At 49.4% G+C, this 113471-nt stretch overlaps 5 protein-coding genes across 8 annotated transcripts; 2 read left to right on the forward strand and 3 right to left on the reverse strand.

Moving 5' to 3' along the window:
* Positions 1 to 9820: 9820 nt before the first annotated feature.
* On the forward strand, positions 9821 to 11920 carry Ltc4s (leukotriene C4 synthase). The gene is made up of 5 exons (XM_051180811.1): positions 9821 to 9988; positions 10975 to 11074; positions 11151 to 11221; positions 11306 to 11387; positions 11677 to 11920. The coding sequence occupies exons 1-5, from the start codon at positions 9931 to 9933 to the stop codon at positions 11816 to 11818; spliced, it is 453 nt and encodes a 150-aa protein (XP_051036768.1). The 5' UTR covers positions 9821 to 9930; the 3' UTR covers positions 11819 to 11920.
* Positions 11921 to 13195: 1275 nt separating this feature from the next.
* Mgat4b (alpha-1,3-mannosyl-glycoprotein 4-beta-N-acetylglucosaminyltransferase B) lies at positions 13196 to 22869 on the reverse strand. The gene is made up of 15 exons (XM_051180782.1): positions 22481 to 22869; positions 17603 to 17788; positions 17367 to 17507; positions 17145 to 17278; positions 16614 to 16660; positions 16104 to 16217; positions 15853 to 15928; positions 15590 to 15704; positions 15183 to 15313; positions 14879 to 14986; positions 14604 to 14797; positions 14137 to 14215; positions 13971 to 14058; positions 13778 to 13890; positions 13196 to 13683 (listed from the first exon to the last, which is right to left on the reverse strand). Exons 1-15 carry the CDS (start codon positions 22575 to 22577, stop codon positions 13660 to 13662), a joined length of 1647 nt encoding a protein of 548 aa, XP_051036739.1. The 5' UTR covers positions 22578 to 22869; the 3' UTR covers positions 13196 to 13659.
* A 12922-nt stretch (positions 22870 to 35791) lies between these two features.
* On the forward strand, positions 35792 to 46858 carry Sqstm1 (sequestosome 1). Of its 2 annotated transcripts, none has more exons than XM_051180817.1 (8): positions 35792 to 36035; positions 37722 to 37817; positions 38092 to 38321; positions 38409 to 38550; positions 39593 to 39673; positions 43879 to 44117; positions 44475 to 44670; positions 46069 to 46858. In XM_051180817.1, exons 1-8 carry the CDS (start codon positions 35831 to 35833, stop codon positions 46224 to 46226), a joined length of 1347 nt encoding a protein of 448 aa, XP_051036774.1. In that variant the 5' UTR covers positions 35792 to 35830; the 3' UTR covers positions 46227 to 46858. The 2 variants fall into 2 exon arrangements, with proteins under 2 accessions (XP_051036774.1, XP_051036775.1); XM_051180818.1 differs by having other exon boundaries at positions 44475 to 44556.
* A 33-nt stretch (positions 46859 to 46891) lies between these two features.
* Positions 46892 to 70962, reverse strand: Mrnip (MRN complex interacting protein). The gene is made up of 7 exons (XM_051180819.1): positions 70837 to 70962; positions 68903 to 68962; positions 63045 to 63133; positions 52065 to 52134; positions 49981 to 50138; positions 49292 to 49376; positions 46892 to 47453 (listed from the first exon to the last, which is right to left on the reverse strand). The coding sequence occupies exons 1-7, from the start codon at positions 70939 to 70941 to the stop codon at positions 46998 to 47000; spliced, it is 1023 nt and encodes a 340-aa protein (XP_051036776.1). The 5' UTR covers positions 70942 to 70962; the 3' UTR covers positions 46892 to 46997.
* A 2590-nt stretch (positions 70963 to 73552) lies between these two features.
* Positions 73553 to 112865, reverse strand: Tbc1d9b (TBC1 domain family member 9B). 3 transcript variants are annotated; one of them, XM_051180820.1, is made up of 22 exons: positions 112670 to 112865; positions 108283 to 108393; positions 103041 to 103159; positions 97876 to 98104; positions 96731 to 96989; positions 95056 to 95263; positions 93414 to 93626; positions 91827 to 91988; positions 91229 to 91379; positions 90281 to 90495; positions 87873 to 87990; positions 86430 to 86715; positions 84997 to 85126; positions 84769 to 84867; positions 83850 to 83918; positions 82001 to 82241; positions 81585 to 81650; positions 79896 to 79967; positions 79582 to 79632; positions 76275 to 76334; positions 75681 to 75787; positions 73553 to 74858 (listed from the first exon to the last, which is right to left on the reverse strand). In XM_051180820.1, the coding sequence occupies exons 1-22, from the start codon at positions 112785 to 112787 to the stop codon at positions 74151 to 74153; spliced, it is 3792 nt and encodes a 1263-aa protein (XP_051036777.1). In that variant the 5' UTR covers positions 112788 to 112865; the 3' UTR covers positions 73553 to 74150. The 3 variants fall into 3 exon arrangements, with proteins under 3 accessions (XP_051036777.1, XP_051036778.1, XP_051036779.1); XM_051180821.1 differs by lacking the exon at positions 79582 to 79632; XM_051180822.1 differs by lacking the exons at positions 97876 to 98104; positions 108283 to 108393; positions 112670 to 112865.
* Positions 112866 to 113471: the final 606 nt, after the last annotated feature.

Here is a 113471-nt window from a genome sequence, read left to right on the forward strand (position 1 = left end):
GCAGCACTGAGGCAGTTTGCTTGCTTATACAGCTCCACCTGTGTAGTGCTGGCACCACCCCCAGTGGGCTGGGCCCTCCATGTCAATCATTAATCAGGAAAATGTCCCACAGACTAGCCCGTAGACCGGTTTTTCAATTGAGGCTCCTTTTGCCCAGGTGACTCTAGTTGGTGCCAAACCCACAAAAAGTAGCCAGCACAAATGATAAACGTTTCGTTATGAGACAAGGGTATATGACCTTGAACTACCAGACACCCTTTCTCTGCCTCCCGAGTGCTGGCCCTAAAGCAAGTGCCCAGACAATAAACATATCTTTAAAGGCACAACTTCTCTCAAAACACCTTTGAAGGTTTTAAAATCATTTCATATCTGGTCAAGACGTGATTTTGTTGTTGTTGTTGTTTTTTAAAGAACTCCATTTTTAATTTCTAGCTGAAGCTTACGACTTAAAAAAAAAAAACACTTTGTTAATAAAGGTCTTAAATGATTTTACAAAAGTGAAATGAAAGCTGAAGCTGTTCGTTCAGTCATACACATGCCAAGCTACAGGGATGCTGAGGACACAATGGGCATGGCTGTCATTCAAAGACAGCCCCACCTTAAGAGGCATTGTTGCAAAGATGGTTTTTGGGGTTTTTTTTTTTCTTTATTTTATTTTATGTGCACTGGTGTTTTGCCTGCACATTTGTCTGTGTGAGAAGATCCCTGGAACTGGAGTAACAGACAGTTGTGAGCTTCCATGTGGGGGTTGGGAATTGAACCCAGGTCCTCTGGAAGAGCAGCCAGTGCTCTTAACCACTGAGCCATCTCTCCAGCCCCTTGGGGTTTTGTTTGTATGTTTGGTTTTTGTTTTGTGTTTTTGAGGCAGGGTTTCTCTAAGGAGCACTGGATGTCCTGAAATTCATTCTATAAACCAAACTGGCCTTGAACTCACAGAGATCCACCTGCCTCTGTATCCTGAGTGCTGAGATTAAAAGCGTGTACCACCACTGCCCAGCTGGTTCATTCACCCCGTTTAGATAGCCCGCTCAGGGAGTATTTTAGTATACTCACAGAGTTGTAGAGCCATTGTACTGTCAGTTATAGAACATTTCATTGGCAAGAATCCTTTTCATAGCAAGATCCTGGAAGTAGGGGCCAGTGGAACAGCCTATGAGGTGAAGACACTTGCCAGCAAACCTGATAATCTGAGTTCTATCCCCAGAACCCTGCAAAAGTGGGACAGAACTGGTTCCTCAAAGCTGACTTCTGAGCTGCACATGTACCACCCACATATAACTATGTGCACATGCAGAAACAACATTCTATGGCTGGAGAGATGGCTCAGTGGTTAAGAGCACCACCTGTTCTTCCACAGGTCCAGGGTTCAATTCCCAGCACCCACATATAACTACATGCACACACAGTAACAACAACATTCTAAAACTCAGACAGCTTCCTGAAGAGGTCAGAAAAAGGAGGAAAGATGTCTGTCTGCCCAGCTGCAGCCAGCCTGCTCCATCTGGAGTAGCACACAAGTGAACCCATTCTCCGGGGTGATGGCAATGGTGTAAATAACAATAAAACACACTGGATTGTAATAAGTAAAAATAATGTCAGGTGACAGTTGTACCGGCTCTTTTGAGTTTCTTGTGCCAAGGAAAGAGTCCAGTGGGAGAAGGTGAGCCTGAGCCTTACGAGAGGGAGCGGAGAGGTAGACTAGAGAGCACCAAATATGAGTGAAGCACAGGTCCACCTCTGTCCTCTTAGGGAACCAGCACAGGGGAGGCTGAGGCAGGAGGATTCCAGCAACTCTGAGGCTAACAGGGACTATTTGAGACCCCGACTCAGGAAACAATAAAATAAAAGGTGAAAGGCGGGGAAACCAAGAGGCTTCATGTTCAGATGCTGTGGGGACTCCTCTTAACCTTCACCTTCATCCAGGCATCAGCTCCAGTGGGGTGGGTCATCCCTCCAGTGGGGTGGGTCATCCTGGGGACAAAGTGCAGAAACTGCTAACAGCTGTGATGCCGTGGGCAGGTTCCCTTTCTGCTGTCTGTGCACTTCTCCCTTCACAGCAAGCATGCAGTAGATGCCACCCCGCGCCAGTTGGCACCACCATCTGCAGGACTGGCATCTTGTGCTTCCTTGTGATAAGGCACTGAGAACCCACATCAGCGGCACTCTTGTCAAAGGTAAATGGATCAGTTTCTGCCCTGCAGAAACCCCAAACAGTGAATCAGCAGGCTGCCCAGCAACCAGCCTGAAAGACCCATGAACCCACAGACCTCTCCAGACTATAGGACACTAAAGATGCTGGAAAACTTGGGGTGTAGCTTAGTGGTCGAGCACTTGTGGGGACCTGGGCTGGACATGCAGCTATACACATGCATAAGAAAGGGGATAGAGAGATGGCCCCTGAGTTTAACAGTGCTGACTGCTTTCGCAGAGGATCCAAGCTGGGTTTCAAGCATCCATACTGAAAGGCTCACAGCTACCTGTAACTCCAGCCCCAGGGAGACCCCACTCCTCTGACCTTTGCAGGCATGTGCAATCATGTGCACATACATACCCACATGCATACACACAATTAAAAATAAATCTAAAAAGGGAAAAGGCAGGCAGGCACAGCAGTCAAGCCTTTAATCCCAGCACTCTGGAGGAAGAGGCAGGTGGACAACCTGGCTACCCAGGGAGTTATAGACCAGCCAGGACTACCCAGTGAGGCTTTCTCTCTCTCTCTTTCTCTCTCTGTCCCAAGACAGGTTTCTTTGTGTAAGACTGGCTGTCCTGAGACTTGCTCTGTAGACCAGGCAGGCTTTGAACTCAAAGCTCCACCTGCCTCTGCCTCCAGAGTGCTGGCATTAAAGGTGTGCCTGATGGTCATATTCTCTTTGTGTCTAGGTACAAGACCAGAAAGGCCTATCTGGTCTGAACTAGTTTTGGGTGCACATAGAACAAAATTATATCCTCAAGTGAACTTTTTAAAGGAGATTCCCCTATTTACCATCTTATCCTTTTGCAGGAGTAAGTATGCATATAATTAAGACCAGATGCATTATGAGAAGGGATATGAACTGTAGACAAAAACAAAACAACAACAACAACAAAAACCATATGGGCTAGGAGATCTACAGAGTGAGTTCGAGGACAGCCAGGGCTACACAGAGAAACCCTGTCTCAAAACTCAAAAACAAAATGTAAAGATAGCATCACATGCTGGGTGGTGGTGCACCCCTTGAATCCCAGCACTCAGGAAGCAGAGGCAGGCTGATCTCTGTGAGTTCAAGAGTAGCCTGGTCTACAGAGCGAGAGGCTGGCCTCAGACTCTTTATGTTTGTGCTAAGAATAACCTTAAACTTTTGCTCCTTTGGTCTCCACCTCTCCAGTGCTAGAATTACAGACATGTGCCATCAGAATTGATCTGTGTGAAGTATTAAGTGTCAAACCTAGGACTTCAAAAATGCTAGGCAAGGACTCTTAGCTGAGCTATATTCCCCGGTTTCTAAGTTAATTTTCTTGAGCAGTTTGTCAGGGCAACAGAAAGCTAACATGGTTATAGTGCTTCATAAGGTAACGTGTGAGACTGTCATGATGATCTGAGAGTTAGAAAAAAAAATTACTTAACTCAGATACAAAAATTAACTTGTTAGGATTAAATTAAGAGTTTGTGTGCACCCTTTAATCCCAGCACTCGGGAAGCAGAGGTGAGTTCAGAGGTCCAGGCTAGCTGAAGCCTCATAGTGGGAAAAAAAGGGAAATTCTGTTTTAGGCTGGAGAGATGACTCAGTGGTTAAGAATACCTCCTATTTCAGAGGACCGGGTACACTTCCCAGCACCCACAAGGCAGCTCACAACTTTCTATAACTCCAGTTCCAGAGGATCAGGCGCCCTCTTCTGGTCTGTGTAGGCACTGCATGCATATGGTGCATAGACACACATGCAGACAACATACCAATACGCATAAGAATAATTTTAAGAAATCCACCTGCCTCTGCCTCCCAAATTCTGGAATTAAAGTATGCACTATCATGCCTGGCACAAAGCCCTTCCTTTCTCTGAGCCCCGCTTACAGTTGGTCGCTCTTCCTCATGCCTAAGTCGGTCATTGTAGGATTCCCAAATGTGAAATCTACTGCTTTCAGAAGCCAAAGAGGATGCATTTCCAGTGTTAGGCCGTGAAAAGCCCAATAGTTTGCATTCATTTCCTTTAAGAAGGCATCTGGTCCTGCCAAGTGGTGGACCTCACCAAGAGAGCAAGCCTGACACCCTGAATGTGTGCAGGGTTCCTCACCCTCTGCAGGGCCTTTGCTCCTATCAAGACCTCCAACAGATGTGGCACTCGGTACCCATCAAATCAGTTAACATGATGTTATCAGTGCAATGGCCCAAATAGATGCTAGAGAATCTGTTTCCTCTAAGATGAATTAACATTATCTTGGAGACGTGTGATGGCACACATTTGTAATCTAGCACTCAGAGGCAGGAGGATTACCATAAATTGGACACCAGCCTGGCCTTATATTGAGATTCAAGGCAGTCAAGGCGATGCAGATAAACCCTGTTTCCAAAACAAAACAAAAATCCCACACCCAAACAAACAAAAGAGGGGTTGCACAATAGGGTATAATTTAGCTGGTAGTGTGCTTGCCTAGCGTGCATGAATCCATGGGTTTGATCATTACACCACATAAACCAGATAGATAGAACCAGAAGTTCAAGGTCTCAAAGTAGAGACTTTCTGTATACATGTGAGGATCCAACCATCCTTGAATGACAGCTATTCAGGAAACAAAATTTGCACCTGTGCCAGGCACATCAAGAGTCCTTTCCCCGGCCCTCATTCTCCCCAAACAATAAAAGTATGTACAGAATGTTGATGTTGTATTAAGAATTATAAACCAGCTCAGTGGTGGTGGTGGCTCAAACATTTAATTCCTGCACTCGGGAGGCAAAGGCAGGTGGATCTCTATGAGTTCAAGGCCAGGACAGTCAAAGCTACACAGAGAAACCTTGGCTCGATAAACCAAAAAGGAGGGAAAAATTATAGGCCATCTAAAGTCTACAGGAGGGTGTAGCTTATATGTAAATGCTACCCCATTTTACATAAGACTTAAATATTTGCATATTTTGGCATCTAAGGGAGGTCCTGGAACAAGCCCCTGGTGGATACCCAGGGCTGATCAAATTCTTTGCACAGGGGGTCGGAGTTAAAATTCTTCTTACTCTGATACCTCTAGTCTTCACGCCAAGGAACCAAAGCAGGATTCTGCCTGTTTCAGGGAGGACTCCAGCCTGCTACCTGATAAGGTGACTTATTGGAAGGATGTTCAACACAAGTTGCGATTTATTGTGTAGAATGGATACATAGTGGGCTAGAGAAATAGTTCATTTGGTAGCGTGTTTGCATGACGCTCTGGGTTCAATTCCCAGCATCAAATAAAAACCAGGCACGGTGGGACACCTGTAATTCTAATGCTTAGGAGATACAGGCATCAAAACAAACAGGAGTTCAGAGGCATCCTTGGTTGTAAAGTGAATTCCAGCCTGGGCTATATAAGACCCTATCCCCCCACACCCAAAAAGCACAAGTAAACCCATGGTTGGGGCCCTACCAAGGAGACTAGAGAAGATACTGAAGACAAAGTGTTGCCATGACAACAGTACACACTACCAAAAATTGGATTTCATTCCTGAGGGTCCGAAAAGGGGAATTTGTATCCAGGGGCATGGGGACAGAAACCCTAGGGTGAGAGACTTCCTTCAGAGCTTGTCATCTGTGAACACCATGTGATGTCATCATAGATCCCCTGGAACTGGAATTACAGACAGTTGTGAGCTGCCATATGGGAGCTGGGAATTGAACCTGGGTCCCCTAGAAGAGCAGCCAGTACTCTTAACCACTGAGCCATCTCTCCAGCCCCCATAAATGTAAGTTTTGGAACTTGTGGTCCTCCTACCTGGCCCACCAGTGCTATGATTACAGGTATACACTCCAAGCCTAATTCAATATTGGCTTTATTTTAATAATAGTGACATAAATTTATTTAATAGATTTATATTAAAATGTTGATAATTCTCAACAAAGACTAATAAACGGCATCTGGAAATATGTAAAATTATTATATACCATGACCAAATAGCAACTACAGCAAGAAAGGAAAGTTGTTTTAACATTAAAAAAGAAAACAAAATAAAAACAGCTAGACGTGACAGGACACACCTTTAATCCCAGTGCTCCAGAGACAGAGGCAGGCAGATCTCTGAGTTCCAGGTCTGTCTGGTCTACAGAGTGAGTTCTAGGACAAACAGCTACACAGAGAAATCCTGTGTCAAAAAACAGAAAACAAAATAAAAACAAACAAAAAGAACAACAATGTATATAGCCAGAAATGGTAGCAAATGTCTGCAATCCCAATATTTGGGAGGCAACAGGAAGGTCAGGAGTTTAAGTAATACTCAGCTAGTTACATTGTGAGTTTGGGGCCAGGCTAGGCTACATTAATACATGAAGCTTTGCTTCACACCACCCCATCCCAAAATTATTGAAGGAACTCAGTAAACAATATTGATTACAAAGACACTAGACAGTGTCAAGACACTAGACAGTGTCAAGATCATGAAAAACAAAGGTCAGGTGTGGTGGCATACTTTCAATCCCAGCATTTGAGAGGCAGGCTGATCTCTATGAGGTCTAGGCCAGCCTGGCCCCCAAAAAACAATTACAACAAAAAAGCTGGGCGGTGGTGGCACACACCTTTAATCCCAGCACGGGAGGCAGGGGCAGGCATATCTCTGTGAGTTCAAGACCAGGCTGGTCTACAAGAGCTAGTTTCAGGATAACCTCCAAAGCCACACAGAAACCCCATCTCAAAAAACTGAAAGAAAAGGGCTGGAGAGATGGTTAAGAGTATTAACTGTTCTTCCAGAGGTCCTGTGTTCAATTCCCAGCCACCACATGGTGGCTCACAGCCCCCTTTTGGCCTGCAGGGGAAACATGCAGGCAGAATGTTGTATACATAATAAATAGGTCTTTAAAAAAAAAAATGGTCCAGGGACATAGCTAAATGGTAAAATACCTGCTAATGGGATGTAAGGCCCTAAATTCAACCTCCAGTGTCTCACATACAACAAAACTGTAGCCACCCAATGCTTCTAGCCCCAGATAACCACAGTTTTTTTTTTTTTTTTTCCCCCTGTCTATAGTATAATTTGCCTTTTCTGGCTGCTTCATGCTTATAGAATTAAACAGTATGTGGCAATATGTGGCTTTGTGTATCTGATAGAACTTAGCATTTTATTTTGAAGCTTTGGTCCTATTTGTGGGACAATTGATAAAACCTGAGTAAAATCTGAAAAATGGCCTGGTGGCAGTCCCTTTAAAAAAATTATTTATGTGCATTGGTCTTTTGCCTGCATGTATGTCTATATGAGGGTGTTGGATCCACTGGAACTGGAGTTACAGACAACTGTGAGTTGCCATGTGGCTGCTGGGAACTAAACCCCAGTCCTCTGAAAGAGCTTTTAACGGATTAGCCATCTCCCCAGCCCAGCCTGGTGGCATTCTATCCATGCTACTGTGTTGGTTTACAGGGTTGTATTTTGGTTACACAATACAATACTTTAATACTGGAGGAAGCTGGAAATGGCATGTGGGAATTCCTACCTGTAGCTTTTTTTTTAAAATCTAAAACGAAGCAGGCTTCTTCTGTAGCCCAGGCTGGCCTGAGACTCTCCAACCTCCTACCCCAGCCTCTCAAGTGAAGAGACCCTGGGCAGAGACACACCTTTCACTTACAGTTAGGGTCTGACTGCACTGCTGCTGATGTCCGCTGAAGAAACTGACTTCTGTCCATACTGTGGTCTGCTGGCCTTACCACTCATGAACTCAGCATCCAGAAGACTCCCCAGGGCTGAGTCAAAAAGGGCACATCTTTCAGGGCTTGGGGAGTATGCTGTTGGTGCCTGCTGGGCTGGGTCTTTGGTAAGAGGGTGTGCAGGCCCAGTAGAGCCCTCAGAAGCTAGCAGACTCAAAGCTCAAAGACAGAAAGATCAAAGGAGGTCTGGAGGGAATCAGAGACTGAGACCCTTGTCTCTGCCCTGAACATCTGCCCACAGATTTCCTGAGAAGTTGCTGATGCCAGACCTCCATTTCCTGTTGCCAGGGCAGAGAGAATGAACTTGAATGGGTGGACATGTGAGACTCAGAGGAAATGCCAGCTTGGCAGAGCAGAGCCTGAAGTGACAGAAAGCACAGACTTGCTTGCAGCTTGAATCCATGAGCACCCACACTCACAAGCAGACACACACAGATATGTTCGTTTGCTGATGGGCATGCGGACAGGCACACCATTCACATGGGCGTTTAGGAGCACAGCCTGCTAGTGCCTTGCCAATGCCTGGGCTGCAAACTTCAGGACATCCAGCTGGTACTGGAGGGGAGACAGGAAAGGAGGCTGCAGTCAGGCCAGCTTCAGGGATGGAGGGGTTGAAAGGTAAGCCAGAGCATAACGACCCAGTCCATTTTGTGGCGGAATGCCTGTATCCTGCCCATTCCTCTATTGCTGAGCATCAGCTCCGTGGAAAGCAGGGACCAGCAGAAGACCCAATTCTGTCATTGAGGACCCTGCAGAGCCCCAGCTGGGAGTCATCAGGTTTGCTGGGCGCACTGATGAACAAGGTGGACAGAAGGGCTTCTGGAGGAGTCCATAGGGACCAAGGCTGGATCTTGGGCTCGAAGGTAGCAAAGGAGGAGGCTGGCTCTGTGGCAGTGGCTTCCAAGGATGACCCTGATGTCTTAAGACTCCCATGATATGATCAAGCTGGCTGCAGGTGTGTTAAGAGATGAAGATTTGGTAATGAGGCAGTTACTTTCTCAGCACTCACCCTCTCCCATCTTGTGCTGGGCTGTGCCCTTCATCTGTGGCTCTTCTAGACTAGTTTGGATTCTGCCACAGCTGACCAGATTCACCTCAAGCCAACTTCATCAGAAAAGAGAAGTGACATTTTATAAGGCAAAACAGTCCAGGCGCCACATACCAGAAGAGGCAGCTCCGGGGCCCCAAGGCTCACCAACATGAATTCTCAGCTTCCATACTCTGAGCTTCCTTTCCCGAACAGCTAAAGAAGTTTCCAGAACTGGGTCTCTCTTTCTTCCATCAGCTTTGGCATACATGTCTACACCACAAGTTTGGCAGTGCAGGAATTGTCAGCTCTGTCTGGTGTGGGAAGGACTGGGCTAAAGAAGGTAAGGACCAGTGCCTTGAGCCAGGTGGGATGCTAGGCAAATACACAGGCCTGGAGACAATGTTCTCCCACATCCAGAGCAAGGATGGAAGCTGTTATTCATGAACCTGTGAAGTTCTGAGGGTGGTGGGCCTCAGGATGCTCAGAAGGAGCAAGAACAGGAGTAGGTCCATTGTGGCTGAGGATACCTGGACAGCATCATGAAGCCAAATGGAGTTGGGAAGAATGTGTCAGCACTTTACAGAATAGCCCTGGATGGGGGTGCAGATACAAGTTATACAGGTTAAATAACTGGAGGGGTGGGAGAGGTCAGGATTGCCAGTCCGATACTGAACCAAGGATTAAGGGCAGGTCTGAAAGGCCAGTGGGAAAATACCAAGGGAGCAGGGCCTGGGTGACATGATAAATGGAAGGCACCCAAGGCTAGGGTGGGTCTGGTTAAGCAGTTTGAGTACTACAACCATAGGACTAAACACAGAAGGGTCAAGAACAATGGAGGGAAGTTGTCAAGCGGTCTACAGCCCTGGTTTCTACCTTCCCAGCCTGGCCAGGCTTCCTGCCTCTGTGGATAGTCATGCCCCCACCCTCCCCGCCTCTACTGAGAAGGGGTGGGGTGGGTGCTAGGCTCTTCCTCTCCTGGGCCAGCTTCTGAGCAACACACTGGCTGATAAGAACTCCACAGCTAACTCTGCCTGTGGCTGGCACCATGAAGGACGACGTGGCTCTTCTGGCTACCGTCACCCTCTTGGGAGTTCTATTGCAAGGTGGGATAGCTCCTGTCTGGGGTGGGGGGATAGATCTTATACCCATGCAGCCTGCTCTCTGTCCTTCAGGCTCTTGGGGTAGGGAATGGGGGTGCTGGCAGGCCTAGGCCCAGGCCCAGGTGAAAGACAGGACATTTTCGACCCAGACTTCTGGTGCCAAAGTCCAAATTCTTCAAGAGTCTTAGGGTCAAAGGGCCTGAGACCCTGCTAGAAGCCCCAAAGGAGTGTCTGCAGGGGAGCCGTGGAAAATGTAGTCTAGAGGAGTGCGCAGTCAAGGGGGATTGTGCACAATCAAGGGACCAGCTGAAGGATGGCAAAGATTGCTGAAGGGCCACTGAGGAAAGTGTGTCAGGTGCCTTGTGGTGGGGGCTGATGTCTGCTTGGGAGTATGATGAATAGTGGGGTAGCTATCAGCTTAGATGGAGAGTCCTTGTTACAGGTACCTGGAGCACGGTATCTGCCAGAGTTAGGGCTGGGTTCATGATGTCTAAACAGAGAAACTGAGACAAGAGTTTATACCACTGTTTGGTGGCACTTAGATCCAAGCTTGAGCTACCCTGGCCTGAGGCAGGATCCCTTCTGGCTACCTCTGTAGGAGGGAAACCAGGGTCCCTTAGCCACAGGACGTGCGCTTCCTGTTCCTTGTGCCAGTTCTGTCCTGGAACACTGGCTACTCAGGGACTAAAAGACTGGGGGTCCAGATCTGCAGAACGGGAGGTGGATATTTGCTTGTGCTTTGCAAGTCAAATAGTTCAGAGGGTAAACTCTCCTGTGGCTCCTCCCACCGGCAGGTGTTGCTGGTGCACACATCACCCCAGTCAACCCTCGGGTCTACTGAGTCTTTCCAGTGGACGCCGCTGATGGGCAGGTCGGAGGAGGGAGTTAGGAGTCGCTCAGCGAGAGGCAGAGAGAAGGGGACTGGGGGACAGGGCCTGCCCCAGGGATGCTGGACGCCACACCTGACTCCCACGTCCCCTCGGCCGTAGCCTACTTCTCCCTGCAGGTGATCTCTGCGCGCAGGGCTTTCCACGTGTCACCACCACTCACTTCTGGACCTCCCGAGTTCGAGCGCGTCTTCCGAGCCCAGTGAGTGTGGCGGGTCCGGGCGGGTTCGGGTGTTAGCCCAGCCCGGCCGCGCGCTCACGCAGCCCGTGCCACGCAGGGTGAACTGCAGCGAGTACTTCCCGCTGTTCCTCGCCACGCTCTGGGTCGCCGGCATCTTCTTCCACGAAGGTGCGGCACAGTGCGGGGGCGCGCTCGGGGGGTGGTCCCGGATGGCGGGCGCGCGTGTTCACAGTGCCGCCTCGCCTTTGGCAGGCGCCGCAGCCCTGTGCGGACTGTTCTACCTGTTCGCGCGCCTCCGCTACTTCCAGGGATATGCGCGCTCGGCGCAGCTCAGGTAACTCGGGCCGGACTTCCGGGAAAGCGCAGCAGGGGAGGGCCGCTCCGGGACGCGGCTCTACGGGTGGGAGGCGGTGATTGGAGGTAGGGGTCGCGTGGAAAGAGACTGCCTTCTGGGACGGCGTGTGGGCGGGCCTAGCCCAAGGAAGCCGGTCTAATCCGGTGGGGGAGGAGCCTGAGCCTAAGGGGCGGGGCCGAGTCCTGGGAGCGGCCCTAGCGTGGTGGGGGCGGAGTCTGGACCTGTGGGGCGGGGCCTTGGTTCAGCTCCCGCTGAGCTCTGCCCGCAGGCTGTCTCCTCTGTACGCGAGCGCGCGTGCGCTCTGGCTGCTGGTGGCGATGGCTACACTGGGCTTGCTAGTCCACTTCCTCCCTGACACACTACGTGCAGCGCTCTTCAGACGGCTCCAGGAGCTCCTGCAGATGGCATGAGGCGAAGGACCTCCGAGTCAGCGCAACTGGAGAAGAGCTTAGAGCAAAATGCAGGGGTGCCCGCCTCCGAATCCCAGTTTCTAATTAAAGTACCCACGACGGTCTCGCCTACATTCTCTGGGTCTCGCCTACATTCTCTGGGTCGGAGGTTGCTTACCAAGGGCTGCAAACCCTGGAGGGCCCCAGCCACCCACAGATACAGCCAGGCTTTGGGAGGCGGCGTGGGCCGGCTTGGATTTGAGCTTCTTTCACTGTACCCTCCTCTAGACAGCACCTTGCCTGTGCAGCCACCTCTGCCTTGACATTATGTCCAGAGACAGTCACCCTTCACCTTCCTTTCAGTGCCTGGGGCTCTCCTTCCTCTCAGGCGGAGCCTCGGCTGCCAGAATCTTGTGTGCCTTCTTGTTTTCCACTCAGCCCCGACTTCACTAGAACCAGTTGTTGGTCCTTCCCCAACTGAGAACTGGGTCCGTTTTTGATCAGCACTAGATCTCCAACATCAGATGGGTGTAGGTGTTCAGGAACCTCTGCAGAGGCCCACGGAGCAGTGAGCATGACCAATAATGTAGTCAGTGATGCGTTCTCTCAAGTGGACCTCAGGGTGCTTGAGGACCAGACTTGGGGAAGACCTACTGACAAAACATCTCTAAATGACTTTTATGCTAGGTGACCAGGGAAGATGCTTCTCAAACAGGCCCAGCAGTGAGTGCAAAGGCCCTGAGATGGAGATGGCCCATTTATTTTAGAGGAGACCATAGCATGAGCCAGGTGTTGTGGTCCATGGTTGTAATCCCAGTCCTTGGGAAGCTGCAGGAAAAATTCAAGGCCAGCTTGGGCTACAATAAGTTCCAGGATAGCCTGACTCTCTCAACCCTTCTACTCTGTCCCTGCCACACACACACATACAAAGATCCTATTCTATGAGACCGGGGAGGAGCAGGGAGTGAGGACCACCATGGGGGCGGGGACACAATGAAGGAGCTCAGGCCTTCACTATAGCTGAGGTGGGTAATGTGATGCCAGCCCAGGATGACATGAGAACACTTTGGAAGGGGTTCCTATAGAATTGGCAGGCACACCTTTGGGTGCATGAAACTCACTCAGTAGCCAAGATCTTCCTGCTAAGTGGGAATGAGAGCATGTGGAGGTATGCCAACAGCGCACTGGGACACCTGACATGGCAAAAGGGGGGTTTGGGAGACTCAGTCCCTGGCATGAAAGAGGTCAAAGTCATCTTCACCAGTAGCCAGCAAGCACTGGATAGGGGTCTCCCAAAGTCCTCGCCATCAGCAAGTTTTGGGAACCCATGGAGATAGGCCAAATACAGACAGGCAGACATTCTGTGCCTGGCCAGAACATGCACCTATGACGCATACACTTCATTAACCCTTTATTACAAGTCACGCTCTTATAGAAGTATATGCGAACTTACGTGAAAAAATCAAATGTATCCAAGAATAAAAAACACAGCACATAAAGTAGTGTATGCATTCCAGTGTTCGCGCCGCACACAGCGGGCGCCCAAGAAAAAGCTCTTCTAAAATGGCCTGGCTCAAGCCGACCGGCCAGGGGCAAACGGTTCGGTTCTTTTTGGGCGGCAGCAGGCCTGCCCTCAGGCACAGTGTGGGGGCCGCCTGCCTCCTCCCGCGGCCCGGCGCAGCACCAGCTTCTGGGGCCTCCGGGCCAGCGGTGGACCCCAGGCCAGCCCGAGCCGCCTGCCAGGCAGAACCCTTCAGGTCGGGTGGATATGCCTGGTCTTCTGGGGCGGCAGCAGCAGCAGCAACACCCTTGGAACCGTGGGCTCCAGAGCCGGCCACGGGGCACCCTTGGAAGCCTTCCATTTAGTCAGCCTTTTTCAAAAAGATCTGCAAGAGTCAAGCTCAGGATAAGCAGCTGCCCTGGGGCTTCTTATGGTCTAGTAGGCTGGTCCCATCCATCCTTGCACCCAGCCAAATTCACCTCACTCAAGATGACCCACACTGGGGAGTCAGTCTGGATGGAGAGGCGCAGTGCTTCCAGGGGCCCAAAGGCAGGATCCACTTCCCCTTCGGCTACACCCTTGTAGAAGGAGCCTGTGGGAGGGCAGTGCCTACAGGTAAAAACAAAAGCCACATCCAAAAGCCCAGCCCACCACAGGCCCTGCCCTACTCACCGATCTGGAGGTAACCATCAGGGCTCCTAGGGTACCGTAGAGTCGCTGAGCGGCCCTCCTGAAGGGCTTCCTTCTCTGACTGGGGATTCTGTGGGCAAAGCAGCAGGGCTGGAGCGGCTGGCCAGAAAGAGGCAGCCTCAGGCTCACCCATACCCGCCATACTCACGTCAAAGGGCAACACCTCCACAGAAGTGTTGAAGAGTTTGTCTTCTGGGTGTTCAATGTTCCCACTGCGGAAGAAGAACCTACAGGCCCCAAGCAGGCTGGTGAGCTGTGGTACAGTTGAGGTACTGCCCAGGCACACTGCCCAGTGACTCCAGGCACTAGGGGAGGCTGGGCATCATCCCAGACAGTCTGTGGCTGTGCACTCACTGCAGCCAGGGCCTTACACTGAGGCTGTGGTGATGGCTGTCACTGAGCACCTAAAATTCTGCCCACCTTAGTGCTCACAAGGCAGTTAGTACTATTCTGGGTAGTGCTTTTCAGTAAGGAAACTGAGGCGTGGTGGGGTGGACGATGGTGGGGGCAAACAATTCCCTCAGGGGTTCTAAAAGGGGTACCTAAAGACCCAGCAATATATGCTGAGGCCTCTAACTGGTGTTCACCCTGTCCCCTTCCCCAGGGAGCACTAACCGCTCAAGGCGCAGTGGCTGGAAGAATCGGAAGCGGATGAAGTCTCCTGCGGCAGGTGTGAAGGCCCAGAAGAAATCCTCTCGCAAGTAGGCCTTCTCCAAGGTGAAATGCTGGTACGTCTTGAGGCTTGTGCTCACCTCCGCTGGGGGGTTCACATGCTCTTTCCGGAGAGCATGTTTTCCAAAATCTTTATCCTAGAGAGGAAGAGCAGACATCAGTGCCACCCTCCAGTCCTGTCTCCACCATGCTCTGTCAAAGGCTGTGGCATAACCCACCTTCAGTTTCTGGATCTTGCCCGCCAGTGAGGAGTGAGTGCCCACGTGCTGGAAGAGGGAGGGCTTGAAGCGGATCCGAAGGTTGGCCTTCTGCCGGTCACAATGTTTCTGTGAGCAGAAAGTAACACCTTAGTGTTCAGCTCAGCCCAGACTCCAAGGATGGGGCCTTTCCTTAGGATATCCAGGGGATTTCTTCTGCCAGCAGTGTCCTCTCCTTGCCACAGAGGCATGGCCAGGAACACAGTGTGAGCTAGCAGCTGATGGCCTGCCTTCTCTGTGCTGGGTCCAAACATTCACTGCTCACCGCATCTTTCTCAGGGTTGCAGACTTTCACCCACAGGATGTGGTCCAGGAGCCAGTCAATGGGCTTGTCTCGGTAGAACATAAGGATGAATTCCACAATCAGGCTCAGATCCAATGACTTGAACATCTTCCCTGAGGGGAGGGAGTCAGGGAAAAGGGCACTGAGTGGAAAGAACTGCAACACCCTACTTCTTCATCCCCGTGGGGGCCAATGTGGAACGTCTCACAGTGAACCTTGTGGGCAGACTCTGGGTAGGTGTGGGCCCAAGAAGACAGGGCAGGGCTGGGGACCCTGGGACATCCTCCTACATACAGAGGGCACTTCAGCCAGGCTCACTGGCAGAGTTCTGAGGCTGAAAGGTGGCAGGTGGAGGGCAGGTGGGGCTGATGGGCTGTCACTTGGCCTACCGATAAAGCCCAGCTGGGAGAACTCCAGGATCATCCAGTCCTCGGAGGGCTGCTGGAGGGCAAAGTTCTTCATAGTGCTCAAGTAGTTGGGCTTAGCTACAATATCATCCTCCAGCTGCACAGGGAGGAACAGTAGGGGTCAGGGACTCAGGATGACACAGGGCAGAAGTCAGGTCCCTCACCCAAGTGCGGCCATGGGCAGAGTAGGCAAGGGCAAGGTCAAAAAGGGTTCAGGGAGGGTTGGAGAGAAGCTTCGGGCTGACCTGCACATAGTAGATGCCTTTGGACTGTGCATACATCATGAGGAAGCAGTAATCCAGGTTCTGTTTGGTCCTCCACCTGTGGGGCCGGGGGAGACAGGGCCACCTCCAGTGAACTACCACAGAGAAGCCGCTGAGGCAGGTAGGCAGGACCCACCCTGCCTACTCCCCACCCCACCCACCAGACAGGGTCCCGAGAGACATCGACAGTGGCCTAGCACCAACAGACTGCTGGGGGTACTGAGCATGAGTACCTGACTCTCTCCTTGGGATCCCCGAAGGACTCTCGAAGGCGGGAGAAGTCAGGGTAGAAGTGAGGGGAAGGGGAGATAACTTCCAGGAGCCCAGAGTGGATCTCTGTGGGGAACCTGGGTGGGGGAGGGCTCAGTGGGTGTGGGGTCTCCAGGGGCAGAAGAGGACTGGGAGCTCTCCAGACATCCCTACACACGTACACACACGCGCACACGTACACACACGCGCACACGTACACACACGCGCGCGCGCACACACACGCACACACACACACACACACACACACGCACACACACACGCGCGCACGCACGCACCGCCCACCTCAGGAAGCTTACTAAACAAATGTCCCTCCTCCACTAGTCTCCCAAGACACTGGGATTCCAGAAAGACTAGGGCCCTTACACACTTTTAACAGAGAAGGGAAGCCCCTCCCCACACAAGGCAGATCTCTTAGGGGAGGAGGACATCTGGCTGCCCGCCCTCCAGCAACGTTTCTGGTTGCTGGTACTCACAAGGCCTTGATGTTCTCTGTCACTGCCGAGGTGTACTGTGGGTCCGTCTGTGGGAAGACACTTAGCTTAACTACCACCCCAAATGGTCTGGAAGGGGGAGGGGCAGGAGTGTGGGTTTCAGATATCCCCATATGTAGGAATGAGTGACTTCCTGTCCTGAGTGCCAGGAGGGGTGTGTGTGTGTGTGTGTGTGTGTGTGTGTGTGTGTGTGTGTGTGTGTGTGTGTGAGTGAGAGAGAGAGAGAGAGAGAGCCTGGCTGTGGTCAGTTACCTCAGAAAACCGCTTTTTGAGATACCCAGAAATGTGTGGGATGAAGGAACCCGGTAACTAGTATGCCCACAAGGGGGCGCAAAGATTCATCTTTCTTTTTAACTTTTTGTCTTGGTCCATTTGCGAATGAAACTAATGACTGCAATTCTAATTGTGTCCCTGGCACCCCGCTTGCCGTTCTGTTTGTATTTCTCTTTTTGGTGGATTGTTACTGGGTGTCTTCCCCTCCATGTTCTTGTCCCCAGGCCCAGGGCCACTCGCCTCGGCGATCAGCACCACGATGACGGAGTCTTCCTTCTCTTGCGGGCTCAGCTCCGAGATGAGCGAGTGCAATGTGTCAGTCAGGTAAGAGTGCACCTCGCGCCTCACGCTTGGAATGCCCATCACCACGGACACTGCAGGGGCGCGGAGGGGTGACACTGGACAGGGCTCCGGGGACTGCCTTTCTGCCCGCCTCTCGCCCCTCCCGGGCCACGCCCATACCTCCGGTGCGGCCCTGGCCCACCCGCACTGCGGGTTGCAGACTGCTCTCCTTGGCTAGCAGGTGTGGTAGATGGTGGAAGACGGTGGGCAGATGAAGCACGTGCCTGTGCGAGACGTTCCACGGCTTCAGTCGCGGATCCTCTGGGTGGTTGGGAAAGGGACAGGTCAGATTTTGCAGGGCCTGCAAACAGCCCAGCTCTGCAGACCTCCATGCACCCCATCCCGCTGGAGCTCACCAGTTAGGCGGCCCCAAGTGCGATTGCCCTCTCCGTCCCGCAGCGCCTGCCTCTCGGACACTGCCCTCTTAATTTCGTCCAGCACCAGGTTTAGCTCCTTGGAGCGCTTCAAGCTCTCCTGCTCAGCAGCGTGCAAACGGTCTCGCAGTGCCAGAAACTCCCGCTGGTAAATGTCCACCACGTCACCTGGTGGGGAGTAGAGGGTTGAACACATGGGGCAACACCAGGGAACAGCCTCCTGCAGACCCGCATCATGTCATCACTGAACGCCTGTCGGTTGCAACAGCACACCTGTAGAGGTATGCTTGCCACACCCCGACTATGGGGCACATACCAGTTCATGTGAAGTAACACAGATGCTCAGCATGGTGTTGAAAAGCCCCCAGCAAGATTACCACCGTCAGTACTCTCCCGACCCAGTTACTTCATCCTTTAATGCATCCTAGGTGGGGAGGGGGTATGGTCATCTCCCAGTCCTAGGGAGCAGTCCTAAGCACAGGTTGGAACAGCCTCAGACTGAAACCTCTGCACCCACGAGATCCCTTCAAGGTTGAGATGACAGACAACCTCATCTTTAAGGCTCTATGGGCACAACCAGACTCCACAGACTCTAGCCCTGAGGTCTGAGCCTGGCTGGGCATAGGACCTGTGACTATGTGTTCCTGCAGGGTGTGTGTGTATGTATGTGTGTGTGTGTGTGTTGGGGTGGTGGTGGTCTGCTCTTTACTCGCTCATCCTTGTCACTAATAATTGCTCTCTCACTGGGTTCTTTCTAACTCACTCACCCAGAGCCCAGTTCACCCCCATGCTCAGATCAACAGATGAAGTTGACTAGCTAGAGCAGGGGTTGCTCAACCAGTCCACAGCAGAAGCCCCGACCACAAATGACCTGTGCTAGGCTTGCATCTCCTAGAAAGGTCTACATGCCACCCTAAGGAGAACTGTCAGACCCTCAGCTAAATTCAGTAGCTGGCAGCAGCTGGGCCCAATATGAGGAGTGCAGGGGTAATTGGGACCCGGAAGGGAGCTGCCTGAGGGTGGAGGAGAGTCCCCAGGGTGAGGAGCACCTGCCCCCACTGCTCTGGCAGGGACCCACAGCAGGAGGGACAAACAGCATCTCCCTGGCGAGGGGCCAGCAGCTTCTGCCAGCCTGGGCCCTCAAGGCCTTTGTCTGGCTGGCTTTTGCTCTCTTTATTTGCTATCACATACACCTCCCTCTGCTTTGTCAGATGTCTAGCTTCTTCTGCCTGAATCCCACATCCCAGCCTTCAAGGCCTTCACTCTGAGTCTAGGAAGCCTTTCCAAATCCCATCCCACCCCACCCCTAGGCATCAAATCCTTGGTGGGCAAACAGCCCCAGAAGGCGGGACTAGTTACCCCCTATAGCCTGTAAACCAAAGGTGGAGTCACTTCAGGACACGCTTCCTCCTCAGAGCAACCAGGGCAGAGACCTAAGTGCTACTTAGGTCAAAGGGAAGGAGTGCAGAGGAAAAGGGAGAGGCTTGGAGATAGAAAAGCCAAGTGGATTCAGTCCAGACATCCCTTACCTGTGGAGCCCCGCCCCCTGATACTATACCCTATCTTACCCAGGACTAACGTCCCAGGCTACACCCAGACTTAGGTATGGCCCTGAAAGGGGAGGATGAGGGAGTCAAGTTACAGGATCGCTGAGAATTAGAGCTGGGCTCAGGGGCCAGGTTACCCTGGAAACCTGACCCTTGAACACTGAGAGCTCATCTCCAACCTCACCCTCCCAGCACTGAATGGGCTACACCAAGAGCAGATAGCGTTGAGGGATAGAGTGTCCAGGTCATCAGAGCCAGCTAGGGAGGTATTTCACAGTGGCCTGGACAGAAAGGCCCTGCCCTCCCTTCAGAGAGGAGCTAAAGGGCAGTCTGTGCCACTGGCAGTATCCCAAGTAGCCCTGAGCTGGGGCCAGGGAAGGGGATGGAGAAGTAACACTGATCTGATTTTTGCCTGTGTTTTCCTCAGACCAACTCTGCTCTGGAAGTAAGCCAAGCTCTGCCTGCATTAGATTGTTGCAGGTAGGTCAGGAACCATCCTGACCATCAAGGCCTGGGCACAGCTGGATCCCTATCCTGGCCTCCCTTCCTAAGGCCTGTGCTCCAACTGTTTACCAGCAAGTAATGGGCCCCTTGGGTTCCTGGGCCTGGCTGTTGTCCACAGGCGGATCTTACTGTCATTTCTCTGAACTCCACGGGACCTTTCCCTTAGCAGCCCACCATATTCTTCTGGCCCTGTTCAATCTACCTGCTATTTGTTTCCTATAGGAGCTCAGTGATCCTATTCCTAGGTCTACTAACTGAGGGTCCCCTCTGTCCTTGCACCCTTCAAATCCAGAAACTCAAGCTGCATGATTGCCTCCCTATGGGTTGTTCTTAAAGTGGGGGACTTCACTAGACAATCCTGGCACCCCCACACCTCTAGTGGGCTGGGTAGTGAAGCAGGTCAGTGATAAGGGCCTGGGAACTCTTTGGTCTCTTTGGGTGTGTGGACCAGGTCAGGATAGGGCTTCCTGGGAAGCAGAGGATCTTGGCTTCCATCACACCTTCATATTCCAGGGAAACAGGATACAGCTGGCCCAGCGGCAGGCTGCAGCAGTGGCCATACCATGACAGACTACACTGGCTACAGGACCTGTGATACTCTGCAAGCAGGAGAATTAAACATGCCCTGAGGTCACAGACCACAATATTACACCCGGTTCCCTCTTGGCAGAGGAGACCGCTTTCAGAATTAAGCTGGGGTACAAACTTTGAACACTGTATTTAGAGACTTAGGGAAGAGGCTCAGGACCACAGGAAGATGCCAAGCCTAGCCAAAGGTCTACTATGAACCTGCAAGAAGGTAGGAGGCAGAGGTGGGGAGTGGCAGGTGTCCACTCTGTCTCCAGGTCTTGCAGACCTGGAGAGAGGGCCCATTATTGCTATCCAGTCCAATGAGATGGTAAGTAAGCCTGAATACCGAGGAGGGCTGTGTGGCTCTGTCTTTCCTCAGGTGGAAATTCAGCAGCTGCTTGGCTGAGGGTATAGCCTGATTCCTGCATGTCTGGCTGCTTCAATAGATACAGCCAAGGCTGCCTTTGAACCTGGGCCCTGAACCCCAGGTGCATCTGGCCAAGTCTGAGTCCTTTCCATTCTTAAACCTGCTCCAGCTGTCTTTTTCCTCTCTGGCTCCCTGCCCAGACCTTCCCTTCCGGTCCTTTTGCTTTCCCATAAGTACTGGGCCCTCTCCTGAGCCCTATATCCACTACAAACTGGAAACCAACTCCAATCTAGTGGCTGACTGGCTGAGCATGGCTTCACTACATGAGCTTGCTATTGAGTTGTCTGCATGGAAGAAGGAGAACAGGTCACAGCCCAGATTCCCGACATCCAGACGCCCGGCTTTGCTGGACGCCCTTGCAAACAGTACAGTGCCTGGACAGGGCTGTCCCAGGCCCCACCCTCTGCATAGCACAGGCTCCTGGGCTTGTCCCTTAGGAAGAACTCTACATGTGAGCCACACCTTTCTCTGGCTCTCTGCTCCCCAGGCCCTCAGAGTGTCAGTTTCCTGGTTACTTCCTCAGGAGGTGTCCTGACATCAGATGAGAGCATGTGACTGTGTGAGAAGCACACAGGGAACACTGCCTAACTGAAGATGAGGGACAAGGGCCAATGGCCCTACCCACAATGGCACAACTTGGGCCCAGTCCCTCAGACATGGCTCCAATGCAGCCTCCATGGCCTCTCTCCCAAGGGCTCAAAATGTATCCTCTTGGGTGACACACCCTACCTACAGAGAACTCTGCCCTGGCCATACACTTTCCTGATAGCCCATCCCATCCCATAGCCTTTGCCTGATCACCCTCTCTCTGTTTCAGGTTCTAGGCAATCTCTCCTCAGAGTTCCTGGCTTGTGATTCTCTCAAGGCCAGTCCAGGCCTCCACCAAAACAGGACAAGTTCTAGAGAAGGCTGGGCTGGACTGGGCTGGCAGGAGCCTGGTGGCTGGAGTTGGACTTTCCCCAGACTCATTTAGCATAACCTTGGGGAACAGAGAGCCTGTCTGAGAGAGGGAGAAGGCTAGCTTGCCCAGGCCTGATCTGACAGGAAGAGCAGAAGGCAGGCAGGAAGGAAGCAGCTTTTCGAAAAGCCTCCTGTGTTCAGGCTGTGTGGATCATGGCCTCACAGATCTTCAGTTCCCAGTCAGCCACTCAACCTAGCTCGAAAAACTCCTGACAGTGCTGGGGCCTGTGCCCCTGGACTCGCAGGAGGGCCAGCCAGGCACAGAGGCCACTGTGCACTGGCCAGCCTGTCTAAGCTTCAAAGGAGTATCAGGGAGCTGATGTGGGCCAAGGAAACCCCACAAAATGACCACATATCAGGGTTCCTGGGCTAGCTGATCAGTCCTGGGGCCTGATGCCAGGAAGAGGCTGTAGGCCCCCAGGGAGCAGCACTTACAGGAACAAGGCTGCAGCGGAGCCCAGCAGTAGATGGGGCAGGGGGATGGATGCCTTGGCTGTATCTCCTCACCTGTCTCAACAACGCCAAACCTGCTCTTGTCCAAGAGCCTGCAGCGGGTTCCCTGGGTCCACCTGGTTACAACTAGCTCTGTGACCTTGTGTCTCTGCCCCTCGGTGGGAACTCCATAGGTCCTTAACTTGCCAGTGGGAGCGCCCGCCCCTAGGCATGAGATAACCGCGGGCAGAGGCCAGTTCCGAGCGCCACACGGAGGGACCTGGTCACTGCTCTGCCTCCTGGGCCAGGCGGTCCGGGGAAATGTTGTTACGCCAGCAGCAAACAAGTGGGGCGAGGATGGGAGGGGCTCAGGTGCACCGGGTGCGGGCCTGCGCGGGCGGCGGCGGGGTGGGGGCTCACCTTTCTGGCCGCTGAGCGCCGCGTACCAGGAGAGCGAGAGGAAGGCGCACAAGCAGAAGAGCAGCAGCGTCAGGAAGGTGCCATTGCGGAGCCTCATCTCCGGTGCGCGGCGGGCGCCGGCGGGGCCGAGGCCGCATGGCCCGGGGAACCGGGGCCGGGGCGCGGGGGCCGGGAGGCGGCGGGGGCCCCGGCCCCGGAGCGCGGGGAAGCTGCGGGTCCGGGAGAGGCGGCTGCGCTCTGGGCGGGAATAGGGACGGGCGGGGGCCGGACGGGCTGCTCCTCCGCGGCGCGCGGAGCTGGCGGCCTCGGTCGGAGGCTGGGCCGGGGCCGGGCAGGGTTGGGCAAGGCGGCAAGAGCCGCGGCCCGGCTAGATCTGGGACCGCCGCCGAGTCGACGGCGAAGGGCGGGGCGGCCGGGATTTAAAGGGGCCGCATCACCCGCTGCCGCTGGGAGCACCGCGAGGGGCGGGGTGGGAGGCCAGCGCCCGGGATCCCAGTGGGCCCGGCTCCGGAGCACGGCGCGCGCGCGTGGAATAGCGCGCCCAGAGGGAGAGGCGGTCCAGTCTCAGCAAAGTCAAGGCTACGGTGGTGATGAATGCAGGTCAGCTACTGTGCAGCAGGGATAGACTGCTGAGGTGCAGCAGGGATAGACTGCTGAGGTGCCAGCCAGCCCCACAACTCGGCTTCCAGGAAGATCCCATGGGTAACTCCCCACACCCAGACCTTCAAGCACTCCTCCCTACCGGGAGGGTCTAGACTTGGGAGGGGACCCGAGCGGCCCGGCTGAGGTTATCTCTAGCTGACCGACGCGTCCAGGAGTGTCCGCTGCCCTCTCCTGCGCCCACCAGTTCTGCCTTCCCAGGACATTCTCAGCTGCGCCTCGGATGGTATGCTGTGGACGGGGGAGGCGCTCCTACTCTACAAGGACAATGGGCCGCTCTCCGGAGTAACAGAGTCGTTGTTTGTAGGTGTGGAGCACCCTCCGGAGCCCAGCCAGCTAGCTTCCTGGTGCCAGGCATGCTGTGGGCGAGAGTCAGGCTCAACCTGCAGTTTAGAGGGACACCAGGTCCGCAGGGTGACTTGGGGCTCTGGCTCCGATTTGTACAGCGGCCGCCTCAGCCTTTATTGCTGGTCTTGTCTTACACTTTCATATAAAGTCTCATTACAGACTCCCCTCTCCCTCCCCAGGCCTCTGCCGAACCAGGAACTGGACTGGACACACAAGGACTGGCTGGGCCAGGAAGGCAGCTTCTGGACATGCATTTTGGTTAATGCCATGTTTACTTCCCTGGTTGGGCCTCACCTCCTTTCAAAATGGAACCAAATGCGACTTTGTAAAATGGAGCTAGGCAAGACCCGCGTAATGACTGCTACCACTTTCCATTCCTCAGGATCCACAGGGTGAAATGACTCCTGCAATTTGTTCTCTGGTTTCTGCATGCTGGCTGTGGTACACAAGTGCCGCCCACTCACACACAGATGTGTATTTGTGTGTATGTCCTGGATGGTGGTGCTCGGGTGTGATTAAGCGCTGGGGTTGCAGGAGGTGAGGTGGTGGTGATAATATACAGTTCCGTGTGTAATGGTCCACACCCAGGAAGCAGGCGGAGCTCTAGGAGTTCAAAGCCAGCCAGGGCCAATGTGGGACGGTGGGGGGAGTGGCACTAGGGAAGCCACAGGAAGCAAGGCATAGCTGGAAAACCACTGTTTTACAGTTTGTAACGACTTAGAGACGGTTACAGCCTTATTTCCACACCTGATCTTGTTGGAGCCCTCTGACAGAAACTGTTCTGGTTTGTCTGTTTCATAGGAGTCTTCTCTGTGTTGCAGAGTAGCAGGTTTTCATTTTAGTCATGTAAAGTCTTAATTTTGTTTAAAAAACAACATGCCTCTAATCCTAGCACTTGGGCATCAGACAGGTGGAGCTCTGTGGGTTCGAGGCCAGCTAGAGGTACATAATGAGCCTCTCTCTCCAAAAAACAAAACAAAACAAAAACAAAACAAAACAAAACAAAAAAAACAAAAAGAAAGAAAGTTTGAGACCAGCTTGATATATATTTAAGCTAAGTAGATAATCCATCTATCCCAAAAGCAAACAATAAGGCTGGAAAGATGGCTCAGCAGTATGGTTAAAAGTACTTACTGCTCCATCTTTCAGAGGACCTGAGTTATGTTCCCAGCAGAGCAGCCATGTCAGGTGGCTCACAATTTCCTGTAACTGCAGCGCTATGGGGATCAGACACCTCCAAGCCTACAAGTTCAATAGGTAGGTGTAGAAGCACTAGAGTGCTCGCAGGAGAGCAAGTGTCTCTCTCTCTTTCTCTCTCACACACACAAAAGATAAATCTAAAAATCAAGTAACAAAAGTGTATCGGAGATGGAGATGTAGCTGAGTGGTGAAGCACTCACTGCCAACATCAACTAACAAAAAACTGTATTTAAGTTTGAAAGTGGGACGATTTGAGGAAAATGATGCAATTATTAAACAGGGTGTGTGAAGGAGGGGGTCAGTGACCACGTTTGAGCTCCTCTTCCATCCAGTACTACCTTGGAGTTGGGGAGCAGGACCGCTGTGGAAACAGGCCCATGGTGTTAGGGAGAGCCCATGTCTCTGGGCCACACCTCACAGCAGCCCATCTGCCTGCAGGCTTCTTTCTCCCTGCATCGAAGCATCAGTTGCCTGACATGTGTCCTATTTTCTATGTCTTGTGCCTTTGTAGTAATTAATTAATCCTTGCACTTGGGGACCAGCCTTTACCTGAGGTTCAGCTTCAGGTCCTAAAGACTCACTCAGGAAGATGGAGCCACATGGTCCCAGAAAAACCCTGCTTTCCTTCTCAAACCCCAGCTGTGGGTGTTTCTCCCTTTGTTCTCCTCACTTGTCAGAGAGTGAAAATACAGTCATCTCCACTAATTTCTTTTTCATATTTGGGGTCTCACTACGCAACACTGGCTGTCCCATAACGCACAGTTCAGACCAGGGCTGGATTACAAGCCTTTAACACACCCAGCTATCAGATCTTAGCTCTCAGCTGTGGTGCTGGGACAACCTTTGGAGGAGGTCTAGGAGCCCTACCCTGAGGGAGGTCCAAGAATAGAGCTGAGAGGAATATAAAATCCATGCATGTTTTCAGTAGCCTTTGAGTGAAACTTGATGTGCCCTTCAATTAGGAATAGGAGCAGCATCCTGTAGATCTCCAAGCTGATGTCACAACGGAAATCACAGGGATTTTCATCTACTTCAACTAGAGGTGTGGCAGACACTTCATATTTCTGATATTAGTCCTGCCTCTAGATCTTACAAGTTAAGAAGAATCATGGGGCTGGGCGGCGGTGGTGCACGTCTTTATTCCCCGCACTTGGGAGACAGAGGCAGGCAAATCTCTGTGAATTTGAGGCCAGCCTGCTCTACAGAATGAGTTCTAAGACAGTCTTAGCTGTTGTACAGAAAAACTTCCGTCTCAAAAAACAAACAAAAAACTAAACAAAAAAGGAAAAATCATGGGTATTATATATATTTTTACAAATATTTTTCTGAAAATTACATGTTAGTGTTTTGTTGAGAGACATTGACTTATAAAATATGGCTCTATGGGATACACCTCTAATCTCAGCTGCTGAAGGAGGGTGCAAGGGGATTAAGAGTCCAGCTAATAGCCCTGTTTTTAAAATTATTTTTACTTGCATTTATGTTTGTGTTAAGGTGTCAGATCTTGGAGTTACAGACAGTTGTTAGCTGCCACCTGGGTGCTGGGAATTAAACCTGGGTACTCTAGAAGATCACTGAGTATGTTCTTAGTCACTGAGCCATCTCTCCAGTCCCAGCAGTTCAATTGTTAAGAGGAAAAAGGTTTGATTCCCAACAACTGCAGGCAGCTCACAAGGGAATTAGTCTCCCTCTTCTGGCCTCTGAGAGTCCTGCACACACACTGAATACATACATTCATGCAATCAGAACACTCAAATACATTAAAAGAAAAAAAAAAAGGACAAAAAAATTTAAAAGAGAGTTCAGGGTCACCCCTCTGCTCCAGAGGCAGCTCAAGGCCAGCCTGGGTTACACGAGATTCTAGACACACACACACACACACACACACACACACACACACACTTGCCCAATAGTAAGTAAAAGAGCTGTGCAGTACTGACACATGCTTTTGATCTCAGCATTCAGGAGGCAGAGGTAGGTAGATCTCTGAGTTCGAGGCCAGTCTGGTCTACAGAATGAGTTTTAGGACAGCCAGGGACACATAGAGAAAGCTTGCTGTGAAAAAGAAAAACAAAAAACCAATAATCAATCAAACAAACAAGAATAAGTAAAAGATGTTTTTAAATGATGGCATATACCCACAATCCCAATACCTGGGGGGTTGAGGCAAGAGGATTACTTCAAATTGGACTGAATAGTGAGTACCAGGCCACATGGCCTACAGAGTAAAAGGTTGTTTCTGGAAACAAAAATCGAACCAAACAAAGAAATACAAACATGAATGCTTTGATGTTGCTCTGGCCACTGCCCTGCCACAACCTGTCCACCTTGCCTAGGGCTGGAGAGGCAAGGTCCATGGAGCTTGGCAAGATTATAATGAGGAAGATAATTGTTCCTGGAAGAGCAAAGGGCCTCCTTCGGAAAGGAAAGTGTATTTAACTGTTAAGTCCTGCGGTGGGGGGAGATGGGGGGGTGAGGGAGTGGAGAAGTAGGGGGGTAAGGGGTGTCTCAGAGTAATTGTGCTCAGCAAATACAAATAAACCTTAAAGGGACCACCAGAGCAGATACAAGAACCCAGTGAGATCCTGGCCCTGGGCTATAGGGAAAGGATCTTTATGTACCTCATCAGGAATTTATTTTGTTTAGTAGTTCTTCTTTCTCCTCCTCCTCCTCCTCTTCCTCCTGTTCTTCCTCTTTCTCCTCCTCTTCCTCCTCTTCTTTTTGATCCAGTATAGCCAAGGTTAGTCTTGAACTTCTGATCCTCCCATCTCCACTTTCCAAGTGCTGTGAATACAGTACTCATTGGTTTATTTAAGGTTTTGTCCTGGAGATCAAAAAGCTGAAAGAGGGGCTGGGCAGTGGTGGGACACACCTTTAATCCCAGCCCTTAGGAAGCAGAAGCATGAGGATCTCTGTGAGTTCGGGGCCAGCCTAATCTACAAAGCCAAGTTCCAGGACAGTGTAGCTACACAGAGAAACCCTGTCTCACAAAACAACAAAAAGCAGGCAGAACAGGCCCTACAGTTTACATTTGGGCAATGAGAGGAATAAGAGGAAGTCAGGAGACCAGTTACCAGAGACAGGCTGTCATAGGTGAAAGTCCAGAATAGCATTAAACAGGAACTGCAGAGGAATTATTCTGAGTCAACAGCATTTGAGAACAGGCTTTTAGTTTATTTGTCTGCTTGCTTATTTTTGAAATAGTCTCTCTATGTAGTCCTGGCTGTCCTGGAACTTGGTATGTAAGCCAGGCTGGCCTTGAACTCATAGATCTGCCCACTTATGGCTCCTCAAGTGCTGGAATGGAAGGCGGAGCACAGCCGAGAATGGGCTTTCACCTAAGCTCCTTCATGTGCCTCAAAGCAGACTCCCAGAATGCTCTCTGCTGGAATTAACCAGAAAATGAGTCAGTCTCAAGAGTCTTACCTCCAGACACACCGAGGCACACCCAAATGGGCATTCTTACAGAAGAACTGACAAGTCATGTTATCTTTCCTAAAAAAATCATTTGTTTATCTGTAATCCCCCCTCATTAAGGTGATATACAAAGGTGAGATGTCACAGCGAGTAAAGGCATTTACTGCCAAGCCCAGTGATCTGAGTTCCATCCCAAAGACACACATGGTGTAAGAAGAGAATGGATTTCCTCAAGTTGTCCTCTGAGACCTCCACATATACACTGATACACACACACACACACACACACACACACACACTAATTAAAACAAAAAAATTTAACTTGATATTTGGGCTGAGCCTGGTAGCATAAGCCTTTAATCTCAGCATTTAGGAGGCAGGGGCAGGCAGATCTCTATGAGTCCCAGGCCAACTTATATACAAAAGGAGCTCCAAGATTCTAAATTCTTAGTACAATAAATAAATAAAAATCTTTTGCTAATCTGTTGTCAGTTTTTAATTAAAAATTCTTTTGTCTCTGGAGGCAGAGGCAGGCAGATATCTCTGTGAGTTTGAAGCTAGCCTGGTCTATAGAGGTAGTTCTAGGGCATCCAAGGCTACACAAAGAAACACTGTCTCAAACAAACAAAAAAAGCAAAATAATTTTTTCTGGGGTTTTGTTGTTATCAAGGTCTCTGTGCCTCTGCCTCCCCCATGCTGGACTTAGAGGTTTGGCTTAATTCATAGGCTTATGATGTCACACACTTGAAAAGTCCAACAGAAAGCATTCTGTTCTCTTATCTCAAACAATTAACAACAACCAGGACTAGTGGGATGATTCAGGGGTACAGGCATCTGTAGCTAATCCTGGGGCTCAGCTTGATTCTCCCAGACTTCCATGGTGGTAGGAAAGACTGAAAGTTGCCCTCTGACCTCCGCATTCATGCCATGGATGTGTGCACACACATATAAATACAAAATAAATAAGTAAATAAATGCAAATAAACTTTTCCCCCCTGGACAGGATTTCTCTGTGTAGCTTCGGAGTCTGTCCTGGAACTAACTCCCTCTATAGACCAGGCTGATTTTGAACTCACAGAGATCTGCCTGCCCCTGCCTCCAGAGTGCTGGAATTAAAAGTGTACACCACTATTGCCTGGTTTAAACTTTTCTTTAATGTCACAGTTCTCCCAAATAAGCTCAAGAGGGTAGTGACCCTGACCAGGCACCTAGGGAAAAGGTAGTCTGGAGTGGGTTGGGTGCTTTAATGAAAGTATACTTACTGACGCTTTGTGTCCATCAAAGACAGCTCTACTCGTTTTAGCTCTTGCCCAGGTTTCAGGGATAACAACTACGGGAACAGTGCTCCTTGGCAGAGGAAAGAAAGCTCTAAAAGCTTTGGCATTAGCAAATAGAGAAACACTTGCCTTGTCATTGGTCTGTAGCTTTTACTGTCTCTGGCTCTTGGCTGGAACTAATCACATGGTCTCACATTAAGAGAGCGGGTTGATTTTATAGATATATAAAACTCAGAACGTTTCCTGGCATAAAAGATACATGAATTTATTACCGTTGCTATTAGGAATTAGAATCAACAGGAATTGCTGGTGGTTTGAGGGACAGGGTGTGACCATAGGCTTCTAGCCATTATTACAGTGGTGTTCTCTGGAAATCTGGGGAGATAGCAAGTCAAACCAGATCAGTGAAGGCTTCCCACATCTGTAACCCCAGCATTCAGGAAACAGAAGCAGGAGGATTATTGAAAGTTTGAGGCCTTCCTGCTCTAAACTGTAATTGCAGACTAGCCAGGGCTGCACAGCAAGATCCCGTCTTTTTCTTTCTTCTCTGTATTTTTTCAATTTTAGTGTATGTGCTGCCTAAGTGAGCACAAAATTATTTTGTTACTTTAGGTTTGTTTGTTTCATTTTCTGATTTTTTCCAATGTTTATTTTTGTGCATTGGTGTTTTGCCTGCACATATGTCTGTGTGAGGGTGTCAGTACCTTGGAACTGGAGTTACAATCAGTTGTGAGTTGTCATGTGGGTACTGGGAATTGAACCTGGGTCCTCTGGAAGAGCAGCCAGTGCTCTTAACTGCTGAGCCATCACTACACCCCAAGATCTCCTTTTTTTAAAAAAAAAAAAAAAAGAAAGAAAAGAAAAAGCTGTTGAGATGCTCAGTGTGTAGAGACACTTGCCATCAAGCCTGATTGATGACCTGAGTTGTACCCCAGACACCCACATGGCAAAAGAATAGAACTTCCAAAAGTTGTCTTCTGACCTCCACAAGGTACTGGTTCCATTTTGATTTTTAGTCTGGTCTGTCAAGCCTGATGGAAAAGCCTAGTCTAAAACAGTGGCCACAATACCTTCTATAATTTCACTGGTGTGTGCGTGCGTGTGTGCATGCATTACTAGGGACTAGACCCAGAGCCTCCTGCATGCTAGGCAAGTGCTGCACCAATGAGTTAGATCTCCAGACTTTTGTTCACTTATTTTAATTTTGAGAAAGGACTTCACTAAGGCCTTGAAGTTGTGATCCTCCAGCCTCAGCCTCATGAGTGGCTGGGGTTACAGCATCATGAGGCCTAAATTCCATTTGCATTTTTTGACTTAATTCAAGCAATATTTCCTGACCCAGACACCTCACAAATACTGGTCAAGGTCCCCTTATGTGCCTGCTTGGGAACGTTAGCCAAGCAAAGGGGTGTCCACAACTAGAGAGACACTGACACAAAGAGTATGGAGGAATCAAGCATCCCTGGAGGCCAAATACTTAGAGGGGAGCTGGCCTGGAAGAGTGCCAGAGCTCCAGAGTACAGATGGTCCATAAAACACTGGTCCAGCACCGGTGGTACCCAGGCTTTGGGCATCCTGTCATTGATCCTGGCATTGAAACTCTAGATAGGGAGACAGCGACTGCTCTCCCATCCCTTAACTGCCCAGCCCCAATCTTTCCTTGAATGGCTTTTCACTGGGGCCCCTCCAGGCCTAGGCCCTTCGAGTTACCTAAGACGGGGTTTCTGATTTCCTCATAGTCCCTCCACCCTCAGCTCTGCCATTATCTTTCCAGAATCTTCTACAGCATGTAACCTAGCCACCAGCCTCAATCACCCCACAGGGTAAGTCTCAGGTTAAGGGGTGATGGAGGAAGGAAAAGACCTGGAGAGGGGACGAGGTCATCAGATTCCCATTCCTACACTTTACTGAGCCTGGCACCCTGTACCTAAGGGTGCAGCACTCAGGAGAGAGCTGGTACAGGTTCCACTTCAGCATCGGAGAGGAGACAATGATGGCTGTCTTAGGTTGTCTTTCCCTGTGAAAAGACACTGTGACACAGGAACTTGTATAAGGGGAAACATTTAACTGGGGCTGGTTTACAGTTTCAGAGGTTCAGTCCAGTCATCATGGTGGGAAGCATGGTGGCATGCAGGCAGACATGATGCTGGAGAAGAAACTGGTAGTTCTACAGAAAGATCCTCAGGCAGCAGGAGACTGTGTGCCATATTGGGTGTAGCTTGAACATATATGAGACCTTAAAGCCCGCCCCCACAGTGACAGTTTCCTCCAACAAGGCCGCACCTCCTAATGGCCAAACATTCAAACGTGAGTCTATAGGGGCCATTCCTATTCAAGCCACCACAATGGCCTTGTTTAGAATAAGCAGACTAAAATCAAGTTGGCCAAGTGAAGGGTCAGCTGGCATTCTCAGTCAGGAACAAGGTCTCCTGAGGCTGTGAACCCAAGTCCACACACTTGGAGACAGGTCGAGAACAGCCTCTCCTAGGTAGACTGGAGCCCTCCTCCAAGGGCTCTTCCTCTCCCCTTTTGGAGTTGACTCCCAAGACTGGCAAGTTCTCTTGTACCTCTTTGCCCCAGGGAGTTTGCTGCCAACTTGGGGCACCCAGCATTGCATCTATGTGTTCATCTTGGGACTTGTTTTTCCTCCCTTTTGCCCTCTGGGTATCGCACGAACAGCTTCTCCATCACCCCTGCCCCACTCCCCCCAATCCTAAGTAGATTCATTCCAGTGTCACACCCCAGCCCTGTGACCCTCCCCTCTTTCATCCCATGTGGGTGGTCCAACTCCAGGGGGGACTAGACTGTTGCCCCAACAACTGGCTATTACATAATTCCTCCATTGTGTTTTCTTTTGGAATAATCTTAATAGCCTTTAGGATGTGTCCCCCTTCTTGCCACAGAGCAAGAAACCTCCCACTTATGCTTCTGTAAAAATGGACTAAAAGAGAGGCTGGGATGCAGAGTGCTTGCCTAGTGTACGGGAAGCGTGGCCTTGGGCAGGGCTAGAGAAACAGGAGAGAATAGTGAAGGCACTGGGAGATGGCAGGAGATGTTGGGGTAGGTGGACAGGGGGAAAACCTGCTATTATATAGAAACAACTGGTATCTGAGAGGAGCGGGGCTGGGGAGTGAGAAGGGCCAGAAATGTACACCATGTACTTGTGAGTAGGGACGGAGGTAGCCTGGACACAGGCATGGGCTCCCATATGCAACTACATAGGTGTATGCCAATGGAAAGCTACCTCCTTTCGGCCAGAGACAAGAGAATGACTTCTTTTAGGGATGAAAACACATTTACTAAGTTCCTGAGGGATGCAGAGTTTTATCTAACCACCAGAAATCCTTCTACAGTCCAGTTTGAGCTTATTTCTAGACATAGGAACTACCTGAGACCTAACAGTACAAATCAAACTCCAAGCTTTGGAGGAACCCAAAGGGACAACCTAACAGACAGTGAATAAAAAAGGGAAATTAAAAGGGAAGGAAAGGACATGACTGCTCCTAGTGTGGTGGAGCAGGAAGTTTATTGTAGATAAAAGGGAGAGCGTAGGTAGGAGCAGGGGCATCTGAGAGAGTTCAGAGAGGACATGATCAGACCGAGCTGGGTCATGTGGGGGAGAGAGGAGAGAGGGAACCAGGAGCAGCAGCCAGGAGGTACAAAACAGTGGGTAACCAAAATGTCTGCATTATATAAGGAAAAGCCTCTGGGGGGAGGGCAGCCCAGCCCCTGGGCTGGAGAGTTCAGGGTAGGGGGCAGGGGGTGCCAGCCATGGTCTATAATTGGGAGGGACTGAGGGATGCTGGGAGGACCTGGCAGCCAGGTTGGCTCTGACATGTTAAATAGGCAGCAGGGGTCCTAGGTCACTTGCTCTTCTCATAGAATCTACCTCTTGACTTAGGTCTTTTCCGTGTTGCCCCACTTACCCATTTGAGGCCTCTTTCCCACTGACTTCACCCCTAGTACTACTCCCCCAAAGGCCAGTAAATAATTAGCACACCTGCGGGGAATCCCCTAGGGAGGGGCAGCTCAGGGCCTCCCACTCCTGACCCATTTCAAAGATGAGGTCAGTCACCTGCCTTGGCAAAGACGATCAAAAGAACTCTCTCTTGATTCAGGTGCCAAGCTTCCCCCTTTCCCTCCATTGTGTGCTTCAGAGGTGAGGAGGGGCAGGTGGACTCATGAAAAAGGCATCAGATGTTGTAGGGTCTTCAGAGACCCACCCCCAAGACCCTTCTCCATCCCTTCTGCTGGCTGGCAGAATGGGTGGGTGGCAGCAGCTGGGGGATCCCCTGTTATGACCAGGATCATGGGACTCTGACTCACTGCCGCCCAGGCCACCTGACCACAGCAAGCAGAGAGGGCCCTGCCAGGGGGTTCCCCAGCCTGGGGACCCGGGAGAGAGTCTGAGCTGCCCCAGGCAGCAAGGCATGCTGGCCTGGCATGGAACCCACAGCCAGAACTCTCTAGGCCAACTTCCCCAGGGCCCCATTTCCTGATACTTCTTTCTCCCACTGGTGGCAAAGCAAGGGAGTTCCCGGTGGCTCCCCAGGCTCAGATGTCCCATAGGAAGCTTGGCCCACTTGAAGCTATGGTGCTCTCAGACCACAAGGCTGCTGAGTCATGCTTGGCCAGTACCTACCATCAGGATACAGCCCTGCCCAGCTACAGGCTCCTGTCTGTCCTCTCCATCTATATGTATGAACATAGGGTCCTGTGGGTTAAGGGCCTTTTCCAGGGTGGGGGGTGGGCTACCAGCTTGATGGAGAGGGAAGCCTAATAGGACTGTCCTCCACAAGATAGGGCACAGGTGTGAACCTCCTAGCTGCAGGGAAAAAGCAGTTATACCTGTGTGCTGAGCCTTCCTAGCACTTGAGGCTTTCCTGCTCCCACAAACCCAACTCCTACCTAGAGAGGCCCAGGGAGAAGATGGGAATCAGGACATAGGCCCTGACCCTGGAGAGATGGTTTGAGCTCCAATTCTGCCCAGCTTGACCTTCTACCGTGAGTTTGACTTAGAAGGTCTGTGTCCTGTTGGCAGGGCCACACCTGGGAAGCCTTTCAGGGTGACACTCCTCTGTGGCCTGAACCCTTCCCCACAGCTGGGTTCCTGCTAAGACCTCGATTTATTTTTATTCATTTAATTTGTTTTTGAGAGTAAACTGGCTGTGCAAACCTGGACTAGCATTGAGTTAGTCCTCCTGACTCAGCTTCCCAAGTGCTGGGGTTACAGATGTGTGTCATCATGCCCAACTAACAGGTCACTCCTGCCACTCAAAGCACCATCTCCTGGTTTTGGCTTTTGTACTGAAGGGGGAATCTAAGATAGAACACACACTATGCACTGAGCTATATCCTTACGCACTAGCACTACATCCTTCTGAGGTGTATCCCCACCAAGCTAAATCCCCACGAACTACATCTCTACCAAACTCTATATATACCCAGCCTTTGTATTTATTTATTTATGAAAGGAGACCTCATATAGCCAAGGCTGGCTTTGAACTCCTGAACCTCTTGCCTCTACCTCCCAAGTGCTAGGATCACTTTCTGTTTGGAGACAGTTTCACCGATTTGCTCAGGCAGACCTTAAACTTGGTAGGTATCCTCCTGCCTCAGCACCTCATACAGCTGGGAGTACAGGGCTGGCTAAGGCTCATATTTTGGTCTCTAGCTGGAGTGCAGGTGGTCTGAAGCCTTTGGCTGTCTATGAGATCAATAAGGCCTGAGATATGCCCCCTCATTAGAGCCCCAATGTGTGTGTCTGTGTGTGTGTGTGTGTGTATCACACGTGGTGACCACTGAAGCTTCAGGAGTACTGCCTATCCCTCCTACAGAGTGGGTTTCTGGGAAGTTGCTCCAGTGTTTGTCCAATGCCTCCCAACCTGATCCTTGTTAAACTGGGTCAGGCCTAAGATGGGGGTAGATGTGCTTTTATCCAGGTAGGGGCTGGTCATGGTGGATGTAGGAGGGGGTGCCGGGGCGCTACCACCTGGGACGCTAAGCTTGAGAGGGTCGGAACAGCATCCTTTGAACCAGATTGTTCAGCCTCCTGACAGTAAGCATCTGGGTCCTCCTCGGTTTTTGTGCTGGGCATCCCCCTTCAGCTTGGGGACTACATTGCTGAGTCATGGGCAGGCCCAAGCCTGGGACGCGCCTAGGCTAGGACCCTTACCAGACTTTTCCTCAACAAGTGGAGGCTGAGGCTGGTCTCTTGGGGTCACCCTTGTCTTGGAAGGGAGAAAAAGAAGTTGGCAGTAAGGGCGCCCCTCCTATACCTGTTAGGGACCCTGTCAAGGGGGCTCGCGTGCCGCAGTCTAACCAGCCGGGAGGGGCGGGGCGCAGAGAGGCCCCGCCCCTCCGAGGCGGAGCTCCGTTTCCTTTATAAAAACTGGGCTCCGGTCAGCAGCAGCTGCCCAGCTGTTTCGTCCGTACCTCAACTGCTGCAATGGCGTCGCTCACCGTGAAGGCCTATCTTCTGGGCAAGGAGGAGGCGGCCCGCGAGATCCGCCGCTTCAGCTTCTGCTTTAGTCCGGAGCCCGAGGCGGAAGCCGAGGCCGCGGCGGGCCCAGGGCCCTGCGAGAGGCTGCTGAGCCGGGTGGCCTCGCTGTTCCCCGCGCTGCGGCCTGGCGGCTTCCAGGCTCACTACCGCGGTGAGGGGCCAGGGCCGCCGGGGGGGAGGGAAGCCAACGTCCCCCGCCACGGCGTGGCAGGTCTGGGCGAGGACGTGGCGGGCCGTGCTCTGCCTCCTCGCGGGGACTGGGCGTTCAGGCGGCCGCTCAGGTGATAGCTGACATCCCGCCGCTCGCTTGTTTTCTGTAACGCCGGGTGGAGGGTTCAATTAAAGCCCCGGAAGAGCGGGGACGGACCGAGGTGGAGGAGGGGTGGAGAGGAGTGACGCGGGTAAACAAGCGGCGGGGGCGGGGTGGAGCGGCCTGTGGGAGGGGAGGTCGGGGACCCGGGAACTAGCTCCGTCTCTCACGTCGGAGTGGCAGGAGGCTGCCTGGGGTGGGGCTAGAAATTGTTGACCAGAGAGACGTAGCCAAGGCCCTCCCTGTGGGAGGGGAAAATATTAAGATCTTGTGGAGAACTGTTAGTTGATCAGTCTTTTTTTTTTTTTTTTTTTTGAGGTAAAGCCACGTAGCCTGATTGGCCTTGAACTCCCAAGTGGTTTAGGATGGCCTCACTCAACGTTAATCCTCTTGTCTGTTTCCCAGTACAGGAATCACAGGTGTTCATCACCACTCCTGGCCAGAAAATTTTCCGTGTCACTGAGTTACGTAATTCGCCCAGTAAAAGTGTATAGAGGCTGGGCGCTGGAGGCGCAGGCCTTTAGCCCCAAAACTATGGAGGCAGAGGCAGGTGGATCTCAGAGTTTGAAGCCAGCCTAGTCTACAGAGTGAGTTCCAGGACAGCCTCCAAAGCTACAGAGAAACCCTGTCTTGAAAAACAAAAGGTTACTCTTGTATTTGCAGAGACAGGTCTCACTGTGTGGCCTGGCTGGCCTGTATCCCTAAATTGTCCTTCACAGTCCTCTGCGTTATATTTGGCTAGGGACCAGTCCTGGGCCTCATGTCTGCCAGGCTAACATTCTACCAGATCATGGCTTTTTTAAAAAACTGAATTGTGTAACCACTATCATGTTCAATTTAGAATCTCTTGTTTTATAAATTTTTGTCTTTATTTATTTTGATTTTTCAAGACAGGATTTCTTGTATAGCCCTGATAGTCCTGGAACTAGCTCTGTAGACCAGGCTGGCTTTGAACTCAGAGATCTGCCTGCCTCTGCCTCCTGAGTGCTAGGACTAAAGGTGTGTGCCACCACTGCCTGGTGTATAATGGAGTCTTACAATGTAGTTTTGTTCATTCACTTACTAAAATATCAGAGGCCCATTTGTACACTCATGCTAGACAGCTCACAACTACTTGTAATTGCAGCTCTTAGAAATCAACACCCTGTTTCAGCAGGAGCCCCCCCAACACACACACACACACACACACACACACACACACACACACACACACACACGTGCTCTGCCTTCTGTGTGCAGCTGTAATCCAGGACCTAGGTTGGAGCATGTATTCATCCAGTTTGTGTCAGAGTGAATGGCCATATTGCCCCATTATTCAGGCTGAGTCTAGAGCCTTTGAAAATGTTCCTTTAGCAGTGGGCTCTGTACATCGCAGCAGTGTGTATCCAGCATAAGAGGCGTGGCTGCCTCTGTTGCTGTTATTTCCCTTCTAGTGCAGGAAATGGACTCTAAGACTTGCATGCTAGTGTTTCACCTCTGGGCTGTGTCCCTGGCTGGCTCTGATGTATTATCTCTTAAACAATGCAGATGAGGATGGGGACTTGGTTGCCTTTTCCAGTGATGAGGAGCTGACAATGGCCATGTCCTATGTGAAAGATGACATCTTCCGCATCTACATTAAAGGTAAGGGGCTACCCTAGGGCACTGCCTGAATCCAGGTGCATGCTATAGATCTGAGTTGTCTAGGACAAGGATGAGCTCTGTGGCCTGGGAGTTTTGGGCTCCTGCTGTGTGTGCCATGTGTGTTTAACAAGTGCAGGGCCTGAGACCTCCTGGCCTCATAAAAGGTTATCCTAAGCCACTGAATTCTGCATGGACTCTGACCAGCAGGGCTGCAGTGAGAAGAAAGAGAGAACTTTAGGGGCCTTGCTCTAACAGCTCCCAACTCTCCCTGCAGAGAAGAAGGAGTGCCGGCGGGACCATCGCCCACCGTGTGGTCAGGAGGCATCCCGAAGCATGGTGCATCCCAATGTGATTTGTGATGGTTGCAATGGGCCTGTGGTGGGAACCCGCTACAAGTGCAGTGTGTGCCCAGACTACGACCTGTGCAGCACCTGCGAGGGGAAGGGCCTACACAGGGAGCACAGCAAGCTCATCTTTCCCAACCCTTTTGGCCACCTCTCTGATGTGAGCTGGTTCAGCCTTGGGAGCTGCAGGGTGGTGGGACCTAGAAACCCTTACCCTCATTGCCCTATCTTGTTTTCTTCTACCCAGGGCTTCTCTCATGGCCGCTGGCTTCGGAAGCTGAAACATGGACATTTTGGATGGCCTGGCTGGGAGATGGGTCCACCGGGGAACTGGAGCCCACGTCCTCCTCGAGCAGGGGATGCTCGCCCTCACCCCGCAGCTGAATCAGGTAAGGCTGGTACTTGAACTGGCTTTTGGGTGTCATAAGCAGCCAGCCAATTCAGCCAATTTAGGCCGTCCCCATAGCCTAAAGCCCAGCACTGTCCACAGTAAGCTATGCACCACTCATCCTTTTCTTTTTTGTTGTTTTTTGGGATATGGGGGATCTTGCACATAATACATACAAGTTCCATCATTCTGCTACATTCTGTCCTTAACCATGTCATCAGAGCCTCTTTAGAACCCTGCAGAAACAATGCATTTCCATTTTACAAGTGAGTAAACAGGTATCTGAGTGCCTAAAGTCACTAATTCCCCACAGGGCCCACCCTACCCTGCTAGGCTGCCCTTCTGAGGTATGAGTATGTAGCTGAGTTTCTATAATGTATATGCCTTAGGTTTGGGACTATCAGGGCCAAAGTTGCTCAAATCTTTTAAAGACAAAAACAAAAAACTCCATTGTCACAAAACCATTTGTGGTGGTAAATATACTGTAATCTCAGGACTCAGGAGGTAGAGGCAGAAGGATCAGGAATTCAAGGCCAACCTTGGCATGAGACCCTGTCTCTAAAACCTGAAAGAACTCACACAAAGCTCTACAGTCTAGATTTTGGGATTCTGCTTCTTGATTTTTTTTTTCCCCCCTTGAGACAGGTCTCTTTATAGCTCTGGCTAGCTTGGAACTCACTATGTAGCCCAAGATGGCCTCAAACTTGAGATTCTCCTGCTTTAGCCTCTTGACTGCTGGATTGTAGACATGTGCCAGAACAGCCAGCTGGGATATTTGTTTGATTTTGAGTAAACAGCAAATCTAGGACAAGGTCAATATTTATATGTTAGCTGTACTGAGCCTCTGGTACAGAGGCTGAAGAGGCTCAACATGTGATCCACTGGGGAACTAAGGGTGCATTGTGGGAGGGAACAGACGCACCAAGTGTGGTCAAGGGGTCCCAGGACAGTGATTATCTAGGTGATGGGGACCTTGGCACAAAAGTTCTGTGATAGATGGCAGAGTCACAGAAAGGTCATCTTTCCTTTTTAAAACTCAACAGCTTCTGGTCCATCAGAGGATCCCAGTGTCAATTTCCTGAAGAGTGTGGGGGAGAGTGTGGCAGCCGCCCTCAGCCCTCTAGGTGAGTGAACTTCCTGGTCATCCTGCAAGACACCCCAGTGGCTTGGTGACTCAGTGCACAAATGACCTTTGGCAGCCTTTTCTGGCATGCTGCGGAGACCAGGGCAGATATGTGCGCTTGACACCACCAAAGCTTTGTTGGTGTAAAATTAACCTTTGCTGAGGACTGGAATGGGTGCCTCAAAGTTGAATTCCTTACTGATTCTTGAGCTTTCCACATAAGTAGAATGAGCCAGTCGGGAGGGTGCTATATGGGTGGATGGGCTAGCCTTTGAGGTAACAAGCAGCTTGCGTTTTCTGAGCTGAGTGACTTTTAGACTTGAAAGCAGGCAGTTGATTTTTTTTCCTTTCCCTTCTTTTCTTCCTTCCTTCCTTCCTTTCTTTCTTTAAGTAAGCAAGGTTTCATGTTAGCCCAGGTTGGCTTTACTTTACATAACCCAGGCTGGCCTTGAACCTGTGAATTCTTCCTGCCTTGGCCTGCCAAGTGCTAGGATTTCTTTTCCTTCTCAAAACCCCAAATGTTTGTGAGAGCAGGGAGAAGGTGCTAGAGGCAAGTGCTCTGGGTCATGCCTGGCTCTGCAGAGGGCAGAAGAAATCTGCTGGGGTGGGGGAGCACAGTGTCACCTCTCTCAATACTGTGACTCTACCTACTGTCTTTGGGGCACTCTGGTGTGGTTTAGGAAGTGCTTGCCCACATCCTGTTCCTGTGTCTGTAGTATTGGAGGTGACTGCAGGAGCCTGTGCAAAGGCCATGTCCAGTACTGAAGGAATGCTGAGGGGGTGTCCCAACCGCACCAGTCTCTCCTTAAAGCTACTAGGTGTCACTACCACTTGCTGCAAGCCAAGGCCATCTGTGCTCATGCTGCCCCAGGATGCAGCTATGAGGCAACAGTTCTGGCCTTGAGGTTAAGTTGAACAGCTTAGGTTGAGATGTGGTGTAGCTCTGTGGTAGAGTGTTAAGACTGCAATTCTTTGCACTAAAATCAAGTACAGACAAAGCAGTTTAGTCAGACCACATGGCTTTGGCATTGCAGTAAGAGGATTTTGAGAGTGTTGCTTTCCAAGGAGGTTGAAGCGGTACAGCAGCAATCGGTTTGTAGCCAGGAGGAAAAGGACTCACTGTAGGATACAGTGGGATTTGGGAAGATTGTAGTTCAGTTGTGAAAGATTATCTTCGTCTAGCAGGTGAGCTTTTAGGGGCTGCTGGCAGCTTCACTGGAAGACATGTCAGTGTATGGTGTGGTGGTGACAAGGGACCCTAGCAACAGTTACTTTGGAGTGTTTGTTAAATTAATGTGTATGTGTACACTCACGCAGGCATTTGCATTCTTAGTGCCCAAGGTAGCCAGAAGAGAGTCTTGAGACTCTCTGGAGCTGGAGTTATAGGCAGTAGTGAGCTGCCTGAAGCTGTACAGGACAGCCAAATTTCTAGAAAAAAAAAAAAGACTGGGTAGTTTGAACTGAGGATTGATTGGCTTCAGCTTTTGTGGAAGTCATGGGAGTTTTCCTTTCCTTTTTCTCTGAGGAACTAAGCAGGGGATGACTCACATGCTAACTGCCTCTAATAGGTTGTGTGAAAGTTAGAGGCCCAGAGGGAAAGAAGTTGGCAAAGCCTGTCAGAGGCAGAGGTTTGGGGGGCCAAAGCCTTTTATTGGTAGGTTCTGTGAGAACCAGCCAAAAAAGGCTGCTATGTTGGCCCAGTGCTGTGTTTGGCTCAGAGGATGTGGTTACTGACACCTATAATACAAGGTAGTAAGTAGGTCTTTCCTTGTTACTGGGTCTTTGACAGGCTTTGGGGACAGCAGGCCACAAACTATCAAACATTCTTTCTGAGTGAGCCCTTCAGTCTTGGGGTTCATTATTCCATTGAGAAAACCCCAATTCAACAGCTCTCTGATCTTGCCTGCACCTGCTTAGAAAAATCATGGGGTATGGATGTTGGGAATGGGGCTCAAGGTTTGCTTGAACTTTCTCTGTGTGTGGTTCTGGACATTGAACCAGAACTGTGTTCATGGTAGGCATTTACTCTACCCAGATGGTAGGGGAGAACTGACTCCTGAAGGTTTTCCTCTGACCTCCACACACATATAAATGTAAAAAATAAAAAGATGAAATGGAGGGCAGGGAGTAACCCACGGAGAGAGGCGGCTGTACAGAGAATCCTTGTAAGAAGACCCTGCTGGGCATGATGGCACATGCCTTTAGTACCAACACTAGGAAAACAGGTAGGCAGAGCTCTGAGTTTGAGGGCAGCCTATATTACATTGCAAATTCCAGGCTATCCAGAGCTACATAGTGTCAAAAAAACAACCCCCACAGGACCCTTTATCCTAGTATCATGAAGGATGAGAGGGAGTGACAGGCCAAGTCACCAAACAGCAGCTAGAAGACCTTTCATAAGAGTGTTAGAGAGCCCCAGGGCCCCACACAGCCAGGTGATGGCCAATACCAGTACTTTCGTGTTATGTACTTGAAGTGCTTCACTCTGAGAAGCTTCTGCCATGGAAGCTAAGACTCCAGCCTGGAAGTGAGGGCATCAGGGACCTAGCATTCAGCCTGACAACAGCTCAAGAGTCCTGTTGAGGGGAGGCTAGCCAAACACCTGACAAAGAACACCAGCTCCTAGAACCTGGATTTCCCTGATGCCTCCCTCTGGACACCTGTATATGTGAAGCTGACAACCACCCTGGTAGGCAGAAGTTCCTGCAGGCGGAACTTCTTACTAGTGCCTCTGGGATCAGAAGCCATGATGGCTGGCCATTGAGGAAAGCCTCTGCATGTGGAAAAGTGTGCAAGGAGGGAGGACAGAAAAGTACTGGGTTTATGAAAAAGCAGGTGCCATACAAAATGTAACAAAGGGCCAGGTGTTGGTGGCACACGCCTTTAATCCCAGCACTCAGGAGGCAGAGACAGGTGTATCTCTGTGAGTTTGAGGCCAGCCTGGTCTACAGAGCTAGTTCCAGGACAGGTTCCAAAGCTTCACAGAGAAACCCTGTCTTAGTAACAAAGGAAACAATAAAAAAGTGCTTAACACTGAGTAAGGGGGCTGGAGGTGGCTTAGTAGTTAACAGCACTGTTGCTTCTGCAGAGGTCAGGTTCAACTCCCAACACCCACATGGTGGCACACAACGGTCTGTAACTTCATTTTCAGGGTTTCTGTTGTTCTGTTCTGACCTCCACAGGCACCAAACACACTTGTGCTCAGATGCATATATACAAGGAAAACATAAACTAAGTGATAGAAGGAAGGCTTAGGTTCAGAGACTCTCAAATGAGTAGTCAGCCCTCTGGGGATTCCCTTATGTGAGAATTTTGCTAGAAAATACTAGAGGGAAATCCCACGTGCATTGACAGTCTAGAGGAGGCCTGACCCCTGAGGGTGCTCTTCAAAAGCCAGACCTGATGGGCGACGAAGAGCCCTGAACCACAAAAAATGAAAGACTCTGAAGAAGAAACATGAAGTTAGCAAACAAAAGGAGAGAGACCCTTGACAATAGAGAGGACATATAGTCCTGGGCAAAGCAACATTTACATAGCACTCTAGTAGTGGTTTTTGTTTTTAGTCAAAGGTAGCTTTTAAAAGGGCAGGGGAAGGGGAGGTAAATACTGATACAATAGGAAATAAACAGATGTGGGGGCTGAAAGTCCCAGAGGACTCTGGGAAATGGGAAGAAACTGTTAAAGCTATGTCTTGGGTACATTTAGTTTGTAAGCAGCACAGGTGAACCTGGTGAACCTGCCCGTCCTTACCCCCCACCAAACACGAGCAGGCTGGTAGATTGGCCATACACTGAACTGAATCTTGGAGTTCAGATGTGTAATTGTCACATCTTGAGACCCTGTGTGTCATGGCCTTCCTGCAGCCTGCTTTCCTATTGGGTTGGGAGAAACAAGGTTACCCCTGGGGACTTTGTGGCTTGGAGACAGGGAAAGGACCAATATGATGGGCTTGTTAGTGGGGTTTGGGTTGGAAGGAGGAGCTCATGGGGGTTGTCACATGGTCTGTCATGTTACATGGTTATGGCTCTGGGGTTGAGCCCAGCCTCTGCATCCTTATGCTGACTGCCAGTGTCCCAACCCATATGTGCTGTTGGGGACTGAGTCTGAAAGCACTTCCTAAGCCTACAGTGCCCAACTTACTGAGTCACTGATGTCACAGGCAGGGGAGGCCTCTGGCTTGACAGCTTGATTCCTCCTTCTTTCCAGGCATTGAGGTTGATATTGATGTGGAACATGGAGGGAAGAGAAGCCGCCTGACACCCACCTCCCCAGAAAGTTCCAACATGGACACAGAAGACAAGTGCAGCACTCAAGACAAGTGCAGCACTCAGCCAAGCAGCTGCTCTTCAGAAGTCAACAAACCTGACGAGGCAGGCGAGGGCACTTCACAGGCTCTGACAGAGCAAATGAAAAAGATCGTCTTGGAGTCAGTGGGACAGCCAGAGGTAGGTCTGCTTTCTCCCACTGGTTGGCCTGCTTGGCATCTTGGCTTTGGCCCCAGCAATTTTTCAGTCAGAGGGCTTCTGTCCTTCCTGTTGTCTCTGTGGTGTCTTCAGTTACTCCGAGCCTTCCAAATAGAACTCTGTAGAGAAAGACTTTCTTGGATCTAGAGCCATAACTCAGTATGAGGCATTTACCTGACATATATGAGGTCCTAGGTTCAACCCTAGCATCATGGGGGTGGGGGGGGGAAGACATGTCTTTTGCAGACAGCTCTGTTTGCCATGTTTGCTGGGAGCAGATAGTGGGGTCCCACTGGTCAGTCACTTAGGCCCCTGTGCTCACAGCAGGCTGTGTTCTAGGAACAGATGGAGTCTGATAACTGCTCAGGAGGAGATGACGACTGGACACATTTGTCTTCCAAAGAAGTGGACCCATCCACAGGTGAACTCCAGTCTCTACAGATGCCAGAATCAGAAGGGCCAAGTTCTCTAGACCCTTCACAGGAAGGACCCACAGGGCTGAAGGAAGCGGCCTTGTACCCACATCTCCCACCAGGCATGTGCTCACCAGAAAGTTCATTTTCCTTTGCTTTCAGAGTATCCTAGTCATGTCTGGTTTTGGCAACACAAAAAGGGATATCATGGCCTGGGATTTTTTTTTTTAAAGGCAGTACCTAGTTGTGTAGTCCAGGGTAGCTTTGGGATTGTAGGCTTGTCAGCTGACATCAGAGAAAACTAGAAGATGGTCTGACCTCTTCTGTCTGCATCGAGCAACACTAACCTCATCTCATTCTAAGAATTTCTAAATCTCAATACCCAGATGTTCTGAGAAGGCAGATGTTACAGGAAAGGCAACACTGGCTTTGGGCTGCCTTGTATCATGAACTGAACTCAAACCCTACACACCATTTCCTCAGGGGGTTTCAAATTTTAATGGCAAGCACCAAAGCCAAGCCCCAAGTAGAAGCCAGGCAGAGTATGTAAAATGCTGGACAAGAGTGGCTAGTCCCAAGTGTGCAGCCTGCAAAAGAGACAGCCTGCTCCCATGTTCCCAGAGTAATGGTATTCAGGTGAACAACTTTTCTCTGGGCCAGATTTAGCCTTGGGGCTTCCAAGGTCAGTTTCTGTGCACAAGAGCAGAGGGGCAGCAAACCGGTGCATGAGAGTCTGGAAAGGGGCTTTATCATGAGTTCAAGGCTACACAGAGTATCCTGGCTACACAGTGAGACCTACCTCTGCATCTCCATGGCAGACTGCGTATCTCATACTTGCAAGGCTCTGGGCAGGGAACTGGAGAACTGGCTCATCCAATACAGTGCCTGCTGTGCAGGTGTGGCAACTGTGTCTGTAGTCCCAGCATGTAGAAGGCAGACAGAATCCCTTCACAAGCTAACTAGCTAGACAAGCTGGAATTCGCAAGCTGTGAGTTCACATGGACAGCAACAGAGGACGACTCCTACTTCAGCTCTGGGCTGCCACATCTTCACACATACATGTATACCTATACAGGAATAGAAGTACACACGATACATTTGCTAAACAACAGTCAGAGGCTGATAGAGGAGATTCACATGTCATTATCTATAAAGGGTTTTTATTTGGATTGGTTTTGAGATGGTGTCCCACTGTTGCCCAGGATGTCCCTGAATGATCTTCCTGCCTCCACCTCTTGAGTGTTAGGACTACAGGCTTGAGCCACCATGTCTGGCAACAAAACTTAATTGGGAAATAACTGCACTCTCTTGTTTACAAACCTTCTGGCTATTTATGCTACAGTGGCAGAGTTGAACAGTTGTGACAGAGACTGGAAAGCCTACAAAACAAGGGCTGTTTGGTCCTTTAGCTGGCCTCTGAGGGTTCCTGTGAGGCCTAAACAGGGCAGCCTTCCTGGCAGGCAGGACTTGAAATGTTTGGAGTGCTGCAGGGTACCTGACTTTCCTGTCTGTTTTGGCAGAGGCTGATCCCCGGCTGATCGAATCACTCTCTCAGATGCTGTCCATGGGCTTCTCTGATGAAGGTGGCTGGCTCACAAGGCTCCTACAGACCAAGAATTACGACATTGGAGCTGCACTGGACACAATCCAGTATTCAAAGCACCCTCCGCCATTGTGACAGTGCTTGTGCCCAAGCCCTGTGACCCGCCCCCTTTGACCTGTAGTTGCATCAAATAGAGCAGCAGGGCCTCTGTAAGGCCAGTTTCTTGGCATTCTTCCAGAATCTGCAGGTGGGAGTGTGTGAAGCCTTTAAGGGCAGTGGGGAAGTGATATGAGGAGAGAGTTCCAAGAGTGACATGCTGACTGACGCCTGAGAACAGAACCAGGTACTTGTGGCTGAGCTTCCTCTGCCTTCCCTAAGCCTGGCCTTTGCCAGGGAGTTGCAGAGGTACACTGCACTTGCTCTTACCGCCAGCATTGCACCAGCAGTCCAGAACCCTTGCCTGCTGTGTTCTCTTCGTTAAAAGTGATTAATACGCTGACAGTTATTTCAACAAATAAAACCGTTATGTTAAGAGGGGGCTGTCCACAGTAAGTCAAAGGTGGCCAGCAATTGGGGCCTACAGCTCCTGGGGGATGGAGAACTTGTAAAACCAGCTGAAGGGTCTCACCATATACTGCCTCCCTTTTTAATGATTCACACTTTAGTTTTGTTCCAATGTTAATGCTTTTAAACGAAACCCCGACATAGCTTCCTCTGACTTGATTTTTAAATGCCCTGTAATTAAATGGCATATGCACTTTAATCAACCCTGTGGTCCTTATTATTGTTGAACAAGAGAAAACTGTGACAGGCATGTTTATTGTGGGTTATTTGTTCTAAAGCACCCCCACCTCTGGCATGGAGGACATTATTACACATGAGTGAATGCTACAGGTGAAGTGAAGGCTACAGGTCATCCTCAAAGTCCTCCCCAGTTGTAAAGAGGTTGTGCAGTTGCATCGTTGGGGCCTTTTGCGCCCCTTGAGCCAACGGCCTACCATCTGCTTGAGGAGTCTCCACAGCCCATGGATGCTCTGGGGTCTTCCTGCCAGGCCTCTCTGGCTGGGGTGTGGTAGTGTGAGTGGTTTGAGGATGCTGGACAGTGTCCGGGGCCCTGCTGAAGTGGCCTTCCCCTGGAGTCTTAGCCTCAAGGGTCTCTTGCTCAGCTTGTGCTGGGTCAGCTAGCTGGGTGCTGTTCCCAGGTGACAGGAGAAACCGTGCCCATTTAGAAGATTGGGCCTTAACTTGCAGGACAGGACTTGGTAGTTTCCACCTAGGAAAACCAAGCTCCCTGATGTGCGTTGAAGCCCCGAGGGCAGAGCTGCCACCTTGTCGCTCTGTCCCTAACAGGCCAGCGGAGTCCTGAAAAAAAAAAACAAAAACAGAGAAAGGGTTCTAGAACGTTCAGCTTAGCAGGACCATCAGCACCAACCCTTCTCCTTTCTGCATAATTGTTGGACAAGCCCTGCAGGCTAGGGACATGCTGTTACTGTGATGTTTAACAAGTCAAAGTTTCTAAATGCCCCCACATTACTCTGACTTGATAAATCCCATGACCACATTTCTCCCATAAAGGAGACATCCTGAGTCACCCATCTCCTGGAACACTTTGGAACAGGTCAGCAGTCCCCAAGAGGGAGGAGGTGTGGCAGGGAGGGGCCTAGACACCACCACCTAGAAAGATGCAGTTCATCAAGCCTGTTCCATCCCAGCTGAGCTGGAACAACTCTTCAAAGCTGGGAATCCAGGTAGCTGTACCCAGACCTCTGGGAGGTGATAAGGTGCTGAGCCTGGCTTCTTTCAGTTCAGAAACCAAAGATGCACAAGAAACTGGCTTTCACTGTTTACATAGGAATTTGACAGCAACACTGCATCTTTGCTTCCTGACTGCTCAGATAATGCTAAAGAGACCTTGACTGCTGACCTTGGCTTTACTACTGATCTTGCTGTGAACTCACTGAGGTTTCAAAAGTCTTAGTTCCTACAACAGACTAGGGAAAGTGAACACTTAGTGTTTTGTCTATGGTGTGGTCCATGGTAACGTCTGTAATTCACTACCATGATTCTGGATCAATGGGGCTCATATCTTCTGGGGTCACTTAGGTAGTTCAAGAAAACATCACAAATTGAATTCTGGGTTAGGTTGTGGCAGCGCACACCTTTAATTTGGGTAGATGGATCTCTGTGAGTTCAAGGCCAGCCCGGTTTACAGGCCAAGTTCCAGGACAGCCAGGGCTACCCAGAGAAAATCTGTCTGTTAGCTTTGTGCTGTGCTGCTTGTGCAGTCTGAGGCTGAGCTGAGCAGGTCTTAGCTAATCACTTAGGGGCAGAGGAGGTGAAAGGAAAAGAATCATCATTCCTAGGGCTTCTATAGCAGTACAAAACAAATCTGCATTCACTCATGCTGCATGTGCAGTGGGGCCTGACAGGTGTGAGCGCCACCAACACACTCTAAAGTGAGCAGTGTATTGGCACAGGCATTCCTGGATGGAAACCTAGGGGCAACTTCTACTGTGCCCAACCAGGTGAACAAAGCTCCACTTAGCAGGATGAAAACAGTCTTGCCTCAAACCTTACTGGCCAATCCTAACTGGGTATCATGATGTCCTCTTGGTTGTGAGCTAACCACATGAGATGACCACGATGATGTCTTACTGTAAATCAGAAAGGTTTGAATTCATGTTCTTCCTGCCTCAGCCTCCTAAGTGATGGGATTACGGCTGTGTACCACCTGGCTCAGGAGTTGGCCTTTTGGGGGCAAGGGGGAGGAGACAGGGTCTACCACGGATCCTGAAACTTTCCATGTAAACTAGGATGGCTTTGAACTCTGTCTCCAGAGTGTTGAGATTAAAGGTTGCCACCAGGTCTAGCCTCAGACATAGCTTTAAGCAGAAAAGACAAGGATCTCATGCTGGAAGCTGGACTTTTTAGTATATAAATCTTAACTGTGAAGAAATATTATCCAAGCCTTGTACCTACAATCTCAGCTGCTCACAAAGGGAAGACTTTGAGGCCAAGCTAGGCAATGTGGCAAGGCCATGTAGAACAAAACCAAATTCCTTTGGGCTGGAGTGTAGCTTAGCAGTAATACTTATGGCTGTCACACACGAGGCCCTGACCTAAAGCCCTAACATAGCACATGTGTCCACATGTGTGTGCAGGCATGCACACAATCATATGTAGGCTCCATGGTCACTGACCTGGCATTTAAAGTTGTCCTTAACACTGTCCAAGTCCTGAATATGCACACTTCGTGGAGGCTGCCCTGTGCTCTGATTCCATTTCCTGGAGGGAAGGACGTGCTATCAGTCATTACGTTCTCTCATCCAATGGTCCTCACAGGCAACAATTGATATCTCCTGGCCTGACATAGGGAGGAATCTTTTCATCCTTTACAGGTTCCTACACCACCTCCAGGAAACAGCCTCTTCTCTGGTTTGTAGTTGTTAGAATATTCTTAATTGAAATTGTAATTTATGCCCTTTGAGAGCCATATAATATTCTGAACATAAGGAGTTTCTTTGGAAACCCACTGAGACACACAGATATCTGGTGAACCTCATGTAAAATACCCACCCCCAGACCTACTGATTACTTTGGCCATGCTTCCACAGCTGGCCTTGAACTCATGGCTCTCCTGTTTAAGCTACCTTAGGACTGGAGTTATAGGCATCTAGGGCAGCCTAGCTAGTCTCCTGCTCCTTCTGCCAGGCAGCATGCAGTCTGAAGGTTAGAAGCAATGGCTCCTGCCCACTTTGCCCACCCACTGAAGTACAACATGGGAGTCCCACTTAGTGACTTCTAGGAGCTGCTCACCCCACCCCCACCTCCACCTCCCGCCAGGAGTCAGTGTGGGCATGGGGATGGCTAGATGAGACCCGCTTGGCACCTCTTCCTGGGTCGGGCCGGACTGCAGGGCAGACCTGGCCACTCAGCACTGGCTGAGGGCTGTGTCTTAAGAGCTGCTCTTTCTCTGTCCAGCTCCTGGTCCTCACAGTCCTTGTCCAGATACTTCAGCCAACGGGACTCCAGGGGCTCAGACAGGGCCTAAGTGTTAGAACAAAGGATGAGGTTCAGAGCTTGAGAGCAGCCCACCCAAGTCCAGCCCATGACCCTTGGGCCAAAGTTCTTAGGATCCATGTTTCTTCCTCACCACTAGGAAGAACTTTTAGTAGAGCACAATGGAGACGGAGACTCCAGAGCAAGGCTCTCAACCTTCTAACGCTGCAACCCTTTAATACAGTTCCTTATGTGGTGATTCCCCAACCATAAAATTGTTTCGTTGCTACTTCCTAACTGTAATTTTGCTAATTATGAGTCAAAATATAAATACCTGATTGACTTGCAAGCCCAAAGGGGTCTAGATCCACAGGTTAAGAACTGCTGCTCTAGAAGGATGTATGTGTACACAGGCCCAGCAGGGTATAACTTATCATAAACTTTCCCAAAGCCAACACTCCCCAACCCAGTGACCTTCATAATAAACAAAAGCTTGATGATAAGGGAGTTGCCAATAGCAAATACTTACGAGAACAGGAGTAAACAAATTGGTATACCATGACACTCTAGAATTTTCAAACATGAAAATCCCTGAAGACCATACAACACCAAAGAGCTAAGTGCTGGTGTTCAAACCCAGGACCACACCAATGCCAGGCAAGTGGAAAAGCTACATCCCCAACCCCCAGCCCCAGGTAGGGCATACAGTGAGAATGGCATGAAATAATCTTTGTAATGGTACCAAACAGATAGTGTACACATTAACACGTGCACACACACACACACACACACACACACACACACACACACACACCTAACACATCAGAAGGGCTGTGTAAGTGTGCTTATGAGCACATCTTTTGTTTGAAAACCAAATGGAGAGAGGAGATGACCAGTGTGAGCCATGAGCAGAGCAGGGTCATAGTTGCAGCTGGGTAGCAGGAGTTTCCACACACCACACTACCAACTACAGTGTTCCCTATGACCATATAACATGGTGTCAGTTAAGAACCAGGTCACTGTCCACCAAACACTGGCCAAGTACCCATTTTATAAGCCTTCCTTCAAGCTTCAGTGGCTGAGAATACTGGATACCTACCATTCCTGCTCTTGAGGCATGCCCAGTCTGCAGTGAGGGAACATGAAGCTCTGGCATTTCATAGCACCCCTGCCCTAGTAGAGGTATGCCTCCCAATAGAGGGGAGAAGAGGGCAGACGCAGCAGAGTAAAACCAGTGAAGTTCAGGGAGCTCTCTAAGCAGACAAGACAGGTAATGACTTATACACCATTGCAGGACAGGTTCTTGCACCCCTTGTGTTTCCTGCAGCTTCACGCCAGTGTCTTCCAATTGGATGCATCAGTAAGTACTTGTCGCACAAATGACTGTCGCTGTTTTGGGTATTGAATCCCTAGCCTTGAGCATGTGAGGCAAACAAACAACTAATGAATACTGTTAACACTTAGACTTTCCAGCTAAGCTTCTGTACAAGATCCCTACACACTATACTACAATGCAAAACTGTGTCACCTGTGCTAAAAAGTCTCCATCACTAACTTGGAACTGAATTACTGGAGAGAGAAAGAGGCCCGATGTCCCAAACAGGCTGATATCAATGGGCACGATACAGCAACTCTCTCTGAACTGATGCTTACCCCCCAAAGCAGGCTGAACCGAGCCTATTAGTCACTTTCCTGCAGTTCAGTCTCCCTGTCCACCTTACAAGGAAGTCATCTGAAGATGTCAGCTTACTTTCTGTTCAGCCTTTCTTTCTTTCATTAATGTCTAGCAAGCGCCTGCTCAGCTCACTGAACACTCGTTCTGTTTTATGGTCTGAATTACGGTCTGGTTCTACACCAGCAAATAAAGCTTACCAAGATCTTTAAAGGTCTTCCAATTTTGTTCCTTGGCAATACTTGAGTGGAACCCATGAAGAGCAGCTCAGGGACACTGGGGGACAGATGCCATTAGCTTACCTGCTGACTCCCGTTCTCAGCCTGCTGAGGGCCTGCATTTTCCTCTTCATTTGCAGCTCTGTCCACAGACCTTAGGAGAAGATGACAAATATGACCCTGGGAAGCCATCAGGAAGATGCAGGATAGGGAAAGTGGAAGCAAGTGGGCACTAGGACCTGGCAAAGCCAGGATTGTCCTGGGGCTTCACAGGCATACCCTTGCTGCCCTCATGTGAGGCAGTCACTTCTTAGGAGTTTAGGAGGTCTGAGGAGAGTGGTTGCCTCCTGTAACTGAGGGGCTAGATAACCAGGTAAAACATCTAAGTACAGTACTGGAGGTTAGACCAACCATGCCCACCAGCCTCAGATAGTGCCTGCATTGTCTCTAGTGAGCCCCAAATTCTAGTGTAACTGGGTACCCCAACTGCTCACCTCCCCAGCCTAAAGAAGCCAGTAATTCTCATGGCCATAAGGATGAAATGATATTCTATGGAGAAAATACTTCCCTACTATGGGATCCACCCAAGAGTTTGGGCTGGCTAGATGGCTCAGTGGGTGTGGTGGCTTGAATGAAAATGGCCCCCACAGGCTCATAGCAGGTGAGTCACTGGGTGTGGGCTTGAGGTTTCAGATGCTCAAGCCAGGTTTAGTGTTACTCTCTCTTCCTGCTGCCTCCTTTGAATCTGGATGTAGAATTCTCAGCTACTGCTCTAGCACCATGTCTGCCTGCATGCTGCCATGCTTCCTGCCCTGAAGACAGTGAACTAAACCTCTGAACTATAAGCCAGCCTCAATTAAACATTTTCCTCTATAAGAGTTGCCATGGACTAGAAGGTGTTGGCACATGCATTTAATCCCAGCACTCAGGAGGCAAAGGCAAGTGGATCTCTGTGCGTTAGAGGCCATCATGGACTACATAGAAAGTTCCAGGGCAGCCAGAGCTACATAGAGAAACCCTGTCTTGGGCGGGGCGGGGGGGGGGGGGGGAGTAGCCATGGTCACGGTGTTTCTTTATAACAATAGAAACCCTAACTAAGGGAGAGAAAAAGGTGTGTGTGACCTAATTTGATGACCTGAGTTTGACTCTGGGACACAAGTGGAAGGAGAGAACTGACTTCAACAGTTTGTCCTTGGACCTTCACTTTGCTTTTGTTTGTTTGAGACAGAGTTCTCTAGCCCTGGCTGTCCTAGAACTCACTCTGTAGACCAGGCTGGTCTCTAAATCTCAGAGATCCACCTGCCCCTGCCTCCAGAGTTCTGGGATTAAAGGTGTGCACCACCCCTCCCAGCTAGTAGTTGTTATGTTTTTTAAAGGCAGGATCTCATTATGTACCCCTGGCTGGTCTGGAATTCTCCTGACAAAGCTGACCTGAAACCAACAGAGATCAACCTTAGGCAAATTTTTAAAAGAAACTTCACATACACATAAATAAGTGTAATAAAAACCCTCTACTTCTATTGGAGAGATGGTCCAATGGTGAAGAGGGCATTGTTGCTCTTGCAAAGGTCTTGGGTTCAGTTCCCAGCACCCACATGCTATCTCACAACCATCAGTGACTCCAGTTCCAGGGGATCTGCTGCCTTCTGAGCTCCACAGCTGCTAGGCACACCCCTAGTGTACATATATACAAACAGGCAAAATAGTCAAAATAAATCTAAAACAAAATTTAGCCCTTCCCTTTTTTTAGCTTTTAAAATTAACTTATTGGGATATAATATTCATATTTAATAAACCTAGGTGAGTTTTTATTGCCCTGTGGTTCTTTTTTCTCAAGACAGGGTTTCTCTGTACCTTTGGAGCCTGTCCTGGAACTCGATCTGTAGAACCAGGCTGTCTATGAACTCACAAAGATCTGCCTGTCTCTGCATCCCAAGTGCTGTAGTGTAATATTTAAACTCAGGGAGAAGCTGGCTCTGGAGGTCATGTTTAACTCAATGTCCTCTGGGTCTGGAGATGGCTCAGTGGATTAAGAGCACGTCTCTCTTCCAGGAGACCTGAGTTCAGTTCCTGCACCCTCATTGGATGGCACTGTCAGCAAGGGTCTGACACCAGGCACCTCTTCAGACAGACCCTCCTCAGCTGGTTTCTACTGGATGTTTGTAAGCCCCTGATTTAGTGATGTCCCCTTGTTATCAGTTATTTTACTTGGAAGGAAGCCTTACGTAAGCCTTACGTAAGGCTTCCTTTAATCTGCCTGGGACTATCTTAATTGGAAACACAGCTAAATCCATTAAAGGAGATTCCATAGTCAACTTCTACTATGGTTTTAAAAGCTAGCCATTTGCCTACTGATGTAACTAACAAAAGACTGTGCGTGTTGAGAACAGGGAAGTCTAGGGTTTTATGTCATAACTAAAACTACACATTTTCTGTCCTTTGCTTTGTCTTTTCTATAACTGGTAAGGTTACCACAAGGAAGATGGAGAAATATCAAGTCTGTCGCGTGTCCTGTCCCGTCCCATTCCCCCACCACTATCTCCACCCGGATTCCCAGTTGTGATAAACTTAGTTTCTTTTATTAACTTTCTGGTCTCTTAGTGTTACTTTTAGGATATGGTAGGAGTGAACCTGAGAACCTAGCCATGGCCCCAGCTCGTCTGGCCACAGAAGTAGTTTGATGTATGTTTTTGTTGACTTGAGGTCCTTTGCATTTCTATGTAAATTTTAGGGTCAATTTCAGAAAAACAACAGCCCACAGTTTTTTCAGTGTTGGGAATGAAGAAAGCCTCCTACATAGTAGGCAAGTGCTCTACCACTGAACTACACCCCCAGAGCTCATGCTGTAATTCTTTGTTTTTCATTTTAAATTTTTTGCTGGGTGGTAGTAGTAGTGGCACATATGCCATCAGGTGAATCTCTGTGAGTTTAAGAGCAAGTTCCAGGACAACTAGGGCTGCACAGAGAAACCCTGTCTCAGAAAACCAAGATAAATGAATAAAGAAATAAATGGGAAAACAAACAAAGCAAAAAAACCAAGAACATGCAATATTCCAGGACAGGCTCCGATGCAATACAGAGAAACCCTGTCTCGAAAAACCAAAAAAGAAAAAAGAAAAACAAACAAACAAACAAAAAACAAAGAAACAAATGGGATTTTTACATTTATCTATCTGCATATGTGCACACCTGCCAGCCATGAAAAAGATATGGGTAATCCTGGACAACTTTCAGGGGTTACATTTTTTCTTCTACTACATGGGTCCCCGGGACCAAATCTTAGGTTGTTGGGTGCCTTTACCCACTAAGCCACCTCACTAGCCCTGGTACTTGATTTTAAAATTCATTTTTCCATTGGGCAGTGGTGGCACATGCCTTTAATCCCAGCTCTGGGGAGGCAAAGGCAGGTGGATCTCTGTGAGTTTGAGGCCAGCCTGGTCTACAAAGCAAGTTCCAGGACAACCAAGGAACACAGAGAAACCCTGTCTCAAACCCTAGCCCCCTACCCCTGCCAAAATAATTTTTTCCAAGTGTTCACTGAATTCACATAGAAAACAATTCCACTTTGTCTGCTGACCATGGTTTGTGTGATACTGTTGAACTAGCTGGGTTTGGTAGTCATGTAGGATTTCCCACAGACAGAATCATGTTGTTTGTAGACAGAACAGCAAGGGTTTACTGTGTTGCCTAAGATATTAATTCTGAGTTTGTAAAATGCTCTGTTCTTATCATTTCACATATTGCCCACCCCACCTCCCACCCCCGTACTCAGGACTGAATTTACAGCCTCTTCCATGTTACACATGGCCACTGAGTTATGAACCCTGCCCCACTAATTTTCTTTGGCTGAATTTAATCTCTTATAGCACTATGATCTATTTACTTTGCTCCTCGTCTCATATTCCTGGGGCAAGATTAAAATGTAGAGGCAAGCTGGGCAGTGGTGGCACATGCGCCTTTAATCCCAGCACTCGGGAGGCTGAGGCAGTTTGAGGTCAGCCTGGTCTACAGACTGAGTTTCAGAACTGGCTCCATAGCTACTGAGAAACCCTGTCTCAAAACAAACAAACAAACAAACAAACAAAAAAGAAATATAGAGGCAAAAAGCTAAAAAGGAAGTAAAATTCCCACACTTCAACAGTCAGGTCCCAGTCTGACTCCTAGTGACCTATGCTGTTCAATGAAGACATCTGGGGACTAAACTCCTGAATGGTACCAGAGAAAAGAGGACCATATGCTCTGCTCCACATGGGTTTGGCTGCTCTCTTCTTCTGGCAATCGCCTCACACCCTCTCCTCCCTCCCTTCTTCTCTCTGGCATTTACCATTCTTGTTCTCCAGAGTGGGAGTGAGGCCCTGTAAGTCCCCCCTGGTCAGTCCTACAGGCTTTTTTAATTGACAGACATACAGGTGAGCAGGCTTTCATTTCTTCATGACAGATCTGTAGCCAAGTTTTAGGTATCCCTGTGAGGTCGGTTGAGACTTACCAACCAGACACTCTGACTCCAAGATAGTGGGTAGCTACAAAGTGAGACCCAGTTTCGTTTTCCTGAGTGTGTAGGGGTGCTCTGTAGCATGCCCCAGATTAGGGTACAGGACTCTATAGGGATGAAGTGTGGAAGGATCCATGATGTCTCACATTCTCCACTCCCTCTAGCATTACTGGGACCTATACTCTGTAGGCCGCTTTCTCTACTGTGGGACCCTTGTTTTCCTCTGCTCTGGCATGGGGGCTCTCCTGGCTCTACCTTCCCTTTCTGCTGGTGCCTATAACCTCTGCTACCCAATTCCTGGTATAGTGGCAGGGTCTTGAGAACTGCCAGATTCTCTCTTGCTTTTGTAGAAGCCTCTCATGAAAACCCTGGTTGCTATATGTTCAGGAAATAAGCAGGTAAGATAGAAACCCTTCTGGAAAGAGACAAGTACCCCAAATAGTCATATCCATCCAGACACCCAATAAATACCCTGTCTTTTCCCTTATGGGGACTGCCATGGCCAAGCTCCCCCTCTCTGTTAGGGTTGTCTTAATTCTGGTTACAAAGGGTACAAGGCTGGTGAGCTGACTCAGGAGGTAAAGGTACCTGCTGCCAAGCCTGACAACTTGAGTTTGATCTCCTGCAAGTTGTCCTGTGACCTCCACACATGCTTACCGTGGCATAAGCTAAGGATAACCTTATTCCTGTTTGATAGGTGGGCCCTGGTCACCATTCTTTAGTGGGACTGACCCATGCACGCATAAATAAATGATAAAAAGTGCTTTCTTTTGTTTTTAAAGAAAAAGACCATTCTGGGAGAAAAATGGGGCCACTAAAGGACAAACAGACAACAGTAAAGTCCGTACCACACAACAGCACTTTAAATTCCAAGAAAGACCTGGTTCTCAGGTTCTTCATTGCCAGGGAACGAGAAAATTCTGTAAAAAGACACGGTCTCTGGGTCCACCTTGATGTCACTGGACCCACAGCAAAGCCACCATTTACTCTCCCCCAGTTCTTCAGGAACTGCCGTCACAGGGCTAATATTTAAAAATCTTTTCTCTGGCTGTTTGTTCTGGTCCTTCTCCCTTTTCTCCTAAGATAATTTCATTAACTGAAGGTCATCCAATGTAGAACTTTTGTCATCTTGGCTGGCCCTGGCTGGAATGTAACATTCTGTAATTCTTGGGCTTATGTGCAACTAAGAAGAAAAAAATATTTATGAGTTGTTTGTTTTTTACATTCTAAATGATGATGAAGTTTGCCTAAGACCTACCCCAGTCAAGAATGCTATACAAACAGATAACAATATAAGATGTATAACAATTTAAGGTTAAAATTGCTGAGATTAAAATTTAGTAGTGTTATAAAACTATAATCCAGGCTAAAATCTAAGTTCTTTAAAATAATAAAATTCTGTTAAGATAATGATCTGCTTCTGGTAACAGCTAAGAATAAATATTCCATGCTTTCTTGTCTTACATCTATTATTTATTTTGCTTGTGGGGAGGGTCAGATAACAGCCCTGGAGTCTGTTCTCTGGTTCTACCCTGTGTTGGTCCCAGAGATGGAACTCAGGTGGCAAGCACCTTTACCCACTGAGTCATTAGACAAGCTCAGATTATATTATATGACAGTTTCTCAGGCTTTTAACTAATTAAAAATGAGTTAACAAAATCAAAATTTATTTATTTGTTGTTTTGTTTTTTTTTAAGACATGGATTCACTGTGTAGCCCTGGCTGCCCTGGAAACTCACTCTATAGACTGGCCTTGAGCTCACAGATATCCACTTGACTCTGCTCCCTAAATGCTAGGATTAAAGGCATGCGCTTCCACCACCCAGCTCAAATTTTATTTAATTATTTATTAAGATTTATTTTTTATTTTATGTGAATTGGTGTTTAGCCTGCATATATGTCTGTGTGAGACTATTTGTGAGACTATTGGATCCCCTGGAACTGGAGTTACAGGCAGTTGTGAGCTGCCATATGGGTAGTGGATATTGAACCCAGGTCCCCTAGAAGAACAGCCAGTGCTCTTAACCACTGAGCCATCTCTCCAGTTGCCTCAAATTTTATTTTAAAACTTGTTTTTCTCTAAGCTTTAACTAGATGTTACAGAAGTTAAAGTCCATTCATTCTTCAAGATTGGCAACACTGTCCTGGGTGTTTAACAACCAAAGCTGGGAGGCCTGAGCCAACAAGGACAGGGTCTGTTAGGGGCTCTTTCTCTAAGGCCAGTCAGGACTCTGGGAATGACAGGACCGCTCCTAAAAGCAGCTCTACAGGGTCAGTAAGTCATTTGTCCTCTTGGTCAGAGAAGCCATGGAGACACTGAGGTGGGAATATATATATGTGTGTCAACAAGGAGAGTCAATGGAGGGCAAAATGGACCCTGTGCTCAGTGAAAAGCCACATGGCCAACAAGACCCTCCTGTTTCCCAACAGGTGACATATGGGAAGAGGAAACATGAAAGCAAATACAGGCCAAGTGGTGGTGGCTCACGCCTTTAGTCCTAGCACTCCAGAAGCAGAGGCAGGTGGATCTCTGAGCTCAAGGCCAGCCTGGTCTATAGGGTTCCAGGACAGCCTCCAAAACTATAGATAGAAACCATGTATTTGAAAAACAACAAAAAAATGCAGTCATGATCATTTGAAGCTTCATCCATGGTGACACATAATGCCTTACAGGAATACTAACCTAGAGCCTAACCTCTTCTACTGTAAAAGTCACTACTCAGTAAGCTAACAAGACACCTGCCTGTCCACCTGCTAATGGAACTCACACACGTAACTGCCCCCTCTACTTCTATAAAGACCTTTCTGCTTCCTCTCAGTCCCATCCATGATCCCTCCTTAGGAACTTGCCCTCTACTGCAATGTTTTATAATGAATCTCTTTGTCTTTTTTTTTTTTTTTCTTTTGTAAATTCTTTTACCATCCACACCATCAAATTTCCAAATGCAGTTTCACACAGGAAGAAATACACAGCACATTAGGGGGACAAGAAAAAAAGAGTGCCTCACCCAAGTCTGGCTGAAGTTTCTCAAGAGCTGAGAGTCGAGAATTTTGAGATAAAATTCACTACATACTGCCAGCATAAAGATAATACTCACTTTTGTAGAGATATTTCAAACAAGAATATTACAGAGTGTTGTGGGCTGTGTTTTTTATCCCAATACTCAGGAGACAAAGGAAGATGAACTATGTGAGTATGAGACTAACCTGGTCTACATAGTGAGTTTCAGGCTACCTAGGGCTATACAATGATACTTATCTCAAAGCAAAGCAAAGCAAAACAAAAGACCAAAACAAAACCAACAACAAAATCTTAAGACCAAAGTGTTCCTTTGAGTTTATTCTTTTTCTAGCTGTAAACCTATAACTTTCTGTGACTCTTACAAACCGTATTATGAACTCTGTCTATAGTAAAACTTGCCTTAAGGCTGGCATGGCTGTCCAAACCTTTAACTGAACACCTGGGAGGCAGAGGCAGATATTTAGGAGTTCCAGGTCAGCCAGGGCTATACACATTGCAGCTCTGTTCAAACAACAATCAAACAAACAATCAAACAAAATCAGAGAAAAGACAAAACAAATTCATACTAAAGTCCCCGTCAGCACAGCTAGATTCCTCCAACCCCTTGACATATTAGTCTATATTTGCTTGTTTTTTGGCTGTGGGGGGTGGCTGGGTGGCAGGAGACAGGGTCTCACTGTGTAATTCTGACTGTCCTGGAACTCACTTTGTAGACCAGGTAGCCTCAAACTCAGAGATCTACCTGCCTCTGCTTGGGATTAAAGGCGTGTGACACTATACCTGGCTCTTGACTATGTTCTTATGTTAAGAGTTGTAACCAGTCTCACTCTCTCTGAAACCACTCCATGAAGTCATTTATTAAAAGAAAAAAAAAAAAAAAAAAAAAGCAAAACACAAAAAACAAAAACAGCTACTTAAAAACCCTCTGAGCAGTGCCCCATCCGAAGTCACCAAAACATGGTTCTTTTTCAGTCATGTAAGCATGACTCTGAAGAAGCCAGCACCATGTCCTGGGTGTGGACTGTTCTTGCCCTAGTGTGTCTCCCCACCTCTTGTTCTGTTTTTCTGTTTTGAGACAGAGTTTCTCTGTGTAGTCTTAGCTGTTCTGGAATTCACTCTGTAGACCAGGTTGGCCTCTTGAGTGCTTGGATTAAAGGCGTGTGACTGTGACACTACCGCCTGGCTTCTCTCTCTCTCTCTCTCTCTCTTTAAATTTATTTTATGTTCATTGGTGTGAGGGTGTCAGATCTCCTGGAACTGGAGTTACAGACAGTTGTGAGTTGCCATGTGGGTGCTGAGACTTCAACCTGGGTCCTCTGGAAGAAAAGTCAGTGCTCTTAACCTCTGGGCCATCTCTCCAGCTCCTTCTTTGTCTTAATGTCCATGCTTAAGACTACATTAAAACTTTTTCTTAGCCAACAGTAGTGGCCCACACCTTTAATCCCAGTACTTGGGAGGCAGAGGTAGGCAGATCTCAAGTGCATTCGAGGCCAGCCTGATCCACAAAGTGAGTTCCAGGACAGCCAAGACTGTTAACAGAGAAACCCTGTCTCGAAAAAAACCAAACCAACCAACCAAACAACAACAAAAAACCCCATACAAACAAAAAAACCCAAAACAAAAAAGAGTCCTAGCTCCACCTGAGTAGGTGTCTGAAAGAACTCAGGGCTTCAGCCAGGAGGGTAGAGCTAGCTATGTCTCCTGCATTCAGGGCCACCTCCATTTCCATCCAGACCAGAATTTCCTTTTCCCAAGGTGCATCACAGCAACTTTAATCTTGGTCTGCCTTTCTGTTGAACTATCCATAAATTCTTTGTCCTGTCCTTGTGTATGAGAAGGTCACCACAGCCTCCTCATTCTAGAAGGGTCACGTCCTCTCACTAGAAGGAGGAATGCTGCACAGAGCCAAGAATGTCAGCTGACAGGCCACTGCTGGACTTCCTGATTGCTCATCAGCAATTACATCTGTCTACATAAAAACCCAAAGAGCCGGATTCTGAGAGACCCTGAGACAGGGGGTCATGTGACTTCATGCATGCAGGAGGGTGGTACATCCTAACCTAAGGGAAGGAAAACTCCAGTGGCTTGTGAGCCTTCCACACCTCAACCATACGCCTGTCCATCTGGGTGTTTTATTTTGAGTTCAGGCTGGCCTCAACCTCACTATGTAGTCAAGGATGACCTTGAACTTCTGATCCTCTAGCCTCCATCTCCTCAGTGCTAGGTTTATAGCACATGTACCATACCTAGTCTTTACTTTGCTATTTTTAAGTCTCTCAGATTATCAGCCCCACCTCCCTGCCTTTTATTTGTTTCTGGTTGAACAAGTAAGCATGTAATACACACACACACACACACACACACACACACACTGCTTGTTTGTTTTTGCTTTTCAAGACAGGGTGTCTTTGTGTAACAGTTCTGGCTGTCCTAGAAACTCACTCTGTAGACCAGGCTGGTCTCTCACTCCCAGAGATCCACCTGCTTCTGCCTCCTGAATGTTGACTGGGATTAAAGGCTCAGGCCTATACCGCCCAGCTCACAATGCATGTTCTTTGTTGTTGTTGTGGTTTGTTTTGTTTTGAGACAGGGTTTCTCAGTAGCTATGAAGCCAGACCTGGAACTTGCTCTGTAGACCAGGTTAGCCTCAAATTCATAGAGATCCACCTGCCTCTGCTGGGATTAAAGGCGTGTCCACCCCACCCAGCCATAATCCATACTCTTAGGTGTGTGTGGGCCTGATTTCTCTGGCTGCTGCTCAGGCTCACATGCTCCTGTATATATATTCCTTCATCTTCTGTTGTGGGAGTTCTCAAAGGCCCAAGCTGAAGATAGGCTCTCCAGAGAAGAGCTGCACTGACCTCCACTAGAGGTAATTGGAAAACAACCTCTAGGCATGAGGCCTTTCAGGATGAGAATAAAGGTGAAACCTGAGGAAAGGTGTCCCTGTGTATCAAAGTCTTGGGGATGGATCTCTTCAGCCACTGCCAATGGGGTCAAGACAGGCAATCACCCTGTGGCACAGTGGTGTCCTTACAGCTCACTTGTGTGATAGGGCATAAGCCTCTGGGACTCAGCTGCTTATGGAGACCTGAGTCAGGTGTGGTGGCACACATTTGTCATCTCAAGTGTCTGGAGGCAGAGGAAGGAGGAGCTAGAGTTTGAGGTCAGTCTCATAATGTAAGACAGGTGCTGTACCCACACAGAGGACCACATGGTGAGACTCCACCCAAAATACAAGTAGGACAGTCCCCTGGTGAACCCCACACAGTCCAGGCCTTCCATTTCTCGTGCCCCTCAGACATCCTCCTGTCAACTCCAGAGTACAAGCTCAGGCCCTCTGGCCCTTTGGACCTCTGAAGGCTCCTTATTTTCTTGCTAGTCAGGCTTGTTATTCTTAGTTATTTTTATTGAGAGAACTGCTCAGGGTGTTTAACCGACTATGTAATGGCACATGGACTTCTAGGAAATTCATCCACTGTAAACTCCCACCCTCTAACCAAGATGGAAACAAGATAAAAAAAATACCACTCCTTTCAAAACACTGTACCTGAGTGACAGCTCTGAAACTTGTCCCTGCAGCAGGTTTAGTTTTTGGACATGGCGTCTACAATCAGCACCAGAACCTTCACCGTAAGCCTGAGAGGAAAACAAACAAAAACAACATATTCAAGAGGTGATAACAGAATGGTTTTTTTTTTTTTTTTCTTTTTCCCCTCCGAGACAGGGTTTCTCTGTGTAGCTTTGGAGCCTGTCCTGGCCACTACCACCCGGCTGTGAGAAACATTTAAGATGGTACCTGCAAAGTTTGAGGCAATATTAAGAATACCAAGGTCAGCCTGGCAGTGGTGGTGCATGCCTTTAATACCAGTTAGCATTCAGGAGACAGAGTCAGGTGGATTTCCATGAGTTCAAAGCTAGCCTGGTCTACAGAGCAAGTACTAGGTGACAGGACAGGTTCCAACCCCCCATCTCTACCCCACAGGTTTGACCACTCTTTCTAGAGGGTTTTTTGTTTTGTTTTCAAAACATGTTTCTCTGTGTATCCCTGGCTGTTCTGGAACTCACTGTGTAGACCAGGCTGGCCTCAAACTCAAAGAGTGGTGGGATTAAAGGGTTACACCACTAACAACCACCACCAGGCTCTGGAGGGGTTTAAAAGCAAGCTGGCTCTGGAACTTCAGGTCTTCCTGACCATCCTACTGGTATGCTGAATTTACCACAGCCAAACTGAGCCTGCACTATTGGTTCAAGCAACTGCAGTTGGAAAAACCTCAGGAGTCTGTCCATGCTAAACATGTATAGGTTTCTTCCTTGTCATTACTCCTGAAGCAGTGTAGCCTAGCACTGTACATAACATGCACACTATAAAAGCTATTACAAGTCACTGGAGGAACTGGGAGTGGTGGCACACGCCTTTAAACCCAGCATCTGGGAGGGAGAGGCAGCTGGATCTCTGAGATCCAAGATAGCCAAAGCTATGTAGAGACCCAGTGTCTTCCCCCAAAAACCAAGACAAGTACAAGGGAGGTAGTGGCATGAACCTGTATGTCCCAATTACCTGGGAAGCTGAGACAGGAGATGGAGGTTTCACCTGAACACAGGAGTTCAAGATCTCCTGGGCACTGTCATGATCCCATTCCTCACCCCTCAAGAAAGCATGCTGCAGTATATGCAGAGGTCACATGTCACTATAGAAGGGCCTCCATGGATACTGTGGGATGGCTGTGATTTGTGTGTGGCTTACAGGTGAAGTCCAACAGGACAAGGGGACATGTTTGTGAGCAGAGGAGATACGTGCTAAGTGCCCACTGTTCCCTGCTACCATATCTGCAGAGGAAGTTCTCAACACATGCTGGCCACAGAATCCCCGACTCTTGGTATGTGGGAGCTCTGTATATGATGTCCACACTGCAAGGTGGGTGGCACTGTAGCCCAGGAAAGCCAAGCTTTCCATCTGGACCAGGAACTAAAGAGGTGAGGTAAAAACCACTGAGAGGGAAGCAGGGCATCGTAGCACGTGATTCTAACTCCACTACCCAGAAGGCAGAGTCAGGAAGACTGCTGCGGTCTGAGGGTAGCCTGGACTACAGCGCAGGACTGTCTCAAACAAGGCCAAACTAAAAAACCCAAATAGCTGAGTTTAATCTGTTCAGCCTGTCCACTGTTGAGATGAGCTGTGAATGATGACTTGTGTAATTCTGATGATGTGTACTAAGTGTTCCTATTTGTGTTTCAAACTGGCACTGCACAATCTAAAGGCAAACAGAAAAATTCACACTAGTGATTTGAATTGTTGCCTTGGGAAGGAAAGACATTAAACTTAAAAAAAGAAGGCTTGAGGCTGAGTGCCTAGTTCCGGAGTAAAAATGTGTGTAGCTTGTGCAAGACCCTGGGTTCGTTTCCCAGCAATCTCTTCTCTCAGGAAGTAAAAACCATGAAGTTTCTGCCTGCAGTGGTTCTTCCTCTGCCATCTGAACAGGGAACTCCATAGTTTCAGTCTGCACTCCCTCCCTCTCACAGAAAAGGAACTCAGGCCACCTGGGGGTACTGAGCAGAGCAAGGGTACAACCCAGCACCTTCCCTTTGTTTCTTTTTCCTTTTTGAAATAGACTAAGGCATTCTAGGCTGGCTTCGACGACCTCCCTGCTGAGGGCGACCTTGAAGTCTTGGCCCTGTTGTCTCCCCTCTGAGTGTTGAGCTGCAGCTGTGCCCACCATGCCCTGTTTAACACAGAATATTTTCAGCGGGTCCCTTGTTCGGGAAGAGACCTGATGACAGAAATAGACTGAGAACAGCATGGCAAAGGAGGTCAGCTCAGGCACTGCGGTTAGGTGAGGTCACTCTGGATCTCATTTGAAGGCAGAGCTGACAAAATCTGCTGCTGTGTGCAAGGAAAACAGGAGTCGAGGATGATTGCGAGGCTTTTAGGCCAAACGAGAGAGAACCCCGACACTGAAGAGGTGGGGTGACAATGGAGACAGCAGGTTCCTGAGGTCAGAGTTCCCATTTTTCAAATTTGAATGAGGTGCTGGGGAGTAAACCCAAGCTGAGACATCCAGGAAAGAGATGAGGTGGGCAGTGTTCAGGAGCTGGGGACAGGCCTGGGATCTGTAGGATAACTGACTCTGCATGCCAGGCTCTACCTCTGAGCTGGATCCTGTGCCTTGTGAGCAATCTCTCCACAAGGGAGTGCAGCTAGAGCCCAAGTGGAAAGCTTGCAGTTCAGTGTACTTCAGTGTTTGGAAGTTGGGCAGATGGGAAAACCAGCAAGCAGACTGAACCAGCAGCCAGAAAGCTAGGAGCAGACTAACTGGAAGCTACAGCCCATGACAAATGCTGCCAGTAAGTTGTCATGGGAGGACTGTGAAGTAACCTGCTTAGCAATATGGAGGCCACTGACTGGCCACACAGTCGTGGTCTAGTAGGGAGCATGGCTGTCTGTCCATAGCATGTTCAAATAAGGATAAGGAGAGAAGCTGGGCACAGGGGGCTGGCAGGATTAAACACATCTGATACCTTGCATCTGGTTTAACAGTGGGTAAGTGCTCTACTACACTGAGGAGCATCCTCTCTATGGAGACACAAAACTAGACTTCACTCTCCAGTCTGTCTCTAGTATGTGAGGTTTAACAGTAGCTCTTGCCATTGCAATGTCAGCTACTTCTGAGCCTGGCCCTAGAAGTCTCCTGGGAGCTCCATGCTCTTGCCCCTTTGGCTGGAGGCAGCTGCAGAGAAGCCTTAGGGAATAACAGAATGTCAGCCTCACCCCCCCCCCATCCCCCATCAGTGCCTGCAGCATCCCCTCCAGAGGGACAGAACCGACTTCCTTTGGTTAAACTGCCTGGCAACAGTGAGCCCACTGCACGTGCACAGCAGGTGAAGCCAGCCATTTGCAGAACTCAGGTATGCAGTAGCAGTCCTACAAGGGGTGCTCCTATTGACCCAGCTGAGGCAGCCCCCTATCTTGGGAGCTGAATCTCTCCAGAAATGGGAATGTGTCAAGCACATTACTTCTCCCAGGACTACATGATTGGAACTGACTAGTCCAGCAGGCTAAGGTTCTGTGGATTCCCTGAAGGTTATACTCCTATGTGCTGAAGGGAAGAAACAGAAAAGTTTTAAAGAAACCCTGAGAGATGGGCACAGGCAGGCAGAGGACAGGAGATGCCAGGCTTTTTTCTTTCTTTCTTTTTTTTGATAACAGAGAGCATCAACGGAAGCTCCCGAACTCACAATTTTGCTTTAGTGGATTTTCAGGGCAAAGGTCTGTCTGTTTTTCTGGACAACTATCATCTTGTTACCACATTCTTTTTGTTTGTTTGTTTTTCAAGACACAGTTTCTCTATGTAGCCCAGGATACCATGGAACGCATTCTGTAGACCAGGCTGGCCTCAAACTCAAGAGATCGGGCTGCCTGTGCCTCTCAGGTGCTGGGATTAAAGGCACAAGCCACCGTTGCCCAGCTCTTTTTTTTCTATCTTTCTTTCTATCTGTCTGTCTATCTATTTATCTTCTTTATATATACGCATGTATATAATTTTTTAATTTAAATTTGAAACAAGCTTGTTTTACATATCAATCCCAGTTACCACACTCTCCCGTCCTTCCCTGTCCTCCCTCTACCTATTTTAGAGACAAGCTTTCTCTGTGTAACAAACAGCCCTGGTTGTCCTAGAACTCACTTTGCAGACCAGGCTGGCCTCAGACTCACAGAAATCTGCCTGCCTCTGCCTCCCAAGTGCTGGAATTAAAGGCATGCACCAATGCCCGGCTTGTCACACACAGTTTTAAAACATGCTGGAGATCAATCCCAAGGCCTCATGCATTCTACACAAGCAAGTGATTTACCAAGCAATTTACATTCCTAGCTCTCAAAGCGTTTCTGCCTGTCACTTCAACTAAATGAATCTTACTGGAAAGACAACCATTAAAATAGCAACTCACATTTAGGACTCTGTCCTAAGAATAAAGCATAGTGAGAATCTGGGAAACAATAGGCTGATGAATGTTTATTTGGGGAGAAATCACTTACACCAGACACAGATGACTACCGCAGGTTCCTGTTCCAAGGATGCCTCCAGATGCTCTCTGTCTCCAACCAGGAAATAAGAGAGCAAGCTGGGGCCCAGGACTCCGGACCTAGTCCCCCCAGGTCATGCCTGCATCTGTCCCCACGCCCCAATGGGTGAGGTCAGTGCCACAGGTGCCGGTGGGGTGAATATTTCACTACATAAGAAACTAGTACATAACTGGTTAAGTGAACAAAGAGATAGTTTACTGCAGATGCAGGGGATAGAGCCTGGTGGCAGAGTGCTTCTCTAGCATGCACAAAGCCTGGGTTCAATCCCAGCACTGAGGAACAAGTAAATGAAAATCTTCATTGCAGAGTTGTAAACCACAATAAAAATGACAATCAAAGTGCCCATCATTATGCGACTGATTATCTATCTACTCATCCAATAGGTGTTTATGTTGAACACTCACTGTGGACAGGGCCCATCAGAAAATAAAATAAGCAAAGTTTCTGCTCCCATGGAACTCTCAGTGTGGGCTGGATAATATCCATGGCATTTTTAGCTTCCACCAGGAAACTAAGAGTTGAGCCCCAACAATAAACTCAGGGTCCTAGGAGGAGAGAATTTGTGTCAAGGTCAGAAAGGAAGTTACTGTAGCTGCAGAATGAGAATAATGGGAGATGAGATAGGAACGCAGTATTAGGAAGAAGCAGGCAAGTGAAAGGCACAAGAAAGGACAGGACTTGGGGAAATGTGTGCTACCAAATTACTTAAATCGGCAAGTATGTAGAGATTTGAAGAAAGATGCTTGAGGGCACATGAAAATAAAGTGCATTCAACAGGGACATTCATAGGTATGCCTTGCATTCTGAGCCTGCCCCTTTCGTGCCCATCACCTCTGCCCCCACCATCACACTGCTATTCACCCCTACTTAGGCTTGACATTCTGTGATTATAGGTGGCTGTGAACTGCCAGGTGTGGGTGCTGGGAAACAAACTGCAAGAGCAGCAAGCTTTCTTAACCACTGGCAAATCTCCCCAGGTACTCCTGTTCCCTTATGTACCCTTGCTTTTTCAAGATGCTCATTTCGTTTTAAATTATGAATGTGTATGTGTGTATGCCCATGAATTATTTATTTCTCCTTCCACAAAGCACATCTGTGAGTGTAACACTGAAAACATTCCTACTTCCTATTGTCTCCTGGTGCCTGGCAAGCAGAAGGTACTTAAGAGACACTTGCTGAGCAAAGAAGTGAAGGGCAGAACCTGTCTAGGCACTGCTGCATCCACTGAAGCTCCAGGAAGAAGGGACCCAGGGTGCAGCAGCTCTCCGGGCTGAAGGGTGGGAGAAGGATGCTGGCCGCAGAAAGCGAGGCTGGTCAGAACTCACCCGCACGAAGGACTGCCTCTCTCCACAAGCCTTGCATGTCCATTTGAGACTCTTTTTCACCTACAATGAGATTTTAGAAATTACAGCTCAGACAACTGCACACAGCAAGGTGGAAGTGAATCAGAAAAAACTTAGCTGTACCCTCAGCCCTGAAGGCAGCATGTCAGGTGAGGAGGGAATGTAATATTTAATAGGTAATAGGTGGATGCTGGGAAAACAGATTTTTGCCACCTGAGGATCCAAAGAAGGAGGGAGGGAGAGAGAGAGAGAGAGAGAGAGAGAGAGAGAGAGAGAGAGAGAGAGAGAGAGAGAGGTTTCCATGGATAAGAGTACAGCTGAGTAAGCATAAGGACCTGAGGTCAGATCTCAGCAGCCACGTGAAAAACAGAATACAGCCACATGAGCCTGTATCCCCAGGACTGCTGAAGGTGGAAACAGGATCAGTGGGGATTGCTGGCTGCCAATCTGGCTTCAGGTTCAGTGACAGACCCTGTATCAGAGAAATAATGTGGAATGACCTTCCGACCTTCACATGTACACTTGCACACAAACATGCATAACCCCCCCACCCCCTCCCCAGGGCTGGGGATGTGTCTCAGGGCAGCTAGCCCGTGGTCAGGAGTTACTCTCCAACAGGAAAAAAAATTCTGTAACAGGGCTGGAGAGATGATTCAGTGGTTAAAAGAACTTGCTACTTTTCCAAGTTCAGTTCCTAGTACCCATCCATGTGGCACCTCTGAAATCCAACTCTAGATCTAACATCTTCTGGCTTCTGTGGGTACCACATTGCCTGTGGTGCAGGCATACATGCAGGCAAACATTTATACACATAAGATAAAGATTATACACATAAGATAAAGATAAATCTTTTTTTTAAAAATTAAGATACTAAAGCTACTTCATGAAATGTTATGCTTAACAACCCAAAGGGATCTGGGCTGATTCATAAGGTCGCTGTACCAGCATGGCATGGAGTCATAGACGTGTAATTTAAGTACTTGGGAGGCTGATACAAGGGGACTAGTAATTGGAGGGAATCTAAGGTAAATACTGACTTTGTGTCTTTAAAACACCCTCAAAACCAAACCAAATTCCACCCCGCAAAATAACACCATCACCATGACTGTGATTGCAGCTGGGGAGATAGCTCAGGAGAACTTGCCTAACAAAACCAAGTGAACAGAGGATCTAGAGCCTGGAGCTAGCTTGAGCTACAAAATAAAACCTTTCAAACAAGCACCCACCAACCACTATTCTGTTTAACTAGTTATCAGTGGTCCAGGCTCCAATGAGCAGAGGTTCCCCACAGATAAAGTTACACGCAGAGGTACCAAGTGAAACCAGGGCCCACACAGGGATTTATCAAAAAGGCATCCAAACTGCTTACATAGTAATTCGGGTTTGTTTGTTTTGAGATAGGTCTCTAGAATTCCTGTTGGTCTCCAACTGTTAAATCTTCCTACCCGCAGGGTAGGTAAGCACTCCACCTATGGAACTTTCCAAGCCAAGGGTTTTAAAAACTGTCCATTTACTATAATGAAATTGAGACGAGCCACTGAGTGAGAGGCTAGGTTCTACATAAAGGACGCTAGCACTCAACCTGGGTTCCAGACGACTCTGCTAGAATCTACTAGAAGCCGTCCCAGTAGAAACCATTACTGTGGTTTCTACAAGAATCACATAAAAACAAGCAAACAAAAAACGATACACAAGGGGCTGGGTGGTAGCGTGCCCACAGCCTAGAGCAGAACCCTTAGCAACAACAACAACAACAAAAAAAAACACAAACAAAACGGCTAGAGGCATGTTGTAAAGAGACAGCAACGAAGCACAGCCCTCGGCCTCGTCACTGTCCATGGCCATACAAGGCGCGGCCCGTCATAACTCCCCCATCATCCTGCGAAGAAAAAGGGTGAGGCAGGCGCCCACCCCACCTGATGCGCCTGAAAGAGGTGGCAGCTGCAGCACCGCAGAACCCGAGACTGCTGAGCCGGCGCCATACAGGCCTCAGTCTCCCGCCGAGAGCTTGCGTTGCGCATTCCCGCCCAGGCTCCGCCCACCCTACGTCGATTCCGGCCCCTCTACCCCAGCTCCACCTCTAATGCTCTAGCGCGTCTCTCAGCCTCTCACAGACGGCGTTGGCCCCGCCTTTGCACGCTCTCGAGCCGCTCTATCCCCCGGCTCATCTCGATGGACACTGGGGGCCCCATCAAGCCTCAAAAAAGGAGCCAGTGTTCCTGTGTTTGTGTGGGCGTCTCGTCCTTCACCTTGGCCTTCTGATTCCAAGCAGTGACGGTGTTTTTCTAAACCAGTCTTTCTGAGTCTTCAGCTGCCAGCTGCCTGTTTTGCCTGCATTCTTCTCTGCCCCTGTGACATTAAAAGAGGCGTGAGAGCTGTGGTTGGGGTTTGCAGAACATTTGGGCCATGGTGGGTTGTTAATTGGTCTTTGAGCCAGACTGACTCCGAAGCTGTGAGAGAACAGATACTTTTGCAAACAGAGGCATTTGCTAGATCCAGCTGAGAATGAAAACCGCCCTGTACTGTATGTAGTTCCTGGACAAAGCTCCACTCTGGAAGGGCGAGTAGTAAGTCACATATTTTTGTCTCAAACCCCAAGGCCCACCATCCAGCCAGGACATCAGTGCAGACATTGTAAACTAGTTTTTGTTTTGTTTTAAACTAAAGCTGGTGCATGATTGTTATCTCAGCACTCATAGGCAGAGGCAGGGGATGACAAGTTAAGGGTTATCTTCTGCTACAGAGTTTGAGGCGAGCCTGTATATTAAGAAAGGTGACCCAACTTCAGAAAAGAGAATGAAAGGAAGGAAAGAAAGCAAGCCATACGTTCTCACACATACATCAGAGTCTATAATATATGTGTTTATAATTGTGAGTAGTCTAAAATTTAGAAAGGAGACTAAGTAATTTAGGTGATGCTGCTGGATGGAATGTTGGCAAAAGGACAAATGAATCGTGAAAGAGCGTATAAAACTATTTCCCCCCTAGTTTCAACTATGTATGTATGTATGTAGTGGATATGTGAATTCAACTTTCTGGGTAATAAAGTAGCAATAAACATTTTTGCATTCTAAAAAAACAACAAAACGCCAGGTGGTGGTGATTGCCTTTAATCCCAGCACTCAGGAGGCAGAGGCAGTCAGATCTCTGTGAGTTCAAGGCCAGTCTGGTATACAGAGTGAGTTCCAGGACAGCTAGGAGTATTTCACAAAGAAACCCTGTCTTGAAAAACAAACAAAAAAAATCCTACATGTGACATTTCTGAGGCAGTGACTATGAAGCTGGCTTTCTCTTTAATCTCATTGCCTATTCCTTCAATAGGAATTAGACATGTGTCACTGGCTACATTTGTCACACTGACCCATTTACAAATTGATTTTTAACTGGTGGTAGCATACACCTTTAAATTCTAGCACTTGGAGGCAGAGGCAGGCAGATCGCTGTGAGTTCAAGGCCAGCCTGGTCTATACAGAGTGAGTTTCAGGACAGTCAAGGCTACAGAGGAACCCTGTCTCAAACCCCACTCCCCAAAAACATAGAATAAAAAAGTTCAGGGTCAGTGAGATGGCTCAGCGGGTGTCTTACAGGTTTTTGTTCTGTTTTGTTTTGTCTTATGGAGTTTCTCTGTGTAGCTATGGAGTGCTGGAATTAAAGGCATATGCCACCACCCCTGACTGTACTTTTTATATCATAAATTTTGTTGGAAGATTAGTGGCTGCCTAGGGCTGGGAGTTTTAAGAGGTATCTACTTACTGTAAGTGAATCCAAGGGGTCTTCCTGGGATGATAGAAATGACTCAGAATTGTGTTGAGGAGATGCTAACTCAGCAAGTTCACTAGAAACCACCCATTTGTATTTAAACCAATGTAAAGTTTTTATTTCCTATGTGTACAATGGTGTGTGCAGAGGCCAGATGAGCATGCTGGGTATCCTGCTTCATCACACTGCATGATTCCCTTGAGACAGGGTCTCTCACTGAGCCTGAAGCTAGCCTGAAGCACTGGGGTATAGGTAGGTGTTACAATGCCTAGCTTTTACATGGGTGCTAGGGTTAATTAAAATTTATGGCATTATTGTAAGTAACACCTAAAGCCATCTTATTTATTTTGGCTTTTTGAGACAGGGTCACAACATGTAGCCTAGGCTGGCCTCCAGCGAAGCAATTGTCCCTCCTCATTCACAAGTGCAGGACTATAGATGTGTCACCACACCTGCCACCAGAGATCCATTTGTTAGTAGAAGCAAGAGCAGCTCATGGGCAAATGGATGCTTACGGTCCACTCCTGCTCCTGTAACATAGCCAGGGTGTCTCTGAGCTGAGTCCTGCTCTGACTTAACACAGGAGGTTCCCCTCTGGCCATGTGTGTCTGCTCTCTTGAACTCAAGGGCAGGCAATCTGGTGTGGCCCAGGCCTGAGGACATGTCCATTGTACTGCACAGACCTTTGGACACTGACCCTAAGGCCTGTGACCATAGTTACCGTGTACCATGGAGGGCCTTACAGTTCCCCCCGCAGACTATGGCAACCAGGTTCCCTGATGTCCCACAATGCTTTGGGTCACACAGCTGACCTGGGGAGAATAAGGTTGGAGCAGTGGTTCAGGCCACATAAAGGCACTGTACACAGTGTGCTTTCTCTGTCTTTTAGGGATTTATTAAGGCATTGAGCACAGTGTGAGTTTTAGCCAACTAAAACAAGGGCAAGGGAATAGGAGGACCTGAGGGATGTGTCTCTAAAGTTAATGATGAGGAGCAATGGGAACCTCGTAGGTTAGGAGTGTAGTGCAAGGCTCCAGCCAGTGTAACAGACACCGAGTTCCTCAGTCCTAAAACCCAGGCTTAGGGTGAAGGACTTCAGAGGGTGCCTAGAAGGTTCTATCCATTGGAGCCCAAGTACATGACCAAGTGACAACTAGTAGCCGGACCACATGGCTTAGGTCTTTCCATAAATGGGAACAACTGGGGTAGTGTGTGCATGGACAAGAAGCAGGCAGGGACACATCCAAAAGCCTCTAATGCTATGGGAACAGCAGGCTCAAGGTAGGTTCTCCGGGTCCCTAGCCACAGGGAGGAAGAGGGTATCCTGGCTTAGGGAATCCTTGTAAGGCAACTGGGTCTCACTGGCCTGACCTTTGCTTCTATGACACTCTGCTTCAAGAACAGATGTGTCTTCAAGGAGAAAACAAAGGGAGAAAGGGAAGGAGACAGAGACCAGCTTCCATTTTGCAACTCAGCCCACGACCCCAGGAGGCTCATGGTCACTGGAGGTACTGAACTGTCTCTCCACTTTCTTTTGGTCCTTGATCTTGAGTCCGATGTCTACTCTCTTCTCAAAGAAGTTCACCAGCACAGACTCTGTTAGGATGGAGGCCAGGATCTGCTCGAAGGAAATGCACCAGTCTGTGTCCACGGTGCCCCCGATGCGTGAGGTGGCAGTGGGGCTTCCGGCTTCCCCCCCCACCAGCACTGTGTCATCTGTGAGGTCCTCACACTGCAGGGAGCCTGTGCTGACTACTGAGTAGGAGGACATGGACATGTCATCTTTGGTTTCATCGTCAGACAAAAGTAGGGAAGGAGAGCCCTGCCCCTCGCCACTGCCTCCCTCTATCACATGACTGTCCTGCAATGCTTTCCCAGGATGAGTGTCACCACTGGCTTTGGCCTGGGGGTCCCCTGCAGCTGGTGGCTGACATTCTCGTGTTGGGTCCTGATGAGGTTTGGGTGTGAGTGGTCCATCCTCCTCTGTGGCACTGTTATGGTCCCCACTGTGGGCACCATCCCTGGGCTTCTTGGCTGTCCGAGCTGAAAACTTCTTCCCCACTTCACCGATGCGGAGGAGAAGGCTGGCCACAGTGGCAATGGCATGGTACAAGTCCTGTTCCATGGGGTCTTCGCTAAACATGTTGTAAAGTGTCTTACACAGCTCAATGAATTGCTCCTTAGGGAGAAAGTCAGAAAGAAAATGGGTTATAGATGGGTAGTTGTGCTCTCCTATAGCCAACTGAAGATACAAGCCACTCTAACTGGTGTTGGGATTTGATACCACAATCCCATGTCTTATCATTCTCAGGTTAGGAAACTGAGGTTTGGGAAGGGAGTGACTCAACACCAATGCCACACAGTTCTTTCAAAGCCTTTCTTCCTAGTTGGCTTTGTTTGTGTGTTTTGTTTTTCTTCAGACAGGGTTTCTCTGTGGTATAGTTCTGGCTGTCCTGGAACTCACTCTTGTAGACCAATTTGGCCTCAAACTCCCTGAGATCCACCTGCCTCTGCCTTCCAAGTGCTGGGATTAAAGGCGTGGGCTACTGCCTGGCTATGGGCCCATTCTTCATGGAGTGCTTGGAATACATGGTCTTCTCTAGAAGGGCACAGTTAGGGTGAGGTTCAATCTGAGAGCTGGTTGGGTGTTTGTGAAAACATCATGCCCTGGATTGGGCCCACTGGAGTGCTCGTCTCAAAGGCTGTGTTCAGTCTCTGACTGGTGGAGACCAACTTTCCCCAGTGCTTCTGTGGTTAATGGATTCTGATTCAACCTAAGCAGGTGGTTACCATGGAAACACCATCCTGTCCAAGAAGTCACTTTTTGCCTTTCTGGAATCATCACTAATGACCATTCAGGACTGGACTAAGAGGCTCTAGAGACAGGGAAGAAAATTCTCACCCACAGGAGACTGCTAGAGTACAAGTAGTATGAGCTGTCCAAGCCCCAGGCATACAGAATTCTCTAGAAACATGTGCTGTAGATGCTGATCAAGTCTACCTGGTTCATCTTGGGAAGGTCCTTAATAGTTTCTTTCTGAGCCTCTTTCTCCTTAGCCCATATTCGAAGGTAGTGTCGGTAGTCAGGAGGGCTGGTCCCCTTCTCCTCTGCAAGTTAAGAGAGAGTGAGAGAGAGAGAGAGAGAGAGAGAGAGAGAGAGAGAGAGAGAGAGAGAGAGAGAGAGAGAGAGAGAGAGTAATCTCTGTCAAACAGAGAAAGCAGGCTATGGGCTGACAGCAGGATGGGCTTCTCTCTGACCTGAGGTTACTTGAATCCTATTACAAACGCTCTGGCATTTAGGGAGTGGCTGAAAACACCCCCAAATACCTACAGGTCTCTCCTAAGTTAGTGGAAGTAGGTTGGAGCTAAGTTGATTAAGAGCCCAAATCTGTCTTCCCCAAGGTTGGAGAGAGGCTGCCATGAAGCTGGAACCCTGGCTACACAATACAAGTGCAGCAGACTGGGGCGCCCCGGCAGCAGGCGAGCCAGGCTGTGTACTGAGGCAGTGACCCTTTGTCAGACGTCACACTTGCCACCCTACAGTGACTGGGGAGGGAAAATAACAAGTGAGGGCTGCCAGGGGAATGGCCTGTACCTCTTCTTTCTTGGACGTCCTCGTTTCCACTTCCTTCCTGCCGCTCCTGGGGTAGTGCTTCTACACACCAGAAAAAGAAGAGAACATTCCTTTTACAAACCATGAGGTCCCTACAGGTCACCCCTGTGGTTCTGCAGACCAGCCCCTATAGAGCCCCATGCCGCCCGCCCTCCTGCTTGGCTGGTCCCAGCCTTAAATACTGTGGCAAGGGTTTTAGAACTGGTCATGTCTTCACTTGGTTACAGTTAAGAAAAGCCAATTGCTGGTGACTTGGCTCAGTGGTAGAGCCTATATTCAACAAGCTACAGGCCCTGGGCTCCACTCCCAGCACCACACACAAAGGTTCTGCCTGCCTCCTTCCCTTCCTCCCTCTCTCCCTCCCTCCCTCCCTCCCTCCCTCCCTCCCTCGTTTTTTGAGACAGTGTTTCTCTGTGTAACTTTATAGTCTGTCCCGAAAGTTGTTCTGTAGGCCACGCTGGCCTCAAACTCACAGAGATCTGCCTGCCTCTGCCTCCCGAGTGCTGGGACCAAAGGCGTGCACCACTACCACCCAGCATTTTTATGTTTTCAAAGGAAAACAAACCTCACCATACTGCTTCCCAGTGAATGATGACATGAACTGTAGAACAAGTTTGACAACTAATGAACTCTGCTGCAAAAAGGTCAAACTTCAAGGGATTCCAACAGAGGGAGTTTTTATACAGGACCCTGTGTTCAGCCTATTATTTGTTGTTTGTTCTTTACATTAATTTATTGTATGTGATTATACATACTACAGTGCGTACAGAGGCCAGAGGACAACTTGTGGGAACTAGTTTTTTCTTTCTACCACGGATCCTAGGGACCAATTGGCACAAGTGTTCTTTCCTGCTGAGCCATCTCGCTGGCCTGGTGTTTGTTGGCACACACTGTACTGGACATGTGTGAACATGAACTTGAAGATCTCCAAGAGGCCAACTTTTCTGAGGCAGTGTGGTTGCTGGAGGACCTCAAGTGATGACATCAGCCAGATCCCATGTCTGGACTGTCCTCCTGAACCATGCTGTTAGCAATGAAGGACAGGCATCTCCAGGATCAGATTCTTACAGTGGAATAGGAACCATGTTGCCTCAGGTGTATCTGGGGCCCAAGGATAGCCTGTGTACCCCAAGACCTCTCCTAGAAGGTAGGATAGCTTAGGACATCCTAGTTTGATATGTAACTTTAGTGTAACAGGAACTGCACTGGCCTCTTTTACTTGGATTTTTCTTTCCTTTTTTACACTGGTTTCACGATGTAGCCCCAATTCAATGAACTTACCATGTAGAACAAGCTGGCATCAAAGTCACAGACATCTGCCTGCCTCTGCCTCCCAAGTGCTAAGATAAAAGGATATGCCACTACTCCTGGCATAATTTGTATTTTTCTTTTATACATTAAAAAAATTATTTGCCAGGTGATGGTGGTTTATGCCTTTAACCCCAGCACTTGGGAGGCAGAGGCAGGTTATCTCTGTGAGTTCAAGGCCAGCCTGGTCTACAAAGCAAGTTACATAATAGCCCAGACACAGAGAAACCCTGTTTCAAACAAACAACAACAAAAAGCAGAACAAAAAGAGAAAAGGAAAAGGAAAAGAGACACTATATGGGTGTTTTGTTTGCACGTGAATTTGTACGCCATGTGCATACCTAGTACTCACAGAACCAGCCGTGGGCATCAGAGCCACTGGAACTGGACTTACAGATGGTTGTTAGCTGCCATGTGGTGTTGGGAATCAAATTCAGGTCCTCTGGAAGAGCAGCCAGTGCTCTTAACCACTGAGCATCTCCCTGGCCTCTCTAAGTTATGATCTTGAAATTAGGTCATGTTCAAATTCAAGTAAGTTTTCAACACTGTCTAAAGGACAGTGGTAACTTGGGACACACTATTTTTATTTTACCATTAGTGTCTCTTCCTTTATGTATAGCACTCACCTGGGGAAATGACTTGCTTTTGTTATAGTTTACCTTTTTCTTTTTAATTACTTGGGACAGAACTTGGGGCTATCTGTAACCTAAGCAAGATACATTCCCAGGCCGCCTTTTGTTGTTGTTGTTGTTTTGTTTTGTTTGTTTGTTTGTTTGTTTTGAGACAGGGTTTCTCTATATTGCTTTGGTGCTTGTCCTGGAACTGGCTCTGTAGACCAGGCTGGCCTCAAACTCACAGATATCCTCCTGTCTCTGACTCCTGAGTGCCAGGATTAAAGGTGTGTGCCACCAATGCCCAGCCCAAGCCTTATTCTTAAAATTTAAAATTTTTTTGTTGCTGTTATTTTTTTTGGGGGGGGGTAAGGGGTAAGGGGAGGAGTTTTTCTGTGTGGCCCTGACCTGGAACTTGCTCTTTAGATCAGGCTGGCCTTGAACTCACATAGATCTGCCTATTTCTGCCTCCTGAGAGCTTGGATTAAAGGCATGAGCTTTTCACACTTGGCTTAAAATTTATTGTGTGCATATGTATATTGGTGTGCATGCCAGGAAGTGTGTGTAGGCTGGAAGATAATTTCTGTGAGTTGTACTCTCCCTCCCATGTGGATTCTGGGGATGGAATTCAGGTCTACAGGTTTGATAGCAGGTGTCAGAGTCCTCTTGCTGGACCATTTATTTTTTTCAAATCCACTCTAGCTAGGCCGGCCTTGAGTTCCAGTTTCTGGAGACTGCCACCTTGGCCTCTATCTAGAGCATTAGGACTAGGGGCATGCACCATTACACCCCAGGTTCCATTCCCAGCAACACACAATCGAACACAGTATCTCACATGCGAACCAAGTGCTCAAATACTGAGCTACACTCCCAGCCCTTAACCATCAGTGTCATGTTACTTGTGACCAACTCCACTGCTGAACCCCAGGCAGGACCCAGGATGACCCTTCATTCTGTCAGATATTCCCAGTGACTTTTACAGGTGGCAAAGGTTGAGTCCTAACGGGCACTCAACATTCGATTTTCTGTAATGAGAAAACCCTGTGAAGCTTGAAGAGGTTTCCCTCCCGGCCTCTGCTCTCTCATCCTGTACTTGCTTCACACAAAAACAGCATTCTGCATCCATTTCCTATGAACATGAATGGTTGCATGTGGGCTTGCTCCATGTCTAACATGCTGTTAAGTGCATCCCTATCATTAACCACCCAGAGCAGACTGCCTACTGGAAGCAGCTTGATTCTTGGCTATTCTCAGGATTTGTCCCCACAGGATGAAGTTCCAAAGAGTCCCCGTGGCATAAAGCTTCCAAGCTTCTGAATAAAGACAAAGCCTAGAGGCAAAGGGGTCGCCCCTGCCCTCCAGGGACTGACCTTGTGCCTCCCAGGGCAGGAAAAGATCCAGATCTGAGGCCATAGGAGATGCTGGAAGGGACAGCAGAGGATGCGTAGAGAGAGCAGAGGGAGAAGCCAGGTCCAGGGAGACAGATGCAAGAGAAACAATGGTTGAGAACATCTACAGAGCCAACCTGGCCCAGGAAATGTTGCAAGGTCCTCCCAGGGAGCACCCCAGGGTGGCATGCTCCCTGAGTCCACAATGGGACTGCTGGATCACTGCACAGGCCCCATGGAGACTGAGGGCTGCAGATCCGTGGCTGGCTGTGCTGGGTGTCTCAGCAGTGGCTCACCTTCTGAGGGGCTGTCCTCTGTGAAGTAATGGGTGGCCTCCAGGGCTGACTCCGCTTCCTCTGGGAGCAGAGCTGTGTTTCAACAGAAGGACAAATGAGGACAGGGGAAGATGTTGACTTCTAGCCAAAGCAGAAAAGACCACTTTCCCCACTCATGGCTCACTGGCAGAACACCTTCTATTGTAACACCTGACATTTTAATAGGTGGTCACATTCCAGTTGTCTCTGAGAGGGCACCTCTAGGCAGGTCTCTAATTCTCAACCCTCCTGCAGTAGCCTCCTGAGCAGGGATCACATATGTGCTTGGCTTACTAGTTTGATTTTGACAATGTGGGTTTTTTTTTTGTGGGGTGCTGGGGACTGAACCCTAGGTTTCCTATATATTATGCATTTACTCTATAGTTGAGCTATGCACTCAGCACTGATGCCATGTTTGGAAATGCAGTAACATGTGCTTGGAAAGAATATAATCCATTTACCTAGGAGCCTGGTGAACTTAGCTACCCTCCCACCACTTGCTGCCGGTCTCAGAAGATCTCTGGGGGAGGGGGCCATTTTACTTTATGCTGTAGCATCTGAACCATATCAATACATCCTGGCCTGTCTCATGTCTGTGTTTGCTGGCATTGGCTGACTGGAACCTCGGGCTGCAGATCCCCAAGGCTGTCTGTATATGTAATCTTACTATTCCAGCTGTATGAAGTGGGTGTGGGGTGTGGGTTGGGCAGGGAAGGATTAACAGGCTGAAGCACAGAAGGGTGGTAGGACCCAAGCACCCCAATACCTGGATAAGCAGGCTAAGGAGGCCCAGGTGGTGGGGCAGCCCCAGTTCTCTGATGCAGCCCAGGCCTTTCAGTTCTCGCCAGCTGCAAGCTAGCCTCCTGTGAGAACTGTGCGCCAAGAGCCTCTTCAGCTCCACTGCAGTGAGAGGCTGGGGTGTGCAAGGTGAGCGGCGAGTGAAGCCTCGCAATCTAAAACCCACTCACACAGGGCCAATTCTGAAGGCAGATACTGTGTGAACTGCTCAGGGGGAGGCCCTACTCAAGGAAACTGGCAGCCTGGGGTGGCTCCAGAGGAAACAGGATGCCCTGTGCCATCACTTCCCGCTAAAGGAAAGCTCCTTCTTAGTGGCTCTCCCTATGGTCACTCTCCTGAGCCAGACGGACTCTGGCCACACATGAAGGATGCTGGGGTCATGTGCTGGCCAGCTTCTGTGAGCCCCCGCCCCCCAACTTGGCTCAGAACAGCCACCCACAGGAAACATTCCAGCCTAAGGACAGCTCCAGCACCACCTACAGGCCGGAAGTGGGGCCCCTGTCATGAGGCTGTGTGACAGGATCTGCAGGTGGCCTTGGCAGTACCCCAGGCTGTCTTGGGATAAACAGGAACCTTTAAGAACAAAGAGTGTAGGGCCCAGGGTTACACTGGCACCCCATCACAGCCTTCTGCCCTGATGTGGATTCTGGGTCATGCTGCCCTGTCTGATGGGTTGAGTGTGGTTCCCAGGAGCCCCCCTGGAATCTTCCCTCATGCCCTTTCCCCACCCTCGGCCTGTGCTCAGCCCACCAGCCAGGGTGGACCTCCACTCCCCCCCCTCCCCGACCTTCCCTTCCATGTGGCTCATGCTCATGGACAGGGGGCAGCGAGGGGCCCAGGGAGGCCCACAGCAGAAGGCCTCAGGACACTCACCTGGGGGCAGGTGTAGCTTGTAGAGTGCTTTGAGCTTCTCTGTGAGGTCGCCATGGTACATCCCACCTGTGGAGCAAGGCCAAGGAGAGGGACATGCTTGGCAAGAAGGCTCCAGGGACACAATGCAGGCTGTGTTCCCACACCCTTCTTGTGGGTCCTAGTGGAAATCCAGTCTGGGACAGCCTGGTTCCTCCCTAGCTAGGTCTCTAGGGAGGCTCAAACAAGCCCTGGGCCTCCTGCTTCCCTTGGACCCTATGGAAAAGCTTAGCCTTCTCTGGGGCCAGAGCCACAGACTGATGGAGAGGGACAGTAAAAGAAACTGCTGAGCTCTGTCAAGGGGCTCAAGGCCGCCCTCTGCTGGCCACAGGAGGGGCAGATGCACTGGCTGGTGCTTGAAAGATGGGTGAGACACTCACTCATCCCTGTCACAAACTCCTTGAAGTTGATCAGTGAGTCCTTGTTTTGGTCCAGGAGGCGAAACATGCGGCCTGCCAGCACAGGCGTGTGAGAGCCACAGGCCCAGGGTGTCAGGCTGGCAAAGAGTTCCCGAAACTGGCTGGCATCAATCCGGTACTGCTCCAGGTAGGGCAGGCTGGGGTCCCGGTGGATGGCGGCTGAGCGGCTACCACCCCAGTACTGGCTTGCCAGATGCTTGGCCTGCAGGGGATACCGTCTGGTGAGATGGCCTTTGGGGCCCTGGCTCTCAGGGTTACCAGGGTGCTAGAGTGATGAGCACTGGCCAGATACCTCAGCTTACAGGACCCCTGACATTAGCAAACAGCAGAGGAGCCAGACAGGGCCGTGGACTCCACTGTCTGACTGTGTGAGCCACCTTGGGAACTGAACCCTAGGCAGCTGGAAAGATCCCAGGAACTGGCAACATGCACCTATAGTCTCAGCACTCAGGATGCTGAGGCAGGAGGATCAACTGACCTCTGAGTTCAGTTTGAAGCAAGTCTAAACAACACAGAGAAAACCAAGCTCAAAAACAAAGAGAATAAAACACCCAACTACTTACTCAAACTGTTAGTTAACCAACAACTACCAAAACCCAAACCCAAACCAACCAGCAGACAGTATGAATTTCTGTCCTGGCCTTTCCCCCAGTGTCCTTCCCCCTCCTTTTAGTGAACATGAGTTTTGTGTACAGAAACTCTCTTGACTCACCCTCAGGGCAGGGATTACAAAGCTGCCTTGTAATCATTTACCAGCACTGGTCTGGCAGCCCAAACTGTCCCTTAGCCACAGCACCTAGATTGAGTCACAGTCATCCCAATGACTGACCTGTGTCTTTTGCTAAAACTACTTGGAGAGAAAATTCTGTTTCCACTAGAGTCACTGAAAGCATGACCCAGGAGCTGCCTATCATCACTCTACAGGAAAAGCAGCCCAGATGTTAACAGAGATGCAGCAGCGGCCCAGCGGGCTCAGCACCTCGACCCAGCCATGCCTGAAGCTGCATAGCTCATCAGTTAAATGGGTGGATGCATTCTGTCTTCTACATGATGTTGGTTTGAATGTTTGTTTTTGCTATTTAAGAGTGCTCTATTGGAGCTCAGTCAGTTAACTGCTTGCCATGTAGGCATGAAAACCTGACTTTGGTCCTTAGAACTAGCATAAAAAAGCTGGGTGTGTGGGGCTGGCAAGATAGCTCAGGGAATAAAGGTGCTTGACCCCAAACGGGATGTCTTGAGTTTGATCCCTGGAACACACAGTAAGAGGAGAGTACCGATTCTCACAAGTTGTCTTCTGACTTCTCTGCATGCCCTGTGTCATACATGCGTGCAAACAATAAATAAGTAAATGTAATAACCCCTTTAATCCTAGCATTTGGGAGGCAGAGAGAGGCCGATACTCAGAGAAACCCTGCCTCAAAAACACACGAAACAAAACCCAAACCCCAACCAAAAACTAAACCAGCCCACACCAAAGCTGCACGAGGTGGTGTGCGCTCAGGAGTCACAGTACTGTGAAGCCGGAGGCGGGAGGCCCCGGGACTCACTGTCCAGCAGCCTAGTCTACTCACTCAGCTCTCCACCAGTGAGAGATCTGTCTCAAAAAACATGGCAGATGGCTCCAGAGGAGTGACAGCTGAGGTGCTCCATGTCACTCTGTTGTCTAAATGCTAAGGATTAAGTTCTACCACACATGGTCTGCAGTAACTGCAACTCAGAACGAAGACTTCCCAGCCAGGAATTGCTGTGCTGAAGTCACACTTCACAGACTAGATGGGGAACTCCACCCGCCCCTGTGCGTGGCTGTCACCTTGAACACCATGTAAAGATCCTCCAGCTCTTCAATGGAGAAGCCAATGTCCCCTGGTATGGCTCGGACCTAGAAGGAAAGATGAAACAGTGCTACATAGGGCCCTGAGTTCTGCTGTAATACAAACAAGATGCTTACTCTGGGAGAGTTCTCACGTGGACGGGACAAAGGGCGTGATCTGTCCTCTGGCTGTCACCAGTGGTCAAGCACATGAAGGTGAGTCTGCACATACGTGTTCACCCTTTGTCACCACCTACCAGTCAGCTTCACTCCCTGATACCTTTCCTGGGGTGGACTCTAGAGCGGCTCATTCTCCCCTGAAGGACCCACTGAGGGCACAGGGTGATGGATGGCCACTTAGCTCCAGCCACCCGGAAGGTGTCCTATACCTTGCCAGTCAGGTCTTTTTACTTCAGTTAGTCAGGACTGGTCATGTCTGTTGTTTGTAAGCAAAGAGCCCTAACCCTGAAGGGGGGAGGGTTGGAAATATGGAGGCAAAATTAAGAGGTTCCTGACTCCACATGGACAAAGGCCAAGAACAGGTTTAAACAGAGCATAGAGTAGCTGTGAAGGTACACCCTCTGCAAAAACAAGGACAAAGGCTTCAGGGCAGGGGCATACAGTGTGGGCAGGGCAGAGTGGTAGAGTGTCATTGGCCAGGACAGAGGTGAGGACCAGTCTGGGAGGACTTACCCCAGAAGACCCTTGGCTTCAGCATGCAAGGTGAAAGAGACAATCCCTACTAAGTGACCAGGGCCTCTCCCTATCTCCCTAAACTAGTACCCATGCTGTGGGATTCCAGGTACCAAGGCAGGGCAGGGATGGGGCTGGAGAGGGTACTAGGAGAAGCTGTCCACTCAGGCCAGCCCTGCAGCCCCTTGCCGCCAGAGGTTACCGTTGCCTTCGTCAGTGACCATACCACACTTCTCTTGGCTGTGTCTTCCAAGGACTGGATCACCTTCAGCCTCTGTTTAAACCGCATCTGTTCAATGTCGTCAGCCCTCAGGCTGCTGAACTTCTACAGGACAAGGGAAAATCAGTGAGACTAAAAGCAGAGGGGGAAATCCCAGCCACGTTTGCCTGTGTTCACCCAAAACCAAAGGCCCTGGGGAACAGCCTGGCCAGGCTAACCCTGCTGGAAGCTGACCTCATAGGACACTTTCAGGAGGTCAAAGATGTCCACCTCTGCAGGAGGGTCATCTCCACTGGTCAGCAGAGCATGAAGGTGTGGGATAGGTGGAGAAATGCTCTGCTTGTTGACCACATTGTCCAGGTATCTGCAAAGATCAAAAGATAGCAGTATAGGTACCTATCACCCACAGTCAAGCACTGGGCAGAGCTTAGGCCTGGGAATCCTGCAAGAAGGTGCTGGTGTGTTTGTTGGGTCTCTATTAGGCTGGGAGCTCCCATCTGGATAGCAGAGAAAATACCTTGCTGCCCACTCATGCCTGAGCAATAACCCTAAGGATGCCGGGCTGTCTTCTAGTGGCTTGTGGAGTCCAGAGCATACCTAGTTTGGAGACAATGTGCTCCCTCTCTGGTGAGTCACCAGTGTCTGGCCAGGAAAAACCAGGCAGTGAAGTTTTTCCAGGGACAGGATCTTTCTCTGGCTGGTTAGTTTGGGCCAGCCAGGCCTTCTCATCTTCCCAAGTTCTCCAAGATGAGTCTGACACTCAGGCAGGAGAGGCTTTCTGGCGCCAGTGGACATACCCAATCCCTGGTCAAATGTCTACTCCTGAGGAGGGGCCCAATCTCCTCATTGTAGGATATATGCATGAAACCCAGTCATAACCAAGAGTCTTTAACATCAGGGATCAAGAGTCACATTAACTAGGAGGAGGTAGACAACAACCCCACCAATTCTACAGGATCCCTCCAGTCCTGGGCTGGCTCCATAGGCAAGCACAGTGTTTTAAGGTGGAGCATAAGGGGATCAGGGCAAGTGCCAGGACAAGGCAGGGAGTGAGCTGAAAGCCAGGCTGGGGACTTGGGAAGCTCCTTTGTGCACAGGGAAACCATGAGAGGGGTTTCTCCCATGTCCTGGGGAGGATCAGACCTGACCTGAATCCTGTGGAGTATGGGAGAGACTGGAGCGGAGAACACATGATAAAGCAGGCCCTGGAGCCAGAAAGGGCCCACCATGTGCTAAGGCAGCTGGGCTGGGATAGGGAAGGGATGAGTACTTGAGGAAGCCAGGGTGATTCTAACTTTGTGACAGCTCACTTAGCTGTCTGACAGGCCCAGTGTGGGTCTGCTCTATCCTGGGGTGGGCACGGCACCTGGGGTGGGGTGACCACCACCATGAGCATCACCATGCTCTGGGCCAATTCCCCATGACCATATAGCTGAGTGGCAGCCTGCAGTCCAGTATACTCAAGCCCACTGGCCTTTTGTTTGCTCCCAGCTCCCAAAACCTTAGTAGCACCTTGTCTCACTAGGACACTTGTCTCCTGCCCCTGGCTCATCCCTCGACCTAGTCTGGTACTTGGAGCATAGCACAGGATGTTGGCTGAGGGCTAGGAAGGGGAGGAGCTCTGCTGCCAGCTCCCTGGAAGCAGGAGTAGCTCCCATGACAGTCACCTGCCCAGCACGGTCATGGCCTCGCCCTCGTCACTGCAGTCCAGCAGCTGATCCATGTTGGCATCCAGCACAGCCAGGGCCACCTGCAAGATCACCTTGATGCCCTCATAGAAAAAGCAGTCAACAATGACCACGGCACTCTCGAAGGGCATGACGCTGAGGAAAAGGGTCAAGAACCAGGACAGCGAGATGCTGGAGATCACCCCCAGCTCCTGCATCTTCTCTGACAGCCGGGGTAGGATGTCTTTTGTGAGTTCTTCAAAGATGCCTTGGTCTACGAGGGCTCCTGAGGAAGGCACAGTAGGCTGACTGTGAGCATAGTCCAGGGGCTTGAGCCTGGATACTACCTGGTTCAGGTTCAACCTCAACCCTGCTAGCTCTGCTTACACTGAGGGCCAGAGGGGTGTGCATATGTAGAAAAGAGAAAACACAGCATTGTAACCATTCTTTCTATAGTTTCCATACCACTGTGGGAAACAATGTACTTGTTTTAATGTACAGTGGTCCCTTGTCATCCATGAGAGTGTTTCTAGCATTCCCTCTGACACCAGAATTCCCTGGTGCTTAGAGCAGGGGGTACACAGCAGTTTCTCAGAACCTACGCACATCCTCCTGTAAGTTGCTTCTGGGTGATTCATAATATCTACTACAGTGTAAAACTATGAAAAGCTATACAGCTGTCATGTTCTGTGTAGGGAAGGACAACAAGGGATGGGTCTGGGTGTGTTCAGTACAGATGGAGTTTCTTCTGTGCATTTCTGGTCAGTGCTTGGCTGAATCCACAGACACAGAACCTATGGATATAGCAGGCTGACTCTTGGAAAATGCTGATTTTACCTTTCTAGAAACAAGAGAAGCAAGCAGTGGCTCTGCCCACCTCCTGCTGCTGTGAACATATGCAAAACTAAAGGACCCATTGGTGACCCTAGACACCAAACAGCAGAGGACAGCCAAGCGCTAAACACAGATATTCTGGAATAGATCAATAAGCCTATTTCCTTTTAACAACATAGGTTTACTGGACATGAGTGCCTAAGAGTAGGCGCTGGACCACCGGGACACAGGGTAGACTAAAGACTCTAGTTCTGATAGTTGGCATTTCTATAGCAAAGAGCCTGGAAAGCTGGATGGAGATGTGGGCTCTAGGCCGACTTAAAGAACCCACTGGATGTGTGCTATTCTCTGACTCTCACTCTGGCCATCCTGGGAAAGCCCTGTGAGTCTAGGTAGGAGCTGGGCCTGAGTCTTGCTTCTCTTCTTTCTGGTATGATCCCTTTTCAGTTTCTAGTCTGTAAGGTGGGGACCTGCCTGATGGCTGTGAGGTGTCGGGAAGAGCCAGTGGAACTGCTCAGGGGAGAGCCTGCCTGGAGAAGGGCAGCCACACCCAACTGGAGCTCCTGAGCAGGTGGGAGACTCAGGCAAAGGAGCCCTGGGGACACTCACCCACTACCCTGGTGTTGTAGTAGTCTGGCAGCATGCGCTCACACAGGGCCACCAGTAGCCAGAAGGCTTCCTCCTCACTGCCATAGAGCAGGAGCACCGAGGTCACGATGTTCATTGCCTGCCAGGTAAAGACAGTGGAGTGTGTCTGTCTTACGCTGCTAGCCACAGAGCAAAATGGTCTGCCCCTTCAGGAAAGTTCAGAATCCATCAATAACAAACAGCTCCTGACCAACCCTGGGAAATTTGCCAACAAGTCAATTTGTAAGAAATCAATGAGAGAAACAGCCAGACAGCTCCATCAAAGTGGGTCAGAAGACATTAGGCAGTGACATCAGCTAACACTTCCACTGAGTAGGCTGGGTCAAGCTGATGAGTGTACACACAACATTAGCTGGTAACAAAAGGAAGCTTTGAAGAGGGCAAGTTATTTTAAAAATTATTTCAGGCTGATCTGTTGGCCTCCATGAATGGGTAACGTCCTGCAGAACACTAATTTTACAGCAACGGAGTTTTAGGGAATTCTTGAAATCCAGATACAAGTTAAGGCCAACTGAAAGCCATCTGACCTGGCTAGGAAAAGCCCATAGATTCAAAGACAAAAGCGACTAGAAATGTAACCAAAATCTCAGTGAGACGGTAGACTGGAGTCTGTAAAACCAGCAAGTGTGAGAGAGGAACTACCGATGCCATGCACAGCAGTGCAGCTGCTGTGTGAACACGGAAGTTCCTCAGAAGATGAACACAGAGCACCACCCAGAAGAACCTCTGGCTTCACAGCACCCGAACTGGAAGGCAGAGACTGGAACAAGCACCCACACACTGGAGTTCACAGCAGCTTTATGCACAACAGCCCAATGCCACAAGTAACCCAAGTGTCCATTAAGAGACGGAGAGAAGCCAGGCAGTGGTGGCACACACCTTTAGTCCCAGCACAAGGCAGAAGCAGGCGGATCTCGGAGTTGGAGGCCAGCCTGGTCTGTACAGCGAGTTCCAGGACACACACACACACAGATATGGAGAAAAATGCTACAGCAGAATATTATATCCAGCCTCAAAAAGAGGATTCTGATTCATGCTGCAATGTGATGTCTCTTGGGGACAGTAGGTGACAAGCCAGATGCAGAAGGATGCCATGTGTGAGTTCTCAAAGAAAACTCAAAGAGGTCACTCATGACCTCTCAGCACTTTTCACCCTCTCCCTACCCTAAACCTCTCCCTCCCAGGGGACAGGCTCCTCTTCCCTTCCCCCCAGCCCTGATCCTTATGTAACCTCAGCCATTTGGTCTTGGTCTCTTGGTCCTTGGCTCCTCTCTGTTCCCTCTCTCCTCTTCCTCTCTTGCTCTCCCTGACTCTCTCTCCTCTCATGGCCAGGTTTATTTAGTCTGGACCCTTCCAAATGTCTTCAGCTGTGCCCTCTCATATCTACAATAAGCTTTTCCCACCATACATAGGAGCAGTGCAGTCATGTCCCCATCGTTTTCATTCAGTATGATAACACACGAGGCACACAGAACAATCGGATTCTGAGGAAGAAGGGAGAGTGGTACGGGGCAGATGGGAAGGGGCAGTAAGAAGTTAGTGTCTAACTGGACGGTTTTAGTGGGGGAGATGAAATGTTATAGACGGACAGTGGCAATGGCTGCCTAACAGTGTGTAAGCACTTAATGCCACTGAACCACACACTTACTAGTGGCTAAAATGCTGGATTTTGAATTATGTATGCTTACCATACATACAGAAAAAGAAAATTCTGTTCAGTCTCAGATAGAACACACAGAGGACAACTTACTATATGGCAAGGGGCTGAGGTGAGAACCGTCACCACTATGTTATTCTCTAAAAATAGATATATGTATGGGTGTCCATGTGTTGGTGTATAGTATAGTGCCTGTGGAGATCACAGACATCCAATCTTCTGGAGTTGGAGCTACAGGCAATTGTGAGCTGCCTGAGGTAGGTGCAAAAAATTGAACTCAGGTCCTCTAGAAAAGCATCACACTTAGCCTTGAGCCATCTCTACAACCCGTTTTCAAACAAGTTAGCAAGTAAGCAAACAAAAACTAGTGTCTGACACAGCTCAGGCTGGCCTCCAACTTTCCATGTAGTTGTGGGTGAACCCCTGACCTCCTGCCTTGATTTCCCGGGTGCTGAGATTATAGGCTTTCATTTTTAGACAAGCAAGGTCTTGCTTTGTGGCCCAGGGTAACTTTGAACTTGCAGCAATCCTCCTGCCTCATCCTCCCAAGTGCACAGGCCATCATGCCTAGCTAGTCACAGCTTTTCTGGGTTAGGTCTTCATCAAGGGTATGGACGGGATCATGTGTGTGTCAGGTCACCACAGGCTGAACTGCCACCACCTGTCATTGGTGGGTGACACTATCTCCAGGGCCCCTGCTAAGTCCCATTACCTGGCAGTAGCCAATAGTAGGGTTTCTGAATGCATAGGCAGTCAGCACCCGCCGAAGCGCAGCGATCCCAAGCTCATTCTGGAAAGCAGGGTGCTCAGGCATGGAGCGATGGAGGTCTCGCTCAATCTCCTCAGTGGCCAAACTGTATTTCCCCATGGACTTCTCTACCAGCTCAGCATAGTAGCCAGGATGGGTCACCATCTCATTCCAGGCCCCTGGGGAGACACGGGTGATGGTAGTCTTTCTCTTCTTTCTCCTAGCACTCGGTTAACAGTGACAGGACTGACTGGAGACACAATGCCTCATGGAAGAGAGAGAACCTTGCAATCAATTGCAAGGTGTGAGGTCAAGTTCCCCTGGTGACTGCTCTAAGAAATTCAAATGGCTAGCCAGGCTATGGTGGTGCACACCTTTAATCCCAGCCCTCGAGGCAGAGGCAGGTGGATCTTTGTGAGTTCTAGGCCAGCCTGCCCTACAGAGTGAGTTACAGGACAGGCCCCAAAGCTACAAAGAAACCCTGTCTTGAAAAACCAAAATAAATAAATAAATTCAATGGCTTGTCTTCTAAAATGCTCCAAGTGGCCCAAGGTGTGAATGTTGTCAGAGCTTGTCCCAAGGCAAGCGGTCTTTAAGGGAGTCTTCCTGTCTTCAATTGCCCTGCCACCCACGGACACATCAGTGCAGCCATGTGCCGCCCTGGGCTTATGTACCTGGGTTCCTTACTCCCGGTTCTCTGAGAGACCTGGCTGGCCCCCACCTCTGGCTGACTTCAGGAGGCTGGCTCAGGGACCAGAGGAATTGGCCTGAGGTGAGTTTTCCTTGGGTGCTATGGAGGGAAGCCTAGGCCTCATGCAAGTTCAGGATGTGCTCACCCAGTGCATCATTCACAGAAGCTCTGGGGGCTAGGACTGGCCAAGCCAAAGCTGGGGGTGATGGGGCTACACTTACCAGAGAAGAGGAGCCAAAGCTCCCCTCGGAGGCTCTCGGGAATGCCCTTCAGGACCAGCTCCCGAGTTTTGGCTGTTCGGTACATGCACATGCCACGTCCATACTCAAAGAAATGGATACTCCATGATTCCTCCTTCATCTTCTCCTTGGCCTGAGAGAGGGAACGTGGGGTGTGGCGCTGAAGAGTCTCATCACTGAGGTCTTGGTGGCTGGTCCCCCACCTCTGTGCAAGGCCAGCAGCCTGCAGTGTAAATTACCTGTGGGGAGGCTGCTGCAAGCCCAGGTTTCAGAGCCATGATGGCACAGGAAGACATGAGGACTTAGTCCCCTTCCCCCACTCCCAGAGGGCCCTCCCTGTTAGAGGCCCAGGGTCCCTGAGGAAAAGCAAGCCCTCCCAACACAGGGCAGGCAGAGTGTCTGTCCCCAAGCCCTGGGTCTACCTGGCACTGACCAGTGCAGATCAAGAGGGCATGCCTACACTGACAAGCCATGAGGGATGGTGCTGGCCACAAAGGCCTAACCCAGAGGTGGTTCCAGTCTTCCTCCCGAAGTCTCAACTCAGACATGAGCTGAGGCACTGTGCTCAAGGCTTACTTACCCCTTTGGCACCAAGGTCCTCTATGGGTGAGTTTTTCTGGAAGACTTTGAGCAGGCCCTGGGAAGTAGTAGGAACCTCCTGTGTACTGAAGCTCGGAGGGCTGCTGAGGGGAGAGGATGGGCTGGTGGGTGGTCCTGGTGTCTCCTGAGGAGCAGGGTGAGACTAGAAAATACAACATGAGGGGAAATTGCCTGAGATAGATGCCCAGTGGCCACTGATGTGCACAACCACCCAGAAAGTTGAACAAAGATGCCCCCAAGGGTCGTTGGGGCCAAGTGCAAGGCTGCAGATGGGGCCCAGACTGCATTTCCTCTTTGGCTGGCTGAAATCAAAGCCACCCATACTTGCCATTTGGGGCCTGTCATAGGCAACTTGCTCTTCCTCCTGGTGCTGCCCAGCTCTTCCTAAATCTGTGTCCCACATGCGGCATTAAGCATGTAGGAGGATGGCTCTGAATTCTGTGTGAAGGTCAGAGGGCAACCTTCCACCATGTGGACACTGCCAGAAACATTCACCCTCAAATTCTTATGGAATTTCAAGGGATCCTGGTTTTTTTTTTTTTTTTTTTTTCTTCTTCTGTTTTTTTATTTTTTAAATCCACAGCCCTAGTATATATATTAAATTCTACAAGGGTATGATTTTTTTTTATCTTTTTGGTCTTCTAAAATATTTTCAAATTTAATTTTTATTTAGTGTGTGTATGTGTGTGCCTGGGCTGCAGTTATGGGTGGTCGTGAGCTGCTTGATGGGTGCTGGGAACTAAACACAGGTCCTCCTTAATGGCAGAGCATCTCTCCAGCCCCGTTTCCTTTTGCTTTTTTGAGACAGGGGCTCCCTATGTGGTTATGGCTGTTCTGGAACTTGCTCTCTCTCTCTCTCTCTATATATATATATATATATATATATATATATATATGTGTGTGTGTGTGTGTGTGTGTGTGTGTGTGTGTGTGTGTGTATGTATGTATGTATGTATATGGCTAGCCTTGAACTTGTAGTGATCCTCTTACGTTTGCCTTCTAGGTTCTGGGATCACAAATTGGCTGACATGCTGAGCATAAGAGTGTGTGTTTTGTCTAATTTGATCCTATTCATCATGATGCCAGGAAGGACAGCTGGCATCTAGCAGAAATGAAGTACCACACTGGATAAACCAGTGATGAGTGCTCACGAAAGGCAATGCCTGACGATTACTCTGGCCCTGTCATTTGAGGTATTAAGCCCTGTGAAGGTGGGGCAGTGCCACCACCTTCCTCCCTTTCTTTTTGATGATGCCAGGGATGGAACCCAGGGCCTTGTGCATACCACATCCCTTGTCCTTGGTTTTTTTGGACAGGGTCTTACCAGTTCTGCTGGCTGGCCTTGAACTTGAAGTGTTAGGATTACAGGGATATGTCAGTGTAATCGGCTCAGGTCATTCTTTGTAGTAGGACTGTTCTATGCTCTACAGAACACAGGTGCCACGAGTCACTCTCCAGCGTGGCACCCACAGCATTACCACAGGGTCGGGCACAGGGAGTGCAAATGACTGCACCTGGAGGCTCCTCATCTGGCTTAGGCCCTGCTGTTCCTTAGTGGCTTCTTTACCTCTGGGGCTGGGTCCGAAACGCTGGCCTTTGTTCCCCCAGTGTTGCTGCTTAGCTGCTTGGACGGTGTTTTCTGGAGGAAGTCAGAGATCCTCTGAACCAGGAAGTCACGGTTTTTCAGGTTGGCAAACAGGAAGGTCATTTTACTCTTGGTGCTGATAGACAGGGGGCTGGGCAGGACACTGGAGCTGTCAGCTTTTTCGACAATGGTCACCTAAGGCAGCAAAAGAATGCAGAGCTGGGTGTGCTGAACCACAGTGGCCTTAGGGCGCCCTCTCCTGGACACAACACAGTGGGGCATTGAGTGGCCCAGCTGGATTAGATTCCATTTGTGATGTGTCACAGCAGGGTGAGTGCAATGGCCTTGCATGGCCTCTGGGAATGTAAAATGTGAATGCTTAGCACAGCTGCTGTCCCTCCTGGGTTTTCAAAAGATGGCCCACTAGCTGTGTCCTCTAGAGCATGTGAACAGCCCTTCAAGTGCAAGGCTGCTCACAACCCCTATACCCAGGGGACACTGGCAGCTTCTCCTAAGGCTTGGTTCGAACTGCCACACACGTAGAAAGAGCAGCACAGGTGGGAAGACATAGGGCAGGCCTTCAGTGACTGCAGCCCAGCAGGGCACAACAATGGCCACACAGGCTAGGCCTGGTCATGAAGGGTCAGTGTTGGCAACCAGGAAGGCTGGGGAGTCATGGGCTGCTTGTTACCAAAGGTGTTTCCAGGGAGGCAGTGACTGAGCTGTGACCTGGTCTTATTGGGTAAAGAGCTGGGTGAGAGACAGGACAGAGGGGACAACAATCACTGTGAAGTGTGTGTGAGGCTGGATGGAGGAGGTTGCAGGAGCTGGAACAGACTGAGCAGAGCAGGGTGTGTCTGTATCTAAATTGGGTTTGTGTAGCATATGTATGAATAATAAGTTTTAGAGTGTATACACATGCATTCACATGTATGTGCATATGTATAGGGTGTGTATGGATATTTAAATGTGTGAAAGTATGTATAGAGTATGTATGTGAATATGTGGTAGATATATGTATATATGTAGGAAGGGATATGTGTGTCCTATATGTTGTGTGTGTACGTGTGTATGTGTGTGAATGTATGTAGGCATGAGTGACTGTTTGTGTGGCCACATGCACAGTCTGTAATATGTGGAGGTCTGGGGTGGCCAGATAGAATACTGAAAGCCCTAAGAGGTCACAAGAGGCAGTTGAGCACTGGGAGAAGATGCTGGAGGGTCCTAGGCAGGACACCATCACACTCTGCCTGTCATCGTCAGTTTTTCTGGCTGCACTGGGAGGAGGATGTGTCCTTAAGGGATCAGATGTGGTTGGGACTTTCCTGAAGAGGCCTGGAGCCTATTGTGTCCTAGACGGTAGCTGTGGAGATGAAGGGATAGACTTTGGAGAGAGTCCTGACAGGACATCGGTGGTTAGAATGCAAACACCAGGAAACAGTCAGAATCAAGGATGACTCCACTTCTCCCTGGACAATGGAGGGCAGAATGTCACTTAGTAAATGCTTCTGGGAGCAAAACCCAAGAGCTCACAGGATGAATCACAGAGCTGCCCTGGGTTAAGGGGTCTATGGGTCATCCTGATTGGCTGCAGAGCTCTGCCAAAAGAGCCAGAGATGCTCACCTCCCTCAGGGGTATGATGAGGCGGCATGCATCTTCTTCCTTGCTGGCAAAGCAGATGTAGTTATTGGAGATGAACATCTGGCCAGGGATGTGTAGCTTGTTAAATGGTGTCCAGAGGGTGCAGCCTGTGTGGCCATCCAGCCGCTCATCTTTGGGAAGTCTGAAGGTGGCCCTGTAGCACTCATTCTTGGCTCGGGCATCCAGGTCTCTGAGGAAACAAAGTGATTAGTTAGGGTAGGGAAAGAATTTACTGTTTCCACAGTGTTTTCCAGATATCTGGGGTTTTCCAGTGAGCAAGTCATGTTTGGGAACTGGAGATTAAGAAAAAAAAGAATTTTTTTTTGAGACAGGGTTTCTCTGTGTAACAGTTCTGGCTGTCCTGGAATTCACTTTGTAGACCAGGCTGGCCTCAAACTCACGGAGATTTGCCTGCCTCTGCCTACTGAGTGCTGGGATTAAAAGTCACCACTGCCTGGCCAAGATGTGGTTTTTATGCACCCAGCAGGAGGGACAGAACATAATGTTCCCTTGAGGCTGTATGATTTGAAAGGACACCTAGAAACTCTGCTACTTGGTACTGAAGGACAGGCAGTTCTTGGAGTTGCTTCTACCTTGCTTGGCTCAGGCCCGCAAGACATGGGCCCTGAGGTTATTTCTCTACTCAGGAAAGAGCTAACCCCGCCTTGAAACCCAGACAAGATGCCCCAGCAAGGAGCAGTGGGGCTAAATCCAAAATGTATGCTGGCTCTCACTGAACAGAAATGGACAATGGCCATGGATGCGGCCTGATCTTGCTTGTTCCAGGGTATGTCCACACAGACGCATCTTCCTAGGTCCCCAGGGAGCTTCTACCCTAACCAGAAGCTGAGCATGCACCCAGACTCAGTGTGGGTCACTGCTTGCCAAGCTTCCAGCACTGCTTGTCTTTCTGGTCACCTTGTCACTCCCATCAGAAGGGTGTCGTCGTCCTGCACAATATCCTGACCTAGAAGGTGCAGCACGGTCCTACAGCTGGCGAAGGGTGCAGCCTAGGAAGTAATCTAACTGAGACGAGCTCTCCAAACACCAGTGTTGAATACAGCACCACTTACCCTGGCCGTAGAGCCCAGGAAACTTCTACAATCTCAGTCAAATGAGTGGGTTTCCTGTGAGGCTAGAACCCAAGGCCTAAACAGAAGCGATCTGCTGAGCTGGCCGCCTCGACCCACTCTCCAGTCACTCCCACGGGCAGAATGGCAGTGGCCTCAGCTCTACCTGGGGCTTGTCTCCTTTGCTAGCTTTGGGCCTTAGGACACACACTCCCCCCCCCCCCAGAGGAAGGAAGGCTGTGCAACCCCAGCAGTCATTTAGCAGTCTTCTAATCTCAGCATATTCCGACTGAAGTGGCTTACACTCTAGATCCACTGTTTCTTGGTTGAGGGACATCTCTGTCACCCAGCATCCTGATCTGAGACCGGGAGATGGGAGACTACTCCCCACATAAGGCATTTCTTCCCCACGGTGGTATTTGTGGCTCTCCCAATACCATACTGCAATTGTCTGTTTGCTGGCTTCCTTCCCAAGTAGTGGGCCCGTCAGGACATGAGCTGGACACCCGGCAGTGTTGGTGGGTCTAGCCCAAGGGGACCATTCTCACTGCTGTGGGATCTCCCCATTTCTCAGGAGGGTGGCATACCGCTTTAGAGCTGAGATGTTCTTATGTGGCCGGATGGGTCTAGGCAGGGCCTTGTCCTCCAGGAAGCCTCCACTGTCCAGCAGTTGTCGTATGGCCAGGTTGGCCAGCTGTTCCATGAGCTTGAAGGTCTCACCAATGTTAAGGAACATGGAGAAGAATAGTTCCTGGTCCCGTGTGTCCACACGTATGCTCTCGGGGAAGAGCAAAGTGGCATTCTTCTCTAGGCGTGTGACGTCCACCCACTGTACCACCAGGCTCACTGGTAACAGGGACAAACACACCATCCATTACAAGTGGACAAAGGTGAGAACTCCATTCGCTTTCAGAACACCTCCCCCATTGCTTCCTAAGGACACTATTTACTTCCATCCCTCCATGCCTGAGTCTAGTCTTGCTAAGATAGCATGATCTACAAGGAGGCACCAGCCCATGGGGTTCATGCTGCTCCAAGACCAACCTTAGTCAGGGAATGGTGGATGAAGATGGAAAGGAAAAACAAAAAACAAAAAAACGCAGAGAAGAACTAGCTAAGACACTGGCCCCAAGGGGCCCCACTGGGTAGGAACCAAGTCACAGTACGGTAAGACTGGCACAGAGCAGGATACCAGCCTCCACAGGGAAGGTGACTGGCCACTGCAGTCTTGACAGGTAAACAGTAAGGGCAGGAGGAGGGCAAGGAGGGCATGGAGGGAGGTGGGCTCAGGAACTAGTGCTGACAGCTGCCAACCGGGTTAGCAGTAGGCTAACCGGGGTGACAGGAACAGCAGAGGGAACCTGACAGCCATGCTGGGATTGCAGCTTGCCTCCCAAGGTCAGGGTGTTCTGCAGGAGAGACCTGTAGTAGGTGACCGTGGCATATACCTGGGCTCCATAAAATCTAAAGGCACTTAAGGAAGACGTGCTGCTGAGCACAACACCGGAAGCGAGAAGCAAGAGGCCTTAGCTGCTGCAAAAGCCCACAGAGGGTTGTGGACGCAGGAGCTGGCAGGCGCAGGTAGTTAGGGTGGCATCTGGGTTTGGGGGAGAGACAAAATATCTGGGTGCAGAGAGGAGGGAGACGCACTAGGAGGTGAGTTCAGGGGGTGAGGGCATAGGGACCTGGGTGTGAGGGGGAACTAAACAAAGGCATGCCTTCTGCCCCTCACCTTCCTTCCCCAGCAGGAAGGAGTAGAAGCACAGGTGGTTGACGGTCAAGTACAGCCAGCCCTGCCGTGGCACTCGGCCCTTCCAGAAGCTACAGGAGTAGTAGTTGACTAGCTTCTCGCCCTCTGGCATGCCGAACTGCTTCCGCATCTTTAGCTCTGCCTCCTTAAATTTCCCCGGGTCCTCATCCCCCTGGGGCTGCAGGTTCTTGTTCTCTTCTGCAATGATGCCCTAGAAGGGACAACAGGGCTTGGCCACTGAGCATGTCAGAGCAGTCCCAGAAAGGAGCAGAGAGCCCAGGAGCCCAGAATCCAGGACTGTTTCCCTTTAATTAAAACACTTTGGCAGTGGTGGTGGTGCACACCTATAATCCCAGCACTTGGGAGGCAGAAACAAGCGGATCTCTGTGAGTTCAAAGCCAGTCTGGTCTACAGATCGAGTTCCAGGACAGGCTGACTCCTAATTTTTTGAGGGGGTCTCAAGCAGCCTAGGCTGACTTCAAATGCTATATGTAGCCAATCTTCTGTTTACTGCCCAAATGCTGAGACTTCAGGCATCTGCCACCACACTTAGCTTAGGTGGTGCTAGGACCAAACCCCGAGGCTTGCGCATGCTCAGCATATACTCTAACCGCGGAGCCACATTCCTGGACCTCAATTACTTTTTAGTAGTAGCATACGAAGGTTTCCTTATGACATTTTCTTCCTTCCCTTCAGGCCCCTTTCCTAGGTTTTGGCCGGTAGCTAACCCTCCCTCCCTCTCTCTGCTAGAGCACCTGGGAGACCTAAGAGCAGGGAGCAGAGGCTAATAGCAGCCGCTCCGCCTTTCCCCCGTGACTTTCTCACTGGAGTTGCCAGCCCTGTGCCTTCAACAACTTCCCACTCTCAGGAGTGCCAGTCCTTCCTTACCTGTCAAAATCACATGGTACATTTTAAATACCTGATTTAGTTCTTGTTTTTAACATAGTTATTTAGGCTAAATATCAGGATTATTTAACCTTTTGTTTATTATCTCTCTCTCTCTCTCTCTCTGTGTGTGTGTGTGTGTGTGTGTGCATGGTATGTGTGCACAGACATGTGAGAACAACTTTGTGGAGTTGGTTCTTCCCTTCTGTCCATGTGGGTTCTAGCAGCAGAACTCAGGTTGCTAGACTTGCACAGCAAGTGCCTTTCCCAGCCACACCATCTCTTAGGGCCTAGGCTTCTGTCTTAATTAGGGTTTTTATTGCTGCAACAAAACACCATGACCCAAAAGCAAGTTGTGGAGGAAAGGGTTTACTTAGCTTAAACTTCTTCATTGCTGTTCATGATCAAAGACAGGAACTCAAGCAGGCCTGGAATCTGGAGGCAGAAGCTGATGCAGAAACTATGGAGGGCGCTGCTTATTGACTTGCTCACCCTGGCTAGCTCAGCCTGCTTTCTTATAGAATCCAGGACCACCAGCAGGGACCTCCTCCACTACAGCTCGATCTCACGGAGGTGTTTCCTCAACTGAGGCTCCTTCCATTCTGATGACTCTATCTTGTGTCAGGCTGACATAAAACCAGCCAGTACATCTCCTTTCCTTTTCCAAACTGAAGATATGTAAGCTATAGTAAAGGGTAGGCCAAGTCATGCCTCCTAACAAACTCCCAAGGCTGTTTCTGCCACTCCCTCTTTCCAAAGGACCCCGCTTTGCACACTTCATATTTCCTCTCCCATGTGGCTTACCAGAGGCTCTTTGTCCTGGGTCCTGTCTGTTTCTGGATCCACCACACTACTCTTCTATTCGATCTCTCTCTCTCTCTCTCTTTTTTAAAAAGCAATTAGTTTTGGTCTTAGAATTTCTACTTCCTTCCATTTAATTTTCTGGTTTCTCTGGAGTTGTTTCTAACTTACTAAATGGGACACCTGGCTCATTAATGTCACCAGAGTCTATCCTAACATTTAAAAGTTCCTTCTGTGTCCTGCTGCTGCTTCACACCAATTGCAATGTATAGCATTTCAACCATCATGTAGATGGTTTTTCTGCTGTGTTCACAGCTGTGGGCATGAACGTGTATATCTGTGTGCACGTGTGTGGAGGCAGGTGGTTTCTGCCAGGTTAATTTTCTGATTGCTTTCCACCCTATACATCAAGACTTGGTCTGTTACTTGGGCCCAGAACCATTGATTGGCTAGTCTTGCTAGCCAGCTTTCTCTGGGGAATCCTTGCTTCTATCTTCTGGTGCTGGGATAAGCAGGATGCCATGGCCACTCAGCATTTACATGGATACCGGGGATTTGAACTCCAGGCCTTGTGCTTGGAAGGTGAGAGTTTTACCTGCTATCTCCTAGCCTCCTTGTTTGGCTTTACGTTTCTAAATTTCCATGGACTATCTTGTGATCCCCAAAGGCTATCTGGGGCTTCATCCTCATCACAGCATCACTGTGAATTGGTGTGGTGGACCTGTAAGAGGTGGGGCCCAGTGGGAAGTCTTATGATCACTGGGGACATGCCTTTAAGAGGATACGGTGGTGGCACACGCCTTTAATTCCAGTACTTAGGAGGCAGAGGCAGGCGATCTCTGTGACTTCTAGGCCAGCCTGGTATATTGAGAGAGCTCTAAGACAGCTTCCAAAGCTACAGAGAAAACCCTGTCTTGAAAAACCAAAAACAAACAACCCCCAAAACAAACAAACAAACAAAAAAGAGGATGCAGGGAAAGCTGGGCATGGTGAACTCAGGAGGCAAGGCAGACAGATGGCTGTGAGTTTGAACCTACTGTGGTCTATGCAGTGAGTTCTAGGCTAGCCAGAGTTACATTGTGAGACCTGGCCTTTTTTTTTTTTTTTTTTTTTTTTATGTAAGAGTATGGGCACCCTAATTCCCTCCCTTCTCTTCCATGTCTTGGCTGTGAGTTGAGCATATTTGCTTGGTCACACACTTGGATCATGATGTGTCTGCCAACAGAGGCTAACAGGGCAAAATCCAACAGAACTATAAGTAAATAAAAAAACAAACACAAGCCCCTCCAACCCCTCTCCAAAAAAAAAAAAAAAAAAAAAAAAAAAAAGACCCTTTTTGCTTTATAAGCTGATTACCTAAGGTACTTGTTACAGTTCACAAAAAATGAACTAATGTCCTGTCTTCTTTGAGCTCAGAGTCATTCTGAACATTAGTGTTCTGCTCATGTATTTGTTAGGGCTAGCATTTAGGAGCTATTTGATAAGGCTGCTAACATTACTACTACTACTCAACAGCAGCTTGGCTTTGCCTGCAGGTCCTGCCTTGAACACCAGTGTATGCAAAGAAGGGCTAAGAAACTCGGTGTCCAATGTGATGAATTCACAAAGCTTGCTGAAAGCAACTCTGCACTGTCAAACCCCATGCAGCAGGGGTCTGCCTGGGAATCTCAGTGTAGCCCGGGCTGGTCTGGAACTCACATGCTTCTACTTGCCTCCTGAGTATTGGGATCACAGGTGTGTGCTATTATGCTTGGCTTCAAAATCATTATTTGGCTATAAACTAATCCATTAAGCATACCACACATGACTTAATAACTCCCCTGAAGATAATGCACTGAGCAGAATAAGCACTTAGAAAGTACTGGAAAATGCTAGCAAGATGACTGTTCTCAGATTTGCCTCTTACGGGACTGGGAGCCGCTGCTTCCCGGGCTAGGACTAATTGAGGCTGCAGGAGCACAGTCAGTCACTTTGCATCTATGATGGCACCACAGAGCACATCTTGAGAATTGCTGCATAAAAAGGCATGTTCTTTTTTGTTTGTTTTTTGTTTTTCAAGGCAGGGTTTCTCTGTGTAGCCCTGGCTGTTCTGGAACACAAACTCACAGAGATCCACCTGCCTCTGCCTCCCACGTGCTGGAATTAAAGGCGTGCATCATCACACCTGGCTCTTATGCGCCTTTAAACTCTAAGATACTTTATTATTTCATCTGGGTATGCTGGTGTATAGCTTGACTGCAGCATTTGGAACTCAAGGCCAGCCATAACTACATTGCAAGTTGAGGGCAAACATGAACTATCTAAGTTTGTGTCTCAAATGAGTAAAACAGCAATAGGAAAAGCTGGGCATGGTGCACACCTTTGATCCTAGTACTCGGGAGGCAGAGGCAGAGGCAGAGCTAGAGACCTGTGAGTTCAAGGTCAGCCTGGTCTACAAGCTCTATATAGAGACTTTCACACCAACCAAGGCTATGCAGAGAGGACCTTGTTTCAAACAAAAAAATATACCAAGAAGAAAAAAATGTTTTCCAATGTCTTCCTTCCCCTGTTGGCCAAGGACCTGGTGAATACAACTACATATCTGTATAGTTGTTCAATGTCATTTCAGAAGGAATACAAACTCCAGGTTAACCTTCAGAATCCAGAGGCCAGCCAAGGCATGGGCTCCACAGGTGTGTGGGTTAGCTTTCTGACAAACACCCGAGATAGTCAGTGTAAAAGGAAGGAAGGCTTATTTTTATTTGGCCTGATGGATCCAGAATTTTTAGTTCATGTCTGTATCACCATGTTGCTTTGATCTTGTGATGGCACAGTACACCATGGTGGAGAGTGTATAGGCCAAGAATCAAAGAACACAGAAGGGACCAGGGTCCCATTTCCCCCATTCAAGGGCACATCTCCATCCGCCTAATAGCCTTCCGTGAGTTCTCACCTCCTAAAAAGCCCAGCATCTTCCAATAAGACCACAGGCTGAGAAACAAAACAGTCAACCCCTAGCCTTTGGGGGACATTCAAGATCCCAATTAGGACCATCAGAAAATGAGAGGATGCTTCAGTTTCCATCCTGTGAAATGGGGACAAACCCTACAGCAGGTTGTCTAAAGATGAGACAAATCCGTTCTTGGAATTGGTTCTAGGACCCCCAGAGGCACACGAATTCTTGTATGCTCAAGTTTCTTCTATAAAGGACTGGGTTCCTGTATAGCCTGTGCCATCCTGTGTGCTTCAGCTCATTACAGCACACGGCACGAAGCAGGAATGCTCCCCTCTGCTGGATTGCTTCGGATAGACTGACAACAGAAGTCTTCATGTTCAGCACAGATGTAATTCTTTTTCCCAGCTATTTCTGACTCATAGGTGAATCCATGGAAGCACCGTCCCCAGGTATTGATCATCAACTGTGTGCAGCCACTACCACCCAACAAAAGGAGCAGGGGCTGTCAGTGGGACAGGAGCCTTACGTGTATCTTGCCCTTGACGAAGGTGGTGATATCTTCCTCACTCTCAAAGATGGACAGTGTCTGCAGTAAGTTGTTTTCCAGCCATTCCCAGTGTTTGGTGATCTCTTTGCGGGAAGAACCTAGTTTAGCGAGGGCAGATGAAATCATGAGGTTTCGGGATTCAAATCAGGGAGGTGGGCCCCACGTTCTCTATTTGAGGGACCAAGTCTTCAATAAAGATGAGCCTTTTTCTGCTTAAACTCCCTATTACAATGGAGGCCATAAACACAAAAAGTCAGAACTACAGAGCCCTCCCTCCCCCCAGCACGGGGGACATCTGGCTCTGAATCCCTGCCCTTCTAGAGACAATCTATGTGGCCCCAAGCTTGTGAACTCCTCAAGCTTCCTTTGTCCAGTTGACAGAATCTCTGCAGGACAGGCAAATGGTTACTGCCCTCCTGCTGGCCTCTCCACCCCCAGTGTCTGTCTGAGCACTGCAGGTCCTTGGAGAAGGCAGTGTACTGTTACTCCTAAAGGCCGGGGATTGTCTGCTCCTATTAAGGACTTAGAAGAGCAGCCCTAGGAGGCAAAGGAAATACCTGTACTGGAAAACCTTTCAGAATGGATGACTACAAGGATGGGAGGAGGGAGCATCCTATATTCTCAGGACGAAGCAGTCCATGGGACTTGGCAGGAAAAACAGTCATGCCCATACCCTATGGCCTATCAACCAGAGGATAGGACCTAGTGAAAATGCTTCACTACTGAGCCCCAGCCCCAGCCCCGAAGAAGACACCCTTTTCTAATTGACAAAACCCTTGTAGCAGCTGAGCTGGTGACCCGGACCCCTTCCTGGTGGCCCCCAGCCCCTCCCACCTACAGCCCTGCTCACAGCTCTGCTGCAGCCTGGATGGATTTGTTAGGGATGTCTGGTTTACATTTATTTATTTACTCATTCATTTATTTATTTATCAAGCCAATCCCATCTCCCCCTCCCACTTTCCCCACCTTTTCCTACCCCCCCCCCCATCCACTCCTCAGAGAAAGTGAGGCCTCCCATGGGGAGTCAACAAAGTCTGTCACATCACCACGTTGAGGCAGGACCAAGGCCCTCCCCCCTCTATCTAGGCTGAGCAGAGTATTCATCCACAGGGAATGAGCCCCAAAAGGCCAGTTCATGCACTAGGGATAAATCTTGGTCCCAGGGCCAGTGGCCCCACAGACTGCCCAAGCCACACAACTGACACCCACATTCAGAGGGCCTAGTTCGGTCCAAGCAGCTCACTAAGCAGATAAGCAACCCCACAGCATGGAGTCTCTCCCTTGATGGCTCTGGGAGGGCGCCACCGAGTCACACTGGAGATGCTCTCTGTCAGCACGCCCCTTTAGTCGCCCATTTTCTGTCCCTGGTTTTTCTTTGCACTTCTCTTATGGTCCCCTCCTTTAGTGCACAGAGGTCAGGTCTGGTTGGTAGAAAGGGATTTCTTTCTGCCTCTTCTGTTTTTGGCCAAGAACCCATATTCAAATTCAGAAGTTAAATCGACATATGACACAACTCTCAGTATCCTTTCTTTTTTTTAAATTTAGATTTATTTTATTTTGGTTTTTCGAGACAGGGTTTCCTTGTGTAGCCCTGGCTGTCCTGGAACTCACTTTGTAGACCAAGCTGGCCTCAAACTCACAGAGTTCTGCCTGTTTCTGCCTCCTGAGTCCTGGGATTAAAGGTGTGCACCACCACTGCCCAGAGTTATGTGTAGCAATGTTTTGCCTGCATGTATGTACACTTCTGTGTGCCCCATAGGTCAGAAGAGGGGGTTGGATCTTCTGGAACTAGAGTTTTGGGTGGTTGTGAGCCACCACATAGGTGCTAGGAATCAAACTGGGGTCCTTTGCAAGAATAGCAGGTGCTCTAACTACTGAGCCATCCCACCAGCCCTCAGGACCATTTTCTTTTATACAAACCCAGCAACCTTAGATGGATGACACTACCATTCTGTCTGCATCTGTTTGTATTTTAAAGATTTTTTTTTTTTTTTTTTTTTTTTACAGACAGGGTTTCTCTGTGTAGCTCTATAGACCAGGCTGGCCTCAAATTCACAGAGATCCACCTGCCTCTGCCTCCTGAGTGCTGGGATTAACGGCGTGTGCCACCACCGCCTGGCTACTTGTTTGTATTTTAATTATAAATGTTTATATATACATTTAGTTAAAAGAAATTCACTCATTTAATATTAAGGACACATATTATACCATCTCTGGCAGGTGCTGGGGATAAAAAAAAATGCAGTGGCTAATTAGACTATTGAGTGTCATTCCTGTTTCTAGAACTTTCCATGGGTCTCCCTTCACTTCGTCTAGGACCCCTTAGAGACGACTTACTGTATGCAGCTGAGGCATAGGAAGGTTCAGTATGTTAACCAAAGCCACCTCACAAGCCCAGGCTGCCTGGTGTAGCCTCTCATTCTCAGGGGTTCCCATCTGACAGGCCTAACTTCTTGTCAGCAGCGGGACAGCCAGGTCAAGCCGAGGAGTAGGAGGAGCAGCTGTGTGGGTCTGAGGAATCTGGGGAGGTGACTAGGGGGGGTACTAGGTGAGTACTCAACAGGGCAGGCGGGGACACTGCTCAGAAGCTGGCACAGGGCTGGTGGGAGCCACAGGCTCTGCAGGCATGAACACCAGGGCATAGCTGGGGAGGGGTTCGGGAAGGGAGGTGGACCAATTCTGGACATCCTGAATACCAAGGGAAGACCCTGGGTGCTGGGCAGATTCCAGCAGGACATCTGGTGTTGGCAAGCTGCTTCTGAGACAGTGGGGAGGGAGGTGCAGGTGTGACCAGGGCCGGATGGCATCTGGAGACAGGAAAGGGAGAGGGGTATGCACTAGGATTGGTTTCTGCAGTATGGTCTGAACCTTCCTTAGCACCGGGCCCCACTGAACTGCAGGGCTGTCATCCCTCCCTACTCTCCTCTCCCCTACCCTGCTGCGGCCCTTGGCACCATGGCCTTTTCCTGTACGCTCCCTGAGAAAGGACACACTGAGCCAGAGTCGTACTCATGCTGGGTGGGAAGATGGCTCAGTGGGTGAGAGCTCTAGGTATACAAGTGGACTGGCCTGAGTTTGATCTAGTGAACCCATGTAAAGAGCTGGATGTGACAGCATGTATCTGTAATGCTAGCATTTCTTCAGAGAGATGGGAGGCAGAGATAGGAAAATTACCTGGAAGTTCTTAGGCTAGCTGGTCTGGTGTACACAGCATGTGTGCATGCTCATATGTGAACACACACTAAATTAATTTTGTTCAAAATGTAACTTGTCTCCTTGGGACCAAGGCACTACAGTTTCCCATTTGGGCAGAACACACGGAACAAGGAATCCCATCTCCCGAAGGTAATCCTTGTAGGCTCCCAGTACCCACTGTGGTCTGAAACCAGGAGATCTGGGGTCTTGCTGCCTTTCTCCACTTGGTCTTGGCACACTGACCTCTCTAATTCACACTGTTTTACTTGCTCTCACAGACGCAGGTCACTGCTGTTCTGGTTGCCAAGGAGGAGGGAATACAGTAATACCTGGGGCAAAGGGACTATTTCAAGGTTGCTACCTGCCTGTGCTCTTAATCCTTTGATCCTCTAACCTCCACCCTGATGGTAGGGTCCAATTTTGAGGGCTATATACTCCCCCATCCTGTGCTGACATATGCAAGGCAACTGTGGTACCCCTCAGCTACACTTCTAGTCCTTTAGGTTATTTCATTTATTTGATATTATTTTTAATGCTCTTCCCCGTCCCCTGCCCCCCCCCCCCCCCAACAGGGTTTCTTTCTGTAGCCCTACATGTCCTGGAAATTACTCTATAAACCAGGCTGGTCTCAAACTCACAGCTCCATCTCCCTCTGCCTTCAGAGTGCTGGGATTAAAGGCCTGAGCCATTACTGCTTGGCTTATTTTTTGAAACAAAGTCTCATGTTGCCCAGGCTGGCCTTGAACTTGCTTCAGGACCAAGGATGACAGAATCCCTGAACCTCTCAAGTACTGGGATTATAGGCGTGTGCCACCATGCCCAGTTTGTGTGGTGCTGGGGGTCAAATGCAGGGGTTCATGATGCTAGACACACACTCACCAAGCTACATACCCTCATCTACTGTTTATATAAGACAGAGGCTTGCTAAATCACCCAAGCTGGTCTCACATTCATGATGCTCACACCCCAGCCTGAGATTATAGGTGTATCACCACAGCTGGCTGAGGTCCAGGCCACCAAGGAAAACCAGGATCCTGCAGGACGGTAATAGCATGGCTTATAACCAGAGAGGTATCTGCTAACACACGAGCAGGTGTCTGGGGTCTGAGCTGCTACTCTGTGCAATGCTAACAGGGAACTGGATTGCTCTGGACCACGGTTTTCTCATCTTCAAAACAGAGGCTTAAAGAACCTGTGAGGAGGCTCAGGTGAGTGCCTGCCACACAGGAAGTGGTGTCTGAACACGGAGCCACTTCCGCATGAATGGTACACACTGACCATCCTCCTACACAGGCCTAGGTGGGCTCACCTCATCTGATCTAAACAAGGCAGCTTCAGTAGAGTCCCGTCACTCACAATGGATATACGCCACAAGGCCCCTCAAACACTGAATTAGAGACCACCCAACCATTACCCCAGGCTAAGTGCAAGGAGAATGTCTGGATGTTTCATCAACCCACCAATTGTGACTTTCTCTCTTGTGCTTTCTATTTAAAGATGCTTTGAAATGAAGTGTATGGAAAGGACCAGGCTTCACTCCTGAGCAAGCTTCTCCGAGGCCCTTTCTGTGAGGGGCACCCCATCTTCCCACACTGAGGAGGGGAGGCAGTACTCTAGCACTCTCCGTGGGGCTCATCCTCATCAGTGAAACCACCACAGAGCAGAAAGATGGGAAAACGTGTCACCCCACAGAGTGTTTCCAGTAGAGACCAAAACAAGAAGGCCAAGAGCTGACCTGACCCAGCTCAGCTGGGACCCAGGCCATCCTAGGAGGCAAATTTCTTACTGCACGTGTAAGAGTATCGAACCGCTAGTTGTGTCAATGAGGAGGCCACAAGTGAATCTGAATAATAAATGGAATCTGAAAATGCTGAATCTTCAAACTATGAGGTGTCTCCCTTGAGACAAGGTGGAAGAGAGAACAAGGGCTCTAGGGAAGTCCTAGCCTATGTCCCCAGGAGCTCACAAGAATGTAGGTTTCTTGTCCCCTCCTTCCCAGTGTGACCTCACGACTCAGGGCACTTACCACATGCCACTGTCCAATAGATCTGTGAGTCCTGGGTCTGGTGCAGGATGCGGTAAGGGGCCACACGGGCGCTGGAGTCCAGGACCACATCCAAGGTGCCCACGAGAAGACCTGTGGGCAGGGCGGAGTGGTGGAAGGTGAGCGCCCTGGGGGTGTGGCCTGGCCTGAGGCCAAGCACAAAGCACCACCTCAGGAAGGAGTAGCCTCAGCAGGGCCACACAGCTGGACTTCTTACTCCTCACAAGCTTCCTGCCAGAGATTCTCAAAACTTCCCCTCCTGTTTCTGCTGGAAGCATCTGTTATTTTCTTGGCTCAGAAGTACTTACAGCAGAGGTCTTTTGATACAGGCCCTCACTATCCAGCCTTAGCTGCCTGGGGTGGGGGTAGGTCAGGCTGGCCTTGAACTCTGTTTCCCAAGTGTTGGAGTTTGTGTCAACCATGCTGGGCTGCAGTAAATGTTTAACAGGACTCAAAACTCAAAACAATTCTGGGTTTTTGCAGAAAAATACAAAATATAGACCTCAAGAATCCCAGGCTGGCCTCAAACTTGGTAGGCAAAGATGACTCAGCAGCTCCTCCAGCCCCAACCCTCCCTAGTGTAGGCATTATTATATACATGTGCCACTATGCATGCTTTATGTGTAATGCTGGGGGTGGAACCCGAGCTTTTGTGCATGCTACCAGCTATATCCAGTTGTATTCTTAATAACTTCTTTTTTTTAAAATGTGCTTTGGTGTTTGGGTGTTGAGTCCCCTGGAACTGGAGCTACAGACAGCTATGTGGGTGCTGGGAATTGAACCCAGGTCCTCTGGAAGAGGGGCCAGTATTTTTTAAAAATTATTAGCTTTTAATTTTTTCTTATTTTACATATCAATCCCAGTTACCTCTCTTTCCCATCCTTTCATGCTCCACCCCCAGCCCCATCCCATTCCCCATCCACTCCCCAGGGAGGGCGAGGGCAGCCAGTACTCTTAACCATTGAGCCATCTCTCCAGCACTGACATTTCTGTGTATGTATGTGTGTGTGTGTGTGTGTGTGTGTGTGTGTGTGCGCGTGCATCAAACCCAGGGCTTACACATGCTAGGCAGGTATCCTGGCACTGACCTACAACCTCAGATAAATACTTTCTTTAAAATGAGAAAAAATATATTACAAATTAAAATAACAAAGTAAATTCCACAGATATCACAAAATCTGGGAAAATAGCACAATGCCTTGTTTTGTTTGCTTTCGGAGACAGGGTCTGTGTTGTCCAGGCTAGCCTTGAACACATGACCCTCTCACCTCTGCTTCGAGAGTTCTGGGATCACCAGTGGTTCGCCATACCCGGCTTACACATTTATCTTCTATGACTCTTTCTAATCGCTACGCATAGGGGCACTTGTGCCCTGGCACACACGAGTAAGTAGGTGGGAGGTTTCCTCCTTCCACTATGAGCTCCAGGGACTGAACTCAAGTCTCCAGGCCTACTCAGCAAGCACATTTACCCTCTGAGCTCTTGTGAATGCCCCTCCCCTCCAGCAGTGTTGGCTGAGAACGCTGGACACTGTAACACTTTTCCTATCAAGCCCAGGAGGACAGCATAGACTTTTTTTTTTTTTTTTTCTGCGATTGTCATCACACTTCGCAATTCTGGAAGGCCTGGGCAGCCTTCAAAGTCATGGCTGAACAGGACAAGGAAACATTTTTTAGAATCATCAGATTTTGAAAGAAGTTTTTTTCCCTCTCTGGGACTGAAGCATTTTAGGGCATGTCAAGTTCTCTTTACCCTTTGGCCTGATGACACACACTGTGGCAGTACTCTTTGTCAGTGTCATCATTTCCTGGCAAATCGGCAGGAAACCCTGTCTTCTACCACTGCCCTCCTGACCCATTCTTTTTGATTACTTAAATAACGAAGTAATCAAAAAACCCTGCCCATTGTTCCTGTTTGAAATTTCTGTCTTCCTTTTCAGAGGGATTAAAAAATACGCCACTGCTGTCTTCTTGGCACACAAAACAGTTTCTATCAGTTTTATTATTCATCTTTAATACTTTTTGCTACCTACCATTTTTCATCAGACCCCCTCCATCTTAATAAATGCGATGGATGGTTACAAAACAGACACATCCAAACAGATGATTTCTCACTTGTTTTACTGAAATGTTAAAAAAAAAAAGTCACCCTAATTGCTGTTAGGGATCCAGGGAGACGGCTCAGCTAGTAAAATGACTACTGTGCAAGCAGAAGGATCTGAGCCTGGATGCCCAGCACCCACATAAAGATGGGTGTGGCAGCTTGTGCCTGTAACTTTAGTGCTAGGAGCAGAGTGGAGTCGGATCACTGGAATCCGCTGGCAGCAAACCATCCCAAAACACAAGGTGGAGGAGAGCTAGAGAAATAGACACCCATGTCAACTTCCGGCCCCAGCACAAACATGCATGGGCTCCTGCATGTATGTATGCATACACCCACATACACACTAGAAAGTATGTAAATTGCAGTTAAATGCCACAAGCCTTTAATCCTAACACTCAGGAAGGAGAAGCAGGCTGACTTCTATGGTCTATATAACAAGTTCCAGGCCTGCCAAAGTTAAACAGTGAGACTATCTAAAAAACAAAAAACACACTCAAGCCTTCCCATTTGGAGTAAAATTTTCATTGTCCACGTTGAGGTTTTTCTTTTGGTCTTGGGAATATTCTTTTAGTCTCTGGATAAATTGCTGGCATAGCCATACTGAGGACTTGAAACCTTTTTAACCTGCTGACCACTTACTTCCTCACATCCACTCTTTAATGAGAAGTCCAGGCTGGCAAGTTATTATTGCTACTTTAAAAACTTGTTTCCTTTCTTTTTTGTTTTTTTAAGACAGGGTTTCTCTCTGTAGCCCTGGCTGTACTGGAACTCACTCTATAGACCAGCCTGGCCTCGAACTCAGAGATCCACCTGTTCCTCCCTCCTGTGCACCACACACGGGTGGCTCAATTCAATTTTTTTTTTTTTTTTTATGGGTGTTGTATCTACAAGTATGTCTGTGTGCTGTTTTTTGTGTCTGGTGGTCATGGAGGCCTGAAGAGGGTACTGGATCCTCTAGAACTGGAATTATTGATGGCTGTCAGCTATCATGTGGGTGCTGGGATTTGAACCTGGGTCCTGCAGCCCTTAACCCCTGAGCCATCTCTCCAGGCTGGCAGTTTTTTGAAAAGATGCTTAAACAAATGTGCATTACTGATGGATCTTTCTTAGGGAGACAGTGCTCAGGACTGACATCTGTGATAGCACAATAGCCATGGCAGGTTGCACAAATCTCACTCAGTGGGATTCGGAGGAGTTCATTGAATGGCTGGCGCAGTACTCTGGACGCTCAGCCTAGGGGGACACCCAGAAGAATGATATAACAAAAGGGACTTATCATATCGTTTTCTGTGTTCCCCAGGGGCCTTGTGATAGCTTCCAAGATTGGTCAGTGTGCTGTCCATAAACACTGGGTCCTGGAGGCTAGTACAGTTCCACCTCCAGTAATCTTCAGGCCCTTTGGGAAGGAGCCTGACTGTGGAAGAGAACATTGAGTTTTCTTGGAAAGGGTACAGTTCCTTCCACATTAAGAAGTGTGGCTCACGAGAGCCTGGCAGCTGATGGCACCTATGAGAAGCCTCCAGCTACATCTGGCATGGCTGTTAGCAGCCTCACTGAAAACCAGGGCCTTTCACAGAAAATTCGCCTTATAAATGGAACCATCTGGCACCCAGCAGGGTCCACTGGGGTCTCCTGTGGAGCCCACGATACCTGAGGGCTCTGGAGCACAAGAGGCTTTGAATATAAATCCTGCTCAGTGGATTCCCACAATCCCACATGTCACACAACGTCAGAGGCACCTACTCCAGCTGCTTCTGTGAGTGGTGCTGCCTAGACACCCAAGGAGAGAGAACCTGAGCTTTCTGGGGGGGGGGCACTTCATATATAGTGATAATTATGCAAAACGAGCCTTGAGTCAGGAGATCTGATGGCATCAAGTGAAAAGAAGCTGGAGGAAAGGGAACAGAGGTCAGGGCATCTTTGATCTTTACAAAGAGACAATTCTTCGGTGGACGGGGAGTAAAGAAGAGGGCAAAAGAAAACGTGTGTTTATGTCATTTGGTCCCTCAGAGTCACTTGGAGAAACCGAGGCAGAGGGCGCGCTGGGGGACTCTGCACGCGCCTGGCTGCTAAGTTCCTCTGCAGGAGTGTGCACACGTCTCCGGGAGATCACTGCTGCCCTGCCCTGCCGCCCGGCCCGGGACGATCCTCCCCGCCCGCTCTCCGACCCCTCGCGTCGCTGCGCGTGCCCGCTGGCCCGCTGGCCGCGTCCTGCTGCCCCGCCAGGCCTGGTGCGCACAGGCCCGGCCGCCCGCGCCCCGCTCACCCGTGAGGCCGCCGCCCTTGCCGTGGCCCCGGCGCCGCTGCAGTACAAAGAAGGGGTTGGCCCGCTCCGTCACCCACAGCGCGTTGGCCACCAGCACCTCCTCCGGCCCGAGCCACATCGCGCGGCCGCTCGCACCGGGCCAGAGCCCGCGAGACGGAAGCGCGCGCCGCCGTCGCTGCGCCGGAGCCGAGCCGAGCGGAGCCGAGCGGCCGGGGCGGGGTCGAAGACGCCGGCCCGGAGGATGGCGCCCCCTGGCGGCCGCACCCGCTCCCAACGCCGCCCTCCTTCGTCTCTCCTGGCCTCGCAGTCCCGCCCAACCCCGCCACCGCGGTCCAGTTGGTGGGGAAATCACATGCTCTGGGCCGACTTGCAGCCCAGGCGCGCTAATGTTGCAAAGAGCGTCTGGAGAGGGGTTAACAGTTCTTGGTCAGCCTCGGAATTCTGAGGTTGGAATCCTCAAGATTCCAGTTGTCAGGAAGCTCTGAGACAGCTGGTGTCCTTGGAAATAAGTGTTCTCACTCCATCTGACAGATGGATTGAGGTGGCCTTAAGGCTGGGGTCACTGTTGGGCACATTTTTGCGTAAGCGAGCGGCGCTATGGTCTAGGAGCGCAGAGCCCTGCTCTTCCCTTTCCTGGCCAGAAGGAGGCAATCACTCATAGTGCAAATCCACCTTCAGATTCCAACCCAGGGCTCCTGCCACTCACTGAACCATGAAGCAAAATTAGCGTCTAAGGGATCTGTCAATTAGAGCCCCGTGAAGCAATTAGAAACAAGACTGTTTCTGACTCAAAGGGGCCCTT

Source organism: Phodopus roborovskii, unplaced genomic scaffold (assembly GCF_943737965.1).
Source record: "Phodopus roborovskii unplaced genomic scaffold, PHOROB, whole genome shotgun sequence".
NCBI classification, from domain to species: domain Eukaryota; kingdom Metazoa; phylum Chordata; class Mammalia; order Rodentia; family Cricetidae; genus Phodopus; species Phodopus roborovskii.

Coding starts and splice junctions, on each gene's coding strand:
- Ltc4s (XM_051180811.1), top strand. CDS start 9,931: ATGAAGGACGACGTGGCTCTTCTGGCTACCGTCACCCTCTTGGGAGTT. Junction 11,222..11,305: donor CGGCATCTTCTTCCACGAAG/GTGCGGCACAGT, acceptor CGCCTTTGGCAG/GCGCCGCAGCCCTGTGCGGA. Junction 11,388..11,676: donor GCGCGCTCGGCGCAGCTCAG/GTAACTCGGGCC, acceptor CTCTGCCCGCAG/GCTGTCTCCTCTGTACGCGA.
- Mrnip (XM_051180819.1), bottom strand. CDS start 70,941: ATGCGCAACGCAAGCTCTCGGCGGGAGACTGAGGCCTGTATGGCGCCG. Junction 68,963..70,836: donor ACCTCTTTCAGGCGCATCAG/GTGGGGTGGGCG, acceptor ATCTCATTGTAG/GTGAAAAAGAGTCTCAAATG. Junction 49,377..49,980: donor CCGGCCCGACCCAGGAAGAG/GTGCCAAGCGGG, acceptor CCTTCCCTCCAG/GAAATGGAATCAGAGCACAG.
- Mgat4b (XM_051180782.1), bottom strand. CDS start 22,577: ATGAGGCTCCGCAATGGCACCTTCCTGACGCTGCTGCTCTTCTGCTTG. Junction 15,314..15,589: donor CTCCCAGCTGGGCTTTATCG/GTAGGCCAAGTG, acceptor CCCTCCCCTCAG/GGAAGATGTTCAAGTCATTG. Junction 13,684..13,777: donor TGTGGGTCATCTTGAGTGAG/GTGAATTTGGCT, acceptor TGACTCTTGCAG/ATCTTTTTGAAAAAGGCTGA.
- Tbc1d9b (XM_051180820.1), bottom strand. CDS start 112,787: ATGTGGCTCGGGCCGGAGGAGGTGCTGGTGGCCAACGCGCTGTGGGTG. Junction 103,160..108,282: donor CTATTGGACAGTGGCATGTG/GTAAGTGCCCTG, acceptor TCGCTAAACTAG/GTTCTTCCCGCAAAGAGATC. Junction 91,989..93,413: donor TTTCGGACCCAGCCCCAGAG/GTAAAGAAGCCA, acceptor TGTATTTTCTAG/TCTCACCCTGCTCCTCAGGA.
- Sqstm1 (XM_051180817.1), top strand. CDS start 35,831: ATGGCGTCGCTCACCGTGAAGGCCTATCTTCTGGGCAAGGAGGAGGCG. Junction 44,118..44,474: donor AGTCAGTGGGACAGCCAGAG/GTAGGTCTGCTT, acceptor GCTGTGTTCTAG/GAACAGATGGAGTCTGATAA. Junction 44,671..46,068: donor GTACCCACATCTCCCACCAG/GCATGTGCTCAC, acceptor CTGTTTTGGCAG/AGGCTGATCCCCGGCTGATC.